The sequence below is a fragment of the Mytilus californianus genome, unplaced genomic scaffold (genome assembly GCF_021869535.1).
Source record: "Mytilus californianus isolate M0D057914Y unplaced genomic scaffold, xbMytCali1.0.p SCAF_3, whole genome shotgun sequence".
In the NCBI taxonomy this organism is placed as follows: Eukaryota; Metazoa; Mollusca; class Bivalvia; order Mytilida; family Mytilidae; genus Mytilus; species Mytilus californianus.
This window is the reverse complement of record NW_026262679.1, coordinates 73,734,927-73,878,878: the sequence shown is the minus strand read 5'-3', so window position 1 is coordinate 73,878,878 and position 143,952 is coordinate 73,734,927. Positions and strand designations below refer to the sequence as shown.

Genomic DNA, 143,952 nt, shown 5'->3' with positions numbered 1-143,952 from the left:
AAGATTGGCATACTATAAATTGATAAAGAAAGATATTTATGATGTCTAGTCCTAATTTCCCCTTAGTTTCAAAACAAAAACACTAGTTTTTTTGGCATAGAGGGGAGCTCGCATGATCAAAGTTAACTAGTTGATGAAACGTGCACTTCATTTTTTTAACATGTACAAAATTCTTACATAGCTAATTAGAATGGCAATAATTAAGCTACAGAAATCCATAAAAAAAAACCACCAACAACAAACTCGGCGATCTTCTTTTCGAAAACATTAAGACATTTGTCTCAATATTTATCCCCTCTTTGTGGTAAAGTATTGTTTTATAAAACGATCATTCTTTTCTATTCTACCTTAGTGCTCAGTTGTAGATATTTAAAACTTTAATAGCAGTGATGTCCATCTAGACTCAATATGTGCAACACAATATTTTATATGACAGTGATATAAAACATACGCCGTGAATTCGTGATATAGGTTATTACAGAAACACGCCGTGAATTCGTGATAGAGGTTATAAAAGAAAAACACGCCGTGCATTCGTGATAAATGTTATTACAGAAACACATGCCGTGCATTCGTGATAAAGTTTATAACAGAAACACATGCCGTGCATTCGTGATAGAGGTTATAACAGAAACACATGCCGTGCATTCGTGATAGAGGTTATTAAAGAAACACACGTCGTGAATTCGTGATAAAGGTTATTACAGAAACACACGCCGTGCATTCGTGATGGAGGTTATAACCGAAACACATGCCGTGCATTGGTGATAGAGGTTATTAAAGAAACACACGCCGTGAATTCGTGATAAAGGTAATTACAGAAAAAAAGGCGGTGCATTCGTGATAAAGGTTATTACAGAAACACTATCCGTGCATTCGTGATAAAGGTTATATAGAAACATACGCCGTGCGCACTGAAAGTAAATCATTCCTTTATATATTGTATCGAATGCAATGGGTGAAATTTGTCTTGGTCTTTTTGTGTCCACTATAAATTGTGAATTAGTGTTGTAATGAGTGAAAACGCAGGCACAATTCACAAAGGACGAACAAGGTAAAATAATAATGGTCTTATTGAATTATGTATGGGATAAGGGGTTTCAAATCACGCATTAATCTTATATCTATTTTGTTAATCATCAATATATTAATAAAGTGAATTAATGCCTTGTATGACTTTTCCTAAATATGTCGTTTTATGTGTCGCTTTATGTCTGTATTTCACAAAAGGTAGTAGATTTTACAAGTCATGAGCCTGTAGTTCAGTGGATGTCGTTGTTCGTAAATGTATTGTTATAAATTAGGCCGTTTATTTTCTCGTTTGAATTGTTTCATACTGGGGCCTTTTATAGCCGACTATAAGGTTTGGATTTTTCTCATTGTTGAATGCCGTACGGTTAAACATGTTTGTAAACGATTAAACACCCCCACCCCCTATTCTGGGACAATGGTTTAACAGCACAACATTAAACCCAACTATAAATATCAGTTGCAATTAGCGCAACTCAATAAATCGGTACGAAACACAAAAAACCTATTGAAAGCTGTTTGCCTAATTTCATATATAATAACATTTTCATAAATGATCATAATTGTTTCCTTTTGCAATGGAGAATGTTTAAGATGTCACAAATACGGAAATATAAACTTCTTTTAGACATGGAAGCATTTTAAAAATTAGAATTGTTGGCGTTTATATAAAAGCATGCATGTATCTGGGGTTTTAATGCAATCTATAGGAAAGATGAAATAGAAATAAGAATTTAAAATAAGAATTGAAAATATCTTGCAGATTTTACGATTAGTAATAAAGTTTATAATTTTTTTTTGGGGGGAGGGGGGGTCCATCCTATCTACGCCTATTGGTTTAGTATAATAAGTTAAATGGAAATATTGTTAGGAAAAAGTTCATGTATTTTCCTTTTGAAGTTCACAATTAAGGATCAATGTGTTATGCTATCATCAAAGTAGTGTGATTCCGTGCATTTCAAAAGCGACGAAGGTCAGTTTAATGATAAGGTTTTGATTGTTATGTAATTTTACTGTCTATGATCTACTGTGTAGTCACGCGCATAAGTGCAGCGATGAAGGTATCACCGAACACATCATTTTTTACATTGTATCTGTTGATTTGTATTTGTAAGTATGCTGTTTTTGATATTTTGATTTTCATGACTATATACTTTCATTATTTCAGAAATCAGTTATACTCTCCTTGCTTGAAAAAATCGCAACGAAAATGAAGAAATTTGTTCCTTTTTTGGTTTATCTCGTCAGAGGGCTTATGTGAGCTACTGCAATCACTTGGCGTCTGACGTCGTCGTCGACCGTCGCCTGTCGTCGTCTTGCATCGTTGTATTTTTTTTAAAGATCTTCAAAGATAAATTATTCTTAGGGTATTTAGTATAAAGTTTAAAATAACAAAATTACCGAACTCCAAGGGAAATTCAAAACGGAAAGTCCTTTATAAAATGGCAAAATCAAAAGCTCAAACACATCAACGAATGGAAAACAACTGTCATATTCCTGACTTGATACAGGCATTTCCTTATGTAGAAAATGGTGGATTAAACCTGGTTTTATAGCTAGCTAAACCTCTCACTTGTATGACAGTCGCATAGAATTCCATTATATTGACAACAATGTGTGAGCAAAACAAACAGACATAATAGGTAAAAACGTCAAAAATTGGGGTACAGCAGTCAACATTGTAATATAATCTTAATCACTATAAAAACAAATAACTGTTTCAACAAAGAAACACAAAATGGCATATAGACAAAATAAATAAGCAAAATGAAAGACAAGAACTCAAAATTGACCATAGCACAATGGCGGGATGTATAAGTATCGATCCACGTCATAAGTATATAATCAAAAATGGATAAACAGTAAAGGTTAAAAATATACAAGGACAAAAAAGGGGGAAATGCGTTTATTGTCGTTTACCTTGAAAAATTTAATAGATAGAGACAATCTGACCGGACAAAAATGCTGTCAAGATCTAACTTCTTTCATTCTCACCAAAATCATCAAGTGACTCCTTATAGGAGATATTGCCCTTAGAAGAAAGTTTTTGACTAAATTTTGTGCTTTTGAATATTATATCCAAACTTTAAGATTGGTAAAAAACTGTAAACAGCAGAAATAATAATCAATAAAGAATCTACAACAATGATTATATGACCAGAACCCTTGGATGACTCATAATATGAGTTATTGCTCTAAAATGACGATTTTTGGCTATTTGTTTAGTTTTTGCCTATTTTCTCGTAGACTTAAATGGATAGGTAGAAACTCTTCATAGCAAAATTGATGAAGAATACAAGATCAACAAAATTTCTAAATGACGGAAAAAACCATTGGATGAGTTCTTCACAAAACTCCTTATAAAGAACGATACATAGCTGGATCATCAAGATGTTCGACTAAACATCTTTCTTAAGTGCGGACTACTATTCTTTCTACGGTTAAAGATGGCCTTCAAAAATATTGTTATGAGATATATTCAACCAGTGGTGTCAATCAGGTGTGGATTCTTAAAAATTCTAAAGATCTACTGCTAAATCTTAGATCACAATCTCTGCAATTTTGCACCAACATTAAGACTTTTGATTTTTCTACGCTTTACACTACTATTCCCCATGCTCAATTGAAACATTGACTTCACCATCTCATTAAACAGAGCTTTTTCTATAAAAATGGGAATCGTAGATATAAATTTCTTGTTTTGGGTTATAATAATTCTTATTTTGTGAATAACCATACCGATTCTATCAGAAAATACACTGAAGATGATATTATCAAAATGCTGGATTTTTTGGTCGACACTATATTTGTTGAGTTTGGAGGATTGATATTTCAACAGACAGTCGGTATTCCAATGGGTACTAATTGTGCACCCCTAATGGCCGATTTGTTTCTGTACTCGTATGAAGCAGAGTTCATTCAGAACCTTCTAGACAGAAAGAAAAAAAGCACTTTGCGAAATTCTTTAATTTTACTTTCAGATATATTGATGATGTCCTATCACTGAATAACCCATATTTCAGTCAGTACTTACATCTCATATATCCCAGTGAACTTGAAATTAAGAATACTACTGATACTAGAAGGACTGCTTCATACCTTGATCTTTTCCTCAATATTGACACAGATGGACGACTTCACACTAAAACCTATGACAAACGGGGTGATTTCAACTTCCCAATTATCAATTTCCCATTTCTCAGCAGTAACATATCCTCTGCTCCATCGTATGGTGTTTACACATCTCAGTTGATACGTTATGCTCGTGCATGTTCACACTATACGGACTTCATATACAGGAGTGTGCTCCTTACGCAGAAATTGCTCCAACAGAGTTATGAGGAGGAAAGATTAAAAATGACACTCCGTAAATGTTATGGACAACATCACGAATTGGTTGATCTATACGATGTGTCTGTGTCTAAACTAACTAACGACATTTTTGCCACGTCTTAGATTGTAGTTTACCATCTACGTCGTCTGGTCTGCTAAGTACCGAACGTGACCTATTCCCGAATATGACTGTTTTGTCGAGAGTGAATTCGCATTGCTATACGACGTATTTCGGTATTTATACACCCAACATTCATGTATTTAGTTATGATGTTTCTTTTGTAAGTCTGGTTCCATATTGTGTTATGTCTTATCGTTTGTGGTTTGAATTCTGTATTTTCGGTACATTTCACATATGTCTAATATGTCAGTATAGACGAGTTACTCATGGTTCGTCTACAGTGTTTTGTTTTATGTTGTTTGTTTTCAAGTGTATTTACTGTTTGGTCTTACATGATCTTGCCTTATATTACAGTTATTTTATTTTTATTTTCTATATGTATGTAAAAGTTAAGATAATTAATCAGCTGTTTCATTAATATGATTTTTAGGTTAAAGCAACTATATGCACAGGAACTTTTTGTTTTTACAAAGTTTTGATTCAGAAGAAAAACCGACATGGTTAGAAAATACAAATAATAACACCATTACAAACACAATTCCATTTTAATATTCTTGTCTTGGTTAGAAAATACATAAAATAACGCCATTAAAAACTCACTCTTATATTCTTGTACGTGTCTACAATAAAACAAATCTATTCTTTTTTTTATAAATTTACCTGTGATAATCTAAACGTCACAAAAAATACGTCACTTTTTGTGGCGTTGATACATTCGTGTGACGCACAGTTTATAATTTGTTTGTGGTGTCCTGGTGTGCTGTCGTGGATTCATGGGATGTGTCCGTTGTTATTCTGTGGTTTACATGTTGTAATGAACTATTTTATTATTTATTTATGTGTTTCTCTGTCCTGAGTGTTCTTGCGTTTATTTGTACTATATTCCTGTCACGTAATGTTTTAGCGGTATTTTTAACATTGACATATAAGCGGGAGGTTTGGCTAGCTATAAAACCAGGTTCAACCCACCATTTTTTTCTTAAAATGTCCTGTACCAAGTCAGGAATATGGCAGTTGTTATCAAATAGTCCGTTTCTATGTATGTTGGCGTTGGTTTTTGTTGCAGTTCAGTGTTTTTGTTGTTCCGTTGTTTTCATCTTATAGTTGATTTGTTTCCCTCCGTACGGTTTGTGACCCGGATTTGTTTTCGCTTAATCGATTTATGACTATTGAACAGCGGTAAACTACTGTTGCCTTTATTTACCAACAAAAAAACTTTCATGTCGTCTTGAATTTGTACATTGCCAAAAAATCCCATATGTTCCTTTTTACTTGACATTAGTATTTTAACTTCATTAGTGGAGGACAAATCGAGATCTTAGTGTATAGACGAAATTGTAATATTTATTAAGTTATATATGTGTTTAAAAATATGTACTAAGCCTGTGATCATGGTGATGTTTTCTGTAGCTGTGACCACAGGACAACCAGCCACAACACCTACATCGTCTCCAGTATTTATTTCTGGAACACCTTCTAAAGAGTCATTTCCAACTCCAGCTGTAGCAACTGAAACAAGTCCATCAATTCAACCTACGGTGCCATACGAAGGACCCGCTCCTACACCTGGAGGTATATTTAAAGTCAGAAAATCTGAAATTCATTATCAACAAGGGAAATTCCTCACGTTATTTGTATAGTTTTGAGTTTTAATGTTCGCTATAATCACTTCGTAAAGGTATGTCCAGGTACAGCATTTTCGTTTTTTGTCACGTAATGTTGTCATTTTAGCGGTGTTTTTAACATTGCAATATAAGCGGGAGGTTTGACAAGCCATAAAACCAGGTTCAACCCACCATTTGTTCTTAAAATGTCTTGTACCAAAAAGTAAAATAACAAAAATACAGAACTCATAGGGAAATTCAAACGGAAAGTCCTTTATCAAATGGCAAAATCAAAAGCTCAAACACATCAAACGAACGGAAAACAACTGTCATATTCCTGACTTGGTACAGGCATTTCCTTATGTAGAAAATGGTGGATTAAACCTGGTTTTATAGCTAGCTAAACCTCTCACTTGTATGACAGTCGCATAGAATTCCATTATATTTATGTGAGCAAAACAAACAGACATAATAGGTAAAAATGTCAAAAATTGGGGTACAGCAGTCAACATTGTAATATAATTTTAATCACTATAAAACAAATAACTGTTTCAACAAAGAAACACAAAATGGCATATAGACAAGTTTCAACAAAGAAACACAAAATGGCATATAGAAAAAGTACATAAGCAAAAATGAAAAAAACAAGAACTGAAAATTGACAATAGCACATTAACACAATGGCAGGATGTATAAGTACCGATCCACGTCATAAGTATATAATCAAAGATGGATAAACAGTAAAGGTTAAAAATATACAAGGACAAAAAGGGAAACTTTAATACGTAATTAAGATGTTAAACAACGTCAGTACCTAGAATCTATACTTCAAGACCATCATGTATTATTTGTGAAGTTGATACGGAATATTTATCAACAAGGTCTTGGTATCTTCCAATGAACTTTTTTAGAAACAGGACGAGACGTTCTTTGACATAACCTTGGCTCATCAATTTTCTGCTCAGACACTGGTGACGTTTTTTAAAGTCTGAGTAGCAGCTGCAGCTCTTGAATACCGAATGAGTTGGAAAATGTATATCCCATATGCAGGTGAAGTTTGTATATTGCTGCTAAGGTGGGGAAAATTTATAATTTCAAAAGTAAAATCGTCTCGCTTGTCATAGATTCTGGTATTGAGATGACCACTTATGTCAAATTTGAGGTATAAGTCTAAAAATGAGGCGGAGGAAGCCGTGTTTGTTGTTTCTTTAATTTCTAGTTCTGGAGGATATATTAATGGAACCCTATCAGAAAATTTATTTGGATTATTAATGGAAAGAACATCATCAATATATCTGAATGTGAAATTATTTTTTTGTTTGTTATTGACAAGTGTCTGAAGGAACTCTGACTCATATGAAAATAAGAAGAGGTCGGCAAGGAGAGGCGCTCAGTTCGTTTCAATAGGAATGCCGACAGCTTCCTGAAAAAGTCGTCCTCCAATTTCAACAAATATGTTGTCAATGAGAAACTCCAGCATGCTGATCACTTGTTCCTCTGTGTATATAATAAGAAGATGTGGTATGTGTGCCAATGAGACAACTATCCATCAAAGTCACAATGTGTAAAAAGTAAACAATTATAGGTCAAAGTACGGCCTTCAACACGGAGCCTTGGCTCACACCGAACAGCAAGCTATAAAGGGCCCCACTCCTTATAGCCATAGGGATTGTTGCTTCTAAATAAATATTTTGGCTAATTTTCGAGTTTTTGTCTATAATCTCGAAAACTTTAAAAGAGAGGTAGAAACTGTAAAGATGAAAAATGATCAGTAATGCAGTTGAGGTACATTTTTGTCAGGGGAGTGATTTAGGCTTTTAGGAGTCTCTTTTATTATTATATCAGTCCTTGACAATAGTGTTTCAATTAAGTGGTAAAGCTGCAAAACATTTAATTCAAAAATGTTTGAAAAACTTCCCCTGTTTTGTCATTAAAATCAAAACGCGTATGAACAGAAGTTCACAAGAAAGTCGTTCCCAAAACACATTGGACGCAGCATACAGTTAATTAATCGTTATGATCATTCACACACATACATACAAAAAAGTAAAAATAAGACCATGAAAAAAACTCGGTGAAACTGAATGATATTCATATGTAAGTGTGCATTCATTGCTTGAGTATTCTGACAGCTTTGAATGTTTTATGATTGCAGTTAATATTTTTGGTGCTCCTGATTGTCCAGTTGGCTGGATTGTAGGGTTCAATGAATGCTACTTGTTTCACCAAAATCCTTTAACATGGCAAGATGCAATGGTACAGTACGAACAATGTTATTGTTTATTTATATATATGTATATCTTATCATCATTTACGTTACGTTGAAAATGAAAGTTCAACGAGCAGGTTACCATGACATAAAATATGTTGAATGCAACTCAATATTTTAGAACCAGTGATAAGAAAGCTATTCAGCAATGGAGAAGTCCACCATATGATAAATCTATCGTCTGTATATTTATTCAATCAGTCTGACCATCTATCTGTCAATAAGCTTTGAAAGCGCAGCTTCTCCTTTACTTGAACTGACAATTATAAATTTTATTCGTTAAAGCCCCAAATGTGGAAGTACCTGATAATATATTTGTTAGGATTGATTGATTGTTGGTTGCTTAACGTCCAGTGGCAAATATTTCATGCATGTTCAGGACGAGAACAAATTAACAATACATGCAACATGTAGGTCTTGTAATTGAGGCTTGTCCGGTATAAGGTCGAGGAGGAAATTTCGACTGCCACTGAAAAATGAGGGTATACTGGATAGGGACAGAAATTTGACCTTGGATCAGGTCACTTAAGGACCCCTCGAAGAGTTGTTGCAAGGGTTCTTAACGTGCAGAGAGCGTGGCATTCTCTCTACACGAGGCATCGGATTTAACGTCCCCATTCTGACCGGGAGTGGCTGCGTACTTGATACATTCCGCACAGCCAAATGGACGCCCCACTTCGTCGAGGGTTTTACTGCCGGTCGGAAGAAGACCAAAGTGACCATATTTCTATTCCCAAGTCACCCTTGGGGGTTGACAACAATCTCCGGCGCAGAGTTCATATCCGTTCTGTTCCATACATCGTAATGCTAAGCTAAATATGGAAATATTAAGTTTTGTGGAGTATGTGCGGAACGGTTATGAACTCTGCATAAGATTTGGGTTGACAAATTTAGACGAGTTATTCCATAAACGTGGAATAAAGATACATGCACTGAACTTCGTCAGCGTATCTTGATGAATTTCAAGAAAATTTATTTTACCGTTTTGAATATTTATATAAATACGAACATTCATTTGTTTGATGGTTTTATTGAAATGAAATCGGCCCCTTCCACAGCGAAAGGCTTTAGCTCATCGGAGCTACATTTTATAGACAAATCAAACAAAAAGAGAGAAACCACCTGTTGAAAAGAAGTACTAGTACCTCCTTTTGTTGATATAAAATAGAAGAGATTGAACTTTATAGGAGGAATTTTTAAAAATACGCTGGACATTAGGCAAACAACAATAATCAATCAGTTAATTGATATCAATAACAGATGGCAACTACTATGCCAAGGAAATTCTTAAGGAACAAAATAAATCTTTCGTGCGAACAATGTTTATCTTAAAGAAACACAAACAATTTATCAAGTGTTATTTTCATATTTTACATTTACAATAATTCAAAGTTAAATTAATATCACTTAACTAACAAATTACTAAATGACACAGAAATAATGTTAATAAATTAATTTAAATTAAATTATATTTACGTCTGTTTGTAGAGACATATAAATATTGTTCACAATATTTACTGTAGAATTTAATATAATACAATTAGGTATAATTTATAAATCAATTCTGCAATATTTTCAGGTTTATCGAACAAAACAAATGTTTACCTATATGCAATAATACAAAAAAAAAAAATGGCAGAAATTTGAACACCAAACAAGTATACCCTATCAAAATTCAAAGCCGTCCTTTGCAATGATTTAGACCAATGCAAGTGTATTCTTGTTATACGTAGAACACTCCGAGTCGATAAGAAATAAAAAAATAAGTGCTGGCGCCAATTTTAGTAGGCAAAATAAAAGGAGATCTCGAGTATACGTCAAGACATAATAATTAGGAAGTAACCTAGCTTTTAAAACCCTACAGACATAATGTCAGGTTCGTTTAGATATTTAGATTTTTTTGTTTCTGAAATTTGTTAAATCACTGCTTATTTTGTGTTTTCACGTTATCCTGTTGTCTGTTCTTTTATATTTTTTGATTGAAAGATTCGTCTGCTGATCTATTTACTCCTGAAGGACTTCAATATCATTCGGCATAAAAATCTACATTGTTAAATTTTAAATATCATCGTGGTCCTTTACAATGACAAAACAATGCACTCTTCCAAAATAATTAGATACACAAATGAATAATCAATTATAAACCAAAAAATACAGACTTTTCGAGATAATTAATGTATGAAAGCGACTGATATCTATAACAGTGAAATTATTTTTTCAGGTTTATTGTCGATCTCGTAGAGCACATCTTGCAAAAATAGAAACAGAACAAGAAAGAAGTCTGATCCAGACTATAATTGAACAAGATTTGCCTGGTTATACATTTTTCACTTTAGAATTTTGATATTAATCTGAACATGATCTGCTTAACCCTCCTCGTTGAGTGCTGTCTCAAAAAAAATACAGTCATTTAAATCATATGAACAAGAAATAAATTTCAACGACCATAGGTCGGCTCATTTGATCAGTGGACCTTAAGATGATACGCGCTTCTTTGTTTTGTTATGTTTAACTTAATGTCTTGTACAAAAACATACTGATAACGCATTATTTAATTACTAAATCTTGTCAGTTCTGAAGCACCGACTAGAGTGCGAATGCTACCCAAATAAAAAGGTATCAATTTGGCCTAATGGGAATAAAACATATTTGTTTTTTATAGAATGATCATTTCATCAACAATACTACATATTTCCATTTTGAATAGAGGTATGTACACTGTGTCTAAACTACCCCGGCAAAAAATGTTTGGACTCAATAATATCTAATTTCCGGTACAGTGACGGACCATCAACAGACAGAGAAAAGGTAGGATTTCTGTTTATTTATTTGTTATTTTTATGTTATTGAAGTATATACATACACATATAACTGTTTTTGATTGTGAGATATAATATTTTCTACAACCGTTCTAGATTAATGGAGAAATAAGTAAAAAGGCGCATCAAAATGGTGAATTGAGTGAACCTTGCCTCGAATTTATTTAATTTCTCTTTTAATTGTGCACATTGTAGGGGAAGAAAGGTACTAAAAGAAAGATATTAACACGGAGATCGTAAGACTAGTCAATTTGAGCAACCTCAATATTTGTATTTCTGTGCATGAAACGAAAGAAATTGGTGATGTCAAAATTGAAGGACCAGGTTTTGTCAATGTGTACGACCCGGTTTTGTGCTATAATTTCACAAAGCAGGACAAGGATTTTTCATAGAAGATAATGCATAATCGCAAGACATGAAGTAAAATCCGGCGTTCATCAGGAGTTTGATGGCTCGTTGGAAAACGATTTCTTTCAGACGAGAGGTGTACGGCCTTGAAAATTGAAGGACGCACATCTGATATGTGATTTTCTTGGACAACAGGATGGATATCTTAATAAATATTCCACTCTACCTAGGAGGCAGTATGATTGTTTGAAAATGAATATTCTGAAAACTAAATGTTGACTATAAAGCAAGAGAATAAGACAAACGTATATATATATATATGCATGCAGAATCGCCCTAGAAAATGAATTTCCACGTGGCGCAAAGGATCACAATAATAATGCGTTAAAAATCTTTTTACCCCTCATTGTAACTATTATACTAAATATAAATTAGTATAATAGTCTCAGGCCATCCAGAAAATGCAATAGTGATTATTTCATTAATAATTTTATAAATAAACGGTTCTTTTATCTCTCCATTGTGTAATGATTGTCGTACATTGACAAATTTTCTACATTTTAGCGACGTTAGTCAAGTTTATAATTGTAATATGCAGGGGAGGATCGATTTTTAAAAGGGGGCATAATTCCATAAACGGATGAAAAATAATATATAAATCGTGAAAAACTAGGATATGATAAATATGTTTAGCTGTCAAGGGGGGGGGGGGGGGGGGGGGGGGGGGGGGGGAGGGGAGGGGGGGGGGGGTACTCCTCTGATATATATAACTATATCGTATACCATCATAAAATTTTGAAATAAAAAAAGAGAAAACAAATTTGAGTGCCAATTGCGCATTTACTATACAGACTCTGTAATCGTATGAGGTAATCTTTTTTCAACTGATTTTTATCGTTTTTTCTTATGTTGTGCTGTTTTACCACTTTTCTTTTGGGGGGGGGGGGGAGTAATACAGTGGTGGTCTTTTACTGCTTTATATCATATTTGTTTTTCGTTTTTTGTTTTGTAAATAAATCAGGTCGTTAGTTTTCTCGTTTGATTTTTTTAAATTTTTCATTTCCGAGCCTGTTTCATTGTTTCTCATTGTTGGATGCCATACGGTGACCTATATTTGCTAACATTTACGTCATTTGGTCTCTGATGGAAAGTTGGCTTAGTGGGATTTTTCATGGGGTAAATGGCCACTTAGGTTGTTCTAAATAAGATGTAGATATAGTGACGTTAATATATTGCAAACCAACTTTTATTCACATTGAAAATACATAAATGTAATATACATTTATTTCAAACGTTATCTTGAAGTTTCCCACAGCTATGTTATGTACGTACTCAAGTGTTAAAACTCGCATTAGTATGAGTCACACAGTATATATAGTACCAGAAAATTTAGCATGCATGATTAATTCGTGCAGAATAGTATAGACTAAAGTCTTTTTTCTGACTGTCCGTCAATGAATGAGTAAATGTAAATATATTGTAAACATAGCGTATAGTATAGTAAAGCCCATTTAACTTTACTCTTTTGATAAATTGATTTAGTAACACAATCATACCACATCTTCTTATTTTTACATCCGGGTGCCAGATTTTCTCGCTGTTTTGAAGACCCATTGGTGGCCTTGGGCTGTGTTATGCTCTTTGGTCGGGGTTTTGTCTCTTTGACAAATTCCCCATTTCCATTCTCAATTTTAGTATAGAAAACAAACAAACATCATAATATTATAAAACAAGTAATGTAAGTGCACGTTATTTAGTATTAATATTCCATTTAAACTTAGTTCGAAGATAAGCGCAATTCACAATCGAAAATGTGTACTCCCTATTTCGAAAAGTTCCCGTTTAAATTTTAACAAGAAATGTTTGTTTTACAATAGCATCTATATGGCTCATATATTTGATTTCTTTCGACGGACAATGTTCAGATCAGTGTTAAAGTTGCTTTTCATAAATTTGTGGTTTTTAAACAAAACAAAACCGGGTCATATACAAAGACAAAACGGGTCCTTATGTAGTAAACAACATTGACAAAACCGGGTCCTTCCTTTTTGACATGACTCATTTCTTTTGTTCCATGCACAGGAATACAAATATTGAGGTGCTCAACGTGACTAGTCTTGCGATCTCCGTGTTAATATCTTTCTTTTCGTACCTTTCTTTCCGTACAATGTGCACAATTTAAAGAGAAATTAAACAAATTCGAGACGAGGTTCACTCAATTTATCATTTTAATGTGCCATTTTACTTATTTCTCCATTAATCTAGAACGGTTGTAGAAAATATTATATCTCACATTCAAAAACAGTTATATGTGTATGTATATTCTTCAATAACATAAAAATAACAAATAAATAAACAGAAATCTTACCTTTTCTCTGTCTGTTGATGGTCCGTCACCGTACCGGATATTAGATATTATTGAGTCCAAACATTTTTTGCCAAGGTAGTTTATACACAGTGATGTAGATATACAAAAAAAACCGCTTTAGACGAAACAACAATTTGTATAGGAAAAGGTAGGAAAACTCTTTAATTAAGCTGACCTTCAATTATTGATTGTCATTTTATTTTCACTGGCGACACAATAGCTTTCTTTTCAATAATGTAAGCATTAGTCAGTGTACTGAATTTTGACCAGTACTTGATCAAAACAGTTTTGTAATGTTTTTTTGTTTTTGTTTTTGTTTTTTGTTTTGCTTTGTTCTTTTGTTTGTTTGTTAGTAAATGCACAAATTAAATAACATCTCATTTATAGTAACTATCACATTTTTGTTATTATCAAACTCACCAGCAAACTTTCATTTACAATTTTATTCATTTATCTTTAGGTATATACTGGCTTGGTGGGAAAGATGATGCTACTGAGGGGGATTGGAGATGGCAGCCGTCTAATGAAATCGTAAACGAAACATTTTGGAACCACGGTGAACCTGATGAGTTCACAGGAAATGAAGATTGTTTGACAACATCAGAAATGGAACAGGGGTTATGGAACGATCGAGCGTGTGGGAATTATTATGGGTTTATTTGTGAACAACTTTAAACGATAATAATAAAACTACCTGAAAATTAAATTCATTTTTTTTTTAAATTTTTAAATATCTAATTGTTCATAAAATAGCGATTACTATCTTAGAAGTTTGGTGAAGGATCCTTCTCGATCATATGTGTTCACACTTGATTTAATGTTTGACTCTTATTCCTCAGAACTTTTATTTTGTGTGTAGCGGTTTGTATATAATAAGTCTCGTGTTATTGTTGTGATGATTTATCTAAAGAACCGCTCAAATTATGCATTAGTAATCGAGTTTACTAACTTTGTCACCTGATTTTTGTTATTTTCTATAAACTAAATGTGTCCACTGTTGAGGTGAAATTATGAAATTTGTCCATTTACTTTTCACGCAGCTTATTTTTAATAAAAAAAAATTGTCCGTCAAATTCATCACATATAGATAAATCAGTTAAAAATAGTTTAGTACGCCAGACACGTGTTTCGTCATCACCGGATTCATTAGTGGTCCTGGAGCCCACACAGTTGGAAGGCCAAACCATTGCGTAAGTGGAGAGCATTGCAAACAAAAAATTCAAGTTCCAAATGTGGACAAGGACACAATTGTTTGCATGCTGATATAAATGTTTGGTTTTGGAAATAAATCAAACCGTCAGGCGATTGGCATTCCAATTGGGATTTACCCTATACCTTTTATTGCAGATGTATTTCCTTAGTTGTATGAACCACAATTTATTGATTAAAACATAATGGATCAACGAAACACCGCTTGATAGATATTTTAATAATGTATGTAGATATTTAGACGACATATTCAATGTAAACGATTCACATGTTTCAAATATATGAATAAATGTACGTCATATATATGTGTCAATGAGCCACCAAACGACAAAAATAACTAAACATACATTCAGAGGGCATCATAATTGAACAAGAGACAGATCTCTATATTATGCCAATCTCTAAATCGTCCCGAGTAAATTTTATCTATACTAAGTCAAACGTTCATAGTAACCGATATTCTTTCGACCCCTTATAGCTTTAAGTTGTGTTTCATAACAATCAATAATTAACTCTGCAATACGAAGGGCAAATATGATTATAAATGCATCATTCAAATACTTATTCATAATCGGTCATAATTTTTCATATGGTCTTTTCGTAATTTTTACTGTACACCTGTTCTTTTGATGACCTTTCGTTACACGATAAATGTATCTGAAAGTTTCTTATGATTCTTCATAACTTATTTCGACTTGAATGTCTTTTTTTATCTGTATGTCCTCGGCTTTATTTATTTTCCTCCTAAGAAGAAAGATTAAGGCACTTAACATTCGTCTTTTGATTGGGTTGTTGTCTTTTTAACATAAGCTGTTTGATTCTTTACCCAGAAAAAGATGGAACTGCGATTCATATTTGCCATGCAAAAGCAGTGATGATGTATCAATTTGATGACAGAAAAAAAGAAGCAATCAAGATTTCAATCCAAATCTATAAGACATCTTCTTCTGAAAGTGTTACTGCATCTGACAAAGTTGAGATAATGAGACTATTACTGTTTTATATCATTTTACTGCTATGTAAATTAGAAATAGTCGTCGCGTATCTTCGTGGCTGAATCCACTCCCATATGAAAAGACTATAGCTAATAATTAAATTAAAGCACTATTTAACGAAAGGTTGTTTATTATTGTTTACCCAATATTTTTCTCTGTTTGGCTATTTACATAGAAGTGTTATGATTTATGAGCTAACAATTCCGGTTTTGGTTATTAAACCAGGAAAAAAAGGCAAGATAGTACAGCGATTCATATTGCCATACAAAAGCAGTAAAATATGAATTTGATGACAGAAAAGTAGACGCAATTAAGATTTCATTCCTAATCCTCAACTGTAAAACATTTTCTGAAAGTGTTACTGCATCTGGAAAACTTGAAGTGACACTATTCCAGTTTTATCAAAACTAATTGCTCTTTTTAGAACAAGAAAAAAAGATAATATACCGGTAATTATTCTATGTTGATAAGATGTAGACGTCTCATATCTAGTATATACAGTACATATATAACTTATCTTATGAGAGAAAAAAAATAAGATACAAAGATTGCACAATACATAACTGATTATATTCATTCAGTTAGAGAAAAGCTACAATGCAATAGATTTATCTGAATTTAAAATGGGAGGCCATGGGGGAATGAACGTTGCCGAGGTTTCGCTACATATCAGTTAACACGAGCAGAAAAATATACCGTAGTAGATGAAGCATAACTACAAGTATAAGAACCATATTTATTTTTATATTCCTAAAGTTATCAATGAAAATGGGGACGGAATATTTGATTAATTTGAAATATTGGAAGAACAGAGAAAATTTCATAAAAAATTGTACTCATCTAAAAATGCATTTTGCAAAGTGGAACATGAAAACATTTTTTTCAACAAAAATAAGTCTTTTATCAATTGTTTATCGGAAGAACAAATGTTAGAAGCTGAAGGAAAATTAACAACTCAAGAATGTCTGAACACTTTAAAAAACATGAAAAATAATAAATGTGTACACAGCAGAGTTTTATAAATTTTTCTTGAATGACCATAAGTTATATTTACTTAATTCCTTTAACTATAGCTTTGAAGAAGGCTCTTTATCCATTTCCCAAAGACAAAGCATTGTTACATGCATCCCAAAAGAAGGGAAATCTAAGTTTTATTTAAAAAACTGGCGACCTATCACTCTTCTAAATATTGATATGAAAAAATGTTCCGCATCTATTGCAAACAGAATAAAACCTTTGCTCAAACATATTATAAGTGAAACACAATTAGGATTTATTAAAGGTAGATACATTGGGGAATGTACAAGACTTATTTTTGACTTAACAGAAAGAAATGAAGAAGAAAATATACCTGGACTTTTATTCCTTTTAGATTTTGAAAAAGCATTTGATACTCTTGAATGGTCATTTATTAATAAAGCACTTGAATGCTTAGGCTTTGGTCCTGATTTCTGTAATTGGGTCAAATCATTATATTTCAATATCGAAAGTTGTATTATAAATAATGGTCATTGTTCTAGTTTCTTTAATATAGAAAAGGGGGTTCGTCAAGGGGATCCTTTATCCCCTTACCTTTTTATACTGGCTTTAGAACTGATGAGTAAAATTGAGAATGGATTGGGGAATGTGTCAAAGACCAAAGAGCAGAAAACAGGCGAAGGCCACCAATGGGTCTTCAACATAGCGAGAAAATCCCGCACCCGGAGGCGGGCTTCGGCTGGCCCCTAAACAAAAATGTGTACTAGTTCAATGAAAATGGACGTCACACTAAACTCCAAAACATATAAATGAACTAAAATTTAAAAAAAAACATACAAGACTAACAAAGGCCAGAGGCTCCTGACTTGGGACAGGCGCAAAAATGCGGAGGGGTTAAACATGTTTTGTGAGATCTCAATCTCCCCCTATACCTCTAGCCAATGTAGAATAAACAAACACACACCAATACGCACAGTAAAACTCAGTTTAAAAGAAGTCCGAGTCCGATGTCAGAATAGGTAACAAAAGCAACTAAGCAAAATGACAATGATACATAAATTAACAAAGGACTACTAGCAGTTACTGACATGCCAGCTCCAGACCTCAATTAAACTGATTTAAAGATTATGTCTTCATCATATGAAAATCAAGCACAATCCCTCCCATTAGGGGTTAAGTATCATACCATCATAAAATATATGAGAAGAACAAAACCCGTATCATGCCAATAACTGGTTTTAGAATAAAAGTGTTTATTTCAAATGCAAAGACCCTATGAGTGAATCCATATTAATACCAAAATATGCCATCTTTAATGACCTGAAAACAGTATCGTAACTATATCCCTTCTGAATAAGTCTGTTTAAAGGTTTGGTTAGCTTTTGAGATGAATGTCGACATTTTGTACAGCAATGAAAAACAACCCAGACAATAATGATATTAAGATAGACAACTCTCAGTATTTGCTTAGTCAGTATGAAGATGACGCAATCTTAACTTTAGATGATGATGAAAAGTCATTAGAACAGTCCCTATATATTTTAGAAAAGTTCTACGAGTGTTCAGGTCTACGAGCAAACTTAGAAAAAACAGAAGCCATATGGATTGGCTCAAAAGTACATTCAAAAGAAAATTTCACCAAGGAGAAAGATCAAACTGTAATCAGACAGGGAAATTTAAACTTTTATGTATAAACTATGATCCTTTTGCTGTCGACAAGACTGCATATAATTTTGAAGAGAAAATTGAAAAGATAAAGACATTATTAAATACTTGGATTTACCAAGATATAACATACCTAGGAAAAATAACAGTCATAAGGTCTTTAGCATTGTCAATTCTCATTCAGTCTTTAACAATTTTGCCAAATCCCTCTTTTGAAAATTTTAAGAAAATTGAAAATATTTTTTTTAAAGTTTCTATGGAATGATAAACCAGATAAAATCAAAAGAAATGTTCTAATTGGATTATATGATACTGGTGGACTAATAATGCCTCATATTGAATCCTTCTGTTATGCACTGAAAATGACATAAATCCATAAATTATTAGACCCTTTTAATCTTTCTCCTTGGAAAATTCTTTTCAATGATGAATATAGAAAATATGGTGTAGATATAATGTGAGTGAGGAATAAGGATAGTATTTAACAAATTTCAGTATATTTTAATAGTTTTTGGAAGGACGTCCTTCTAAATTGGGCTAAACTGAGAAATGCACCCCATGACCAAAATGACCTCATGAGCCAGCCTATTTGGTTTAATACACTTTCAAAATTTGAAAATAAAACTATTTTTTATGAAAAATGGTGTGAGGCAGGAATATTTTTTGTCAATGATTTACTCAATGAGAACAATGAGTTTCTCTCTTTTAATCAATTTCAAGAAACATTTGATATTGAAACAATTATTTTTCAATTCTATGGTATATATCATATGATCCCAAGTTGTTGGAAGGACCACATCAAAAACTTTGAAAAGAAAATCGACATTACTTGTGATAATTTAGACTATTTGAAAACAAATCAGAAATCATGCCCATTTTTTATAAATTATTTTTGTCTATTTTTCATGAAAACCCGATAAAATCACAAAATAAATGGAAAGAAATTATGCATATGGAAATAGATCACTGGGATCTTCTCTAGATCTATCCTTTCAAGTGTACTTTAAGTAATAAACTGATAATTTTTCAAAACAAAATTCTAAACAGGATTTTAAGCACAAATGATCTGCTATATATAAGTGTAAACTTATAGAAACACACCTATGTAGTTTTTGCAATGAAATAAAAGAGACAATAGAACATATTTTTTGGTAATGTTATATTGTCAAAAGTTTTTGGCCTCAATTAGATGATATATTACAATCAGATTGCAATCATGAGCTTTTGAAATCAAAACAAAACATCCTCTTGGGATCAGATATTATAGATAGCTCTGGAAATTGTTCCATTTTTCTCATGAAGTACTATATTTATTCTTGTAGATTGAGCTCACTGTTACCTTGTGTTAAGATTGCACTTAAGAAATTGAAAATTATTGAATTATTGAAAAATTATCTTCCACCTATCACAGTTGTCCTGCATTAGGTGAGAAAATAGATAAAAAATTGGAACCATTTAGACAATTAATTTCATGATACGAGAAAGATAACTCATACTAAACTGTAAAATAAATGTGTAACACAACTGTTTTCCTATCGAAGGTCGGTGGTTTCTCCGGGCACTCCGGCTTCCTCCACCAATAAAAACTGGCCGTCACGAAATAGCCCTAAAAGCGGTGCTTAAAAGTGACGTTAAAACACCAAAAATCAATCTATCATATGTAACACAACTGGATGCACATCACAATTGGACAGTGGTTAGTGTGCATCCTATAGATATATATGTATGTAAGACTTAAATATGTGTTACTATAGTATGATAATTGGAGTTTAGATAATTTTTTATAAGATTTCCAGTCTTTGATAGAAATATATACTTATGTAAAAAATAATGTATTTTTTCTACATTTGTAGAGAAAATAACAACAAAATATGTCACTATGTGTTTTTATGAGTACATGTAAAAATATGTTGTGTCAATGATAACCTATTCTATTAATATCAATTTCATCATATGTGAATATAAGTTAATGTTTTTTTGTTGTTGTATGGGGGGGGGGGGGGGGTGTTAATATAATATTAGCGCTGACACTGGCAGGTCATAATTATTAAACATGTTTTGTATCCTTCTTTAGTAGAAAAAATGCATATAATTATTGTATGAGATGAGGAAATACAAAATAAAGAATTATAAAAAATGTATAAGAACCAAATACCAAGCATGAGACGCTATGTCACTGTAATTTTTGATTTTGTTGTTATATGCTTGTTACTGTGTTTTAAAAAATTTTCATTTATAGATTCATTCATAATGATATTGTCTTGAAACATATCCAGTTAGGCTCTTAAAAGTAAACGGATAAACATATAAACGGATGTAATAAATAAATAGTGTGTGGGACACCACAGCCCTTTTATGCCATTGAAAGGTGATATCATACTTGATGAAACAATTGTATAAAAATGATCAGGTAAGAATTGTGGGAATTTTATCATATCAAAAGGAGTAATTACTAATAAACAAATGTATTATGATTTTTCCTTTGAAATGGACTCTTACTGTTCAAAGTTCGATAGAGAAGTTTAACTACATATAGATTTGTTTATGCTTGTCCTCCTGGTTCGTTGGTTTTGATTCACCGTGTTATTTGTCTCATCAACACTTGTTTTAAGGCTTTATGTATCATTAATTACATACTCCAATCATACTTACACCATTTTTCTATTTGTCATAATATAACCTTTTAAGATTCATCACCAATAACATTTTATTAATTCGGAATGATCAATATTTCAACAATAAAATCAAGCACTCTAACCCGAAGAATTCAGTCTCTCTCCGTGTTCGACTCTCCTACTCGCCAGATTAACGTAGCAATCGTAGAGCAGCGAAATATAAAGGTTTAACTATTTGGGTTACATTTACTCAAAATTACGCATAATCAGTGTTATTCCAAATCTCGAATCTTTTTAAAACGAGTTTACAACATCTTGGGTTTGAAGTCTCCGCAATTTGGGGAAAATGTGAAAATATGTTCACTGTTACAATTGAAACTTTTGTTTCTCCTAATGAACTATTTTTATAAATTTGAATGTTATAGTTTTTTGTTTTGTTTAATCTAGGACAGCGCCTTTTTTTTCTGTTTTACACCGTGCCAATTGGTTTTCAACTATGAACAGAAAGTTCATAGCAAACAGAAAGAACATCATTTTTATAAAAAAAAAATATAAAATTTACAAGTGTGGACACAGATCAGTGTGGATAGTATATGATTGGATGTTTGACAGTGTTTTATATGACAAAAGGAGTTCTATGTTTTATGTTTTCTATGTATTAACTGTGTTGCACAATGACAACCAACATGAGCATTAGGGGTGTTGTTCATGTAATATTTAGTTTTTTATGTTCAACACGGGCATGAAAGAGATACTAATTGCATTAATTACCAAATGATTATGACAGAATATATATGTTCCACATCTTTGATTTTGGATACATTTTGTAGCTAGGAGAGGAACACATAATAGGTTCATTTTTTTCTAAATGTGATTTTTACAGCGGATGACCGTGAGGTCATTCCGGTGTATTGCTATCGCCTAAATTTCCATTATGTAAATTAGTTTTGGGTTTTTAACCGATCTATAAACATGATAAATACGCCGACATCATCGAATGCAAAATAACATTCCTTATCGCTTGCTATATATTCATTTCTTCAATGAATACTCATCAAATATTTTTTTTAGAACATAATTTAATAATATTAAAATGTTTTATATGTATGTAAGTAAAAATTATTAATATCTATGCAGACGTACAGAAAAATTGTGTTAACGCATGCGGAAGAATATCTCAAGAACGATTGCAATCTCCTATAAAGGAGGTGAAGATTATATACAGATACATGCAGAGTTATTGGTCCTTGCTCTCTAGTTTTGCGGGAAAATATGAATGCCTACTCAAATCCAATCTATAAGAAAAATCGAATTATTATAGAAGAGTGTCCACCATGCACTTGCACTGCACTATTAATAATTAGTAGAATAGAATGATATACAAATGGATGAAAATTTTATATACATGTAACTGTAATATACAAATATTAATATTAATATAAACCATAGTATATTGATTTGTATCACTACAATACATATATATATATATATATATATATATATATAGATATATATATATATAATAGTTATTACGGTGATGTTGAATTCCCTTTCATTTATTTATCTTCCACACAAGAACTTGTCTCAGAAAAAAAATACATCTGTACATTAACCTCACTTTCAGGTATAAAGATGGGATTTTTTTTTCTGAGACAAGTGCTTGTGACATCCACAATAACTTGCGGTCATCCGATGTTCAGTACTTCAGTACTTTGATTTTATATGGGAGATGGTATCTGAGAAAATGTTTTTGCTTACTATTTGTATGGTTCTATTTATATCACTTTGTGGGGGATTGTCAGTATCATAAGTAAAAGATTTCGGTTAAATGTGGAAATTTTTTCTCAGTTTAGAAAACATTTAATGTTTTTTAGTAATGACAATGCCTGACATGATGATTGGGGCTAGATGAGCTAGAAAGTGAATTTCTGTGTTATTTTTTATCAATTCTTTGAAAATATCTCCTCCAAAGCTGGTCAAAACAAAAAAAAGTTTTGACCAGTATGAAAATGATATCAACAAAAGAACCTTTGTGAGCATGCTTCAAAGACTCATAACTAACTACAGAAGTCATATGATAAAATGTCAAGTGGATATTATGAACATCTACTTTATATGTCTAAATATCTAAAAAGTTTTAGTATTCAATATGAAAAAGCTATTGCAAAAGTATTCTCTTTTCAGTTTTTTTTTTGTTATGTGGATACAAATATAAGTGATACCAATACAGTAAGGCAGTTTTGTTATGGTATGAAAGTGTAGTAATTAACATTTACTGTTAATTCACACAAATTAAGAAATAAACAAATGAAAGATAAATGTTGAACATGTACAATGAAATATATTTTAGAAATCAATTAGGCCAGATAGGCCTTATAAATTTTGGTCTTTTTCTTAACATACTGAATGACCATTTACACTCAGGACTGAGTCGCCAGTAGGCAGTACAGATGTAAAAATATAAAGTGTAACAAAAGAACCTAGCATCATATTGCTAGTAGCGCCAGTAGCATTGTTTGGTGAATTTGTGCTTTTTTTTTTAGTTTGGCTAATGGACAAAAAATGTTTGGTTCAAATCTAAATAAAATGCTTTTATCTCCCTATTACTTACATTGTACATAGAATGGATACTACTTTGACAATTCCTTGTACATGAGAGTTGTCTGTCAAATCTTTATTTCACAAAGAATGAATTGCATAACAATGAACTGAGCTCAAAGCAAAGCACTTTAATAATACACTTAGACAATGAGCTCAATCCAGTGATATACTTTGTACTACAGGTCCTTCATGAACATCCTACTGGCCAAAACCAAATCTCACAAACATGCCATACTACATGGTTGGATCAGAAGTCCTGAAAAAGACATGAACTTTATTAACATATTTTAAGTATATACACCGGTTAAAACTTTCACAAGTTTGTGGTAAAATCATTCAGTATCTAGCAACTATCAATCGCTTCATGCACAAATTGATACAGGTTGAGTACCCCTCTGTCAGAAATAAGAACATACCTCCACCTAATTTTAGTTAACTGATGAAGAAACATTCAAAACTATAAAATGTTATCTAATAGACTAGCTGCAATGAAATCCCAGTTTGCTAAAATGGTAGGTGGAACCTAAAACTCAAAAGATTTTAAACTATGCATTTTAAATATTGCAAATATACATGCAATAATAATTCTTCTAAAAAATTCGCTATATTTTTCCTTATTTTGTCTTTTGTTCGAGACTGTATATTGAACTCTAGATGTCTTTCAATTACATCCAGTTTGGCGTGGGTTAATGTTTGATTGTTGTACATGTTATATATCGACGTGGGATTTGTTTATTTAAATTAGGCGATAAATAATTTTGGTTAACTGAAATCCTTTAACTTACTTCCAAATTAATGTTAATACTGAGGGAAAAAATTACATTGCTAAATAACCACTTTAAAACACATACAAACTTTTTGAGAGGAAGTCATAATACATGTAACATCTATTAGATCTTTTTTTAAAACCATTCTAAACTACTGATAAGTGATAAAGTTTGTTAACTGTTACTTACCTTCAAAAAGGGGGTTGCATTCACTTTACTACATATACATATAAATATAATCAACAATACTGAGTGCAACACCTAGGATAAATAGAGGATTGTTTTGTAAAAATAGTTGCTGAAATAAGCAGGCAATATTCAAAGTAGAATAAAAAATATTACAGGACTGTGTTTTAAAGTAATAAGCATTGTGCTCACGTTATCATGCTACTGGGGCGACAAAGTCGCTTTCCCGGTCGCCACTTCGCTTTGACCGACCTTCAAAAGCAAAATCTAGTCGCCCTGTTGTTAACGATACTCAATTTCAGTCGCTTTCGTCATCGGCAATATTCAACATTTACCAAGTCGATGAAACAGCAATTTTACATTTGAAAGTAAAGAAATTCAAAGACATAAACGATTTATTTTCTTTAGGAGGTTAAAGCATTGATTTTAAAGTTGGTTGCATGTTATTTTAATAAAGACAATTTTTTTATCACTTCTGGTACTTGTTACTCAAGCGTAGATCAAATCATTCTAACTTTCGGCAAAATAAGCTTGTTACTTCATTAGAACGTGATGAAATTAAAGATTTCTTGCTGTTGTGCAATACACTGTGCTGTTGCGCAATACTTAGTAAATCTGTCGTCAGACTATAAACAAATAAAGTTCAATTAATTCCCAGTCATATTAGAAATTTATGAAAATGTAAAGGGAGCTTGCATCAATAGATATAAACAATTCACTTAAGTTTCATGAGAATTGCTGACAGCATTTTTGAGCTATTGTCCGAAAACTGGAAAATCACCCCTTTTTTAATGAATAAAACCCCATCACTCAGAAATGTAAAATGTAAAATTTATAAAATTCTAAACGGAGCTTACATCAATATAGATATAAACAATTCACCAAAGTTTCATACAAACTGCTGAAAGCATTTTTGATTTTTGTCCGAAACTGGAAAATCCCCCCTTTTTTCATGAATAAAACCCTGTAACTCAGAAATGTAAAATCTAAAATATATAAAAATCGAAAGGGAACTCAAGTCAATAGATATAAACAATTCACCACAATTTCTTGCAAGTTGGTGAAAGCTTTTATTGTCCGAAAACTGGAAATCCCCCTTTTTTTAATGAATAAAACCCCATAACTCAGAAACGTAAAATCTAAAATTTATAAAAAACGAAAGGGAGCTCATGTCAATAGATATAAACAATTCACCAAAGTTTTATGCAAATTGGTTAAAGCAGTTTTGAGTTAATGTCCGACATGTTGACGACGGACAGACAGACAACGGTATACCATAGTACGTCCCGTAAACGGGCGTATAAAAATGACAGGGTGTCATACCACACCAAAACCTTCTGAAGGAAACACTAAGTTGGCAAACAAATTTTTTTTTTCATTGACAACCCCGTATAACCTTGCAGCAGTATCGAGTCTACATGCATTACCTTGTACATTTCATGTACATTGAACTTAAAAACATGTGGTCATTGTCAAAGTTAGTTATGTCAGTTATAATTTACACATTTACTGAAACATGCCAGAGAAGTGCATGTACAAACTTGAATTTGATCTGCAAACTGGGAAAGCCATCCTTTTTTATGAATTAAATTCCACAATTTATTAAATTGAAAGGGAGCTTGCATCAATAGATATATATAAACAATTAACCAAAGTTTCATGACAAATGACAACTGCTTAAAGCATTTTCGAGTTAATGTCCGAAAACATGGAAATCCCCCTTTTTGAATGAATAAACCCCTTACATTGTAACTGGATAATGTAAATTCTAAAATTCCAAAACAATCTAAAGGGAGCTCACATCAATACATGAATACAATCCCATATAACTCTGAAACGGGAAACCTAAAATTTATAAAATAATCAATTCAGAACAGTTTCATGCAAATTGGTGAAAGCGTTAAAGAGTTAGTGAACAAAGCATTTTTAGAGTTAATGGGCGTTAATATGAAAATCCCCCCTTTTTAATGAATAAAACCTCACATTTTGAAAATGCATATTATAAAATTCCTAAAAATCTAAAAGGGAGCTCACGTCAGTAGATATAATCAATTCACCAGAGTTTCATGCAAATTGGTGAAAATATTACTGAGTTAGTGAACAACATGCTAGAAACAGACAGATCAGGGCAGACAGACGGACAAAGGCATACCATAATATTTTTCATAAACAGGCGTATGAAAACTGCAGGGTACCATTCCAGGCCAACACCTCCTGAAGGAAACACTATAAGGGAGCTTCCTTTCCATTTTTATGGGGAAAAAAAGGGGGGGGCTAGGATGAAAAAAAATTTCCTGCATTTTTTTTTTAGTTGAGATGTAATCTGACCTGCCTTTTTTCTATTAGTTTATCCCTACTTGTTTTTACATAAATTGTCATCCTGCCTTTTTTTCATATTGTCTCATCCTGCATTTTTTTCAAATTTCATCCTAGACCCCCCCTAAAAATCAAATGGTAGCTCCCTAAGTTAGCAAACAAATTATTTTATTTTTACATTGACAAACCTGTATAACCTTGAAGCAGTATTAAGTTCATGTATTATCCCGCATATTATTACATGTACATTGAACTAAAACAAATTGTGGTCATTGTCAAAATTATAATTTACGATTTACTTTTCCAATGCTTTCAATTTAAGATTAGGGCATTTTTGTCATTGGAATTGAGTTTTGTAGTCGGAGATTACTCTAACCTCCAACGACTAGGGCAGTGGGACTTCAGCTGGTCCCATATCAGATAGATGATATTTGCCCGTCCAAAGTGGATGTGCTGCTTCGTTGCTTCTGGAGGCGACTGGATCCATATAAATCAAGCCTCAATTTATTCATTTTTCTCTTCATTTAAGTAAGTTTGATCAACCTGCCACCCGTTATCTTCTCATATTTGGACAGTTTTCACATTGACCCATCAATACTGGCATTTTAGAGGGTATGAATGCCCTTTACCGTCAGGCGTCAAACGGTCAATTCGGCAACCGTTTGCGTCAAATATGTTAACATTTTACCGTGATTCGTCAACATATCTTTATTGTGATTCGTCAGAGGTCTCGAATAATTATCGTTACTGTTATTTTTGGGAAAAAATTAACGTGATTCATCAAAATCTGCCGATTTTTTTTATCGTCTTGAAGAAAGTCTTCATTTTATCGTCATGCACCAAAAGTTACCGTTAACGTCATTTGGCAAGAATTTTTACCGTTATTCGTCATGAAGGTACCCCCATTACCACCCTCATTTTAACTTTCACTTTATAAGAATGTCACATGACCAACATTATGGGATCAAGGGAAGCAAATGATCTTTAAATTATGCACGTTTCAAAAATTAGGGAAAAATGCACAGAGAGTTGAGTCATTTTTTTCAGACTTAATTTAAATAATGACTAATGTAGACTTACCTTCTAATTCTATAAAAAAAATTCACAACTACTGAACAAGAACAATCATGGTACTTTTTTGTCTATGAAACTACACTATGACATCTGATCTGCAAAACCTACAAACAGACACAGATATATCATCAAATAGTGAAATATAAGATTGATTGCACCTTATATGGATAGTTCCGACACGTGTTACATGGGGAGCCCGTTTGTTTACAAATAATAATGTCACGTGATCACGCACTGACCGTCACAAATTTTTATCCTTTAGCCATTATTCTTATTAGTACACAACATTACTGTACTTGCATAATTCACAAATGCATAACCCATTTATCTTGCGGACATGCAATGGGATGTGCACAGTTATCAAAAACTACAAAAATATTGCATGTACAGTTAATGAAGAAGTTATTTCATCAAATAGATAAGATTTTCGCTCATGACACAAATCGACTGGGTGTCATCGCCATCGGGGATAATTGATGAATGGGATTAAATTGAGACCGCCAAGAAGGTGTAGAGAACCACCTCTGGAGAACCTTAACATTAATAAGTAATACTCACCAAAATTTCTCTATAATTAACGCTATTTTCTGTTGGAAAATTTAAGAAAGATGCTGATAAACTTATTTTGTGACACAGATTATTTTCTTGTTTTGGCGCGAAATATCTTCTTACTCTTAATGCTTGACGTAACAAAATTTGTATAGAATTATATTTAACTAAAGCTCAGCGTAAATATGCAGAAGCATGACAATACATTAATGATGAAATGTGTAAATATTTCTGTAAAAGAATATAATTTTACTTTACCAGTATACTTCACTTAGAATTACATTTGAGCGCAAGAAAATCGCTATGTGGATCGGCTGAAGGTTACCTCGGCTGAATCCCGTGGTCGACGTTCAACATATCAACGGAATTTTTTGCTTGTGCTTGCGTTGCTTTAGATCGAGGCCACAGCTTTTCAACCAATCGGGGAATGTTTACTTGGGGCATACATCTATTTTTACTGCAGGTTTCGACATGTTTAAATCGGGATTATATAAAAATGGAATGTTGTTGGTAGATACAAAACAGAAAATGATGAACACTTTTAGCAAAAGATAAATTGGATCGGGGGTATGTGAATTCACATTATTTGTACAACTCTCCTTACTCTTGGGAAGCGTGTGCTTTACATCGAGGCTTGCGTTGCTTTACATCGACGCCATAGTAGTTCAACCAATCGGGGAATGTTTATTTGGGGCATACATCTATTTTTACTGCAGGTTTTGGCATATTTTAATCGAAATTAGAGAAAATGGAATGATGTTAGGAGATATAAAACAGAAAATGATAAATATTTTTAGCAAAAGATGAATTGGATCGGGGTTCTGTGTATTCACATTATTTGTACAACTCTCCTTACTGATGGCAAAAAATGGAATTTCCGTGACCTAGATGGTTCGCGAAAATTAATATTTTTATATATATATAGTATTAATATTGTTATTTCATCTTATAAAATCAAAATTCATTCAGATATGTCATTACAATTATATTAGAAGGTGCAGAAATGTTTCTTATAATGTATTGTTTTACTTTTTTCAAATAATGGTAAATGGCAGTAATATTTGTCAGTCAAGTTCAGAACGTTCGACCTCTTGTTAAATTATGCATACAAAATCCACATGTATTTTGTTTGTATAATCTGCCAAGTACTATTTACAATTGTTACGTCAAAACATGCTTATTCCATATTGTTATTTTCTTTAGCTATTTGTTGTTACTTGTATTTTAATATAAAAAAGAAGATGTGGTATGATCGCCAATGAGACACCTCTCCACAAGAGACCACATGACACAGAAATTAACAGCTATAGGTCACCGTACGGCCTTCAACAATGAGCAAAGCCCATACCGCATAGACAGCTATTAAAGGCCCGAAATAACAAATGTAAAACAATTCAATTGACAAAACTAAAACAATTCAATTGACAAAACTAACGGCCTAATTAATGTACAAAAAATTAATGAAAAACAAATATGTAACACAGCAACAAACGACAACCACTGAATTATAGGCTTCTGGCTTGGGACAGGCACATACATACAGAATGTGGCTGGTTTAAACATGTAAGCGGGATCCCAACCCTCCCCCTAACCTTGGACAGTGGTGTAACAGTACACCATAAGAACGAACTATAAAAATCAGTTGAAAAGGCTTAACTCATCAGATGGATACAAATAGAAATACATATAACAATAAGTCGGTTTAGTCTAATAATGGTACTTGTCGGAATGTAAAAGTAAACGATTGAGGAGCGAAATATATGTTTAATCCCACCGCATTTTTCTCGCTCTGTTGAAGACCCATTGGTGGCCTTCGGCTGTTTTCTGCTCTTTGGTCGTGTTGTTGTCTCTTTGACACACTCCCCATTACCATTCTCAATTTTACTTTATAATTTCAAATAGTCACCATGGAAACACCATTTGACCCAGCTATATTTATGCTAAAGGAAACAGTTTTCATGTTTTATTCATACCTCAACAGCAAACAGAAAAAAATAGGATGGGATTGTTGACTCCAGGCATCTTTTAGTTTCTGGTAGGTTTGAAAATCTTCTATTTGTCTTTTCAAACTAATTTGAAATCGAAACTTGTTTTACATTTGTTTCTTGAAAACTAAAATCATTTTTCTAAACCATCTCTATTGGTTTGAACAGTTTAACAAACCATTGACATCGACGATAAACTAAGCCTGTACAAATATCACTAATGACAGATAATTTGTTCATTGGATGTCTCCAGGCAGTCTAGAAATTCAATTCGCCAATTGCATACTCTACTACAACACTGTATTGCAAACGGACATGATGAAAAAATTTAACATCCACGGTGGGATTCGAACCCACGACCTCTGGATTAGAAGTCCAGCGCGCTATCCCCTGCGCTACGCGGACATGAGAGAAAGAGCAACTATTTGAATACAAGAAGAAGAAGAAGAAGATGCTTTATTTCCATCAAATGGGCTCACAAGGAGCATAATGTAATATCATGATAATATTAGTTTTACAAATATAATGAACAATACAGTATACATAGTTACAAACACAAATAAGAAACAACAGTTTTCACTTATTCGTACATATATAGGAGTATATATAAAAAACCTTCGTCTCAGGCACACCTCTAGAAAGTAACAAAAAAAAAAGAATTCTGTGAGTAGGCTAAATATATCTAGCTTAACTGCAGGAGGCACCAAGGGACGGTGCTATATGGCATGGTGGGTGCATATTAAAATGTGTATCGGGACATTAACATGATTAATGATATGGTAAGATATTGTAAGAAGTTGCACATAACTGGTATGTCATCCTCGTGCCTGGTGCAGAGGAGTCAGTACTATTTAAAGTGACACAACTGCAAGAGGCACCAAGGGAAAATGCTAATTGACATGCCAAAGTGCACATATTACGAAAAGATAAAATATTATCAGTTTAATCAAGAAATATCACAAACAGAAAGGTAATAGAGCTTATACGATGTGTCCTGTACCCCACCATGCCAACCTCGTGCCTAGTGCAGAAAGCCTGATTTAAATATTATCTTTCAAGTTATATTTTGTTTTCATCAACTAACTCACAGACAGATATCAATATATCCAGATTCTCTACATTAAGAAGCCATATCAGTTTTTGGCTAGTATATGAAGAGTCTCATTCGGCCTTAAGAAATTAATTTTAAAGTGTCAATGCAATCGGGTTATAAAATATCACAACACAAAAAGCAATTTACGGCTATTATTAACATATTGGTCATACATTTAAACAATGAATAGATGTTTAAAATCAGAAAAAAATCAAAATAACAAAAACCACATGATAAAAAATATATAACATCCACGGTTGGATTCGAACCCACGGCCTCTGGATTAGATTATGTTGACTGCTGTACCCAAATTTTTAACATTTTAAACTATTATGTTTGTTTGTTTTGCTCACATATTGTTGTCAATATAATGGAACTCTATGCGACTGTCATACAACTAGACATTTTCGAAAACTATTCAATACCGACGCTTACACGTATGCCTATGCCTATAGGTTACCCTTTTTGAGAAGTGAGAAGTGAGAATGTGTACAACGACTAGAGGCATTTCTATTATTTTTGTTCTAATTTTCATTTTAAACACCTTTTAAAACATTTATTTCGAACGATTTGTTACTTTATTGGCTCTGTTAAGTATCTGAGAATTGACCAATCTGTATATTGTGTACTTTATGAAAAAGGTAGGTGAGGGGGGCTTTGTGGTAATTAGTAGAACTTTAATCAGAAACAGAAACGTGTAATGCATTACATAGAGTGAAACATAATGTATAAATATATAGATGATATTATTAGTTATCTTGGTGTCATCAGGGGTGTACGGAAGTTTACAACGGTGATAAAAAGGATCCAAGCTTATTTACCTGAATGTGTGATCTTGGGTTGATTATATATGTAATCGTATCTGTATCATTTAAATATGTGCAGTGCATATTCTTATTTATCAAAGAATCAAAATAAACTTGTCTAATAGTACTGTTAATATCCCAATATAAAAAGAAATTTATTTCATCTTTCTTTTTTTTTGTAGCTTTTGCATAATCTTTCTCCTCTTGGCATTTTAAGATATCTTTCCAATTTCTATTAATAAATTGTGATCACTTATTCTTATTTTGTTATCCGTTTTCTTAATTAAATTTTTTAGCAAGTTTAATATTTTTCTTCTGTATTATTTAGCTTTACATGTTTATAAACAGTGAGTTTGCTGTTATCCTTTATATCTGATATTTAATCATTTACTAGCTATTCATAAATATGCTTCAATTTTAATTTTATTTGTTCTCTTTTAGTTTTAGTTATCTTATGTGAGGTATATTTCTTCAATGTGTCCAAATTTACACAAATTTGCTTCATAAGAAAAAAAGATTCTTTATTTAGGAGAACGGCTGACATCGACGATAAACTAAGCCTGTACAAATATCACTAATGACAGATAATTTGTTCATTGGATGTCTCCACGCAGATATGAATGCTTTCTAGAAATTCAATTCGCCAATTGCATACTCTACTACAACACTGTATTGCAAACGGACATGATGAAAAAATATAACATCCACGGTGGGATTCGAACCCACGACCTCTGGATTAGAAGTCCAGCGCGCTATCCCCTGCGCTACGCGGACATAAGAGAAAGAGCAACTATTTGAATACATATATGTAAATATTGTCCTCTGTTGTAGTTAACAAAGTATATGAAGAATCTCATTCGGCCTTAAGAAATTAATTTTAAAGTGTCAATGCAATCGGGTTATAAAATATCACAAAACAAAAAGCAATTTACGGCTATTATTAACATATTGGTCATACATTTAAACAATGAATTGATGTTTAAAAACAGAAAAAAATCAAAATAACAAAAACCACATGATAAAAAATATATAACATCCACGGTTGGATTCGAACCCACGGCCTCTGGAATTGATTATGTTGACTGCTGTACCGAAATTTTTAACATTTTAAACTATTATGTTTGTTTGTTTTGCTCACATATTGTTGTCAATATAATGCAACTCTATGCGACTGTCATACAACTAGACATTTTCGAAAACTATTCAATACCGACGCTTACACGCATGCCTATGCCTATAGGTTACCCTTTTTGAGAAGTGAGAAGTGAGAATGTGTACAACGACTAGAGGCATTTCTATTATTTTTGTTCTAATTTTCATTTTAAACACCTTTTAAAACACTTATTTCGAACGATTTGTTACTTTATTGGCTCTGTTAAGTATCTGAGAAATGACCAATCTGTATATTGTGTACTTTATGAAAAAGGTAGGTGAGGGGGGGGGGGGGGGGGGGGGGGGGCTTTGTGGTAATTAGTAGAACTTTAATCAGAAACAGAAACGTGTAATGCATTACATAGAGTGAAACATAATGTATAAATATATAGATGATATTATTAGTTATCTTGGTGTCATCAGGGGTGTACGGAAGTTTACAACGGTGATAAAAAGGATCCAAGCTTATTTACCTGAATGTGTGATCTTGGGTTGATTATATATGTAATCGTATCTGTATCATTTAAATATGTGCAGTGCATATTCTTATTTATCAAAGAATCAAAATAAACTTGTCTAATAGTACTGTTAATATCCCAATATAAAAAGAAATTTATTTCATCTATCTTTTTTTTTGTAGCTTTTGCATAATCTTTCTCCTCTTGGCATTTTAAGATATCTTTCTAATTTCTATTAATAAATTGTGATCACTTATTCTTATTTTGTTATCCGTTTTCTTAATTAAATTTTTTAGCAAGTTTAATATTTTTCTTCTGTATTATTTAGCTTTACATGTTTATAAACAGTGAGTTTGCTGTTATCCTTTATATCTGATATTTAATCATTTACTAGCTATTCATAAATATGCTTCAATTTTAATTTTATTTGTTCTCTTTTAGTTTTAGTTATCTTATGTGAGGTATATTTCTTCAATGTGTCCAAATTTACACAAATTTGCTTCATAAGAAAAAAAGATTCTTTATTTAGGAGAACGGCTGACATCGACAAAACTAAGCCTGTACAAATATCACTAATGACAGATAATTTGTTCATTGGATGTCTCCACGCAGATATGAATGCTTTCTAGAAATTCAATTCGCCAATTGCATACTCTACTACAACACTGTATTGCAAACGGACATGATGAAAAAATATAACATCCACGGTGGGATTCGAACCCACGACCTCTGGATTAGAAGTCCAGCGCGCTATCCCCTGCGCTACGCGGACATGAGAGAAAGAGCAACTATTTGAATACATATATGTAAATATTGTCCTCTGTTGTAGTTAACAAAGTATATGAAGAATCTCATTCGGCCTTAAGAAATTAATTTTAAAGTGTCAATGCAATCGGGTTATAAAATATCACAAAACAAAAAGCAATTTACGGCTATTATTAACATATTGGTCATACATTTAAACAATGAATTGATGTTTAAAAACAGAAAAAAATCAAAATAACAAAAACCACATGATAAAAAATATATAACATCCACGGTTGGATTCGAACCCACGGCCTCTGGATTAGATTATGTTGACTGCTGTACCCAAATTTTTAACATTTTAAACTATTATGTTTGTTTGTTTTGCTCACATATTGTTGTCAATATAATGCAACTCTATGCGACTGTCATACAACTAGACATTTTCGAAAACTATTCAATACCGACGCTTACACGCATGCCTATGCCTATAGGTTACCCTTTTTGAGAAGTGAGAAGTGAGAATGTGTACAACGACCAGAGGCATTTCTATTATTTTTGTTCTAATTTTCATTTTAAACACCTTTTAAAACACTTATTTCGAACGATTTGTTACTTTATTGGCTCTGTTAAGTATCTGAGAAATGACCAATCTGTATATTGTGTACTTTATGAAAAAGGTAGGTGAGGGGGGGGGCTTTGTGGTAATTAGTAGAACTTTAATCAGAAACAGAAACGTGTAATGCATTACATAGAGTGAAACATAATGTATAAATATATAGATGATATTATTAGTTATCTTGGTGTCATCAGGGGTGTACGGAAGTTTACAACGGTGATAAAAAGGATCCAAGCTTATTTACCTGAATGTGTGATCTTGGGTTGATTATATATGTAATCGTATCTGTATCATTTAAATATGTGCAGTGCATATTCTTATTTATCAAAGAATCAAAATAAACTTGTCTAATAGTACTGTTAATATCCCAATATAAAAAGAAATTTATTTCATCTATCTTTTTTTTTGTAGCTTTTGCATAATCTTTCTCCTCTTGGCATTTTAAGATATCTTTCCAATTTCTATTAATAAATTGTGATCACTTATTCTTATTTTGTTATCCGTTTTCTTAATTAAATTTTTTAGCAAGTTTAATATTTTTCTTCTGTATTATTTAGCTTTACATGTTTATAAACAGTGAGTTTGCTGTTATCCTTTATATCTGATATTTAATCATTTACTAGCTATTCATAAATATGCTTCAATTTTAATTTTATTTGTTCTCTTTTAGTTTTAGTTATCTTATGTGAGGTATATTTCTTCAATGTGTCCAAATTTACACAAATTTGCTTCATAAGAAAAAAAGATTCTTTATTTAGGAGAACGGCTGACATCGACAAAACTAAGCCTGTACAAATATCACTAATGACAGATAATTTGTTCATTGGATGTCTCCACGCAGATATGAATGCTTTCTAGAAATTCAATTCGCCAATTGCATACTCTACTACAACACTGTATTGCAAACGGACATGATGAAAAAATATAACATCCACGGTGGGATTCGAACCCACGACCTCTGGATTAGAAGTCCAGCGCGCTATCCCATGCGCTACGCAGTCATGAGAGAAAGAGCAACTATTTGAATACATATATGTAAATATTGTCCTCTGTTGTAGTTAGCAAAGTATATGAAGAGTCTCATTCGGCCTTAAGAAATTAATTTTAAAGTGTCAATGCAATCGGGTTATAAAATATCACAACACAAAAGGCAATTTACGGCTATTATTAACATAATGGTCATACATTTAAACAATGAATTGATGTTTAAAAACAGAAAAAAATCAAAATAACAAAAACCACATGATAAAAAATATATAACATCCACGGTTGGATTCGAACCAACGGCCTCTGGATTAGATTATGCTGACTGTTGTACCCAAATTTTTAACATTTTAAACTATTATGTTTGTTTGTTTTGCTCACATATTGTTGTCAATATAATGGAATTCTATGCGACTGTCATACAACTAGACATTTTCGAAAACTATTCAATACCGACGCTTACACGTATGCCTACCCAGACAACATTGGTACGTTGGCACAACATTGGCCCAATGTATCTACATGCATTGGCCCGACGTTGTTTTTAAACGTTGGCCCAATGTATAAGTGCAAAGTGGCCCTATGTTGGCCCAACGTGATGGCTAAACGTTGGCACAACGTTGTAAGGTTTTATACAATACATTGGCCCAACGTTGGTCCAATGATGGAATAATACTTGCCGATGTTGAACAAACGTTGGGCCAACGTAGTAAAACAAACTGTTAACAAACGTTGGCACTCCGTTGGTTCAATCTGTAAACTTTTCTATCCATATGAAGGATACTAAAATCCCTTCCAGACAACAACTGCAATAATTCCTGGTTCTTACATCAGTTCAAAATTGCGAAAGTAATACTTTTTTTAAATGTTGCAATTATTGCGTTTTACAGATCCACTATACCATGTTGTGTCTTACATACTACCCGAAAATTTTGTATTTTGCAACTTTCTCTCAATCTTCCTGAACATGCATGAAATATTTGTCAATGGACGTTTCAGTAACCAACAACCAATCAATCTCTCTCCAGGAATTGTACTTCTGAATATTATACCCATATTTGTATGAACTCAATCAACGTATCCATGTTACCTATTTTTCTTAAATAATATAAATACAAAGGTATGATTAAATATAATTTATTATTAGCTAGACAACCAGCAAATTTAAAAAAAGTCTTTTTTGTATCTATACGTTGCTAAATCAGATCTATAGAATGAAAATTTTAAAGTCTATTCATGATAATTCATTTATCCCATTTGTATAATATCATTACAGTTTATGTTGCAATATCCAAGCTCTGTATGACGACCTTGATAATTCATTTTATACAGCTATTTTTCTAGTTCTGTATTCCAACATGGTTTTTATTCACAAGAGTGTTCTTTTTGTTTTCTGCTACACTTTGTTTTGTCACTATTTCTGGCTCCGTCCAATGTTACATCCTTTTAATATCCAGTTTAGCATATCTTCATAAAAGTTATTTCACTACACGTACCTCTGTAATAGAGTAATGAATAAATGAGTACTCAATGTATGTATATTTAGAATATATTAAATCCTCCTAAAAAATAAACAAAGAGACAAAAAATGCATTGTTTCCGGTGTCCTGGCACATTACAATAGTTAGAAAAAATACTCTTTTTTTATATTTTCCCTAGCCTATACAATCCAAGGCAAAAGGCATATTGAATGCTTTACCATAATGGCTAGACTTAACCTCACTAGCTAGGTTAAGCAGGACAATTGAGTGTAGAAATAGATACAGGAAACTTTGTCAAAAAACGTTCTAAGTAAATAAATAAAACTAGTTGAAAAAAAACACAAAGTCAAATCTAAATACACTAGCATTAACGGTAGTATTAAACATGTTATGCATATATATCTGTGAAATTCGAATCCGATGTAGCATAAATGATGGCTATTATGTTAACTTACTTTCTTAAACTTAATCATTCTGGGCTATCAAATGGTAGAATGCATTTTTTCCCATCTCCATTCACATGCATTTTCTAGCCAGGATGTTGTCAATAATTTCTATTATTCCTAGCTCTGTATTATTCCTTTTGCCCTCTGAATTATTTTGTCTTCTGTAGTACTCAAATACCTTACCTATAAATTTATATTTAAATGTAAAATTGTATATTAAAAAGAAAAGCTACTTCAAGTAATTCGATCAGACAATAATCTTTATAGTCTTTTTCTTTTATAAATATCCTTATGTGTGGTATAGTCCTTTTTTACATCCCCCCTATTTTTTTTATTTATTTCAAGCGTCAGCTTTTTGTGACTGATATTTACTCCTACAAACTACATGTATTCAAATATCGGTTTTCTTTTGCAAAAATTTTGCCGAGGACAAAAAACTAAATTCAGTCGAGTCCGTATAATTATATATAAATTACAACATTCTTGCAATGAATTTAATAAATAAATACTCTATTTGATATCTAAAACACTGTTACACATGCAAGTGTGTATATGATCAGGTTTCACAAATATATCGTATATGTTTGCATGCGATTTAGAAATAATAAAACTAACAAATTCATTTATATTTCTATGAAGTAGAAATCAATATACCACATTTCTGAAACATTACGGAACAAGGTACATCTTAAGACAGATTGTTTCCATTAACTTCAGTAATGGTGATAAATGCAATCGTTATAGATTTCACAAATAAAACATTAAAATATTAGCAATTTACAATTTGTTTGATGATACTTATGTTCAGTGGCAAATATTTCATGATTATTTAGGATTGAAATGGTTTAAACAAAATCTAGAAAATATTTCGCCAGAAACGTATAAACTTCAAGATCAACATTATAAAATGATAGCAATTATATGTTTTAATTTTGAACAACATCCCTCAGATTAAAAAAAAACATATATGTTTGTCATTCACAATCGTATATATAACAGAATTTTTAAAGTTTTAACTTACATGTCACTTTCTTTTTCTTTGAACCTCAGATAATAAGATTTTCTCTTTTTGTTTTCTTCGTTTCACTGCTTTCTTACAAATACACAACAGGAAATAACCACAAAAGTGACCATCCCATTACATTCAGATTTCCTATAAACTTAATTACCATAGCAACTATTTCTATGAAATTTGTCTAACATATGGTCAACCTTATCAGAATGTGCTTGATTAACAGACTGGCTGTATCAAATATCACTCTGTATATAATTGGTCAATTATTATGTTTCACAAAGTTTAATGAATGAAGTTATAATAAATAATGATTGCAATAAATTAAAACTTTTAACCAGGCAATCTATGTTAACGATATATTTATTTTTATTACAGTAATGATATTCCAGTATAAATTTTACCTGACTTATATATAGAGTATAATATAGGGTCAACGTTGGCCCAGCATTGGCCCAACATAGAGTTGTAAATGTAATTTCAGTTGATGAACCCTTTCGGTATAACATTAACTTTTCATCAAGCATGCAGCAATCGAAATCATCCGCCTTCCCAAGAGAAATAAAGCGTAAACTATTTCATAATCAATTTTTATTAACAAAATTTCATATCGGCCCTGTGTTGCTACTAACGTAATGCCAACATTGGCCCGATTATTTATAACCAACATCAGATAATAATATGGATTTACAACAGCAGGCCAACGTTGGGCCAATGTTGTGCAGCCAACACCAACGTGCGACCAACGGACCGACAATTTGCCAACGTTGGGCCAATGTTGTGCAGCCAACACCAACGGTCGACCAACGGACCGACAATTTGCCAACGTTGGCCCACTGTTAGTCTGTTGACTGGGTATGCCTATAGGTTACCCTTTTTGAGAAGTGAGAAGTGAGAATGTGTACAACGACTAGAGGCATTTCTATTATTTTTGTTCTAATTTTCATTTTAAACACCTTTTAAAACATTTATTTCGAACGATTTGTTACTTTATTGGCTCTGTTAAGTATCTGAGAATTGACCAATCTGTATATTGTGTACTTTATGAAAAAGGTAGGTGAGGGGGGCTTTGTGGTAATTAGTAGAACTTTAATCAGAAACAGAAACGTGTAATGCATTACATAGAGTGAAACATAATGTATAAATATATAGATGATATTATTAGTTATCTTGGTGTCATCAGGGGTGTACGGAAGTTTACAACGGTGATAAAAAGGATCCAAGCTTATTTACCTGAATGTGTGATCTTGGGTTGATTATATATGTAATCGTATCTGTATCATTTAAATATGTGCAGTGCATATTCTTATTTATCAAAAAATCAAAAGAAACTTGTCTAATAGTACTGTTAATATCCCAATATAAAAAGAAATGAATTTCATCTTCCTTTTTTTTGTAGCTTTTGCATAATCTTTCTTCTCTTGGCATTTTAAGATATCTTTCCAATTTCTATTAATAAATTGTGATCACTTATTCTTATTTTGTTATCCGTTTTCTAAATTAAAATTTTTAGCAAGTTTAATATTTTTCTTCTGTATTATTTAGCTTTACATGTTTATAAATAGTGAGTTTGCTGTTATCCTTTATATCTGATATTTAATCATTTACTAGCTTTTCATAAATATGCTTCAATTTTAATTTTATTTGTTCTCTTTTAGTTTTAGTTATCTTATGTGAGGTATATTTCTTCAATGTGTCCAAATTTACACAAATTTGCTTCATAAGAAAAAAAGATTCTTTATTTAGGAGAACGGCTGACATCGACGATAAACTAAGCCTGTACAAATATCACTAATGACAGATAATCTGTTCATTGGATGCCTCCACGCAGATTTGAATGCTTTCTAGAAATTCAATTCGCCAATTGCATACTCTACTACAACACTGTATTGCAAACGGACATGATGAAAAAATTTAACATCCACGGTGGGATTCGAACCCACGACCTCTGGATTAGAAGTCCAGCGCGCTATCCCCTGCGCTACGCGGACATGAGAGAAAGAGCAACTATTTGAATACAAGATAAGATAAGATAAGATATTTTATCTTCAATTATGGGCCCCAAAGGGCATAAACATTACAACATCAATAATTTTTTATAATACAATACAAACAATGAGATAAAAAAAAAAAAAGTTAAACGAGAACTATTAAAGTTCTTAAAGAATACGTAGATAAAGAATCTATAGTATGTGTTGTTTTTTTTTTAATACTAATGCATTTTATTGCAAGTGTGGTTGATATAGATAACAAACAAGCAGCCCAAAAAGAAAAAAAGAAAAATAGATATCCACATATGTATAGTACACAAAAAGTTGGATCAATTAAATATATAATAATTAGCCAAAAAGAAAGTAGAAATTAAGCATGTCCATGACTCATCCTGTGTCAGCAGCAAATAGGAAAGCATGATGGTTTCCTAAAGGCAGCTGACACCAGGGGGCGATACCTTATGGGCCATAGGCATGTAAAATGTGTGTAAATGTCTCTTTCCTACCTGTATCAAAAGCAAACAAGGAAGCATCATAGGTAACTTGAATGCAGTTGATACCAGGGGACGATGCCTCAAGGATATAAGAGAACATTTGAATAAATAATATATCTTAACAATTATTTTTTTTTTTTAATCGGCTAGTATGTTTGTGATATTCAGATGAATATAATTTTCTATGTCCAATCAAATGTATATACACACATAGATTTCCTTTAACTAATCTTCACTAAGGAAGATGTTTGTATATAAAATTACATATTATTTTAAGTAACTCAACATTTTCTACACTAAATAACCAGATAATTTTGCTTTGACTGCTCATATGATTAATATAAGAATTATATTTTGCAATACTAGCTAACATACAATTTCTATCATCCTCAAATTTGTTACAATCAAATAGAAAATGAGCCTCATCTTCGACAGTATTGGAAGAACATTTATTACATATTCTGTTAATTCGGGGAATACCCTGATATCTACCTAATTCTATTTGTAATCTATGAGAAGATACACATATATGTAAATATTGTCCTCTGTTGTAGTTAACAAAGTATATGAAGAGTCTCATTCGGCCTTAAGAAATTAATTTTAAAGTGTCAATGCAATCGGGTTATAAAATATCACAACACAAAAGGCAATTTACGGCTATTATTAACATAATGGTCATACATTTAAACAATGAATTGATGTTTAAAAACAGAAAAAAATCAAAATAACAAAAACCACATGATAAAAAATATATAACATCCACGGTTGGATTCGAACCCACGGCCTCTGGATTAGATTATGTTGACTGCTGTACCCAAATTTTTAACATTTTAAACTATTATGTTTGTTTGTTTTGCTCACATATTGTTGTCAATATAATGGAATTCTATGCGACTGTCATACAACTAGACATTTTCGAAAACTATTCAATACCGACGCTTACACGTATGCCTATGCCTATAGGTTACCCTTTTTGAGAAGTGAGAAGTGAGAATGTGTACAACGACTAGAGGCATTTCTATTATTTTTGTTCTAATTTTCATTTTAAACACCTTTTAAAACATTTATTTCGAACGATTTGTTACTTTATTGGCTCTGTTAAGTATCTGAGAATTGACCAATCTGTATATTGTGTACTTTATGAAAAAGGTAGGTGAGGGGGGCTTTGTGGTAATTAGTAGAACTTTAATCAGAAACAGAAACGTGTAATGCATTACATAGAGTGAAACATAATGTATAAATATATAGATGATATTATTAGTTATCTTGGTGTCATCAGGGGTGTACGGAAGTTTACAACGGTGATAAAAAGGATCCAAGCTTATTTACCTGAATGTGTGATCTTGGGTTGATTATATATGTAATCGTATCTGTATCATTTAAATATGTGCAGTGCATATTCTTATTTATCAAAAAATCAAAAGAAACTTGTCTAATAGTACTGTTAATATCCCAATATAAAAAGAAATGAATTTCATCTTCCTTTTTTTGTAGCTTTTGCATAATCTTTCTTCTCTTGGCATTTTAAGATATCTTTCCAATTTCTATTAATAAATTGTGATCACTTATTCTTATTTTGTTATCCGTTTTCTAAATTAAAATTTTTAGCAAGTTTAATATTTTTCTTCTGTATTATTTAGCTTTACATGTTTATAAATAGTGAGTTTGCTGTTATCCTTTATATCTGATATTTAATCATTTACTAGCTTTTCATAAATATGCTTCAATTTTAATTTTATTTGTTCTCTTTTAGTTTTAGTTATCTTATGTGAGGTATATTTCTTCAATGTGTCCAAATTTACACAAATTTGCTTCATAAGAAAAAAAGATTCTTTATTTAGGAGAACGGCTGACATCGACGATAAACTAAGCCTGTACAAATATCACTAATGACAGATAATCTGTTCATTGGATGCCTCCACGCAGATTTGAATGCTTTCTAGAAATTCAATTCGCCAATTGCATACTCTACTACAACACTGTATTGCAAACGGACATGATGAAAAAATTTAACATCCACGGTGGGATTCGAACCCACGACCTCTGGATTAGAAGTCCAGCGCGCTATCCCCTGCGCTACGCGGACATGAGAGAAAGAGCAACTATTTGAATACAAGATAAGATAAGATAAGATATTTTATCTTCAATTATGGGCCCCAAAGGGCATAAACATTACAACATCAATAATTTTTTATAATACAATACAAACAATGAGATAAAAAAAAAAAAAGTTAAACGAGAACTATTAAAGTTCTTAAAGAATACGTAGATAAAGAATCTATAGTATGTGTTGTTTTTTTTTTAATACTAATGCATTTTATTGCAAGTGTGGTTGATATAGATAACAAACAAGCAGCCCAAAAAGAAAAAAAGAAAAATAGATATCCACATATGTATAGTACACAAAAAGTTGGATCAATTAAATATATAATAATTAGCCAAAAAGAAAGTAGAAATTAAGCATGTCCATGACTCATCCTGTGTCAGCAGCAAATAGGAAAGCATGATGGTTTCCTAAAGGCAGCTGACACCAGGGGGCGATACCTTATGGGCCATAGGCATGTAAAATGTGTGTAAATGTCTCTTTCCTACCTGTATCAAAAGCAAACAAGGAAGCATCATAGGTAACTTGAATGCAGTTGATACCAGGGGACGATGCCTCAAGGATATAAGAGAACATTTGAATAAATAATATATCTTAACAATTATTTTTTTTTTTTAATCGGCTAGTATGTTTGTGATATTCAGATGAATATAATTTTCTATGTCCAATCAAATGTATATACACACATAGATTTCCTTTAACTAATCTTCACTAAGGAAGATGTTTGTATATAAAATTACATATTATTTTAAGTAACTCAACATTTTCTACACTAAATAACCAGATAATTTTGCTTTGACTGCTCATATGATTAATATAAGAATTATATTTTGCAATACTAGCTAACATACAATTTCTATCATCCTCAAATTTGTTACAATCAAATAGAAAATGAGCCTCATCTTCGACAGTATTGGAAGAACATTTATTACATATTCTGTTAATTCGGGGAATACCCTGATATCTACCTAATTCTATTTGTAATCTATGAGAAGATACACATATATGTAAATATTGTCCTCTGTTGTAGTTAACAAAGTATATGAAGAGTCTCATTCGGCCTTAAGAAATTAATTTTAAAGTGTCAATGCAATCGGGTTATAAAATATCACAACACAAAAGGCAATTTACGGCTATTATTAACATAATGGTCATACATTTAAACAATGAATTGATGTTTAAAAACAGAAAAAAATCAAAATAACAAAAACCACATGATAAAAAATATATAACATCCACGGTTGGATTCGAACCCACGGCCTCTGGATTAGATTATGTTGACTGCTGTACCCAAATTTTTAACATTTTAAACTATTATGTTTGTTTGTTTTGCTCACATATTGTTGTCAATATAATGGAATTCTATGCGACTGTCATACAACTAGACATTTTCGAAAACTATTCAATACCGACGCTTACACGTATGCCTATTCCTATAGGTTACCCTTTTTGAGAAGTGAGAAGTGAGAATGTGTACAACGACTAGAGGCATTTCTATTATTTTTGTTCTAATTTTCATTTTAAACACCTTTTAAAGCATTTATTTCGAACGATTTGTTACTTTATTGGCTCTGTTAAGTATCTGAGAATTGACCAATCTGTATATTGTGTACTTTATGAAAAAGGTAGGTGAGGGGGGCTTTGTGGTAATTAGTAGAAATTTAAGCAGAAACAGAAACGTGTGATGCATTACATAGAGTGAAACATAATGTATAAATATATAGATGATATTATTAGTTATCTTGGTGTCCTCAGGGGTGTACGGAAGTTTACAACGGTGATAAAAAGGATCATCGGGAAAAGCTTATTTACCTGAATGTGTGATCTTGGGTTGATTATATTTGTAATCGTATCTGTATCATTTAAATATGTGCAGTGCATATTCTTATTTATCAAAAAATCAAAATAAACTTGTCTAATAGTACTGTTAATATCCCAATATAAAAAGAAATTAATTTCATCTTCCTTTTTTTTGTAGCTTTTGCATAATCTTTCTTCTCTTGGCATTTTAAGATATCTTTCCAATTTCTATTAATAAATTGTGATCACTTATTCTTATTTTGTTATCCGTTTTCTTAATTAAAATTTTTAGCAAGTTTAATATTTTTCTTCTGTATTATTTAGCTTTACATGTTTATAAATAGTGAGTTTGCTGCTATCCTTTATATCTGATATTTAATCATTTACTAGCTTTTCATAAATATGCTTCAATTTTAATTTTATTTGTTCTCTTTTAGTTTTAGTTATCTTATGTGAGGTATATTTCTTCAATGTGTCCAAATTTACACAAATTTGCTTCATAAGAAAAAAAGATTCTTTATTTAGGAGAACGGCTGACATCGACGATAAACTAAGCCTGTACAAATATCACTAATGACAGATAATCTGTTCATTGGATGCCTCCACGCAGATTTGAATGCTTTCTAGAAATTCAATTCGCCAATTGCATACTCTACTACAACACTGTATTGCAAACGGACATGATGAAAAAATTTAACATCCACGGTGGGATTCGAACCCACGACCTCTGGATTAGAAGTCCAGCGCGCTATCCCCTGCGCTACGCGGACATGAGAGATAGAGCAACTATTTGAATACATATATGTAAATATTGTCCTCTGTTGTAGTTAACAAAGTATATGAAGAGTCTCATTCGGCCTTAAGAAATTAATTTTAAAGTGTCAATGCAATCGGGTTATAAAATATCACAACACAAAAGGCAATTTACGGCTATTATTAACATAATGGTCATACATTTAAACAATGAATTGATGTTTAAAAACAGAAAAAAATCAAAATAACAAAAACCACATGATAAAAAATATATAACATCCACGGTTGGATTCGAACCCACGGCCTCTGGATTAGATTATGTTGACTGCTGTACCCAAATTTTTAACATTTTAAACTATTATGTTTGTTTGTTTTGCTCACATATTGTTGTCAATATAATGGAATTCTATGCGACTGTCATACAACTAGACATTTTCGAAAACTATTCAATACCGACGCTTACACGTATGCCTATGCCTATAGGTTACCCTTTTTGAGAAGTGAGAAGTGAGAATGTGTACAACGACTAGAGGCATTTCTATTATTTTTGTTCTAATTTTCATTTTAAACACCTTTTAAAGCATTTATTTCGAACGATTTGTTACTTTATTGGCTCTGTTAAGTATCTGAGAATTGACCAATCTGTATATTGTGTACTTTATGAAAAAGGTAGGTGAGGGGGGCTTTGTGGTAATTAGTAGAATTTTAAGCAGAAACAGAAACGTGTGATGCATTACATAGAGTGAAACATAATGTATAAATATATAGATGATATTATTAGTTATCTTGGTGTCCTCAGGGGTGTACGGAAGTTTACAACGGTGATAAAAAGGATCATCGGGAAAAGCTTATTTACCTGAATGTGTGATCTTGGGTTGATTATATTTGTAATCGTATCTGTATCATTTAAATATGTGCAGTGCATATTCTTATTTATCAAAAAATCAAAATAAACTTGTCTAATAGTACTGTTAATATCCCAATATAAAAACAAATTAATTTCATCTTCCTTTTTTTTGTAGCTTTTGCATAATCTTTCTTCTCTTGGCATTTTAAGATATCTTTCCAATTTCTATTAATAAATTGTATTCACTTATTCTCATTTTGTTATCCGTTTTCTTAATTAAAATTTTAAGCAAGTTTAATATTTTTCTTCTGTATTATTTAGCTTTACATGTTTATAAATAGTGAGTTTGCTGCTATCCTTTATATCTGATATTTAATCATTTACTAGCTTTTCATAAATATGCTTCAATTTTAATTTTATTTGTTCTCTTTTAGTTTTAGTTATCTTATGTGAGGTATATTTCTTCAATGTGTCCAAATTTACACAAATTTGCTTCATAAGAAAAAAAGATTCTTTATTTAGGAGAACGGCTGACATCGACGATAAACTAAGCCTGTACAAATATCACTAATGACAGATAATCTGTTCATTGGATGCCTCCACGCAGATTTGAATGCTTTCTAGAAATTCAATTCGCCAATTGCATACTCTACTACAACACTGTATTGCAAACGGACATGATGAAAAAATTTAACATCCACGGTGGGATTCGAACCCACGACCTCTGGATTAGAAGTCCAGCGCGTGAGAGAAAGAGCAACTATTTGAATACATATATGTAAATATTGTCCTCTGTTGTAGTTAACAAAGTATATGAAGAGTCTCATTCGGCCTTAAGAAATTAATTTTAAAGTGTCAATGCAATCGGGTTATAAAATATCACAACACAAAAGGCAATTTACGGCTATTATTAACATAATGGTCATACATTTAAACAATGAATTGATGTTTAAAAACAGAAAAAAATCAAAATAACAAAAACCACATGATAAAAAATATATAACATCCACGGTTGGATTCGAACCCACGGCCTCTGGATTAGATTATGTTGACTGCTGTACCCAAATTTTTAACATTTTAAACTATTATGTTTGTTTGTTTTGCTCACATATTGTTGTCAATATAATGGAATTCTATGCGACTGTCATACAACTAGACATTTTCGAAAACTATTCAATACCGACGCTTACACGTATGCCTATTCCTATAGGTTACCCTTTTTGAGAAGTGAGAAGTGAGAATGTGTACAACGACTAGAGGCATTTCTATTATTTTTGTTCTAATTTTCATTTTAAACACCTTTTAAAGCATTTATTTCGAACGATTTGTTACTTTATTGGCTCTGTTAAGTATCTGAGAATTGACCAATCTGTATATTGTGTACTTTATGAAAAAGGTAGGTGAGGGGGGCTTTGTGGTAATTAGTAGAACTTTAAGCAGAAACAGAAACGTGTGATGCATTACATAGAGTGAAACATAATGTATAAATATATAGATGATATTATTAGTTATCTTGGTGTCCTCAGGGGTGTACGGAAGTTTACAACGGTGATAAAAAGGATCATCGGGCAAAGCTTATTTACCTGAATGTGTGATCTTGGGTTGATTATATTTGTAATCGTATCTGTATCATTTAAATATGTGCAGTGCATATTCTTATTTATCAAAAAATCAAAATAAACTTGTCTAATAGTACTGTTAATATCCCAATATAAAAAGAAATTAATTTCATCTTCCTTTTTTTTGTAGCTTTTGCATAATCTTTCTTCTCTTGGCATTTTAAGATATCTTTCCAATTTCTATTAATAAATTGTGATCACTTATTCTTATTTTGTTATCCGTTTTCTTAATTAAAATTTTTAGCAAGTTTAATATTTTTCTTCTGTATTATTTAGCTTTACATGTTTATAAATAGTGAGTTTGCTGCTATCCTTTATATCTGATATTTAATCATTTACTAGCTTTTCATAAATATGCTTCAATTTTAATTTTATTTGTTCTCTTTTAGTTTTAGTTATCTTATGTGAGGTATATTTCTTCAATGTGTCCAAATTTACACAAATTTGCTTCATAAGAAAAAAAGATTCTTTATTTAGGAGAACGGCTGACATCGACGATAAACTAAGCCTGTACAAATATCACTAATGACAGATAATCTGTTCATTGGATGCCTCCACGCAGATTTGAATGCTTTCTAGAAATTCAATTCGCCAATTGCATACTCTACTACAACACTGTATTGCAAACGGACATGATGAAAAAATTTAACATCCACGGTGGGATTCGAACCCACGACCTCTGGATTAGAAGTCCAGCGCGCTATCCCCTGCGCTACGCGGACATGAGAGAAAGAGCAACTATTTGAATACATATATGTAAATATTGTCCTCTGTTGTAGTTAACAAAGTATATGAAGAGTCTCATTCGGCCTTAAGAAATTAATTTTAAAGTGTCAATGCAATCGGGTTATAAAATATCACAACACAAAAGGCAATTTACGGCTATTATTAACATAATGGTCATACATTTAAACAATGAATTGATGTTTAAAAACAGAAAAAAATCAAAATAACAAAAACCACATGATAAAAAATATATAACATCCACGGTTGGATTCGAACCCACGGCCTCTGGATTAGATTATGTTGACTGCTGTACCCAAATTTTTAACATTTTAAACTATTATGTTTGTTTGTTTTGCTCACATATTGTTGTCAATATAATGGAATTCTATGCGACTGTCATACAACTAGACATTTTCGAAAACTATTCAATACCGACGCTTACACGTATGCCTATGCCTATAGGTTACCCTTTTTGAGAAGTGAGAAGTGAGAATGTGTACAACGACTAGAGGCATTTCTATTATTTTTGTTCTAATTTTCATTTTAAACACCTTTTAAAGCATTTATTTCGAACGATTTGTTACTTTATTGGCTCTGTTAAGTATCTGAGAATTGACCAATCTGTATATTGTGTACTTTATGAAAAAGGTAGTTGAGGGGGGCTTTGTGGTAATTAGTAGAACTTTAAGCAGAAACAGAAACGTGTGATGCATTACATAGAGTGAAACATAATGTATAAATATATAGATGATATTATTAGTTATCTTGGTGTCCTCAGGGATGTACGGAAGTTTACAACGGTGATAAAAAGGATCATCGGGCAAAGCTTATTTACCTGAATGTGTGATCTTGGGTTGATTATATTTGTAATCGTATCTGTATCATTTAAATATGTGCAGTGCATATTCTTATTTATCAAAAAATCAAAATAAACTTGTCTAATAGTACTGTTAATATCCCAATATAAAAAGAAATTAATTTCATCTTCCTTTTTTTTGTAGCTTTTGCATAATCTTTCTTCTCTTGGCATTTTAAGATATCTTTCCAATTTCTATTAATAAATTGTGATCACTTATTCTTATTTTGTTATCCGTTTTCTTAATTAAAATTTTTAGCAAGTTTAATATTTTTCTTCTGTATTATTTAGCTTTACATGTTTATAAATAGTGAGTTTGCTGCTATCCTTTATATCTGATATTTAATCATTTACTAGCTTTTCATAAATATGCTTCAATTTTAATTTTATTTGTTCTCTTTTAGTTTTAGTTATCTTATGTGAGGTATATTTCTTCAATGTGTCCAAATTTACACAAATTTGCTTCATAAGAAAAAAAGATTCTTTATTTAGGAGAACGGCTGACATCGACGATAAACTAAGCCTGTACAAATATCACTAATGACAGATAATCTGTTCATTGGATGCCTCCACGCAGATTTGAATGCTTTCTAGAAATTCAATTCGCCAATTGCATACTCTACTACAACACTGTATTGCAAACGGACATGATGAAAAAATTTAACATCCACGGTGGGATTCGAACCCACGACCTCTGGATTAGAAGTCCAGCGCGCTATCCCCTGCGCTACGCGGACATGAGAGAAAGAGCAACTATTTGAATACATATATGTAAATATTGTCCTCTGTTGTAGTTAACAAAGTATATGAAGAGTCTCATTCGGCCTTAAGAAATTAATTTTAAAGTGTCAATGCAATCGGGTTATAAAATATCACAACACAAAAGGCAATTTACGGCTATTATTAACATAATGGTCATACATTTAAACAATGAATTGATGTTTAAAAACAGAAAAAAATCAAAATAACAAAAACCACATGATAAAAAATATATAACATCCACGGTTGGATTCGAACCCACGGCCTCTGGATTAGATTATGTTGACTGCTGTACCCAAATTTTTAACATTTTAAACTATTATGTTTGTTTGTTTTGCTCACATATTGTTGTCAATATAATGGAATTCTATGCGACTGTCATACAACTAGACATTTTCGAAAACTATTCAATACCGACGCTTACACGTATGCCTATTCCTATAGGTTACCCTTTTTGAGAAGTGAGAAGTGAGAATGTGTACAACGACTAGAGGCATTTCTATTATTTTTGTTCTAATTTTCATTTTAAACACCTTTTAAAGCATTTATTTCGAACGATTTGTTACTTTATTGGCTCTGTTAAGTATCTGAGAATTGACCAATCTGTATATTGTGTACTTTATGAAAAAGGTAGGTGAGGGGGGCTTTGTGGTAATTAGTAGAACTTTAAGCAGAAACAGAAACGTGTGATGCCTTACATAGAGTGAAACATAATGTATAAATATATAGATGATATTATTAGTTATCTTGGTGTCCTCAGGGGTGTACGGAAGTTTACAACGGTGATAAAAAGGATCATCGGGCAAAGCTTATTTACCTGAATGTGTGATCTTGGGTTGATTATATTTGTAATCGTATCTGTATCATTTAAATATGTGCAGTGCATATTCTTATTTATCAAAAAATCAAAATAAACTTGTCTAATAGTACTGTTAATATCCCAATATAAAAAGAAATTAATTTCATCTTCCTTTTTTTTGTAGCTTTTGCATAATCTTTCTTCTCTTGGCATTTTAAGATATCTTTCCAATTTCTATTAATAAATTGTGATCACTTATTCTTATTTTGTTATCCGTTTTCTTAATTAAAATTTTTAGCAAGTTTAATATTTTTCTTCTGTATTATTTAGCTTCACATGTTTATAAATAGTGAGTTTGCTGCTATCCTTTATATCTGATATTTAATCATTTACTAGCTTTTCATAAATATGCTTCAATTTTAATTTTATTTGTTCTCTTTTAGTTTTAGTTATCTTATGTGAGGTATATTTCTTCAATGTGTCCAAATTTACACAAATTTGCTTCATACGAAAAAAAGATTCTTTATTTAGGAGAACGGCTGACATCGACGATAAACTAAGCCTGTACAAATATCACTAATGACAGATAATCTGTTCATTGGATGCCTCCACGCAGATTTGAATGCTTTCTAGAAATTCAATTCGCCAATTGCATACTCTACTACAACACTGTATTGCAAACGGACATGATGAAAATATTTAACATCCACGGTGGGATTCGAACCCACGACCTCTGGATTAGAAGTCCAGCGCGCTATCCCCTGCGCTACGCGGACATGAGAGAAAGAGCAACTATTTGAATACATATATGTAAATATTGTCCTCTGTTGTAGTTAACAAAGTATATGAAGAGTCTCATTCGGCCTTAAGAAATTAATTTTAAAGTGTCAATGCAATCGGGTTATAAAATATCACAACACAAAAGGCAATTTACGGCTATTATTAACATATTGGTCATACATTTAAACAATGAATTGATGTTTAAAAACAGAAAAAAATCAAAATAACAAAAACCACATGATAAAAAATATATAACATCCACGGTTGGATTCGAACCCACGGCCTCTGGATTAGATTATGTTGACTGCTGTACCCAAATTTTTAACATTTTAAACTATTATGTTTGTTTGTTTTGCTCACATATTGTTGTCAATATAATGGAATTCTATGCGACTGTCATACAACTAGACATTTTCGAAAACTATTCAATACCGACGCTTACACGTATGCCTATTCCTATAGGTTACCCTTTTTGAGAAGTGAGAAGTGAGAATGTGTACAACGACTAGAGGCATTTCTATTATTTTTGTTCTAATTTTCATTTTAAACACCTTTTAAAGCATTTATTTCGAACGATTTGTTACTTTATTGGCTCTGTTAAGTATCTGAGAATTGACCAATCTGTATATTGTGTACTTTATGAAAAAGGTAGGTGAGGGGGGCTTTGTGGTAATTAGTAGAACTTTAAGCAGAAACAGAAACGTGTGATGCATTACATAGAGTGAAACATAATGTATAAATATATAGATGATATTATTAGTTATCTTGGTGTCCTCAGGGGTGTACGGAAGTTTACAACGGTGATAAAAAGGATCATCGGGCAAAGCTTATTTACCTGAATGTGTGATCTTGGGTTGATTATATTTGTAATCGTATCTGTATCATTTAAATATGTGCAGTGCATATTCTTATTTATCAAAAAATCAAAATAAACTTGTCTAATAGTACTGTTAATATCCCAATATAAAAAGAAATTAATTTCATCTTCCTTTTTTTTGTAGCTTTTGCATAATCTTTCTTCTCTTGGCATTTTAAGATATCTTTCCAATTTCTATTAATAAATTGTGATCACTTATTCTTATTTTGTTATCCGTTTTCTTAATTAAAATTTTTAGCAAGTTTAATATTTTTCTTCTGTATTATTTAGCTTTACATGTTTATAAATAGTGAGTTTGCTGCTATCCTTTATATCTGATATTTAATCATTTACTTGCTTTTCATAAATATGCTTCAATTTTAATTTTATTTGTTCTCTTTTAGTTTTAGTTATCTTATGTGAGGTATATTTCTTCAATGTGTCCAAATTTACACAAATTTGCTTCATAAGAAAAAAAGATTCTTTATTTAGGAGAACGGCTGACATCGACGATAAACTAAGCCTGTACAAATATCACTAATGACAGATAATCTGTTCATTGGATGCCTCCACGCAGATTTGAATGCTTTCTAGAAATTCAATTCGCCAATTGCATACTCTACTACAACACTGTATTGCAAACGGACATGATGAAAAAATTTAACATCCACGGTGGGATTCGAACCCACGACCTCTGGATTAGAAGTCCAGCGCGCTATCCCCTGCGCTACGCGGACATGAGAGAAAGAGCAACTATTTGAATACATATATGTAAATATTGTCCTCTGTTGTAGTTAACAAAGTATATGAAGAGTCTCATTCGGCCTTAAGAAATTAATTTTAAAGTGTCAATGCAATCGGGTTATAAAATATCACAACACAAAAGGCAATTTACGGCTATTATTAACATAATGGTCATACATTTAAACAATGAATTGATGTTTAAAAACAGAAAAAAATCAAAATAACAAAAACCACATGATAAAAAATATATAACATCCACGGTTGGATTCGAACCCACGGCCTCTGGATTAGATTATGTTGACTGCTGTACCCAAATTTTTAACATTTTAAACTATTATGTTTGTTTGTTTTGCTCACATATTGTTGTCAATATAATGGAATTCTATGCGACTGTCATACAACTAGACATTTTCGAAAACTATTCAATACCGACGCTTACACGTATGCCTATTCCTATAGGTTACCCTTTTTGAGAAGTGAGAAGTGAGAATGTGTACAACGACTAGAGGCATTTCTATTATTTTTGTTCTAATTTTCATTTTAAACACCTTTTAAAGCATTTATTTCGAACGATTTGTTACTTTATTGGCTCTGTTAAGTATCTGAGAATTGACCAATCTGTATATTGTGTACTTTATGAAAAAGGTAGGTGAGGGGGGCTTTGTGGTAATTAGTAGAACTTTAAGCAGAAACAGAAACGTGTGATGCCTTACATAGAGTGAAACATAATGTATAAATATATAGATGATATTATTAGTTATCTTGGTGTCCTCAGGGGTGTACGGAAGTTTACAACGGTGATAAAAAGGATCATCGGGCAAAGCTTATTTACCTGAATGTGTGATCTTGGGTTGATTATATTTGTAATCGTATCTGTATCATTTAAATATGTGCAGTGCATATTCTTATTTATCAAAAAATCAAAATAAACTTGTCTAATAGTACTGTTAATATCCCAATATAAAAAGAAATTAATTTCATCTTCCTTTTTTTTGTAGCTTTTGCATAATCTTTCTTCTCTTGGCATTTTAAGATATCTTTCCAATTTCTATTAATAAATTGTGATCACTTATTCTTATTTTGTTATCCGTTTTCTTAATTAAAATTTTTAGCAAGTTTAATATTTTTCTTCTGTATTATTTAGCTTCACATGTTTATAAATAGTGAGTTTGCTGCTATCCTTTATATCTGATATTTAATCATTTACTAGCTTTTCATAAATATGCTTCAATTTTAATTTTATTTGTTCTCTTTTAGTTTTAGTTATCTTATGTGAGGTATATTTCTTCAATGTGTCCAAATTTACACAAATTTGCTTCATACGAAAAAAAGATTCTTTATTTAGGAGAACGGCTGACATCGACGATAAACTAAGCCTGTACAAATATCACTAATGACAGATAATCTGTTCATTGGATGCCTCCACGCAGATTTGAATGCTTTCTAGAAATTCAATTCGCCAATTGCATACTCTACTACAACACTGTATTGCAAACGGACATGATGAAAAAATTTAACATCCACGGTGGGATTCGAACCCACGACCTCTGGATTAGAAGTCCAGCGCGCTATCCCCTGCGCTACGCGGACATGAGAGAAAGAGCAACTATTTGAATACATATATGTAAATATTGTCCTCTGTTGTAGTTAACAAAGTATATGAAGAGTCTCATTCGGCCTTAAGAAATTAATTTTAAAGTGTCAATGCAATCGGGTTATAAAATATCACAACACAAAAGGCAATTTACGGCTATTATTAACATAATGGTCATACATTTAAACAATGAATTGATGTTTAAAAACAGAAAAAAATCAAAATAACAAAAACCACATGATAAAAAATATATAACATCCACGGTTGGATTCGAACCCACGGCCTCTGGATTAGATTATGTTGACTGCTGTACCCAAATTTTTAACATTTTAAACTATTATGTTTGTTTGTTTTGCTCACATATTGTTGTCAATATAATGGAATTCTATGCGACTGTCATACAACTAGACATTTTCGAAAACTATTCAATACCGACGCTTACACGTATGCCTATTCCTATAGGTTACCCTTTTTGAGAAGTGAGAAGTGAGAATGTGTACAACGACTAGAGGCATTTCTATTATTTTTGTTCTAATTTTCATTTTAAACACCTTTTAAAGCATTTATTTCGAACGATTTGTTACTTTATTGGCTCTGTTAAGTATCTGAGAATTGACCAATCTGTATATTGTGTACTTTATGAAAAAGGTAGGTGAGGGGGGCTTTGTGGTAATTAGTAGAACTTTAAGCAGAAACAGAAACGTGTGATGCCTTACATAGAGTGAAACATAATGTATAAATATATAGATGATATTATTAGTTATCTTGGTGTCCTCAGGGGTGTACGGAAGTTTACAACGGTGATAAAAAGGATCATCGGGCAAAGCTTATTTACCTGAATGTGTGATCTTGGGTTGATTATATTTGTAATCGTATCTGTATCATTTAAATATGTGCAGTGCATATTCTTATTTATCAAAAAATCAAAATAAACTTGTCTAATAGTACTGTTAATATCCCAATATAAAAAGAAATTAATTTCATCTTCCTTTTTTTTGTAGCTTTTGCATAATCTTTCTTCTCTTGGCATTTTAAGATATCTTTCCAATTTCTATTAATAAATTGTGATCACTTATTCTTATTTTGTTATCCGTTTTCTTAATTAAAATTTTTAGCAAGTTTAATATTTTTCTTCTGTATTATTTAGCTTCACATGTTTATAAATAGTGAGTTTGCTGCTATCCTTTATATCTGATATTTAATCATTTACTAGCTTTTCATAAATATGCTTCAATTTTAATTTTATTTGTTCTCTTTTAGTTTTAGTTATCTTATGTGAGGTATATTTCTTCAATGTGTCCAAATTTACACAAATTTGCTTCATACGAAAAAAAGATTCTTTATTTAGGAGAACGGCTGACATCGACGATAAACTAAGCCTGTACAAATATCACTAATGACAGATAATCTGTTCATTGGATGCCTCCACGCAGATTTGAATGCTTTCTAGAAATTCAATTCGCCAATTGCATACTCTACTACAACACTGTATTGCAAACGGACATGATGAAAAAATTTAACATCCACGGTGGGATTCGAACCCACGACCTCTGGATTAGAAGTCCAGCGCGCTATCCCCTGCGCTACGCGGACATGAGAGAAAGAGCAACTATTTGAATACATATATGTAAATATTGTCCTCTGTTGTAGTTAACAAAGTATATGAAGAGTCTCATTCGGCCTTAAGAAATTAATTTTAAAGTGTCAATGCAATCGGGTTATAAAATATCACAACACAAAAGGCAATTTACGGCTATTATTAACATAATGGTCATACATTTAAACAATGAATTGATGTTTAAAAACAGAAAAAAATCAAAATAACAAAAACCACATGATAAAAAATATATAACATCCACGGTTGGATTCGAACCCACGGCCTCTGGATTAGATTATGTTGACTGCTGTACCCAAATTTTTAACATTTTAAACTATTATGTTTGTTTGTTTTGCTCACATATTGTTGTCAATATAATGGAATTCTATGCGACTGTCATACAACTAGACATTTTCGAAAACTATTCAATACCGACGCTTACACGTATGCCTATTCCTATAGGTTACCCTTTTTGAGAAGTGAGAAGTGAGAATGTGTACAACGACTAGAGGCATTTCTATTATTTTTGTTCTAATTTTCATTTTAAACACCTTTTAAAGCATTTATTTCGAACGATTTGTTACTTTATTGGCTCTGTTAAGTATCTGAGAATTGACCAATCTGTATATTGTGTACTTTATGAAAAAGGTAGGTGAGGGGGGCTTTGTGGTAATTAGTAGAACTTTAAGCAGAAACAGAAACGTGTGATGCATTACATAGAGTGAAACATAATGTATAAATATATAGATGATATTATTAGTTATCTTGGTGTCCTCAGGGGTATACGGAAGTTTACAACGGTGATAAAAAGGATCATCGGGCAAAGCTTATTTACCTGAATGTGTGATCTTGGGTTGATTATATTTGTAATCGTATCTGTATCATTTAAATATGTGCAGTGCATATTCTTATTTATCAAAAAATCAAAATAAACTTGTCTAATAGTACTGTTAATATCCCAATATAAAAAGAAATTAATTTCATCTTCCTTTTTTTTGTAGCTTTTGCATAATCTTTCTTCTCTTGGCATTTTAAGATATCTTTCCAATTTCTATTAATAAATTGTGATCACTTATTCTTATTTTGTTATCCGTTTTCTTAATTAAAATTTTTAGCAAGTTTAATATTTTTCTTCTGTATTATTTAGCTTTACATGTTTATAAATAGTGAGTTTGCTGCTATCCTTTATATCTGATATTTAATCATTTACTTGCTTTTCATAAATATGCTTCAATTTTAATTTTATTTGTTCTCTTTTAGTTTTAGTTATCTTATGTGAGGTATATTTCTTCAATGTGTCCAAATTTACACAAATTTGCTTCATAAGAAAAAAAGATTCTTTATTTAGGAGAACGGCTGACATCGACGATAAACTAAGCCTGTACAAATATCACTAATGACAGATAATCTGTTCATTGGATGCCTCCACGCAGATTTGAATGCTTTCTAGAAATTCAATTCGCCAATTGCATACTCTACTACAACACTGTATTGCAAACGGACATGATGAAAAAATTTAACATCCACGGTGGGATTCGAACCCACGACCTCTGGATTAGAAGTCCAGCGCGCTATCCCCTGCGCTACGCGGACATGAGAGAAAGAGCAACTATTTGAATACATATATGTAAATATTGTCCTCTGTTGTAGTTAACAAAGTATATGAAGAGTCTCATTCGGCCTTAAGAAATTAATTTTAAAGTGTCAATGCAATCGGGTTATAAAATATCACAACACAAAAGGCAATTTACGGCTATTATTAACATAATGGTCATACATTTAAACAATGAATTGATGTTTAAAAACAGAAAAAAATCAAAATAACAAAAACCACATGATAAAAAATATATAACATCCACGGTTGGATTCGAACCCACGGCCTCTGGATTAGATTATGTTGACTGCTGTACCCAAATTTTTAACATTTTAAACTATTATGTTTGTTTGTTTTGCTCACATATTGTTGTCAATATAATGGAATTCTATGCGACTGTCATACAACTAGACATTTTCGAAAACTATTCAATACCGACGCTTATACGTATGCCTATTCCTATAGGTTACCCTTTTTGAGAAGTGAGAAGTGAGAATGTGTACAACGACTAGAGGCATTTCTATTATTTTTGTTCTAATTTTCATTTTAAACACCTTTTAAAGCATTTATTTCGAACGATTTGTTACTTTATTGGCTCTGTTAAGTATCTGAGAATTGACCAATCTGTATATTGTGTACTTTATGAAAAAGGTAGGTGAGGGGGGCTTTGTGGTAATTAGTAGAACTTTAAGCAGAAACAGAAACGTGTGATGCCTTACATAGAGTGAAACATAATGTATAAATATATAGATGATATTATTAGTTATCTTGGTGTCCTCAGGGGTGTACGGAAGTTTACAACGGTGATAAAAAGGATCATCGGGCAAAGCTTATTTACCTGAATGTGTGATCTTGGGTTGATTATATTTGTAATCGTATCTGTATCATTTAAATATGTGCAGTGCATATTCTTATTTATCAAAAAATCAAAATAAACTTGTCTAATAGTACTGTTAATATCCCAATATAAAAAGAAATTAATTTCATCTTCCTTTTTTTTGTAGCTTTTGCATAATCTTTCTTCTCTTGGCATTTTAAGATATCTTTCCAATTTCTATTAATAAATTGTGATCACTTATTCTTATTTTGTTATCCGTTTTCTTAATTAAAATTTTTAGCAAGTTTAATATTTTTCTTCTGTATTATTTAGCTTCACATGTTTATAAATAGTGAGTTTGCTGCTATCCTTTATATCTGATATTTAATCATTTACTAGCTTTTCATAAATATGCTTCAATTTTAATTTTATTTGTTCTCTTTTAGTTTTAGTTATCTTATGTGAGGTATATTTCTTCAATGTGTCCAAATTTACACAAATTTGCTTCATACGAAAAAAAGATTCTTTATTTAGGAGAACGGCTGACATCGACGATAAACTAAGCCTGTACAAATATCACTAATGACAGATAATCTGTTCATTGGATGCCTCCACGCAGATTTGAATGCTTTCTAGAAATTCAATTCGCCAATTGCATACTCTACTACAACACTGTATTGCAAACGGACATGATGAAAAAATTTAAAATCCACGGTGGGATTCGAACCCACGACCTCTGGATTAGAAGTCCAGCGCGCTATCCCCTGCGCTACGCGGACATGAGAGAAAGAGCAACTATTTGAATACATATATGTAAATATTGTCCTCTGTTGTAGTTAACAAAGTATATGAAGAGTCTCATTCGGCCTTAAGAAATTAATTTTAAAGTGTCAATGCAATCGGGTTATAAAATATCACAACACAAAAGGCAATTTACGGCTATTATTAACATAATGGTCATACATTTAAACAATGAATTGATGTTTAAAAACAGAAAAAAATCAAAATAACAAAATCCACATGATAAAAAATATATAACATCCACGGTTGGATTCGAACCCACGGCCTCTGGATTAGATTATGTTGACTGCTGTACCCAAATTTTTAACATTTTAAACTATTATGTTTGTTTGTTTTGCTCACATATTGTTGTCAATATAATGGAATTCTATGCGACTGTCATACAACTAGACATTTTCGAAAACTATTCAATACCGACGCTTACACGTATGCCTATTCCTATAGGTTACCCTTTTTGAGAAGTGAGAAGTGAGAATGTGTACAACGACTAGAGGCATTTCTATTATTTTTGTTCTAATTTTCATTTTAAACACCTTTTAAAGCATTTATTTCGAACGATTTGTTACTTTATTGGCTCTGTTAAGTATCTGAGAATTGACCAATCTGTATATTGTGTACTTTATGAAAAAGGTAGGTGAGGGGGGCTTTGTGGTAATTAGTAGAACTTTAAGCAGAAACAGAAACGTGTGATGCATTACATAGAGTGAAACATAATGTATAAATATATAGATGATATTATTAGTTATCTTGGTGTCCTCAGGGGTGTACGGAAGTTTACAACGGTGATAAAAAGGATCATCGGGCAAAGCTTATTTACCTGAATGTGTGATCTTGGGTTGATTATATTTGTAATCGTATCTGTATCATTTAAATATGTGCAGTGCATATTCTTATTTATCAAAAAATCAAAATAAACTTGTCTAATAGTACTGTTAATATCCCAATATAAAAAGAAATTAATTTCATCTTCCTTTTTTTTGTAGCTTTTGCATAATCTTTCTTCTCTTGGCATTTTAAGATATCTTTCCAATTTCTATTAATAAATTGTGATCACTTATTCTTATTTTGTTATCCGTTTTCTTAATTAAAATTTTTAGCAAGTTTAATATTTTTCTTCTGTATTATTTAGCTTTACATGTTTATAAATAGTGAGTTTGCTGCTATCCTTTATATCTGATATTTAATCATTTACTAGCTTTTCATAAATATGCTTCAATTTTAATTTTATTTGTTCTCTTTTAGTTTTAGTTATCTTATGTGAGGTATATTTCTTCAATGTGTCCAAATTTACACAAATTTGCTTCATAAGAAAAAAAGATTCTTTATTTAGGAGAACGGCTGACATCGACGATAAACTAAGCCTGTACAAATATCACTAATGACAGATAATCTGTTCATTGGATGCCTCCACGCAGATTTGAATGCTTTCTAGAAATTCAATTCGCCAATTGCATACTCTACTACAACACTGTATTGCAAACGGACATGATGAAAAAATTTAAAATCCACGGTGGGATTCGAACCCACGACCTCTGGATTAGAAGTCCAGCGCGCTATCCCCTGCGCTACGCGGACATGAGAGAAAGAGCAACTATTTGAATACATATATGTAAATATTGTCCTCTGTTGTAGTTAACAAAGTATATGAAGAGTCTCATTCGGCCTTAAGAAATTAATTTTAAAGTGTCAATGCAATCGGGTTATAAAATATCACAACACAAAAGGCAATTTACGGCTATTATTAACATAATGGTCATACATTTAAACAATGAATTGATGTTTAAAAACAGAAAAAAATCAAAATAACAAAATCCACATGATAAAAAATATATAACATCCACGGTTGGATTCGAACCCACGGCCTCTGGATTAGATTATGTTGACTGCTGTACCCAAATTTTTAACATTTTAAACTATTATGTTTGTTTGTTTTGCTCACATATTGTTGTCAATATAATGGAATTCTATGCGACTGTCATACAACTAGACATTTTCGAAAACTATTCAATACCGACGCTTACACGTATGCCTATTCCTATAGGTTACCCTTTTTGAGAAGTGAGAAGTGAGAATGTGTACAACGACTAGAGGCATTTCTATTATTTTTGTTCTAATTTTCATTTTAAACACCTTTTAAAGCATTTATTTCGAACGATTTGTTACTTTATTGGCTCTGTTAAGTATCTGAGAATTGACCAATCTGTATATTGTGTACTTTATGAAAAAGGTAGGTGAGGGGGGCTTTGTGGTAATTAGTAGAACTTTAAGCAGAAACAGAAACGTGTGATGCATTACATAGAGTGAAACATAATGTATAAATATATAGATGATATTATTAGTTATCTTGGTGTCCTCAGGGGTGTACGGAAGTTTACAACGGTGATAAAAAGGATCATCGGGCAAAGCTTATTTACCTGAATGTGTGATCTTGGGTTGATTATATTTGTAATCGTATCTGTATCATTTAAATATGTGCAGTGCATATTCTTATTTATCAAAAAATCAAAATAAACTTGTCTAATAGTACTGTTAATATCCCAATATAAAAAGAAATTAATTTCATCTTCCTTTTTTTTGTAGCTTTTGCATAATCTTTCTTCTCTTGGCATTTTAAGATATCTTTCCAATTTCTATTAATAAATTGTGATCACTTATTCTTATTTTGTTATCCGTTTTCTTAATTAAAATTTTTAGCAAGTTTAATATTTTTCTTCTGTATTATTTAGCTTTACATGTTTATAAATAGTGAGTTTGCTGCTATCCTTTATATCTGATATTTAATCATTTACTAGCTTTTCATAAATATGCTTCAATTTTAATTTTATTTGTTCTCTTTTAGTTTTAGTTATCTTATGTGAGGTATATTTCTTCAATGTGTCCAAATTTACACAAATTTGCTTCATAAGAAAAAAAGATTCTTTATTTAGGAGAACGGCTGACATCGACGATAAACTAAGCCTGTACAAATATCACTAATGACAGATAATCTGTTCATTGGATGCCTCCACGCAGATTTGAATGCTTTCTAGAAATTCAATTCGCCAATTGCATACTCTACTACAACACTGTATTGCAAACGGACATGATGAAAAAATTTAACATCCACGGTGGGATTCGAACCCACGACCTCTGGAATAGAAGTCCAGCGCGCTATCCCCTGCGCTACGCGGACATAAGAGAAGCAACTATTTGAATACATATATGTAAATATTGTCCTCTGTTGTAGTTAACAAAGTATATGAAGAGTCTCATTCGGCCTTAAGAAATTAATTTTAAAGTGTCAATGCAATCGGGTTATAAAATATCACAACACAAAAGGCAATTTACGGCTATTATTAACATAATGGTCATACATTTAAACAATGAATTGATGTTTAAAAACAGAAAAAAATCAAAATAACAAAAACCACATGATAAAAAATATATAACATCCACGGTTGGATTCGAACCCACGGCCTCTGGATTAGATTATGTTGACTGCTGTACCCAAATTTTTAACATTTTAAACTATTATGTTTGTTTGTTTTGCTCACATATTGTTGTCAATATAATGGAATTCTATGCGACTGTCATACAACTAGACATTTTCGAAAACTATTCAATACCGACGCTTACACGTATGCCTATTCCTATAGGTTACCCTTTTTGAGAAGTGAGAAGTGAGAATGTGTACAACGACTAGAGGCATTTCTATTATTTTTGTTCTAATTTTCATTTTAAACACCTTTCAAAGCATTTATTTCGAACGATTTGTTACTTTATTGGCTCTGTTAAGTATCTGAGAATTGACCAATCTGTATATTGTGTACTTTATGAAAAAGGTAGGTGAGGGGGGCTTTGTGGTAATTAGTAGAACTTTAAGCAGAAACAGAAACGTGTGATGCATTACATAGAGTGAAACATAATGTATAAATATATAGATGATATTATTAGTTATCTTGGTGTCCTCAGGGGTGTACGGAAGTTTACAACGGTGATAAAAAGGATCATCGGGCCAAGCTTATTTACCTGAATGTGTGATCTTGGGTTGATTATATTTGTAATCGTATCTGTATCATTTAAATATGTGCAGTGCATATTCTTATTTATCAAAAAATCAAAATAAACTTGTCTAATAGTACTGTTAATATCCCAATATAAAAAGAAATTAATTTCATCTTCCTTTTTTTTGTAGCTTTTGCATAATCTTTCTTCTCTTGGCATTTTAAGATATCTTTCCAATTTCTATTAATAAATTGTGATCACTTATTCTTATTTTGTTATCCGTTTTCTTAATTAAAATTTTTAGCAAGTTTAATATTTTTCTTCTGTATTATTTAGCTTTACATGTTTATAAATAGTGAGTTTGCTGCTATCCTTTATATCTGATATTTAATCATTTACTAGCTTTTCATAAATATGCTTCAATTTTAATTTTATTTGTTCTCTTTTAGTTTTAGTTATCTTATGTGAGGTATATTTCTTCAATGTGTCCAAATTTACACAAATTTGCTTCATAAGAAAAAAAGATTCTTTATTTAGGAGAACGGCTGACATCGACGATAAACTAAGCCTGTACAAATATCACTAATGACAGATAATCTGTTCATTGGATGCCTCCACGCAGATTTGAATGCTTTCTAGAAATTCAATTCGCCAATTGCATACTCTACTACAACACTGTATTGCAAACGGACATGATGAAAAAATTTAACATCCACGGTGGGATTCGAACCCACGACCTCTGGATTAGAAGTCCAGCGCGCTATCCCCTGCGCTACGCGGACATGAGAGAAAGAGCAACTATTTGAATACATATATGTAAATATTGTCCTCTGTTGTAGTTAACAAAGTGTATGAAGAGTCTCATTCGGCCTTAAGAAATTAATTTTAAAGTGTCAATGCAATCGGGTTATAAAATATCACAACACAAAAGGCAATTTACGGCTATTATTAACATAATGGTCATACATTTAAACAATGAATTGATGTTTAAAAACAGAAAAAAATCAAAATAACAAAAACCACATGATAAAAAATATATAACATCCACGGTTGGATTCGAACCCACGGCCTCTGGATTAGATTATGTTGACTGCTGTACCCAAATTTTTAACATTTTAAACTATTATGTTTGTTTGTTTTGCTCACATATTGTTGTCAATATAATGGAATTCTATGCGACTGTCATACAACTAGACATTTTCGAAAACTATTCAATACCGACGCTTACACGTATGCCTATTCCTATAGGTTACCCTTTTTGAGAAGTGAGAAGTGAGAATGTGTACAACGACTAGAGGCATTTCTATTATTTTTGTTCTAATTTTCATTTTAAACACCTTTTAAAGCATTTATTTCGAACGATTTGTTACTTTATTGGCTCTGTTAAGTATCTGAGAATTGACCAATCTGTATATTGTGTACTTTATGAAAAAGGTAGGTGAGGGGGGCTTTGTGGTAATTAGTAGAACTTTAAGCAGAAACAGAAACGTGTGATGCATTACATAGAGTGAAACATAATGTATAAATATATAGATGATATTATTAGTTATCTTGGTGTCCTCAGGGGTGTACGGAAGTTTACAACGGTGATAAAAAGGATCATCGGGCCAAGCTTATTTACCTGAATGTGTGATCTTGGGTTGATTATATTTGTAATCGTATCTGTATCATTTAAATATGTGCAGTGCATATTCTTATTTATCAAAAAATCAAAATAAACTTGTCTAATAGTACTGTTAATATCCCAATATAAAAAGAAATTAATTTCATCTTCCTTTTTTTTGTAGCTTTTGCATAATCTTTCTTCTCTTGGCATTTAAAGATATCTTTCCAATTTCTATTAATAAATTGTGATCACTTATTCTTATTTTGTTATCCGTTTTCTTAATTAAAATTTTTAGCAAGTTTAATATTTTTCTTCTGTATTATTTAGCTTTACATGTTTATAAATAGTGAGTTTGCTGCTATCCTTTATATCTGATATTTAATCATTTACTAGCTTTTCATAAATATGCTTCAATTTTAATTTTATTTGTTCTCTTTTAGTTTTAGTTATCTTATGTGAGGTATATTTCTTCAATGTGTCCAAATTTACACAAATTTGCTTCATAAGAAAAAAAGATTCTTTATTTAGGAGAACGGCTGACATCGACGATAAACTAAGCCTGTACAAATATCACTAATGACAGATAATCTGTTCATTGGATGTCTCCACGCAGATTTGAATGCTTTCTAGAAATTCAATTCGCCAATTGCATACTCTACTACAACACTGTATTGCAAACGGACATGATGAAAAAATTTAACATCCACGGTGGGATTCGAACCCACGACCTCTGGATTAGAAGTCCAGCGCGCTATCCCCTGCGCTACGCGGAAATGAGAGAAAGTGCAACTATTTGAATACATATATGTAAATATTGTCCTCTGTTGTAGTTAACAAAGTATATGAAGAGTCTCATTCGGCCTTAAGAAATTAATTTTAAAGTGTCAATGCAATCGGGTTATAAAATATCACAACACAAAAGGCAATTTACGGCTATTATTAACATAATGGTCATACATTTAAACAATGAATTGATGTTTAAAAACAGAAAAAAATCAAAATAACAAAAACCACATGATAAAAAATATATAACATCCACGGTTGGATTCGAACCCACGGCCTCTGGATTAGATTATGTTGACTGCTGTACCCAAATTTTTAACATTTTAAACTATTATGTTTGTTTGTTTTGCTCATATATTGTTGTCAATATAATGGAATTCTATGCGACTGTCATACAACTAGACATTTTCGAAAACTATTCAATACCGACGCTTACACGTATGCCTATTCCTATAGGTTACCCTTTTTGAGAAGTGAGAAGTGAGAATGTGTACAACGACTAGAGGCATTTCTATTATTTTTGTTCTAATTTTCATTTTAAACACCTTTTAAAACATTTATTTCGAACGATTTGTTACTTTATTGGCTCTGTTAAGTATCTGAGAATTGACCAATCTGTATATTGTGTACTTTATGAAAAAGGTAGGTGAGGGGGGCTTTGTGGTAATTAGTAGAACTTTAAGCAGAAACAGAAACGTGTGATGCATTACATAGAGTGAAACATAATGTATAAATATATAGATGATATTATTAGTTATCTTGGTGTCCTCAGGGGTGTACGGAAGTTTACAACGGTGATAAAAAGGATCATCGGGCCAAGCTTATTTACCTGAATGTGTGATCTTGGGTTGATTATATTTGTAATCGTATCTGTATCATTTAAATATGTGCAGTGCATATTCTTATTTATCAAAAAATCAAAATAAACTTGTCTAATAGTACTGTTAATATCCCAATATAAAAAGAAATTAATTTCATCTTCCTTTTTCTTGTAGCTTTTGCATAATCTTTCTTCTCTTGGCATTTTAAGATATCTTTCCAATTTCTATTAATAAATTGTGATCACTTATTCTTATTTTGTTATCCGTTTTCTTAATTAAAATTTTTAGCAAGTTTAATATTTTTCTTCTGTATTATTTAGCTTTACATGTTTATAAATAGTGAGTTTGCTGCTATCCTTTATATCTGATATTTAATCATTTACTAGCTTTTCATAAATATGCTTCAATTTTAATTTTATTTGTTCTCTTTTAGTTTTAGTTATCTTATGTGAGGTATATTTCTTCAATGTGTCCAAATTTACACAAATTTGCTTCATAAGAAAAAAAGATTCTTTATTTAGGAGAACGGCTGACATCGACGATAAACTAAGCCTGTACAAATATCACTAATGACAGATAATCTGTTCATTGGATGCCTCCACGCAGATTTGAATGCTTTCTAGAAATTCAATTCGCCAATTGCATACTCTACTACAACACTGTATTGCAAACGGACATGATGAAAAAATTTAACATCCACGGTGGGATTCGAACCCATGACCTCTGGATTAGAAGTCCAGCGCGCTATCCCCTGCGCTACGCGGACATGAGAGAAAGAGCAACTATTTGAATCATATCCAACTATAGAAGTCATCACGTGACTTTAATGACGTCACACATCACCTGTATCATGTCCAAGTAAAATGTATAGAAATGTACAGGGGCGTTCAGGAATCGACAAAATTAATACCTTTTAGTTCATGATAACATAAGTGTGGGAATATATAATAATTCTTCATATGTTTAAAAATATATAAATGCCATTTGGAAAAGTTTAAATTTTGGTTTTCTCCCTTCCAAATGCTTTTTAAAATTTGTCTTGTTGTCTCGATAAGTTCACTGTTAACTCAACCAACTCCGATAAATATTTGATTTTTTGTCAAGTTTAAACTAAAATTGCGATTTAAACAAAACCGATGGATAAATTGTGGGAATAGGTGCTTATTAATTTATTAATTAACAATTGAAATATCGCAAATGCAATAGTTTAATTTTTGATTATTTCCCTTCCAAATCGATTTGAAAATTAGCTATTTTCGAGAAATTTCGTATTATTTTTCAAGATGGCGACAATGACCGGAAATGGCACTAGGCGCGAAAATTCAAATATTTCAAGGATTTTCAATTTCTTATTTGCACCAAAGCAAACGATGACTCTAGTGTTTGTATTAATATAAAATAAATATGATTCTGTAAATAATTAACTGACATGAATCATCAATAAGTGTACATTTTCCATAGTTAGTTAGTATAGAAAGTCCTTGTGTGAATGTACTGATTTTGTGTCATGGAATGATATCCCTAATATGTTTTGTCATAGATTGATACGGTTTTTACCCCAAATCCTTTGTTTAGGATGTTATTGTATATTGTTTGTGTGATGATGTGGTTATAATAAATAGAGCGTATATATGGTAGTGGTTGATCCTAATAAAAAGGCGACATTTTACCAGAGACGCACTGTTTTATGTTCTTTTCTTATTAGGTATATCATTCGATTGCAAACATGAACACGTAGTTACTTTTTCATGTGCATTCCAACATACTTCATGTTCTGATAAATATTTTCACTCAATCATATATTGTGAATTTTTTTTTTGTTCACCTAATTTATCATATGAGATGTGTCTCATAGAAATCGACCTTATGCAAGTACACGTATTCATGTACTTGTGTAAGACAGTGCTTGATTTTCAAACATTCATATTTGAAATTAGAAATGAACCTTGGTTTTTTTTGTAGGGTTCTTATATCAACTCAATTTTTAAGCAATTATAGACTTTGCATGGAGGGTTTTTTGCCCTGAAGTAGGTTAACAGATGTATTGATATTCGTTTGCATAAGGTTGATTTGTGTCCCATATGGCTCATATGTTGCGTTAAAAACCTTCTCTAGTCAAGAATTGCTTGTAGTATTCAAGCTAATTGTGTTAAAGTGAAGATTGATATTTAAAAAGTTCCTATGCAAATTACTACGCAAGTCATTTTTGTTCATTTGAAAAGCACTTCAATTGCATTTGCATTTGGTTCAGATTAATGCACCCTTTTTATAGTGTTTTGCGTTTTTTCAAATAAGTATATGGCTATGAATTATGTGCGTTGACGTATGATTTGAGAGACATGTTTTAGTATGTCCATATATGATGTCTGTGTAGCTCAGATCTTTCCTGTTCTTATTGGTGGCAATGATTTTTTATTGGACTATGTAGTTGTCTGTATTTTACTGGTTGGTCTTTGGTGCATCATTTTATATGTTTTTTTATATACATGTTCATAAATCAGGCTGTTGTTTTGTTGTTCAAACTGTTTTGATTTTTGCACTCTGTTGAAGGCCATATGTAAGCTTACAGTTTCAAACACCAAATGACCAATGACATATTATCTCGGACAACCTAAAAAGTTATCCTTTTAATGAGTTATTTTTGAAGGATGTCTAGACTGATAGAAAAGCACAAATATATTAATTAACATATTTTATTTTTCTATAAAATATTGCATCATATATATATAAACATATAACAATATCATACATCATTATTAAATAAATTAAATAAATTGCACTGAATGAGAGACAGTTTCATAAATAAACATATCAAAATATAATTTAACTTATATCACTACATTTTAAACAAACAGTATTAAAAACAAGAGATCCTTTAAAACAATCACACTCAGATATAAGTATAATATTGTTAAATAACTAGAAATAAAGGTTGATTGGTCTAAAACTAGATACCTGGATATTTCCTATCGTGAAAATTTCAAAAATCATATAACTTTAGATGAACTATGAAGTTTTTACACGTCTTTGCCATGTTGTTCAGATAAATTGACAAAATTCATTTTGTTCATGTAATTTCACCATATATATTTGAAGAAAACTTATAACAATGGCATATTTATAAAAACATATCCAGATAAAAAAAAAATCTGAATCAATCAACCACTATTGTACAAGGTTACAACCAAGAAAAAATTATACATGTGTAGTAAGCACTAAAATTCTATAATTCACTGAAGTTCTTTTATCAAAGCTAACAGTTTTTGCCGGGACTTGACACGTGTTTTTCGACCTTGCAATGATGAAAGCATATCACGCAACTCACAATCGGATAAACTACCCAAGTCAATAGCACTAGATTGTCGAACATTGTCTGCATCCTTTATTTCGCACAGAATTTTCTTGCGTTTTTCGTTACGTGTTTCATAAATTTCTTTATCCCACCAGTCTGATTGTTTGTTATATTGTCTCTTAGAACGACCAATATTCTCTTGATGGGCATACTCTAAACGTTTTCGCACTTTTAAAGCTTCCATCGGACCATCCCACTTTGAAGACTTCCTTTGATGTATCATTTTAATTACGTCATTGTTTTTTTCTACACCTTGCCCAGAAAACTTTTTAAGACAACCATACATTGTAATAAAGCTTGGAATATGATATGCCAAACAATGCATATAGGGGGTTACATTTATTTTCAAATACCCTTTTCTTTTCTGACCCAGACTTAAAAAGTCTAACAACCATAATTTAATCTTTTCAAATATTTCTACACCAGAAAAATTTACACTGTCGTCACTATTCACAAACTTATATACACTATAAAAATCTGTCCATAACTTAACAACATCTTTCTTAGTGTCAGTATTTACTGTATCACTTTCTAAAAGTTTTTCTGGTAAAGATTTCAACACTTTTATCTTGTCAAGACCTGTCAAACTTGACCATTCTATTTCGGTGCTCCCTTTAGGAGTCCATACATGAAATGACACACCACAACTTTGTACAAGTGTAACAAAAACATCTAAATTAGTGCTTGGTAAACCCTGCTTTTTAGCTTTATCATCTTTATCTAAGACATCAAAAATTACATTTCGCAATAAAACATCTGTAATTCTTAACATGAGATGCAACTCATCTGGCAAAAAATGGTCAACTTCTATGTTTAGTAAGGGTTTGTGTTTAACACCATACTTGTTTTTATTTTGACAAGACAAAAAACATATTTCATCTGTTGACCTGAAATACTCTGAAGAGTGATAAAACTTCCACTCTTTTGACATATCATACCGGTCATTCTTGTGGACCTTACACCAAGGACAAGCAAAATCTCCTGTGGAGCCTCCTAAACCTAACAAAATTTGCAAAAATTTCATGTCACCACCTACAAACAGATCAATTTCAAAAGTTTTATCCCCTATTTTAAATTGTTTACTTTTAGAAAGATCAGCTAATTGATCAAAGAGTGGTTTACATGTTTCTTTTAAGTTTATATAGTCTTCATCACATTGAACAATTGCAACTGTATTTAACTGGTTATATGATAAATTTATAGACTCATTAGTTAAAACTGAAAGAGAAAAAATTACAAAATTTGAAATCCTGCTTACCCTTGCACCTTCACCAGAAAATTTAATTTGAAATTTATTAGCAGTTGGATCTTTGCTTATTTGATATTTTAACATTCTTTCTATTTCTGAATTTAAATTTATCATAGCTCCTGGCTTGTTACCTGGTAACCTTTCAATATGGTATATTTTATTGATGTCATCTCTACACTGAACAATCATGTATTTTCTTGGCATATCATCCACAAGCATGGACAGTTCATGAAAAGCTGCATCAGATATGCAAAATTTATCAAGAAGAAAAAGTATCTGTTTTAAGGCTTCTTTATCTTCAGATTCAATCTTTTCATAACTATATTTAGGTTCATTATTTTCTCCAAGTTTAAATGAAACATTTAATCCAGATTCAGATTTACACTCTACTTTAATAGGTTTTAATCCAAAAGTTTCAGTAAAAGATAGAGCTTTTTGAGCATAAGTTTCTAAAAGTTTAATCTTTCTCAGCTTTTGTCTTTGTTTAAGGTCATCAAATTTTTTACCACAATTTTCCTTTATGAATAAATTATCTACATAGTTTAATAAACTTTCATTTCTTGCTTTTAAATATTCATTTTCTTGTTTTAAACTTTTATTCTCATCAATTATTTCTAAATTTTGACCTTTTTCATTTATCAAAAGTTGAAAGATATCTTTACACTTCTTTTCCAACTCTAATTTTTCTTTTTCAAAGTGTTTTAACTTAAAACTCATAGTTTTTACATCTGTTAATTCGTTTTTAAAGACTGCTAAATTATGAAATTTATCATTAAATTCTTGTCTTTTTCTTCCACCTTTATACTTGTGCATGTACACATGAGTTATTTCTGAACACATAGTTCTTAATCGAGACTCAAGTCTATCACATTGTTTCAATTGCATAAAAGAAAATTGAGTGTTACATATATTTATAAAGGTCAAACCAGTATCAATTGTACATTGTTCAATGGAACGTAAAAATTTACCTGAAATATGCAGAGTAAGTGCAACTTCTGTCTTATCTACAGACTTTCTGTTTATAAAACGAGGACTATGCTATGTAGACAGTTTAATGCTGTCCTGATATTTAAGACTGTCAGTAGGTGACAGAATGTCAGACATGATGGCCTTAAAATATATACAATATAATATCAATATACATGGATAAGCTTTCATCTATAAGTCTAATTGAAATAAAAAGTATAACATATGTACAAAACAATATATACAGGTATAAACATAATGTCATAAACCATAATATTCATTGAGAAAGAAACTAATTTTATTGCTGCCGTAGAAGTTCTTCTAATTCTTATAAAATTCACATATTAATGTTCTCCATGCAACAAACAGTTGTTGATGACACAATAATCAATTTTTCGGTAGGAATAGATTTCTGTACAGACTTATTGTTGATTGGCAAATAAACTTTTTTCTGACTAACCACTGATTTCACTTGTACTGGAAATTCCAGTTTGGTACCTTGACCATGAACATTTAATTTCACAAACCAATGCGGAGACAAAGGTAGGCCTTTGAAGTCATCTTTGTTAACAAGCTGACTGTTGTCAGCACCAAATAGAAATTTGAACAATTTTGTTGGAAACGGAATGGATATTCTGTTGTTGGTTGATGAGAGGCGTGATTGAATGGCTTCTTCTAGGATATCAGAATATGCTAATAAGCACTCTTCTGATACCTCTGGTTGATGAAAATCATCTATCACATGTGCTGGTATATGTCTGGCTGGTTCCCATGTGGAATCATATTTGGGAAAGTTTTCCCATTTGACCAGGAACAGCTCACCCTACAAGAAAAAAAAAACATAAATTAGGAAATTTGAAATGTTTAAGTCCTCTTTATAGGAGATCATTAAATATCTTAAAGTTAACCAATATCCCCTCACAAAATTAACACTTCTGTAATAGTTAACTGTATTCTTGACTTGTATTACAAAATAAAGGTTTTTGTATTTCGCAGCAATTTCAATTGAATACAAGAAATTTGGGCTAAATCATAAAGCATGGTATGATTTTTGCTAGGAATTTGAGAGTCTACTGAGTGTTTAACAACCGTGACTGGCTGTTCAGTCCTTGCAAGGTCGGATTGAGAGTCAATATTAGCTTGGGCAAATTATTTCATTCTACAAGTAGTGGTATTTTTACAGTGGATGACCATGAGGGCATTCCGGTGTATTGCTATCACCTAGATTTCCATCATGTCATTTTCTTTATGGGTTTTTAACTGAACTATAAACATGATGAATAAGTAGACATCATCAAGTGCAAACTAACATTCCTTATTGCTTGTTAAAAATTCATTTCTTCAATGAATACTCATCAAATACTTTTTAAAGAAGATAAATTAATAATATTAAAATGTTTTGTAATATGTATAGACAAATATAAGTGAAAAATCATTGATATATATGCACACACATGCTGAAGCATATCTCAAGAACGTTTGCAATCTCAATGAACGATAACTCAGTAGGGATGATGAAACTATTTTTGCAGGAAAATATGAACACCTACTCAAATCCATTCTATACAAAAAATTATTACAGAAGAGCGACGTGTTCATCATGCACTGCACTATTATTAATATAGTAGAATAGAATGATAAACAAATGCATGTAAATTATATACACATATGTAACTGTATAAATATACAAGTATTAATATAATATATAACAATAAACCAGAGTATACTGATTTGTATCACTACAATATAATAGTCATTACGGTGAGGATGAATTCCCTGTCATTAATTTATCTTCCAAGCACGAACTTGCCCCAGAAAAATTTATATCTGTACAATAATCTCACTTTCAGGTATACATGGTATAGCGTTATGATTTTTTTCTAAAACAAGTGCTTGTCGGACCATCAACAAGAACTTAAGATATTTAATTCATTATGTAATATAAATTTCATAAAATTATTTTAAATTTCACAATAATCATGTCAAAATTATATTGGGAATTGGGACGACTTCAAATGACCATCTTACACAATATGAATATCATTCATGAATTTCAATTAGGTATTCCAACCATGTTAAATGTGAAACAGATGGTTACTAAGCTTCTTTGGTAAGCAGAATAACAGTCACAAATTTCATAGGACACTTCAGTTACAGAACAAAACATCACACTTCATTTGTTTATAATTGTTTAAATATATAAGGGAAAGTTTTTGAAATAGTGTATTTTCATTTATTCTACATATATTAGTTTAATTGTTTTTGAAATAAATCATAAACCTTGAAAAATGACAATTTCTTAATTTTGATCATGTGTTTATTGGACATATTTCTTGCCATATTTGAAGCCATTTAAAGGGTGACATAAAATAATCAACGAAGGATAAAAGACTTACTTCAAATAGTTTGGGGTGTGGGTCAAAATTGCTGCAAATTCTGTTTAACTGACATCTATTTTATATATATCCTTATTGGTCAATCAATTTTCTTATATTAGTTAAGAGGGGGTAGGGGTGTCAGTGAAAAAACTATGAATCAAGGTTTTTTATCCTACATTGAACTTTTGATGCTGTCCCTAAGTACCAAGCCACTTAAACAAATGGTTTTCTTAAAAACTATGCATCATTGTATATACTTTTAAAATCAATTTTGTTTATAAGGTTGCTTTATATGAAGTAGATTAAAAAAATCCAAAAGTCAGTTTAACATAAAATATTTTCTTATTCAATCTCAATACTAAATGGTGACTTTAAAACCTGTGACTTTCTTTCCTATTCTTATCAAAATGTTTTGTTAGAAAAGAAGGAAATATAAATAATTCTGCAGGAAAAAAATGTTAAATGTAAAGATCTATAAAATCTCCACTGTGTCATTTTATTAAGATGCCCAGTATATTCATTCTTGGTTACTTAAATAACATCCTGTACAGCAGTTATCAGGTAAATAATTGTAATAAACATGTCACACCTGCAATTTCGTCAGGACTAATTACCATCCTGTTTAAGGGTAGTGATAACAAGGATGTGTGTTTACACTTAAAAACATAATGAAATTAAAATTTTAATTATTTTAACAAGGATTTTTTCTGTGAATCAAAGGTGTATAAAAATAACTCCCCACCCCCAGAAAAATCTGGGTCATAAACATATATTTTTGGAGTTTCATAGAACAATTCTTATTTTGTTAACTGTTTTTGGAAAGTTCAGGTGAAATGATTATTCTACTTATAAAGCTTATATAAGCTTATTAACAGGAAAAATAAGAGTGAAAATTTCATTCCTTTACTCAGTCTGTACAGTAGCCACTAGTCTCATGCCCCATATAAAACTTTATTTCGACTAGTCAGCATTGGCAAAAATACACATGAGAAAAGGTTGAGACTAGAAGTTGAAAAAGATTTAGGTGATTGTTATTATCTTATTATCTTATATGCAATGAAATGATAGAAATTTTCATGGTAGTACAGGACAGAATAAAATTCTATTTCTTTATTTTAAACAATTTCTGCAAAATTTAACAAAATCGGGGGAAAAAGGGTGGTATTACTCCTTTTATAACACATAAACTGTAGGACAAAAAGCAATGAAAGTCTCATGAACTATATATTTACCAAACTGTTGATGAGAATATGAAATGATAGCTTGAGAATGGTGAACGGACAGAAAGTCACAGGACAAAAAGTCACAGGACATAAAGTCACAATTTTGATAGGACAAAAAGTCACAAATAATATGTTGACAATTGTTTCAATATATGAGAGAAAGATCTTGATATTTTTTCTTTTTATTACATATAATTATTTTTAAATGTAGGAAATTGTTCATATGCCAAGATAAACGAAAAATTATTAAATTTTAATCATGCAAAGGACAAATTTCTTGGCATAATGAAGCCATTTAAGTACCTAGCTCCTTTGACATTTTGTTTTTATAACAATTATTTATCATTATGGATATTTATTGAATAAATTTTAATTACAAAGTTGCTTCATATATAGTAGTTCAAGAAAAACACAAAAAAAAATCTTTAAAAGTAGTTTTTTTTCTTTTTCATAGAAATATATTCTCAAAACTGACTTTTTGGCCTGTGACTTTTTGTCCGTGACTTTCTTCCTGTGACTTTCTGTCCTACATTCCTTGAGAATATAACAGACCCTCAAAATGACATGTGTGACATTGCATTGCATTCAGACACTATTGGGTAAATGTATAGAGGGGAAAAAAATCAGGGTCACAATTTAAAATGCATTGTTTTTAAGGGATAAATGGACAGATAGTCACAATAATGGTTGGTTGAAATGTCACAATTTAAATTGTTAGTGAATAGGACACAAAAATCACCAAATTCATTCCTAAACTTTATCTCATGAATGTATGTCAAATTGATGACAAAAAAGGTAGAAAGATATTTTTCCAAGGAAAACTTGACCGAAAACAGCAAATCTATGTACAAAGTAATCTTATACTTTGTATGTCAGTTCTGTAGCTTACTTATAATTGGTATTGGTTATGCTAATTGTTAATAGCAGTTTAGTAAACTAAAGTTGTTATATTTCGAGAAACCTGACTGGTGTGTGTAGGTTAGTAAATACTTATTACAATGTCATATATAGATTGACATATAAAAGCAAAATATTTTAAATATATAATCAAAAATTAATATCCAGCCATATTACATTTGTTATTTCCTGGACTTTTAAATAGCTTATTTAGGTACTATGCAGTCAAGTTTTTGCTCATTGTTGAAGGCTTTACAGTGACTTACATTTGTTAACTTCTATGTCATTTGTCTCTGGTGGAGACATGTCTCAATTGCAATTAGACCACATTTCTAATTTCATATCTTGAATATTGTCATAAAGCATGCATTCCATAAGAAAACAATTTCAGTCTCAACCCCAAATGTCAGTTTTATATTTGTAGCTTGCTATATGTTTTTGTTTTGCTCCTTTTTAATAGCTATTTGTTGAACTGAAGACTTTCAAAAACAAATACAAACCAGATTGATAACTATTATTATTCTCAGTGACTTTTTTTATTGCTAACATTAGTAGAGACCTATCTATATTAAAACAAGTACATTTGTATTTGTGGGTTAAGGGGATCTGTTTCGTAGTCAAGTCACCTAAAATTTGTATCTTCATAGTATTACTAGTGAAGACTGCTTGCCCTGAACATGTATGAAATATTTGCCACTGGATGTTAAGCAACTAACAATCAATCCATATTATGGAGACCTACATTTAATTTTTAGCTGATAGCACCCGGATTATTACAGCTCTACTAGGATATACATTTATGTAAAGAAGGAGATAAAACAAGATGTACCTGCATTGATTAGCTATCAGACAACTCTGCTTATACCATCATTAAAAATTAATGGTCTTAAAAGTTTCAAAATCTAAATTGCAATTTGCCATAAAAAACGTTGAAATTCTGATTCTGATCAAAAATTTAAAAAAAATATCTAACCGTGACATGTATTCAAAGCCAAAGTCTGCATGGTCAGAGCAGGATAAAGGAACAAATATCTTAATGATAATTGGTATGTGAAGACTTTAATATTATACAATTATAAGGCTGGTTTTTATCTTATTATTGTGAATTATTGGAAAGCCATGAGGGTCAAGCATTAATACAAACAGCTATTAATATTTTTTTATATAATAGGACTGAAAGCTAGTATGTCTTGTTGATCTATGTTAAATCAGTATTTATACACAAACAAGAACACAGGGTCTGACACTGTCTGTTCTGCTTTAATAAAAACTTAAGAATGGCATGATCAGGCTGGGGCTAAAATTGTGTTTTAATTTTTAAAGGCATTAAGATCTAGAAATGATGGGATACTGTCTATTAGATATATAAAAGAGCTGACAGGTATTTCAAAAATGTGATGTATTCATCTACAAGCACTTTCTTTTAAAAATTTACCTCTGTAACTGAATATAGCCAGGGAATTCTTATTCAAATATTCCTGAACTAGCTGCATGCAATAAGCTTTTAAAACCATTGGCGGATCCAGGGAAGGGGGTGGAACCTACCCCCATTTTTTTTGGATGATCAATGCATTTGAATGGGAGCATATAGTTGGAACCCCCCCCCTTTTTACTCTGGGTTGAGAACCCCCCTTTTTAAAATGACTGGATCCGCCCCTGAAAACACAATAATGACACCCCCTTTTATCTGCAACTTTTCTTTTTAAAATAATATTTTGCACATTTATCAAATAACTTTTAATGTATGCTTAGTCTACTGCGGAGTCCCAGGTCAGCATACACAATACATTATTCATGTTCTTAAAACAATCTTGGCATATTTGGGCCATTTTTTAAGTTTGACCAATCATTAGAAGTTCATTTTTCATAATAATCATTCATTCTTATTCAAAATATATTTTATTGTTCAAATATCAAATCATGACAAATGTACATTTAAACAAAGGGATTGGACAAAAGGCAGTGCCTAAACGATTCCTTTCCCATACAAGATGGATTGAATAACATGATAGTATATAATTTTCTGATAAATTCATAGATCATACGTTGTTGCATTGAGTCAGGGGAGGCAATCCCCCCACTTCTTAAAATATTTTATTGGGTATACATATAACTATGTGAACAAGGTCATTGCAAGATCTACTGAAAGTGGTGTTGAATTTTATACTACATTAATAAGTGTTAGTAAGGAATCAAATAGATCGTTTAAGTGATATTTTTCATCAAATTCACAAACTCACTGCAACAAAGTTGTTCTATTTATATGAATAACAAGAATTATTGGCCCTTATTTTGCAATACATAAGTAATTTAGTATACCATCTTATTACAAGACTATTAATTTCTTATAATTTCTCATAATATTCATTTAAACCTTTAAAGTACAAGTCTTAACGATTCTTTCAATGAGTATACAAAATGAGAGAAAACACAAGAACACAAGGGGATTTAACCAGTTGTAGGACTACTCATTTGTCCAATTCATTAATCAATATGATCTTATTCAACATTATGTTTAATTGTTTTAAAAATTGGTTTTGATCCATCTTCAATCAAAAGTATGTGATATTATATATATTCAGACTTTATGAAATATCTTCTTAAATTTTCACAATTCAACACTAAGATCACTTCTAAATATTGTTCTGCTATGTTCAGATTTTTAATATATAATAATAAGGAGATGTGGTATGATAGCCAATGAGACAACTTTCCACCCAAGGCAATTTTTTACATCATTGTTATGTTTATCATGTTTATAAGACAAAATTCAACAAAACTTTTTTACATTATATTAAAAATATTAAATCAGACTTACCAATTTCTATTCTGTGTTAAATTTATTGACTAAATTTAAATCAAAACTTGATGTAACATGAAACACTAAAATGAATTCTTCTTTCTAACAGTCTAATGCAGATTTCAATTGATAACTGATTGTTAAATTAAAGTTGTATATATATAAGGCTTTGATTAAAAGGATGATTTTATAGTAATACCAAGGGGACCTCTATAAGAAGCCATAAATGACAGACATGGTTTAGACAATAAACTTTCTCTATTGTTTTAAAGTAAAGCAGGGTAAATGAAGCCATTGACACTTATAATATGTCAATATCATGGAACATGTGTATTTGCCTTTAATTTGTTTTACACTGTCATAATTATTTCCTGTTGAACTGTCACATATTCTTTTAAAATAAAAATAAAATATATAACAATAGATTTGTATTATAATTGTTGAAATATAGTCTAAATTTTAAAATCTGTGATAAAACTTTTTCAAGTTTTTGTGATAAATGGCACATTAAAAAAAACACTTCTTACTATTACCATCTTATCCTTTAAAAATCTTATACAGTTCTTTATTCCAGATTAAAAATTACAATTGTTTTCGTTGCTAATGAAATTTTTGAAGAAATTGATCAACAATTACATTTTACTTGATTAGTACTTTGTAAAATTTTAATTTACATGTATAATACAAGGAAATGTGAAATGTTTTTAATTCTTGTTATTAAGATAATTATAGTCAACAAAAAGATTGTTCATTAGATTTCAAAAGAATAATTGTCAAAATGATCCTCATTTAGATCAGAATCATGAAACAAAGCCCTTCTCAATCACATATTAAATATATGTAGTTTTCTTACTCTGAGACTACATAAATGGGGGGTTTAGGGCCCTTTTTTGAAAGATCAATGCATTTGAATGGGGACATAATGTTAGAACCCCCCCCATTTGAAAATGGTCCACCACTGATCAGTGTTTAACTTTTGATTTTTTTTTTAGATTCTGGCTAGATTTTAAGAGACCCTCAAGGTATGTTACATGCCTGGGCTGCTTGGCCATGTGTAGTCCAAATAATTATGACGTCTTGAAAGGCTATTATATTTTTTTCTTTGACACCTTACATAAAAAAAAAATATATAATAGCCTTTCAAGACGCCATAATTATTTGGACTAGGCCATGTGGTGAAATCTGTTATAATTTTTACTTGTACTGAACATTGATGCATTTATTTATTTTTTTGCATAACCATAACAACTAACAATTTATAACTGTATAATAAATTTCAACTAGTCCAGTCAGAAACAATGTCCATGTTTGATAAGTTGCATCTCTCAATCTATTTTTTTTATAAGGCATACTTCATCACCATTCATATTGATGTATATATTTATAAATATACCCTTTATGAACTAATTTAAATATACCAAATTAATACTGTTCGAACAATATCATATAAATGTAAATTGTAATGTAATTTTAAAACCTTTTTAATGGCTTGATTAAACATTCATATTAATAAATATGTATGAAATATATGTAAACAAATAAAACATACCTCAACTGGACAAGGTTTGGTGGAAATAATGCGTTCGATGTTATATTCATCAGGCAGCACATCTCTACTAAAAACTGTCTTCTTTGGCATCTGTGGTAGTGGTTCACCAGAATTCAAGAGTTGCCAATTTCTTTCTCTGGACGGACGAAGATTGAATGATGCCATGATAATGTTGAGAGTTGTAAGATTGTGGGCGAAATAAGCGTGTTGAAGTACAGGTTAAAATATATTACGGAAGTGTATAATTAGTAGCGCCACCTGTTACTTTGATTACGTCCCTTTAATTATCCACTGTTCCCGATACTGTATAATGGAACCAGTCAAATAGTAACATACGAGTTATCGAACCTAATTATGACCGCTATAGTTGCATATGACATATATGTAAATATTGTCCTCTGTTGTAGTTAACAAAGTATATGAAGAGTCTCATTCGGCCTTAAGAAATTAATTTTAAAGTGTCAATGCAATCGGGTTATAAAATATCACAACACAAAAGGCAATTTACGGCTATTATTAACATAATGGTCATACATTTAAACAATGAATTGATGTTTAAAAACAGAAAAAAATCAAAATAACAAAAACCACATGATAAAAAATATATAACATCCACGGTTGGATTCGAACCCACGGCCTCTGGATTAGATTATGTTGACTGCTGTACCCAAATTTTTAACATTTTAAACTATTATGTTTGTTTGTTTTGCTCACATATTGTTGTCAATATAATGGAACTCTATGCGACTGTCATACAACTAGACATTTTCGAAAACTATTCAATACCGACGCTTACACGTATGCCTATTCCTATAGGTTACCCTTTTTGAGAAGTGAGAAGTGAGAATGTGTACAACGACTAGAGGCATTTCTATTATTTTTGTTCTAATTTTCATTTTAAACACCTTTTAAAACATTTATTTCGAACGATTTGTTACTTTATTGGCTCTGTTAAGTATCTGAGAATTGACCAATCTGTATATTGTGTACTTTATGAAAAAGGTAGGTGAGGGGGGCTTTGTGGTAATTAGTAGAACTTTAAGCAGAAACAGAAACGTGTGATACATTACATAGAGTGAAACATAATGTATAAATATATAGATGATATTATTAGTTATCTTGGTGTCCTCAGGGGTGTACGGAAGTTTACAACGGTGATAAAAAGGATCATCGGGCAAAGCTTATTTACCTGAATGTGTGATCTTGGGTTGATTATATTTGTAATCGTATCTGTATCATTTAAATATGTGCAGTGCATATTCTTATTTATCAAAAAATCAAAATAAACTTGTCTAATAGTACTGTTAATATCCCAATATAAAAAGAAATTAATTTCATCTTCCTTTTTTTTGTAGCTTTTGCATAATCTTTCTTCTCTTGGCATTTTAAGATATCTTTCCAATTTCTATTAATAAATTGTGATCACTTATTCTTATTTTGTTATCCGTTTTCTTAATTAAAATTTTTAGCAAGTTTAATATTTTTCTTCTGTATTATTTAGCTTTACATGTTTATAAATAGTGAGTTTGCTGCTATCCTTTATATCTGATATTTAATCATTTACTAGCTTTTCATAAATATGCTTCAATTTTAATTTTATTTGTTCTCTTTTAGTTTTAGTTATCTTATGTGAGGTATATTTCTTCAATGTGTCCAAATTTACACAAATTTGCTTCATAAGAAAAAAAGATTCTTTATTTAGGAGAACGGCTGACATCGACTATAAACTAAGCCTGTACAAATATCACTAATGACAGATAATCTGTTCATTGGATGCCTCCACGCAGATTTGAATGCTTTCTAGAAATTCAATTCGCCAATTACATACTCTACTACAACACTGTATTGCAAACGGACATGATGAAAAAATTTAACATCCACGGTGGGATTCGAACCCACGACCTCTGGATTAGAAGTCCAGCGCGCTATCCCCTGCGCTACGCGGACATGAGAGAAAGAGCAACTATTTGAATACATATATGTAAATATTGTCCTCTGTTGTAGTTAACAAAGTATATGAAGAGTCTCATTCGGCCTTAAGAAATTAATTTTAAAGTGTCAATGCAATCGGGTTATAAAATATCACAACACAAAAGGCAATTTACGGCTATTATTAACATAATGGTCATACATTTAAACAATGAATTGATGTTTAAAAACAGAAAAAAATCAAAATAACAAAAACCACATGATAAAAAATATATAACATCCACGGTTGGATTCGAACCCACGGCCTCTGGATTAGATTATGTTGACTGCTGTACCCAAATTTTTAACATTTTAAACTATTATGTTTGTTTGTTTTGCTCACATATTGTTGTCAATATAATGGAATTCTATGCGACTGTCATACAACTAGACATTTTCGAAAACTATTCAATACCGACGCTTACACGTATGCCTATTCCTATAGGTTACCCTTTTTGAGAAGTGACAAGTGAGAATGTGTACAACGACTAGAGGCATTTCTATTATTTTTGTTCTAATTTTCATTTTAAACACCTTTTAAAACATTTATTTCGAACGATTTGTTACTTTATTGGCTCTGTTAAGTGTCTGAGAATTGACCAATCTGTATATTGTGTACTTTATGAAAAAGGTAGGTGAGGGGGGCTTTGTAGTAATTAGTAGAACTTTAAGCAGAAACAGAAACGTGTGATGCATTACATAGAGTGAAACATAATGTATAAATATATAGATGATATTATTAGTTATCTTGGTGTCCTCAGGGGTGTACGGAAGTTTACAACGGTGATAAAAAGGATCATCGGGCCAAGCTTATTTACCTGAATGTGTGATCTTGGGTTGATTATATTTGTAATCGTATCTGTATCATTTAAATATGTGCAGTGCATATTCTTATTTATCAAAAAATCAAAATAAACTTGTCTAATAGTACTGTTAATATCCCAATATAAAAAGAAATTAATTTCATCTTCCTTTTTTTTGTAGCTTTTGCATAATCTTTCTTCTCTTGGCATTTTAAGATATCTTTCCAATTTCTATTAATAAATTGTGATCACTTATTCTTATTTTGTTATCCGTTTTCTTAATTAAAATTTTTAGCAAGTTTAATATTTTTCTTCTGTATTATTTAGCTTTACATGTTTATAAATAGTGAGTTTGCTGCTATCCTTTATATCTGATATTTAATCATTTACTAGCTTTTCATAAATATGCTTCAATTTTAATTTTATTTGTTCTCTTTTAGTTTTAGTTATCTTATGTGAGGTATATTTCTTCAATGTGTCCAAATTTACACAAATTTGCTTCATAAGAAAAAAAGATTCTTTATTTAGGAGAACGGCTGACATCGACTATAAACTAAGCCTGTACAAATATCACTAATGACAGATAATCTGTTCATTGGATGCCTCCACGCAGATTTGAATGCTTTCTAGAAATTCAATTCGCCAATTGCATACTCTACTACAACACTGTATTGCAAACGGACATGATGAAAAAATTTAACATCCACGGTGGGATTCGAACCCACGACCTCTGGATTAGAAGTCCAGCGCGCTATCCCCTGCGCTACGCGGACATGAGAGAAAGAGCAACTATTTGAATACATATATGTAAATATTGTCCTCTGTTGTAGTTAACAAAGTATATGAAGAGTCTCATTCGGCCTTAAGAAATTAATTTTAAAGTGTCAATGCAATCGGGTTATAAAATATCACAACACAAAAGGCAATTTACGGCTATTATTAACATAATGGTCATACATTTAAACAATGAATTGATGTTTAAAAACAGAAAAAAATCAAAATAACAAAAACCACATGATAAAAAATATATAACATCCACGGTTGGATTCGAACCCACGGCCTCTGGATTAGATTATGTTGACTGCTGTACCCAAATTTTTAACATTTTAAACTATTATGTTTGTTTGTTTTGCTCACATATTGTTGTCAATATAATGGAATTCTATGCGACTGTCATACAACTAGACATTTTCGAAAACTATTCAATACCGACGCTTACACGTATGCCTATTCCTATAGGTTACCCTTTTTGAGAAGTGAGAAGTGAGAATGTGTACAACGACTAGAGGCATTTCTATTATTTTTGTTCTAATTTTCATTTTAAACACCTTTTAAAACATTTATTTCGAACGATTTGTTACTTTATTGGCTCTGTTAAGTATCTGAGAATTGACCAATCTGTATATTGTGTACTTTATGAAAAAGGTAGGTGAGGGGGGCTTTGTGGTAATTAGTAGAACTTTAAGCAGAAACAGAAACGTGTGATGCATTACATAGAGTGAAACATAATGTATAAATATATAGATGATATTATTAGTTATCTTGGTGTCCTCAGGGGTGTACGGAAGTTTACAACGGTGATAAAAAGGATCATCGGGCCAAGCTTATTTACCTGAATGTGTGATCTTGGGTTGATTATATTTGTAATCGTATCTGTATCATTTAAATATGTGCAGTGCATATTCTTATTTATCAAAAAATCAAAATAAACTTGTCTAATAGTACTGTTAATATCCCAATATAAAAAGAAATTAATTTCATCTTCCTTTTTTTTGTAGCTTTTGCATAATCTTTCTTCTCTTGGCATTTTAAGATATCTTTCCAATTTCTATTAATAAATTGTGATCACTTATTCTTATTTTGTTATCCGTTTTCTTAATTAAAATTTTTAGCAAGTTTAATATTTTTCTTCTGTATTATTTAGCTTTACATGTTTATAAATAGTGAGTTTGCTGCTATCCTTTATATCTGATATTTAATCATTTACTAGCTTTTCATAAATATGCTTCAATTTTAATTTTATTTGTTCTCTTTTAGTTTTAGTTATCTTATGTGAGGTATATTTCTTCAATGTGTCCAAATTTACACAAATTTGCTTCATAAGAAAAAAAGATTCTTTATTTAGGAGAACGGCTGACATCGACGATAAACTAAGCCTGTACAAATATCACTAATGACAGATAATCTGCTCATTGGATGCCTCCACGCAGATTTGAATGCTTTCTAGAAATTCAATTCGCCAATTGCATACTCTACTACAACACTGTATTGCAAACGGACATGATGAAAAAATTTAACATCCACGGTGGGATTCGAACCCACGACCTCTGGATTAGAAGTCCAGCGCGCTATCCCCTGCGCTACGCGGACATGAGAGAAAGAGCAACTATTTGAATACATATATGTAAATATTGTCCTCTGTTGTAGTTAACAAAGTATATGAAGAGTCTCATTCGGCCTTAAGAAATTAATTTTAAAGTGTCAATGCAATCGGGTTATAAAATATCACAACACAAAAGGCAATTTACGGCTATTATTAACATAATGGTCATACATTTAAACAATGAATTGATGTTTAAAAACAGAAAAAAATCAAAATAACAAAAACCACATGATAAAAAATATATAACATCCACGGTTGGATTCGAACCCACGGCCTCTGGATTAGATTATGTTGACTGCTGTACCCAAATTTTTAACATTTTAAACTATTATGTTTGTTTGTTTTGCTCACATATTGTTGTCAATATAATGGAATTCTATGCGACTGTCATACAACTAGACATTTTCGAAAACTATTCAATACCGACGCTTACACGTATGCCTATTCCTATAGGTTACCCTTTTTGAGAAGTGAGAAGTGAGAATGTGTACAACGACTAGAGGCATTTCTATTATTTTTGTTCTAATTTTCATTTTAAACACCTTTTAAAACATTTATTTCGAACGATTTGTTACTTTATTGGCTCTGTTAAGTATCTGAGAATTGACCAATCTGTATATTGTGTACTTTATGAAAAAGGTAGGTGAGGGGGGCTTTGTGGTAATTAGTAGAACTTTAAGCAGAAACAGAAACGTGTGATGCATTACATAGAGTGAAACATAATGTATAAATATATAGATGATATTATTAGTTATCTTGGTGTCCTCAGGGGTGTACGGAAGTTTACAACGGTGATAAAAAGGATCATCGGGCCAAGCTTATTTACCTGAATGTGTGATCTTGGGTTGATTATATTTGTAATCGTATCTGTATCATTTAAATATGTGCAGTGCATATTCTTATTTATCAAAAAATCAAAATAAACTTGTCTAATAGTACTGTTAATATCCCAATATAAAAAGAAATTAATTTCATCTTCCTTTTTTTTGTAGCTTTTGCATAATCTTTCTTCTCTTGGCATTTTAAGATATCTTTCCAATTTCTATTAATAAATTGTGATCACTTATTCTTATTTTGTTATCCGTTTTCTTAATTAAAATTTTTAGCAAGTTTAATATTTTTCTTCTGTATTATTTAGCTTTACATGTTTATAAATAGTGAGTTTGCTGCTATCCTTTATATCTGATATTTAATCATTTACTAGCTTTTCATAAATATGCTTCAATTTTAATTTTATTTGTTCTCTTTTAGTTTTAGTTATCTTATGTGAGGTATATTTCTTCAATGTGTCCAAATTTACACAAATTTGCTTCATAAGAAAAAAAGATTCTTTATTTAGGAGAACGGCTGACATCGACTATAAACTAAGCCTGTACAAATATCACTAATGACAGATAATCTGTTCATTGGATGCCTCCACGCAGATTTGAATGCTTTCTAGAAATTCAATTCGCCAATTGCATACTCTACTACAACACTGTATTGCAAACGGACATGATGAAAAAATTTAACATCCACGGTGGGATTCGAACCCACGACCTCTGGATTAGAAGTCCAGCGCGCTATCCCCTGCGCTACGCGGACATGAGAGAAAGAGCAACTATTTGAATACATATATGTAAATATTGTCCTCTGTTGTAGTTAACAAAGTATATGAAGAGTCTCATTCGGCCTTAAGAAATTAATTTTAAAGTGTCAATGCAATCGGGTTATAAAATATCACAACACAAAAGGCAATTTACGGCTATTATTAACATAATGGTCATACATTTAAACAATGAATTGATGTTTAAAAACAGAAAAAAATCAAAATAACAAAAACCACATGATAAAAAATATATAACATCCACGGTTGGATTCGAACCCACGGCCTCTGGATTAGATTATGTTGACTGCTGTACCCAAATTTTTAACATTTTAAACTATTATGTTTGTTTGTTTTGCTCACATATTGTTGTCAATATAATGGAATTCTATGCGACTGTCATACAACTAGACATTTTCGAAAACTATTCAATACCGACGCTTACACGTATGCCTATTCCTATAGGTTACCCTTTTTGAGAAGTGAGAAGTGAGAATGTGTACAACGACTAGAGGCATTTCTATTATTTTTGTTCTAATTTTCATTTTAAACACCTTTTAAAACATTTATTTCGAACGATTTGTTACTTTATTGGCTCTGTTAAGTATCTGAGAATTGACCAATCTGTATATTGTGTACTTTATGAAAAAGGTAGGTGAGGGGGGCTTTGTGGTAATTAGTAGAACTTTAAGCAGAAACAGAAACGTGTGATGCATTACATAGAGTGAAACATAATGTATAAATATATAGATGATATTATTAGTTATCTTGGTGTCCTCAGGGGTGTACGGAAGTTTACAACGGTGATAAAAAGGATCATCGGGCCAAGCTTATTTACCTGAATGTGTGATCTTGGGTTGATTATATTTGTAATCGTATCTGTATCATTTAAATATGTGCAGTGCATATTCTTATTTATCAAAAAATCAAAATAAACTTGTCTAATAGTACTGTTAATATCCCAATATAAAAAGAAATTAATTTCATCTTCCTTTTTTTTGTAGCTTTTGCATAATCTTTCTTCTCTTGGCATTTTAAGATATCTTTCCAATTTCTATTAATAAATTGTGATCACTTATTCTTATTTTGTTATCCGTTTTCTTAATTAAAATTTTTAGCAAGTTTAATATTTTTCTTCTGTATTATTTAGCTTTACATGTTTATAAATAGTGAGTTTGCTGCTATCCTTTATATCTGATATTTAATCATTTACTAGCTTTTCATAAATATGCTTCAATTTTAATTTTATTTGTTCTCTTTTAGTTTTAGTTATCTTATGTGAGGTATATTTCTTCAATGTGTCCAAATTTACACAAATTTGCTTCATAAGAAAAAAAGATTCTTTATTTAGGAGAACGGCTGACATCGACGATAAACTAAGCCTGTACAAATATCACTAATGACAGATAATCTGCTCATTGGATGCCTCCACGCAGATTTGAATGCTTTCTAGAAATTCAATTCGCCAATTGCATACTCTACTACAACACTGTATTGCAAACGGACATGATGAAAAAATTTAACATCCACGGTGGGATTCGAACCCACGACCTCTGGATTAGAAGTCCAGCGCGCTATCCCCTGCGCTACGCGGACATGAGAGAAAGAGCAACTATTTGAATACATATATGTAAATATTGTCCTCTGTTGTAGTTAACAAAGTATATGAAGAGTCTCATTCGGCCTTAAGAAATTAATTTTAAAGTGTCAATGCAATCGGGTTATAAAATATCACAACACAAAAGGCAATTTACGGCTATTATTAACATAATGGTCATACATTTAAACAATGAATTGATGTTTAAAAACAGAAAAAAATCAAAATAACAAAAACCACATGATAAAAAATATATAACATCCACGGTTGGATTCGAACCCACGGCCTCTGGATTAGATTATGTTGACTGCTGTACCCAAATTTTTAACATTTTAAACTATTATGTTTGTTTGTTTTGCTCACATATTGTTGTCAATATAATGGAATTCTATGCGACTGTCATACAACTAGACATTTTCGAAAACTATTCAATACCGACGCTTACACGTATGCCTATTCCTATAGGTTACCCTTTTTGAGAAGTGAGAAGTGAGAATGTGTACAACGACTAGAGGCATTTCTATTATTTTTGTTCTAATTTTCATTTTAAACACCTTTTAAAACATTTATTTCGAACGATTTGTTACTTTATTGGCTCTGTTAAGTATCTGAGAATTGACCAATCTGTATATTGTGTACTTTATGAAAAAGGTAGGTGAGGGGGGCTTTGTGGTAATTAGTAGAACTTTAAGCAGAAACAGAAACGTGTGATGCATTACATAGAGTGAAACATAATGTATAAATATATAGATGATATTATTAGTTATCTTGGTGTCCTCAGGGGTGTACGGAAGTTTACAACGGTGATAAAAAGGATCATCGGGCCAAGCTTATTTACCTGAATGTGTGATCTTGGGTTGATTATATTTGTAATCGTATCTGTATCATTTAAATATGTGCAGTGCATATTCTTATTTATCAAAAAATCAAAATAAACTTGTCTAATAGTACTGTTAATATCCCAATATAAAAAGAAATTAATTTCATCTTCCTTTTTTTTGTAGCTTTTGCATAATCTTTCTTCTCTTGGCATTTTAAGATATCTTTCCAATTTCTATTAATAAATTGTGATCACTTATTCTTATTTTGTTATCCGTTTTCTTAATTAAAATTTTTAGCAAGTTTAATATTTTTCTTCTGTATTATTTAGCTTTACATGTTTATAAATAGTGAGTTTGCTGCTATCCTTTATATCTGATATTTAATCATTTACTAGCTTTTCATAAATATGCTTCAATTTTAATTTTATTTGTTCTCTTTTAGTTTTAGTTATCTTATGTGAGGTATATTTCTTCAATGTGTCCAAATTTACACAAATTTGCTTCATAAGAAAAAAAGATTCTTTATTTAGGAGAACGGCTGACATCGACGATAAACTAAGCCTGTACAAATATCACTAATGACAGATAATCTGTTCATTGGATGCCTCCACGCAGATTTGAATGCTTTCTAGAAATTCAATTCGCCAATTGCATACTCTACTACAACACTGTATTGCAAACGGACATGATGAAAAAATTTAACATCCACGGTGGGATTCGAACCCACGACCTCTGGATTAGAAGTCCAGCGCGCTATCCCCTGCGCTACGCGGACATGACAGAAAGAGCAACTATTTGAATACATATATGTAAATATTGTCCTCTGTTGTAGTTAACAAAGTATATGAAGAGTCTCATTCGGCCTTAAGAAATTAATTTTAAAGTGTCAATGCAATCGGGTTATAAAATATCACAACACAAAAGGCAATTTACGGCTATTATTAACATAATGGTCATACATTTAAACAATGAATTGATGTTTAAAAACAGAAAAAAATCAAAATAACAAAAACCACATGATAAAAAATATATAACATCCACGGTTGGATTCGAACCCACGGCCTCTGGATTAGATTATGTTGACTGCTGTACCCAAATTTTTAACATTTTAAACTATTATGTTTGTTTGTTTTGCTCACATATTGTTGTCAATATAATGGAATTCTATGCGACTGTCATACAACTAGACATTTTCGAAAACTATTCAATACCGACGCTTACACGTATGCCTATTCCTATAGGTTACCCTTTTTGAGAAGTGAGAAGTGAGAATGTGTACAACGACTAGAGGCATTTCTATTATTTTTGTTCTAATTTTCATTTTAAACACCTTTTAAAACATTTATTTCGAACGATTTGTTACTTTATTGGCTCTGTTAAGTATCTGAGAATTGACCAATCTGTATATTGTGTACTTTATGAAAAAGGTAGGTGAGGGGGGCTTTGTGGTAATTAGTAGAACTTTAAGCAGAAACAGAAACGTGTGATGCATTACATAGAGTGAAACATAATGTATAAATATATAGATGATATTATTAGTTATCTTGGTGTCCTCAGGGGTGTACGGAAGTTTACAACGGTGATAAAAAGGATCATCGGGCCAAGCTTATTTACCTGAATGTGTGATCTTGGGTTGATTATATTTGTAATCGTATCTGTATCATTTAAATATGTGCAGTGCATATTCTTATTTATCAAAAAATCAAAATAAACTTGTCTAATAGTACTGTTAATATCCCAATATAAAAAGAAATTAATTTCATCTTCCTTTTTTTTGTAGCTTTTGCATAATCTTTCTTCTCTTGGCATTTTAAGATATCTTTCCAATTTCTATTAATAAATTGTGATCACTTATTCTTATTTTGTTATCCGTTTTCTTAATTAAAATTTTTAGCAAGTTTAATATTTTTCTTCTGTATTATTTAGCTTTACATGTTTATAAATAGTGAGTTTGCTGCTATCCTTTATATCTGATATTTAATCATTTACTAGCTTTTCATAAATATGCTTCAATTTTAATTTTATTTGTTCTCTTTTAGTTTTAGTTATCTTATGTGAGGTATATTTCTTCAATGTGTCCAAATTTACACAAATTTGCTTCATAAGAAAAAAAGATTCTTTATTTAGGAGAACGGCTGACATAGACGATAAACTAAGCCTGTACAAATATCACTAATGACAGATAATCTGTTCATTGGATGCCTCCACGCAGATTTGAATGCTTTCTAGAAATTCAATTCGCCAATTGCATACTCTACTACAACACTGTACTGCAAACGGACATGATGAAAAAATTTAACATCCACGGTGGGATTCGAACCCACGACCTCTGGATTAGAAGTCCAGCGCGCTATCCCCTGCGCTACGCGGACATGAGAGAAAGAGCAACTATTTGAATACATATATGTAAATATTGTTTGTATTGCATTATGAAAAAATTATTGATGTTGTAATGTTTATGTCCTTTGGGGCCCATAATTGGAAATAAAATATCTTATCTTATCTTATCTTATTGTCCTCTGTTGTAGTTAACAAAGTATATGAAGAGTCTCATTCGGCCTTAAGAAATTAATTTTAAAGTGTCAATGCAATCGGGTTATAAAATATCACAACACAAAAGGCAATTTACGGCTATTATTAACATAATGGTCATACATTTAAACAATGAATTGATGTTTAAAAACAGAAAAAAATCAAAATAACAAAAACCACATGATAAAAAATATATAACATCCACGGTTGGATTCGAACCCACGGCCTCTGGATTAGATTATGTTGACTGCTGTACCCAAATTTTTAACATTTTAAACTATTATGTTTGTTTGTTTTGCTCACATATTGTTGTCAATATAATGGAATTCTATGCGACTGTCATACAACTAGACATTTTCGAAAACTATTCTATACCGACGCTTACACGTATGCCTATTCCTATAGGTTACCCTTTTTGAGAAGTGAGAAGTGAGAATGTGTACAACGACTAGAGGCATTTCTATTATTTTTGTTCTAATTTTCATTTTAAACACCTTTTAAAGCATTTATTTCGAACGATTTGTTACTTTATTGGCTCTGTTAAGTATCTGAGAATTGACCAATCTGTATATTGTGTACTTTATGAAAAAGGTAGGTGAGGGGGGCTTTGTGGTAATTAGTAGAACTTTAAGCAGAAACAGAAACGTGTGATGCATTACATAGAGTGAAACATAATGTATAAATATATAGATGATATTATTAGTTATCTTGGTGTCCTCAGGGGTGTACGGAAGTTTACAACGGTGATAAAAAGGATCATCGGGCCAAGCTTATTTACCTGAATGTGTGATCTTGGGTTGATTATATTTGTAATCGTATCTGTATCATTTAAATATGTGCAGTGCATATTCTTATTTATCAAAAAATCAAAATAAACTTGTCTAATAGTACTGTTAATATCCCAATATAAAAAGAAATTAATTTCATCTTCCTTTTTTTTGTAGCTTTTGCATAATCTTTCTTCTCTTGGCATTTTAAGATATCTTTCCAATTTCTATTAATAAATTGTGATCACTTATTCTTATTTTGTTATCCGTTTTCTTAATTAAAATTTTTAGCAAGTTTAATATTTTTCTTCTGTATTATTTAGCTTTACATGTTTATAAATAGTGAGTTTGCTGCTATCCTTTATATCTGATATTTAATCATTTACTAGCTTTTCATAAATATGCTTCAATTTTAATTTTATTTATTCTCTTTTAGTTTTAGTTATCTTATGTGAGGTATATTTCTTCAATGTGTCCAAATTTACACAAATTTGCTTCATAAGAAAAAAAGATTCTTTATTTAGGAGAACGGCTGACATAGACGATAAACTAAGCCTGTACAAATATCACTAATGACAGATAATCTGTTCATTGGATGCCTCCACGCAGATTTGAATGCTTTCTAGAAATTCAATTCGCCAATTGCATACTCTACTACAACACTGTACTGCAAACGGACATGATGAAAAAATTTAACATCCACGGTGGGATTCGAACCCACGACCTCTGGATTAGAAGTCCAGCGCGCTATCCCCTGCGCTACGCGGACATGAGAGAAAGAGCAACTATTTGAATACATATATGTAAATATTGTCCTCTGTTGTAGTTAACAAAGTATATGAAGAGTCTCATTCGGCCTTAAGAAATTAATTTTAAAGTGTCAATGCAATCGGGTTATAAAATATCACAACACAAAAGGCAATTTACGGCTATTATTAACATAATGGTCATACATTTAAACAATGAATTGATGTTTAAAAACAGAAAAAAATCAAAATAACAAAAACCACATGATAAAAAATATATAACATCCACGGTTGGATTCGAACCCACGGCCTCTGGATTAGATTATGTTGACTGCTGTACCCAAATTTTTAACATTTTAAACTATTATGTTTGTTTGTTTTGCTCACATATTGTTGTCAATATAATGGAATTCTATGCGACTGTCATACAACTAGACATTTTCGAAAACTATTCAATACCGACGCTTACACGTATGCCTATTCCTATAGGTTACCCTTTTTGAGAAGTGAGAAGTGAGAATGTGTACAACGACTAGAGGCATTTCTATTATTTTTGTTCTAATTTTCATTTTAAACACCTTTTAAAACATTTATTTCGAACGATTTGTTACTTTATTGGCTCTGTTAAGTATCTGAGAATTGACCAATCTGTATATTGTGTACTTTATGAAAAAGGTAGGTGAGGGGGGCTTTGTGGTAATTAGTAGAACTTTAAGCAGAAACAGAAACGTGTGATGCATTACATAGAGTGAAACATAATGTATAAATATATAGATGATATTATTAGTTATCTTGGTGTCCTGAGGGGTGTACGGAAGTTTACAACGGTGATAAAAAGGATCATCGGGCCAAGCTTATTTACCTGAATGTGTGATCTTGGGTTGATTATATTTGTAATCGTATCTGTATCATTTAAATATGTGCAGTGCATATTCTTATTTATCAAAAAATCAAAATAAACTTGTCTAATAGTACTGTTAATATCCCAATATAAAAAGAAATTAATTTCATCTTCCTTTTTTTTGTAGCTTTTGCATAATCTTTCTTCTCTTGGCATTTTAAGATATCTTTCCAATTTCTATTAATAAATTGTGATCACTTATTCTTATTTTGTTATCCGTTTTCTTAATTAAAATTTTTAGCAAGTTTAATATTTTTCTTCTGTATTATTTAGCTTTACATGTTTATAAATAGTGAGTTTGCTGCTATCCTTTATATCTGATATTTAATCATTTACTAGCTTTTCATAAATATGCTTCAATTTTAATTTTATTTGTTCTCTTTTAGTTTTAGTTATCTTATGTGAGGTATATTTCTTCAATGTGTCCAAATTTACACAAATTTGCTTCATAAGAAAAAAAGATTCTTTATTTAGGAGAACGGCTGACATAGACGATAAACTAAGCCTGTACAAATATCACTAATGACAGATAATCTGTTCATTGGATGCCTCCACGCAGATTTGAATGCTTTCTAGAAATTCAATTCGCCAATTGCATACTCTACTACAACACTGTACTGCAAACGGACATGATGAAAAAATTTAACATCCACGGTGGGATTCGAACCCACGACCTCTGGATTAGAAGTCCAGCGCGCTATCCCCTGCGCTACGCGGACATGAGAGAAAGAGCAACTATTTGAATACATATATGTAAATATTGTTTGTATTGCATTATGAAAAAATTATTGATGTTGTAATGTTTATGTCCTTTGGGGCCCATAATTGGAAATAAAATATCTTATCTTATCTTATCTTATTGTCCTCTGTTGTAGTTAACAAAGTATATGAAGAGTCTCATTCGGCCTTAAGAAATTAATTTTAAAGTGTCAATGCAATCGGGTTATAAAATATCACAACACAAAAGGCAATTTACGGCTATTATTAACATAATGGTCATACATTTAAACAATGAATTGATGTTTAAAAACAGAAAAAAATCAAAATAACAAAAACCACATGATAAAAAATATATAACATCCACGGTTGGATTCGAACCCACGGCCTCTGGATTAGATTATGTTGACTGCTGTACCCAAATTTTTAACATTTTAAACTATTATGTTTGTTTGTTTTGCTCACATATTGTTGTCAATATAATGGAATTCTATGCGACTGTCATACAACTAGACATTTTCGAAAACTATTCTATACCGACGCTTACACGTATGCCTATTCCTATAGGTTACCCTTTTTGAGAAGTGAGAAGTGAGAATGTGTACAACGACTAGAGGCATTTCTATTATTTTTGTTCTAATTTTCATTTTAAACACCTTTTAAAGCATTTATTTCGAACGATTTGTTACTTTATTGGCTCTGTTAAGTATCTGAGAATTGACCAATCTGTATATTGTGTACTTTATGAAAAAGGTAGGTGAGGGGGGCTTTGTGGTAATTAGTAGAACTTTAAGCAGAAACAGAAACGTGTGATGCATTACATAGAGTGAAACATAATGTATAAATATATAGATGATATTATTAGTTATCTTGGTGTCCTCAGGGGTGTACGGAAGTTTACAACGGTGATAAAAAGGATCATCGGGCCAAGCTTATTTACCTGAATGTGTGATCTTGGGTTGATTATATTTGTAATCGTATCTGTATCATTTAAATATGTGCAGTGCATATTCTTATTTATCAAAAAATCAAAATAAACTTGTCTAATAGTACTGTTAATATCCCAATATAAAAAGAAATTAATTTCATCTTCCTTTTTTTTGTAGCTTTTGCATAATCTTTCTTCTCTTGGCATTTTAAGATATCTTTCCAATTTCTATTAATAAATTGTGATCACTTATTCTTATTTTGTTATCCGTTTTCTTAATTAAAATTTTTAGCAAGTTTAATATTTTTCTTCTGTATTATTTAGCTTTACATGTTTATAAATAGTGAGTTTGCTGCTATCCTTTATATCTGATATTTAATCATTTACTAGCTTTTCATAAATATGCTTCAATTTTAATTTTATTTATTCTCTTTTAGTTTTAGTTATCTTATGTGAGGTATATTTCTTCAATGTGTCCAAATTTACACAAATTTGCTTCATAAGAAAAAAAGATTCTTTATTTAGGAGAACGGCTGACATAGACGATAAACTAAGCCTGTACAAATATCACTAATGACAGATAATCTGTTCATTGGATGCCTCCACGCAGATTTGAATGCTTTCTAGAAATTCAATTCGCCAATTGCATACTCTACTACAACACTGTACTGCAAACGGACATGATGAAAAAATTTAACATCCACGGTGGGATTCGAACCCACGACCTCTGGATTAGAAGTCCAGCGCGCTATCCCCTGCGCTACGCGGACATGAGAGAAAGAGCAACTATTTGAATACATATATGTAAATATTGTCCTCTGTTGTAGTTAACAAAGTATATGAAGAGTCTCATTCGGCCTTAAGAAATTAATTTTAAAGTGTCAATGCAATCGGGTTATAAAATATCACAACACAAAAGGCAATTTACGGCTATTATTAACATAATGGTCATACATTTAAACAATGAATTGATGTTTAAAAACAGAAAAAAATCAAAATAACAAAAACCACATGATAAAAAATATATAACATCCACGGTTGGATTCGAACCCACGGCCTCTGGATTAGATTATGTTGACTGCTGTACCCAAATTTTTAACATTTTAAACTATTATGTTTGTTTGTTTTGCTCACATATTGTTGTCAATATAATGGAATTCTATGCGACTGTCATACAACTAGACATTTTCGAAAACTATTCAATACCGACGCTTACACGTATGCCTATTCCTATAGGTTACCCTTTTTGAGAAGTGAGAAGTGAGAATGTGTACAACGACTAGAGGCATTTCTATTATTTTTGTTCTAATTTTCATTTTAAACACCTTTTAAAACATTTATTTCGAACGATTTGTTACTTTATTGGCTCTGTTAAGTATCTGAGAATTGACCAATCTGTATATTGTGTACTTTATGAAAAAGGTAGGTGAGGGGGGCTTTGTGGTAATTAGTAGAACTTTAAGCAGAAACAGAAACGTGTGATGCATTACATAGAGTGAAACATAATGTATAAATATATAGATGATATTATTAGTTATCTTGGTGTCCTGAGGGGTGTACGGAAGTTTACAACGGTGATAAAAAGGATCATCGGGCCAAGCTTATTTACCTGAATGTGTGATCTTGGGTTGATTATATTTGTAATCGTATCTGTATCATTTAAATATGTGCAGTGCATATTCTTATTTATCAAAAAATCAAAATAAACTTGTCTAATAGTACTGTTAATATCCCAATATAAAAAGAAATTAATTTCATCTTCCTTTTTTTTGTAGCTTTTGCATAATCTTTCTTCTCTTGGCATTTTAAGATATCTTTCCAATTTCTATTAATAAATTGTGATCACTTATTCTTATTTTGTTATCCGTTTTCTTAATTAAAATTTTTAGCAAGTTTAATATTTTTCTTCTGTATTATTTAGCTTTACATGTTTATAAATAGTGAGTTTGCTGCTATCCTTTATATCTGATATTTAATCATTTACTAGCTTTTCATAAATATGCTTCAATTTTAATTTTATTTGTTCTCTTTTAGTTTTAGTTATCTTATGTGAGGTATATTTCTTCAATGTGTCCAAATTTACACAAATTTGCTTCATAAGAAAAAAAGATTCTTTATTTAGGAGAACGGCTGACATAGACGATAAACTAAGCCTGTACAAATATCACTAATGACAGATAATCTGTTCATTGGATGCCTCCACGCAGATTTGAATGCTTTCTAGAAATTCAATTCGCCAATTGCATACTCTACTACAACACTGTACTGCAAACGGACATGATGAAAAAATTTAACATCCACGGTGGGATTCGAACCCACGACCTCTGGATTAGAAGTCCAGCGCGCTATCCCCTGCGCTACGCGGACATGACAGAAAGAGCAACTATTTGAATACATATATGTAAATATTGTCCTCTGTTGTAGTTAACAAAGTATATGAAGAGTCTCATTCGGCCTTAAGAAATTAATTTTAAAGTGTCAATGCAATCGGGTTATAAAATATCACAACACAAAAGGCAATTTACGGCTATTATTAACATAATGGTCATACATTTAAACAATGAATTGATGTTTAAAAACAGAAAAAAATCAAAATAACAAAAACCACATGATAAAAAATATATAACATCCACGGTTGGATTCGAACCCACGGCCTCTGGATTAGATTATGTTGACTGCTGTACCCAAATTTTTAACATTTTAAACTATTATGTTTGTTTGTTTTGCTCACATATTGTTGTCAATATAATGGAATTCTATGCGACTGTCATACAACTAGACATTTTCGAAAACTATTCAATACCGACGCTTACACGTATGCCTATTCCTATAGGTTACCCTTTTTGAGAAGTGAGAAGTGAGAATGTGTACAACGACTAGAGGCATTTCTATTATTTTTGTTCTAATTTTCATTTTAAACACCTTTTAAAACATTTATTTCGAACGATTTGTTACTTTATTGGCTCTGTTAAGTATCTGAGAATTGACCAATCTGTATATTGTGTACTTTATGAAAAAGGTAGGTGAGGGGGGCTTTGTGGTAATTAGTAGAACTTTAAGCAGAAACAGAAACGTGTGATGCATTACATAGAGTGAAACATAATGTATAAATATATAGATGATATTATTAGTTATCTTGGTGTCCTCAGGGGTGTACGGAAGTTTACAACGGTGATAAAAAGGATCATCGGGCCAAGCTTATTTACCTGAATGTGTGATCTTGGGTTGATTATATTTGTAATCGTATCTGTATCATTTAAATATGTGCAGTGCATATTCTTATTTATCAAAAAATCAAAATAAACTTGTCTAATAGTACTGTTAATATCCCAATATAAAAAGAAATTAATTTCATCTTCCTTTTTTTTGTAGCTTTTGCATAATCTTTCTTCTCTTGGCATTTTAAGATATCTTTCCAATTTCTATTAATAAATTGTGATCACTTATTCTTATTTTGTTATCCGTTTTCTTAATTAAAATTTTTAGCAAGTTTAATATTTTTCTTCTGTATTATTTAGCTTTACATGTTTATAAATAGTGAGTTTGCTGCTATCCTTTATATCTGATATTTAATCATTTACTAGCTTTTCATAAATATGCTTCAATTTTAATTTTATTTATTCTCTTTTAGTTTTAGTTATCTTATGTGAGGTATATTTCTTCAATGTGTCCAAATTTACACAAATTTGCTTCATAAGAAAAAAAGATTCTTTATTTAGGAGAACGGCTGACATAGACGATAAACTAAGCCTGTACAAATATCACTAATGACAGATAATCTGTTCATTGGATGCCTCCACGCAGATTTGAATGCTTTCTAGAAATTCAATTCGCCAATTGCATACTCTACTACAACACTGTACTGCAAACGGACATGATGAAAAAATTTAACATCCACGGTGGGATTCGAACCCACGACCTCTGGATTAGAAGTCCAGCGCGCTATCCCCTGCGCTACGCGGACATGAGAGAAAGAGCAACTATTTGAATACATATATGTAAATATTGTCCTCTGTTGTAGTTAACAAAGTATATGAAGAGTCTCATTCGGCCTTAAGAAATTAATTTTAAAGTGTCAATGCAATCGGGTTATAAAATATCACAACACAAAAGGCAATTTACGGCTATTATTAACATAATGGTCATACATTTAAACAATGAATTGATGTTTAAAAACAGAAAAAAATCAAAATAACAAAAACCACATGATAAAAAATATATAACATCCACGGTTGGATTCGAACCCACGGCCTCTGGATTAGATTATGTTGACTGCTGTACCCAAATTTTTAACATTTTAAACTATTATGTTTGTTTGTTTTGCTCACATATTGTTGTCAATATAATGGAATTCTATGCGACTGTCATACAACTAGACATTTTCGAAAACTATTCAATACCGACGCTTACACGTATGCCTATTCCTATAGGTTACCCTTTTTGAGAAGTGAGAAGTGAGAATGTGTACAACGACTAGAGGCATTTCTATTATTTTTGTTCTAATTTTCATTTTAAACACCTTTTAAAACATTTATTTCGAACGATTTGTTACTTTATTGGCTCTGTTAAGTATCTGAGAATTGACCAATCTGTATATTGTGTACTTTATGAAAAAGGTAGGTGAGGGGGGCTTTGTGGTAATTAGTAGAACTTTAAGCAGAAACAGAAACGTGTGATGCATTACATAGAGTGAAACATAATGTATAAATATATAGATGATATTATTAGTTATCTTGGTGTCCTGAGGGGTGTACGGAAGTTTACAACGGTGATAAAAAGGATCATCGGGCCAAGCTTATTTACCTGAATGTGTGATCTTGGGTTGATTATATTTGTAATCGTATCTGTATCATTTAAATATGTGCAGTGCATATTCTTATTTATCAAAAAATCAAAATAAACTTGTCTAATAGTACTGTTAATATCCCAATATAAAAAGAAATTAATTTCATCTTCCTTTTTTTTGTAGCTTTTGCATAATCTTTCTTCTCTTGGCATTTTAAGATATCTTTCCAATTTCTATTAATAAATTGTGATCACTTATTCTTATTTTGTTATCCGTTTTCTTAATTAAAATTTTTAGCAAGTTTAATATTTTTCTTCTGTATTATTTAGCTTTACATGTTTATAAATAGTGAGTTTGCTGCTATCCTTTATATCTGATATTTAATCATTTACTAGCTTTTCATAAATATGCTTCAATTTTAATTTTATTTGTTCTCTTTTAGTTTTAGTTATCTTATGTGAGGTATATTTCTTCAATGTGTCCAAATTTACACAAATTTGCTTCATAAGAAAAAAAGATTCTTTATTTAGGAGAACGGCTGACATAGACGATAAACTAAGCCTGTACAAATATCACTAATGACAGATAATCTGTTCATTGGATGCCTCCACGCAGATTTGAATGCTTTCTAGAAATTCAATTCGCCAATTGCATACTCTACTACAACACTGTATTGCAAACGGACATGATGAAAAAATTTAACATCCACGGTGGGATTCGAACCCACGACCTCTGGATTAGAAGTCCAGCGCGCTATCCCCTGCGCTACGCGGACATGACAGACAGAGCAACTATTTGAATACATATATGTAAATATTGTCCTCTGTTGTAGTTAACAAAGTATATGAAGAGTCTCATTCGGCCTTAAGAAATTAATTTTAAAGTGTCAATGCAATCGGGTTATAAAATATCACAACACAAAAGGCAATTTACGGCTATTATTAACATAATGGTCATACATTTAAACAATGAATTGATGTTTAAAAACAGAAAAAAATCAAAATAACAAAAACCACATGATAAAAAATATATAACATCCACGGTTGGATTCGAACCCACGGCCTCTGGATTAGATTATGTTGACTGCTGTACCCAAATTTTTAACATTTTAAACTATTATGTTTGTTTGTTTTGCTCACATATTGTTGTCAATATAATGGAATTCTATGCGACTGTCATACAACTAGACATTTTCGAAAACTATTCAATACCGACGCTTACACGTATGCCTATTCCTATAGGTTACCCTTTTTGAGAAGTGAGAAGTGAGAATGTGTACAACGACTAGAGGCATTTCTATTATTTTTGTTCTAATTTTCATTTTAAACACCTTTTAAAACATTTATTTCGAACGATTTGTTACTTTATTGGCTCTGTTAAGTATCTGAGAATTGACCAATCTGTATATTGTGTACTTTATGAAAAAGGTAGGTGAGGGGGGCTTTGTGGTAATTAGTAGAACTTTAAGCAGAAACAGAAACGTGTGATGCATTACATAGAGTGAAACATAATGTATAAATATATAGATGATATTATTAGTTATCTTGGTGTCCTGAGGGGTGTACGGAAGTTTACAACGGTGATAAAAAGGATCATCGGGCCAAGCTTATTTACCTGAATGTGTGATCTTGGGTTGATTATATTTGTAATCGTATCTGTATCATTTAAATATGTGCAGTGCATATTCTTATTTATCAAAAAATCAAAATAAACTTGTCTAATAGTACTGTTAATATCCCAATATAAAAAGAAATTAATTTCATCTTCCTTTTTTTTGTAGCTTTTGCATAATCTTTCTTCTCTTGGCATTTTAAGATATCTTTCCAATTTCTATTAATAAATTGTGATCACTTATTCTTATTTTGTTATCCGTTTTCTTAATTAAAATTTTTAGCAAGTTTAATATTTTTCTTCTGTATTATTTAGCTTTACATGTTTATAAATAGTGAGTTTGCTGCTATCCTTTATATCTGATATTTAATCATTTACTAGCTTTTCATAAATATGCTTCAATTTTAATTTTATTTGTTCTCTTTTAGTTTTAGTTATCTTATGTGAGGTATATTTCTTCAATGTGTCCAAATTTACACAAATTTGCTTCATAAGAAAAAAAGATTCTTTATTTAGGAGAACGGCTGACATAGACGATAAACTAAGCCTGTACAAATATCACTAATGACAGATAATCTGTTCATTGGATGCCTCCACGCAGATTTGAATGCTTTCTAGAAATTCAATTCGCCAATTGCATACTCTACTACAACACTGTACTGCAAACGGACATGATGAAAAAATTTAACATCCACGGTGGGATTCGAACCCACGACCTCTGGATTAGAAGTCCAGCGCGCTATCCCCTGCGCTACGCGGACATGACAGAAAGAGCAACTATTTGAATACATATATGTAAATATTGTCCTCTGTTGTAGTTAACAAAGTATATGAAGAGTCTCATTCGGCCTTAAGAAATTAATTTTAAAGTGTCAATGCAATCGGGTTATAAAATATCACAACACAAAAGGCAATTTACGGCTATTATTAACATAATGGTCATACATTTAAACAATGAATTGATGTTTAAAAACAGAAAAAAATCAAAATAACAAAAACCACATGATAAAAAATATATAACATCCACGGTTGGATTCGAACCCACGGCCTCTGGATTAGATTATGTTGACTGCTGTACCCAAATTTTTAACATTTTAAACTATTATGTTTGTTTGTTTTGCTCACATATTGTTGTCAATATAATGGAATTCTATGCGACTGTCATACAACTAGACATTTTCGAAAACTATTCAATACCGACGCTTACACGTATGCCTATTCCTATAGGTTACCCTTTTTGAGAAGTGAGAAGTGAGAATGTGTACAACGACTAGAGGCATTTCTATTATTTTTGTTCTAATTTTCATTTTAAACACCTTTTAAAACATTTATTTCGAACGATTTGTTACTTTATTGGCTCTGTTAAGTATCTGAGAATTGACCAATCTGTATATTGTGTACTTTATGAAAAAGGTAGGTGAGGGGGGCTTTGTGGTAATTAGTAGAACTTTAAGCAGAAACAGAAACGTGTGATGCATTACATAGAGTGAAACATAATGTATAAATATATAGATGATATTATTAGTTATCTTGGTGTCCTCAGGGGTGTACGGAAGTTTACAACGGTGATAAAAAGGATCATCGGGCCAAGCTTATTTACCTGAATGTGTGATCTTGGGTTGATTATATTTGTAATCGTATCTGTATCATTTAAATATGTGCAGTGCATATTCTTATTTATCAAAAAATCAAAATAAACTTGTCTAATAGTACTGTTAATATCCCAATATAAAAAGAAATTAATTTCATCTTCCTTTTTTTTGTAGCTTTTGCATAATCTTTCTTCTCTTGGCATTTTAAGATATCTTTCCAATTTCTATTAATAAATTGTGATCACTTATTCTTATTTTGTTATCCGTTTTCTTAATTAAAATTTTTAGCAAGTTTAATATTTTTCTTCTGTATTATTTAGCTTTACATGTTTATAAATAGTGAGTTTGCTGCTATCCTTTATATCTGATATTTAATCATTTACTAGCTTTTCATAAATATGCTTCAATTTTAATTTTATTTGTTCTCTTTTAGTTTTAGTTATCTTATGTGAGGTATATTTCTTCAATGTGTCCAAATTTACACAAATTTGCTTCATAAGAAAAAAAGATTCTTTATTTAGGAGAACGGCTGACATCGACTATAAACTAAGCCTGTACAAATATCACTAATGACAGATAATCTGTTCATTGGATGCCTCCACGCAGATTTGAATGCTTTCTAGAAATTCAATTCGCCAATTACATACTCTACTACAACACTGTATTGCAAACGGACATGATGAAAAAATTTAACATCCACGGTGGGATTCGAACCCACGACCTCTGGATTAGAAGTCCAGCGCGCTATCCCCTGCGCTACGCGGACATGAGAGAAAGAGCAACTATTTGAATACATATATGTAAATATTGTCCTCTGTTGTAGTTAACAAAGTATATGAAGAGTCTCATTCGGCCTTAAGAAATTAATTTTAAAGTGTCAATGCAATCGGGTTATAAAATATCACAACACAAAAGGCAATTTACGGCTATTATTAACATAATGGTCATACATTTAAACAATGAATTGATGTTTAAAAACAGAAAAAAATCAAAATAACAAAAACCACATGATAAAAAATATATAACATCCACGGTTGGATTCGAACCCACGGCCTCTGGATTAGATTATGTTGACTGCTGTACCCAAATTTTTAACATTTTAAACTATTATGTTTGTTTGTTTTGCTCACATATTGTTGTCAATATAATGGAATTCTATGCGACTGTCATACAACTAGACATTTTCGAAAACTATTCAATACCGACGCTTACACGTATGCCTATTCCTATAGGTTACCCTTTTTGAGAAGTGAGAAGTGAGAATGTGTACAACGACTAGAGGCATTTCTATTATTTTTGTTCTAATTTTCATTTTAAACACCTTTTAAAACATTTATTTCGAACGATTTGTTACTTTATTGGCTCTGTTAAGTATCTGAGAATTGACCAATCTGTATATTGTGTACTTTATGAAAAAGGTAGGTGAGGGGGGCTTTGTGGTAATTAGTAGAACTTTAAGCAGAAACAGAAACGTGTGATGCATTACATAGAGTGAAACATAATGTATAAATATATAGATGATATTATTAGTTATCTTGGTGTCCTGAGGGGTGTACGGAAGTTTACAACGGTGATAAAAAGGATCATCGGGCCAAGCTTATTTACCTGAATGTGTGATCTTGGGTTGATTATATTTGTAATCGTATCTGTATCATTTAAATATGTGCAGTGCATATTCTTATTTATCAAAAAATCAAAATAAACTTGTCTAATAGTACTGTTAATATCCCAATATAAAAAGAAATTAATTTCATCTTCCTTTTTTTTGTAGCTTTTGCATAATCTTTCTTCTCTTGGCATTTTAAGATATCTTTCCAATTTCTATTAATAAATTGTGATCACTTATTCTTATTTTGTTATCCGTTTTCTTAATTAAAATTTTTAGCAAGTTTAATATTTTTCTTCTGTATTATTTAGCTTTACATGTTTATAAATAGTGAGTTTGCTGCTATCCTTTATATCTGATATTTAATCATTTACTAGCTTTTCATAAATATGCTTCAATTTTAATTTTATTTGTTCTCTTTTAGTTTTAGTTATCTTATGTGAGGTATATTTCTTCAATGTGTCCAAATTTACACAAATTTGCTTCATAAGAAAAAAAGATTCTTTATTTAGGAGAACGGCTGACATCGACGATAAACTAAGCCTGTACAAATATCACTAATGACAGATAATCTGTTCATTGGATGCCTCCACGCAGATTTGAATGCTTTCTAGAAATTCAATTCGCCAATTGCATACTCTACTACAACACTGTATTGCAAACGGACATGATGAAAAAATTTAACATCCACGGTGGGATTCGAACCCACGACCTCTGGATTAGAAGTCCAGCGCGCTATCCCCTGCGCTACGCGGACATGAGAGAAAGAGCAACTATTTGAATACATATATGTAAATATTGTCCTCTGTTGTAGTTAACAAAGTATATGAAGAGTCTCATTCGGCCTTAAGAAATTAATTTTAAAGTGTCAATGCAATCGGGTTATAAAATATCACAACACAAAAGGCAATTTACGGCTATTATTAACATAATGGTCATACATTTAAACAATGAATTGATGTTTAAAAACAGAAAAAAATCAAAATAACAAAAACCACATGATAAAAAATATATAACATCCACGGTTGGATTCGAACCCACGGCCTCTGGATTAGATTATGTTGACTGCTGTACCCAAATTTTTAACATTTTAAACTATTATGTTTGTTTGTTTTGCTCACATATTGTTGTCAATATAATGGAATTCTATGCGACTGTCATACAACTAGACATTTTCGAAAACTATTCAATACCGACGCTTACACGTATGCCTATTCCTATAGGTTACCCTTTTTGAGAAGTGAGAAGTGAGAATGTGTACAACGACTAGAGGCATTTCTATTATTTTTGTTCTAATTTTCATTTTAAACACCTTTTAAAACATTTATTTCGAACGATTTGTTACTTTATTGGCTCTGTTAAGTATCTGAGAATTGACCAATCTGTATATTGTGTACTTTATGAAAAAGGTAGGTGAGGGGGGCTTTGTGGTAATTAGTAGAACTTTAAGCAGAAACAGAAACGTGTGATGCATTACATAGAGTGAAACATAATGTATAAATATATAGATGATATTATTAGTTATCTTGGTGTCCTCAGGGGTGTACGGAAGTTTACAACGGTGATAAAAAGGATCATCGGGCCAAGCTTATTTACCTGAATGTGTGATCTTGGGTTGATTATATTTGTAATCGTATCTGTATCATTTAAATATGTGCAGTGCATATTCTTATTTATCAAAAAATCAAAATAAACTTGTCTAATAGTACTGTTAATATCCCAATATAAAAAGAAATTAATTTCATCTTCCTTTTTTTTGTAGCTTTTGCATAATCTTTCTTCTCTTGGCATTTTAAGATATCTTTCCAATTTCTATTAATAAATTGTGATCACTTATTCTTATTTTGTTATCCGTTTTCTTAATTAAAATTTTTAGCAAGTTTAATATTTTTCTTCTGTATTATTTAGCTTTACATGTTTATAAATAGTGAGTTTGCTGCTATCCTTTATATCTGATATTTAATCTTTTACTAGCTTTTCATAAATATGCTTCAATTTTAATTTTATTTGTTCTCTTTTAGTTTTAGTTATCTTATGTGAGGTATATTTCTTCAATGTGTCCAAATTTACACAAATTTGCTTCATAAGAAAAAAAGATTCTTTATTTAGGAGAACGGCTGACATCGACGATAAACTAAGCCTGTACAAATATCACTAATGACAGATAATCTGTTCATTGGATGCCTCCACGCAGATTTGAATGCTTTCTAGAAATTCAATTCGCCAATTGCATACTCTACTACAACACTGTATTGCAAACGGACATGATGAAAAAATTTAACATCCACGGTGGGATTCGAACCCACGACCTCTGGATTAGAAGTCCAGCGCGCTATCCCCTGCGCTACGCGGACATGAGAGAAAGAGCAACTATTTGAATACATATATGTAAATATTGTCCTCTGTTGTAGTTAACAAAGTATATGAAGAGTCTCATTCGGCCTTAAGAAATTAATTTTAAAGTGTCAATGCAATCGGGTTATAAAATATCACAACACAAAAGGCAATTTACGGCTATTATTAACATAATGGTCATACATTTAAACAATGAATTGATGTTTAAAAACAGAAAAAAATCAAAATAACAAAAACCACATGATAAAAAATATATAACATCCACGGTTGGATTCGAACCCACGGCCTCTGGATTAGATTATGTTGACTGCTGTACCCAAATTTTTAACATTTTAAACTATTATGTTTGTTTGTTTTGCTCACATATTGTTGTCAATATAATGGAATTCTATGCGACTGTCATACAACTAGACATTTTCGAAAACTATTCAATACCGACGCTTACACGTATGCCTATTCCTATAGGTTACCCTTTTTGAGAAGTGAGAAGTGAGAATGTGTACAACGACTAGAGGCATTTCTATTATTTTTGTTCTAATTTTCATTTTAAACACCTTTTAAAACATTTATTTCGAACGATTTGTTACTTTATTGGCTCTGTTAAGTATCTGAGAATTGACCAATCTGTATATTGTGTACTTTATGAAAAAGGTAGGTGAGGGGGGCTTTGTGGTAATTAGTAGAACTTTAAGCAGAAACAGAAACGTGTGATGCATTACATAGAGTGAAACATAATGTATAAATATATAGATGATATTATTAGTTATCTTGGTGTCCTCAGGGGTGTACGGAAGTTTACAACGGTGATAAAAAGGATCATCGGGCCAAGCTTATTTACCTGAATGTGTGATCTTGGGTTGATTATATTTGTAATCGTATCTGTATCATTTAAATATGTGCAGTGCATATTCTTATTTATCAAAAAATCAAAATAAACTTGTCTAATAGTACTGTTAATATCCCAATATAAAAAGAAATTAATTTCATCTTCCTTTTTTTTGTAGCTTTTGCATAATCTTTCTTCTCTTGGCATTTTAAGATATCTTTCCAATTTCTATTAATAAATTGTGATCACTTATTCTTATTTTGTTATCCGTTTTCTTAATTAAAATTTTTAGCAAGTTTAATATTTTTCTTCTGTATTATTTAGCTTTACATGTTTATAAATAGTGAGTTTGCTGCTATCCTTTATATCTGATATTTAATCATTTACTAGCTTTTCATAAATATGCTTCAATTTTAATTTTATTTGTTCTCTTTTAGTTTTAGTTATCTTATGTGAGGTATATTTCTTCAATGTGTCCAAATTTACACAAATTTGCTTCATAAGAAAAAAAGATTCTTTATTTAGGAGAACGGCTGACATCGACGATAAACTAAGCCTGTACAAATATCACTAATGACAGATAATCTGTTCATTGGATGCCTCCACGCAGATTTGAATGCTTTCTAGAAATTCAATTCGCCAATTGCATACTCTACTACAACACTGTATTGCAAACGGACATGATGAAAAAATTTAACATCCACGGTGGGATTCGAACCCACGACCTCTGGATTAGAAGTCCAGCGCGCTATCCCCTGCGCTACGCGGACATGAGAGAAAGAGCAACTATTTGAATACATATATGTAAATATTGTCCTCTGTTGTAGTTAACAAAGTATATGAAGAGTCTCATTCGGCCTTAAGAAATTAATTTTAAAGTGTCAATGCAATCGGGTTATAAAATATCACAACACAAAAGGCAATTTACGGCTATTATTAACATAATGGTCATACATTTAAACAATGAATTGATGTTTAAAAACAGAAAAAAATCAAAATAACAAAAACCACATGATAAAAAATATATAACATCCACGGTTGGATTCGAACCCACGGCCTCTGGATTAGATTATGTTGACTGCTGTACCCAAATTTTTAACATTTTAAACTATTATGTTTGTTTGTTTTGCTCACATATTGTTGTCAATATAATGGAATTCTATGCGACTGTCATACAACTAGACATTTTCGAAAACTATTCAATACCGACGCTTACACGTATGCCTATTCCTATAGGTTACCCTTTTTGAGAAGTGAGAAGTGAGAATGTGTACAACGACTAGAGGCATTTCTATTATTTTTGTTCTAATTTTCATTTTAAACACCTTTTAAAACATTTATTTCGAACGATTTGTTACTTTATTGGCTCTGTTAAGTATCTGAGAATTGACCAATCTGTATATTGTGTACTTTATGAAAAAGGTAGGTGAGGGGGGCTTTGTGGTAATTAGTAGAACTTTAAGCAGAAACAGAAACGTGTGATGCATTACATAGAGTGAAACATAATGTATAAATATATAGATGATATTATTAGTTATCTTGGTGTCCTCAGGGGTGTACGGAAGTTTACAACGGTGATAAAAAGGATCATCGGGCCAAGCTTATTTACCTGAATGTGTGATCTTGGGTTGATTATATTTGTAATCGTATCTGTATCATTTAAATATGTGCAGTGCATATTCTTATTTATCAAAAAATCAAAATAAACTTGTCTAATAGTACTGTTAATATCCCAATGTAAAAAGAAATTAATTTCATCTTCCTTTTTTTTGTAGCTTTTGCATAATCTTTCTTCTCTTGGCATTTTAAGATATCTTTCCAATTTCTATTAATAAATTGTGATCACTTATTCTTATTTTGTTATCCGTTTTCTTAATTAAAATTTTTAGCAAGTTTAATATTTTTCTTCTGTATTATTTAGCTTTACATGTTTATAAATAGTGAGTTTGCTGCTATCCTTTATATCTGATATTTAATCATTTACTAGCTTTTCATAAATATGCTTCAATTTTAATTTTATTTGTTCTCTTTTAGTTTTAGTTATCTTATGTGAGGTATATTTCTTCAATGTGTCCAAATTTACACAAATTTGCTTCATAAGAAAAAAAGATTCTTTATTTAGGAGAACGGCTGACATCGACGATAAACTAAGCCTGTACAAATATCACTAATGACAGATAATCTGTTCATTGGATGCCTCCACGCAGATTTGAATGCTTTCTAGAAATTCAATTCGCCAATTGCATACTCTACTACAACACTGTATTGCAAACGGACATGATGAAAAAATTTAACATCCACGGTGGGATTCGAACCCACGACCTCTGGATTAGAAGTCCAGCGCGCTATCCCCTGCGCTACGCGGACATGAGAGAAAGAGCAACTATTTGAATACATATATGTAAATATTGTCCTCTGTTGTAGTTAACAAAGTATATGAAGAGTCTCATTCGGCCTTAAGAAATTAATTTTAAAGTGTCAATGCAATCGGGTTATAAAATATCACAACACAAAAGGCAATTTACGGCTATTATTAACATAATGGTCATACATTTAAACAATGAATTGATGTTTAAAAACAGAAAAAAATCAAAATAACAAAAACCACATGATAAAAAATATATAACATCCACGGTTGGATTCGAACCCACGGCCTCTGGATTAGATTATGTTGACTGCTGTACCCAAATTTTTAACATTTTAAACTATTATGTTTGTTTGTTTTGCTCACATATTGTTGTCAATATAATGGAATTCTATGCGACTGTCATACAACTAGACATTTTCGAAAACTATTCAATACCGACGCTTACACGTATGCCTATTCCTATAGGTTACCCTTTTTGAGAAGTGAGAAGTGAGAATGTGTACAACGACTAGAGGCATTTCTATTATTTTTGTTCTAATTTTCATTTTAAACACCTTTTAAAACATTTATTTCGAACGATTTGTTACTTTATTGGCTCTGTTAAGTATCTGAGAATCATTGACCAATCTGTATATTGTGTACTTTATGAAAAAGGTAGGTGAGGGGGGCTTTGTGGTAATTAGTAGAACTTTAAGCAGAAACAGAAACGTGTGATGCATTACATAGAGTGAAACATAATGTATAAATATATAGATGATATTATTAGTTATCTTGGTGTCCTCAGGGGTGTACGGAAGTTTACAACGGTGATAAAAAGGATCATCGGGCCAAGCTTATTTACCTGAATGTGTGATCTTGGGTTGATTATATTTGTAATCGTATCTGTATCATTTAAATATGTGCAGTGCATATTCTTATTTATCAAAAAATCAAAATAAACTTGTCTAATAGTACTGTTAATATCCCAATATAAAAAGAAATTAATTTCATCTTCCTTTTTTTTGTAGCTTTTGCATAATCTTTCTTCTCTTGGCATTTTAAGATATCTTTCCAATTTCTATTAATAAATTGTGATCACTTATTCTTATTTTGTTATCCGTTTTCTTAATTAAAATTTTTAGCAAGTTTAATATTTTTCTTCTGTATTATTTAGCTTTACATGTTTATAAATAGTGAGTTTGCTGCTATCCTTTATATCTGATATTTAATCATTTACTAGCTTTTCATAAATATGCTTCAATTTTAATTTTATTTGTTCTCTTTTAGTTTTAGTTATCTTATGTGAGGTATATTTCTTCAATGTGTCCAAATTTACACAAATTTGCTTCATAAGAAAAAAAGATTCTTTATTTAGGAGAACGGCTGACATAGACGATAAACTAAGCCTGTACAAATATCACTAATGACAGATAATCTGTTCATTGGATGCCTCCACGCAGATTTGAATGCTTTCTAGAAATTCAATTCGCCAATTGCATACTCTACTACAACACTGTATTGCAAACGGACATGATGAAAAAATTTAACATCCACGGTGGGATTCGAACCCACGACCTCTGGATTAGAAGTCCAGCGCGCTATCCCCTGCGCTACGCGGACATGACAGAAAGAGCAACTATTTGAATACATATATGTAAATATTGTCCTCTGTTGTAGTTAACAAAGTATATGAAGAGTCTCATTCGGCCTTAAGAAATTAATTTTAAAGTGTCAATGCAATCGGGTTATAAAATATCACAACACAAAAGGCAATTTACGGCTATTATTAACATAATGGTCATACATTTAAACAATGAATTGATGTTTAAAAACAGAAAAAAATCAAAATAACAAAAACCACATGATAAAAAATATATAACATCCACGGTTGGATTCGAACCCACGGCCTCTGGATTAGATTATGTTGACTGCTGTACCCAAATTTTTAACATTTTAAACTATTATGTTTGTTTGTTTTGCTCACATATTGTTGTCAATATAATGGAATTCTATGCGACTGTCATACAACTAGACATTTTCGAAAACTATTCAATACCGACGCTTACACGTATGCCTATTCCTATAGGTTACCCTTTTTGAGAAGTGAGAAGTGAGAATGTGTACAACGACTAGAGGCATTTCTATTATTTTTGTTCTAATTTTCATTTTAAACACCTTTTAAAACATTTATTTCGAACGATTTGTTACTTTATTGGCTCTGTTAAGTATCTGAGAATTGACCAATCTGTATATTGTGTACTTTATGAAAAAGGTAGGTGAGGGGGGCTTTGTGGTAATTAGTAGAACTTTAAGCAGAAACAGAAACGTGTGATGCATTACATAGAGTGAAACATAATGTATAAATATATAGATGATATTATTAGTTATCTTGGTGTCCTCAGGGGTGTACGGAAGTTTACAACGGTGATAAAAAGGATCATCGGGCCAAGCTTATTTACCTGAATGTGTGATCTTGGGTTGATTATATTTGTAATCGTATCTGTATCATTTAAATATGTGCAGTGCATATTCTTATTTATCAAAAAATCAAAATAAACTTGTCTAGTAGTACTGTTAATATCCCAATATAAAAAGAAATTAATTTCATCTTCCTTTTTTTTGTAGCTTTTGCATAATCTTTCTTCTCTTGGCATTTTAAGATATCTTTCCAATTTCTATTAATAAATTGTGATCACTTATTCTTATTTTGTTATCCGTTTTCTTAATTAAAATTTTTAGCAAGTTTAATATTTTTCTTCTGTATTATTTAGCTTTACATGTTTATAAATAGTGAGTTTGCTGCTATCCTTTATATCTGATATTTAATCATTTACTAGCTTTTCATAAATATGCTTCAATTTTAATTTTATTTGTTCTCTTTTAGTTTTAGTTATCTTATGTGAGGTATATTTCTTCAATGTGTCCAAATTTACACAAATTTGCTTCATAAGAAAAAAAGATTCTTTATTTAGGAGAACGGCTGACATCGACGATAAACTAAGCCTGTACAAATATCACTAATGACAGATAATCTGTTCATTGGATGCCTCCACGCAGATTTGAATGCTTTCTAGAAATTCAATTCGCCAATTGCATACTCTACTACAACACTGTATTGCAAACGGACATGATGAAAAAATTTAACATCCACGGTGGGATTCGAACCCACGACCTCTGGATTAGAAGTCCAGCGCGCTATCCCCTGCGCTACGCGGACATGACAGAAAGAGCAACTATTTGAATACATATATGTAAATATTGTCCTCTGTTGTAGTTAACAAAGTATATGAAGAGTCTCATTCGGCCTTAAGAAATTAATTTTAAAGTGTCAATGCAATCGGGTTATAAAATATCACAACACAAAAGGCAATTTACGGCTATTATTAACATAATGGTCATACATTTAAACAATGAATTGATGTTTAAAAACAGAAAAAAATCAAAATAACAAAAACCACATGATAAAAAATATATAACATCCACGGTTGGATTCGAACCCACGGCCTCTGGAATAGATTATGTTGACTGCTGTACCCAAATTTTTAACATTTTAAACTATTATGTTTGTTTGTTTTGCTCACATATTGTTGTCAATATAATGGAATTCTATGCGACTGTCATACAACTAGACATTTTCGAAAACTATTCAATACCGACGCTTACACGTATGCCTATTCCTATAGGTTACCCTTTTTGAGAAGTGAGAAGTGAGAATGTGTACAACGACTAGAGGCATTTCTATTATTTTTGTTCTAATTTTCATTTTAAACACCTTTTAAAACATTTATTTCGAACGATTTGTTACTTTATTGGCTCTGTTAAGTATCTGAGAATTGACCAATCTGTATATTGTGTACTTTATGAAAAAGGTAGGTGAGGGGGGCTTTGTGGTAATTAGTAGAACTTTAAGCAGAAACAGAAACGTGTGATGCATTACATAGAGTGAAACATAATGTATAAATATATAGATGATATTATTAGTTATCTTGGTGTCCTCAGGGGTGTACGGAAGTTTACAACGGTGATAAAAAGGATCATCGGGCCAAGCTTATTTACCTGAATGTGTGATCTTGGGTTGATTATATTTGTAATCGTATCTGTATCATTTAAATATGTGCAGTGCATATTCTTATTTATCAAAAAATCAAAATAAACTTGTCTAATAGTACTGTTAATATCCCAATATAAAAAGAAATTAATTTCATCTTCCTTTTTTTTGTAGCTTTTGCATAATCTTTCTTCTCTTGGCATTTTAAGATATCTTTCCAATTTCTATTAATAAATTGTGATCACTTATTCTTATTTTGTTATCCGTTTTCTTAATTAAAATTTTTAGCAAGTTTAATATTTTTCTGCTGTATTATTTAGCTTTACATGTTTATAAATAGTGAGTTTGCTGCTATCCTTTATATCTGATATTTAATCATTTACTAGCTTTTCATAAATATGCTTCAATTTTAATTTTATTTGTTCTCTTTTAGTTTTAGTTATCTTATGTGAGGTATATTTCTTCAATGTGTCCAAATTTACACAAATTTGCTTCATAAGAAAAAAAGATTCTTTATTTAGGAGAACGGCTGACATAGACGATAAACTAAGCCTGTACAAATATCACTAATGACAGATAATCTGTTCATTGGATGCCTCCACGCAGATTTGAATGCTTTCTAGAAATTCAATTCGCCAATTGCATACTCTACTACAACACTGTATTGCAAACGGACATGATGAAAAAAATTAACATCCACGGTGGGATTCGAACCCACGACCTCTGGATTAGAAGTCCAGCGCGCTATCCCCTGCGCTACGCGGACATGAGAGAAAGAGCAACTATTTGAATACATATATGTAAATATTGTCCTCTGTTGTAGTTAACAAAGTATATGAAGAGTCTCATTCGGCCTTAAGAAATTAATTTTAAAGTGTCAATGCAATCGGGTTATAAAATATCACAACACAAAAGGCAATTTACGGCTATTATTAACATAATGGTCATACATTTAAACAATGAATTGATGTTTAAAAACAGAAAAAAATCAAAATAACAAAAACCACATGATAAAAAATATATAACATCCACGGTTGGATTCGAACCCACGGCCTCTGGATTAGATTATGTTGACTGCTGTACCCAAATTTTTAACATTTTAAACTATTATGTTTGTTTGTTTTGCTCACATATTGTTGTCAATATAATGGAATTCTATGCGACTGTCATACAACTAGACATTTTCGAAAACTATTCAATACCGACGCTTACACGTATGCCTATTCCTATAGGTTACCCTTTTTGAGAAGTGAGAAGTGAGAATGTGTACAACGACTAGAGGCATTTCTATTATTTTTGTTCTAATTTTCATTTTAAACACCTTTTAAAACATTTATTTCGAACGATTTGTTACTTTATTGGCTCTGTTAAGTATCTGAGAATTGACCAATCTGTATATTGTGTACTTTATGAAAAAGGTAGGTGAGGGGGGCTTTGTGGTAATTAGTAGAACTTTAAGCAGAAACAGAAACGTGTGATGCATTACATAGAGTGAAACATAATGTATAAATATATAGATGATATTATTAGTTATCTTGGTGTCCTCAGGGGTGTACGGAAGTTTACAACGGTGATAAAAAGGATCATCGGGCCAAGCTTATTTACCTGAATGTGTGATCTTGGGTTGATTATATTTGTAATCGTATCTGTATCATTTAAATATGTGCAGTGCATATTCTTATTTATCAAAAAATCAAAATAAACTTGTCTAATAGTACTGTTAATATCCCAATACAAAAAAGAAATTAATTTCATCTTCCTTTTTTTTGTAGCTTTTGCATAATCTTCTTCTCTTGGCATTTTAAGATATCTTTCCAATTTCTATTAATAAATTGTGATCACTTATTCTTATTTTGTTATCCGTTTTCTTAATTAAAATTTTTAGCAAGTTTAATATTTTTCTTCTGTATTATTTAGCTTTACATGTTTATAAATAGTGAGTTTGCTGCTATCCTTTATATCTGATATTTAATCATTTACTAGCTTTTCATAAATATGCTTCAATTTTAATTTTATTTGTTCTCTTTTAGTTTTAGTTATCTTATGTGAGGTATATTTCTTCAATGTGTCCAAATTTACACAAATTTGCTTCATAAGAAAAAAAGATTCTTTATTTAGGAGACGACATCGACGATAAACTAAGCCTGTACAAATATCACTAATGACAGATAATCTGTTCATTGGATGCCTCCACGCAGATTTGAATGCTTTCTAGAAATTCAATTCGCCAATTGCATACTCTACTACAACACTGTATTGCAAACGGACATGATGAAAAAATTTAACATCCACGGTGGGATTCGAACCCACGACCTCTGGATTAGAAGTCCAGCGCGCTATCCCCTGCGCTACGCGGACATGACAGAAAGAGCAACTATTTGAATACATATATGTAAATATTGTCCTCTGTTGTAGTTAACAAAGTATATGAAGAGTCTCATTCGGCCTTAAGAAATTAATTTTAAAGTGTCAATGCAATCGGGTTATAAAATATCACAACACAAAAGGCAATTTACGGCTATTATTAACATAATGGTCATACATTTAAACAATGAATTGATGTTTAAAAACAGAAAAAAATCAAAATAACAAAAACCACATGATAAAAAATATATAACATCCACGGTTGGATTCGAACCCACGGCCTCTGGATTAGATTATGTTGACTGCTGTACCCAAATTTTTAACATTTTAAACTATTATGTTTGTTTGTTTTGCTCACATATTGTTGTCAATATAATGGAATTCTATGCGACTGTCATACAACTAGACATTTTCGAAAACTATTCAATACCGACGCTTACACGTATGCCTATTCCTATAGGTTACCCTTTTTGAGAAGTGAGAAGTGAGAATGTGTACAACGACTAGAGGCATTTCTATTATTTTTGTTCTAATTTTCATTTTAAACACCTTTTAAAACATTTATTTCGAACGGTTTGTTACTTTATTGGCTCTGTTAAGTATCTGAGAATTGACCAATCTGTATATTGTGTACTTTATGAAAAAGGTAGGTGAGGGGGGCTTTGTGGTAATTAGTAGAACTTTAAGCAGAAACAGAAACGTGTGATGCATTACATAGAGTGAAACATAATGTATAAATATATAGATGATATTATTAGTTATCTTGGTGTCCTCAGGGGTGTACGGAAGTTTACAACGGTGATAAAAAGGATCATCGGGCCAAGCTTATTTACCTGAATGTGTGATCTTGGGTTGATTATATTTGTAATCGTATCTGTATCATTTAAATATGTGCAGTGCATATTCTTATTTATCAAAAAATCAAAATAAACTTGTCTAATAGTACTGTTAATATCCCAATATAAAAAGAAATTAATTTCATCTTCCTTTTTTTTGTAGCTTTTGCATAATCTTTCTTCTCTTGGCATTTTAAGATATCTTTCCAATTTCTATTAATAAATTGTGATCACTTATTCTTATTTTGTTATCCGTTTTCTTAATTAAAATTTTTAGCAAGTTTAATATTTTTCTTCTGTATTATTTAGCTTTACATGTTTATAAATAGTGAGTTTGCTGCTATACTTTATATCTGATATTTAATCATTTACTAGCTTTTCATAAATATGCTTCAATTTTAATTTTATTTGTTCTCTTTTAGTTTTAGTTATCTTATGTGAGGTATATTTCTTCAATGTGTCCAAATTTACACAAATTTGCTTCATAAGAAAAAAAGATTCTTTATTTAGGAGAACGGCTGACATCGACGATAAACTAAGCCTGTACAAATATCACTAATGACAGATAATCTGTTCATTGGATGCCTCCACGCAGATTTGAATGCTTTCTAGAAATTCAATTCTGCAATTGCATACTCTACTACAACACTGTATTCCGCTTGAATGGTTGCAAACGGACATGATGAAAAAGATTTAACATCCACGGTGGGATTCGAACGCACGACCTCTGGATTAGAAGTCCAGCGCGCTATCCCCTGCGCTACGCGGACATGACATAAAGAGCAAATATTTAAATGCATGTTTGTAAATGTTGTCCTATGTTGTAGTTATCAAAGTTTATGAAGAGTCTCACTCGGCCTTAAGAAATTAATTTTAAAGTGTCAATGCAATCGGGTTATAAAATATCACAACACAAAAAGCAAATTAAGGCTATTATTAACATATTGGTCATACATTTAAACAATGAATTGATGTTTAAAAACGGAAAAAAATAAAAATTACAAAAACCACATGATAAAAAATATATAACATCCACGGTTGGATTCGAACCCACGACCTCTGAATTAGATTATGTTGACTGCTGTACCTAAATTTTTGACATTTTAAACTATTATGTTTGTTTGTTTTGCTCACATATTGTTGTCAATATAATGGAATTCTATGCGACTGTCATACAACTAGACATTTTCGAAAACTATTCAATACCGACGCTTGCACGTATGCCTATGCCTATAGGTTACCCTTTTTGAGAAGTGAGAATGTGTACAACGACCAGAGGCATTTATATTATTTTTGTTCTAATTTTCATTTTAAACACCTTTTAACACATTTATTTCGAACGATTTGTTACTTTATTGGCCCTGTTAAGTATCTGAGAATTGACCAATCTTTATATAACGGAATTTTACACTACAACCATTTTTATTTTTAAATGTACATTTTTTACTTGAGTCATCGAAACGTCCTATACAAATCCTAATTAGACCTGTTGATTTACATTCAATTCAAATCTTTATTGCCATTACACCATACATTTATAGCATGTGACACCACATAACAAAATAAAAACAAACAATATCAACAAGATCATTTATATACATAATGAAAGTTAATATTTCAAGAGCCCCCTGTCCTCAGTTCTATAGACTGTTTTAAAAAGGATCCAAGCTTATTTACCTGAATGTGTGATTTTGGGTTGATTATATATGTTATCGTATCTGTATCATTTAAATATATGCAGTGCATATTCTTATTTATTAAAAAATCAAAATAAACTTGTCTAATAGTACTGTTGATATCCCAATATAAAAAGAAATGAATTTCATCTTCTTTTTTTTGGTAGCTTTTGCATAATCTTTCTTCTCTTGGCATTTTAAGATATCTTTCCAATTTCTATTGATAAATTGTGATCACTTATTCTAATTTTGTTATCAGTTTTCTAAATTAAAATTTTTAACAAGTTTAATATTTTTCTTCTGTATTATTTAGCTTTACATGTTTATAAATAGTGAGTTTGCTGTTTCCTTTATATCTGATATTTAATCATTTACTAGCTTTTCATAAAAATGCTTCAATTTTAATTTTATTTGTTCTCTTTTAGTTTTAGTTATCTTAAGTGAGGTATATTTCTTCAATGTGTCCAAATTTACACAAATTTGCTTCATAAGAAAAAAAGATTCTTTACTTAGGAGAACGGCTGACATCGACGATAAACTAAGCCTGTACAAATATCACTGATGACAGATAATTTGTTCATTGGATGTTTCCACGCAGTTTTGTATGCTTTCTAGAAATTCAATTCGCCAATTGCATACTCTACTACAACACTGTATTCCGCTTGAATGGTTGCAACTGGAGACAAAATAAAATCAGATGGAATATTACATATTCATGACTTAAAATAATCCCAAAGTAATGAGAGCATTCGGTGTTTCTCTCTCCGATTCCGAATAAAAAATTATATATTAATTACAGAATGTATTTTTTGTCTCAGCAACCAAGTTCTAAAAGGTCATTAATTCAGTATGATTCGACATTTTGATATGGTCTCTCTATTGTTGTAGTCCGTGTAGGAATCGGTGTCGGTGTAAGTGTATGTGCAGACGACTTTTCGAAAATATCTAGTGAGAGGTTTAGCTAGCTATAAAACCAGGTTTAATCCTCCATTTTCTACATAAGGAAATGCCTGTACCAAGTCAGGAATATGACAGTTTGTTTTCCATTCGTTTGATGTGTTTGAGCTTTTTGTTTCGAAATTGGTATACCGACACCAGATTGAACCAAACAATAAACCATTAAAAAAACGAAATCATATACTGAAACTAGTATACCTGAAACAAATTTGCCTAGTACAATTTACAAGCCGGATTGACATAAAAGATTTGTCGATAGCAGGGCCGATATCGTATCAAATCAATTATCAAACCCTTATAATCTAAATTTAAAAGTGTCCATATAATCGGGTTATAAATGTATCATATGAACACAAAAACCAATTTTCAACTCATACGTTGAATATTATTAACAATATTATCATACAAATAAACAATGATGGTTAAAAAAGAAAATAACAAAAATCACATGATAAAAAAATTTAACATACACGGTGGGATTCGAACCCACGACCTCTGGATTAGAAGTCCAGCGTGCTTTTTTTTTATCTTTATTATATTCACACTTGGTATATACATATCACAGTCTAGATTTACACATAAATGAAAACATTGTTATCAATTATTGTCCTTTCTCTGAAAAGAATCATACATTTACTATATATTTATAATGCGTGAAGTATTTTTCACGAACATAATTGTCTGGTTATGTACTTTTGTATACTCATATATATATATATCATATTCTATAGAAAAACATCAAGTCCTTATACTAATATTCTATCGCATTCTTATTTACCATTCAGCACATACATTCAAATTGATAAAAAGCTTACACAGAATCCAAAGAAAACTCAAAGTGAAAAATGTTTGTAACGTCTTATTTTCCGACAGAGGACGAAAATTGATACAATCGGAAATGTAGTTCGCACAGGGCTGGATTCCATTCCACCACGCAAATAAAATTCGAAGTATTAAATATCAAGTCATGCATCAGCTATTTTAAGACAGGCAAACAAATCACAAAAAAGAATTATCAATATTCGGAAAAACTTTTTTCACAACGTTCTCACAAAACCATACAAACTTTCTCTCTTACGAAATACAATACAATTAAATAATAAAACAATTACATTTTTATATTTGTCACAAATTCTATCATCTGCAGTATTCTTGTCCAGCGCGCTATCCCCTGCGCTACGCGGACATGACAGAAAAAGCAACTATTTAAATACATATATGTAAATATTGACCTCTGTTGTAGTTATCAAAGTTTATGAAGAGTAAGAAATAAATTTTAAAGTGTTAATGACAATGCAATCGGGTTATAAACATATCACAACACAAAAAGCAATTTACGGCTATTATTAACATATTGGTCATACATTTAAACAATGAATTGATGGTTAAAAAAAGAAAAAAATCAAAATAACAAAAACCACATGATAAAAAAAAATATAATGGTTAAAAAAGAAAATAGCATAAATGACATGATGAAAAGATTTAACATCCACGGTGGGATCCGAACCCACGACCTCTGGATTACAAGTCCAGCGCGCTATCCCCTGCTACGCGGATATGAGAGAAAAAAGCATATATTTAAATACATATATTAAAATATTGACCTCTGGTGTATTTGTGTATATTATGTTATCAAAGTTTATGAAGAGTTTATGAAAAGTCGCATTCGGGCTCAAGACATAAATTTAGCAGTTTACGGCTCGTACATAGACTAATAAACAATATTAATCATACCTTTAAAACAATGCTGGTTAAAAACAGAAAACATTCAAAATAACAAAAAAACCAGATGATAAAAAAAAATAACAGCCATGGTGGGATTCGAACACAGGACCTCTAGATTAGAATGTTGACTCCTGTACCCCTGTTTTTGACATTTTTACCCTTTTATGATTGTTTGTTTTGCTCACACATTGTTGTCAATACAAATAGCTATAAAACCAGATTTGATCCACCATTTTCTACATATGGAAATTTCTGTACCTAGTCAGTAATATTAACATGACAGTTGTTTTCCATTCGTTTGATGTGTTTGAGCTTTTGATTTTGCCATTTTATAAAGGACTTTCCGTTTTGAATTTCCCCTGGAGTTCGGTATTACTAGTATCTTAGACAATAAATTCAAATCATAGTAAAAAAATCGCACCTGCTCTATCTCAAACAGATTTTTACAGTGAAGTGTACTACTTTTGGGACAAATAATATCAAAATTATAGAAAAGTCTGCCAGCTCTAACTCAAAATATGGACAATTCTATGTTAAGGGGGGCTATAATTTAGTTTGACAGCTTCAGACATACTAATTTTTGACCTTTTTCAACTGGACCAAATCACTACGTTACATAAAAATTCATCACCCAAATTTTTTTAACATGTAATTTCATCCCCTACTTAATATTTCATGCATAAAATACAAGAAATAAATTTGGATAGTGTATGAAAAAAATTTGCAAGTTATAAACTGTCCACACTAGGGACTATATTTGTCCAAATGGAACATGTGTTATGGAACGATCGAGCGTGTGGGAATTATTATGTTTTATTTGTGAACAACTTAAAACGATAACAAAGAAACTATTTGAATATTGACTAAATTGTTTTCAAATTTTGAAACATTTGTATGTTATTTACAATCATGTATTTTTTTTACATGTATCACCAGTTCCTCATTCTGTCGGCAATCTTTCAGATTTGTCAGTCTCTACCCTATGGTATATGGGCATATGCTTTTCTCTGAGAAAGTATAGTTTAAATAAAAATATTATTACGCTTAAAAAAAATAAAATTAAAGTACACTGAGTAATAAAATTAACGGTACCAATATTACTGCACCAGATGCGCATTTCGACAATAAATATCTCTTCAGTGACGCTCATGGCCAAAATATTGATAAATCCAAAATCTTATATACAAACTTTGAAGAGCTAGCTAGTAAATCCAAAAATTAAGGACCAACGAAAAGCTAAACCAAGACCAGGAATTAGATCTGTGCAAGAGGGAGATACATTCATTAATTAAAAATTTTATAACAGCAAATTTTAAAAAAAGCACTTTCCCAATTAACAATAACAATAATAAAGTCTCTTGTTTTCTAATTTTTTCAAAATACTTGCATGTCATTGTACTAATGACATGTTCTCGTATTTCAGACATATTACATTCTCGTATTTCAGACATATTACAAACTCCATAGTTTTCTTTTTACTCTATACATTGTACCTTTGTCTTGTTTACTTCATGTCACTAATCACCTGATAGGAACCAGTCACTCTCATAAAGGTGTTTTGCTTAGAGGTAATAAAACAGATAATTTTCGATTCAGATGCATGAGTAATTGGTTAAAACTAGCAAGTTAGACAAATCTTATTTATAAGTAGCATAGAAAACTTTATTCTAGATGTTTTCTTCGGTAAGTTCATAAATAATTTCCTCCAGGACCATTTCTTCGAGCACTGTTCCCATTTGTATTGCTTAACAATTCAAGAACAAATGTGTCCATTTACTTTTCACGCAGCTTATCTTTAATAAAAATCGTGTCCTCCAAATTCGTCACATATATATTAATCAGATATAAATCTAACAGTTTAAAACGCCAGACTCGTGTTCCGTCATCACAGGATTCATCAGTGGTTCTGGTGCCGAAACGGTTGAAAGGCCAAACCATTGTGTAGTTGAAGAGCATCAATTTCCAAAAATTCAAGAAAATTTTGCTAAATGTGAATAAGAACATCTATGAATGGGGTAAACAAATCTTAGTGTTTTTAATGATTCCCGCGTTTTATTTAATTCAAAAGTTTATTAACATAACATAAATCAAATAAATATGCACTGATTGGACATGTAAACAAATGGTTAAAGGCATTAGTTTTTTTATTGATGATATAAATGTTCGTGCTTAGAATAAAATAAACCGTCAGTTGATTGACATCGCAATGGGGACTTAACCTTTACCTTTTATTGAAGATGTTTTCCCTAAATGGTATGGATTAGAATCAACGGCTAAAATCATAAAGGCCCAACGTAACACGATTTGATAGATATTTTTTTAATATCTAAAGCTATCTAGACGATATATTCTCTGTAAACAATCCAGATGTTAAAAATTAAATATGAATAAATGTATGTCATAAAAGTCAATTAGCCACAAAACGACAAAATTACCCCAACGAATTCAGAGGGTAGCATACGTATGTTTATCGGTTTACTGATAATACAGGTTTGATTTAAGTTTAAATTCCGTATTCATTATCGAGTTCCCCCTTTTTCTCTCCGTATTCTAACCCTTGACCCTGTCTATGACGTTTTCGCTATGTGACGTCACTTGCCTAATTTTCAAATGTTCGACCAGGAACCTTTATCAACCCCACCCACCTACCCCGACATTCGCCTTTTTGGATTATTTTTCTGCTGTTGTTGTTTTTAAAGGTTTTTTCAGGTATATGTGCAGTGGCGATCCAAAAGACGTGGTAAACAGCAACAGAATGTTTTTTTTTCTAACGAAATGAAGTATCATTTATTGTAGAGGATGAACTTCCGAATCGTCAAAAATTATATAAATATTGCAGTATGTGGTTGTGTCCAGTTAAAAGTTTAACTGATATTGCGATTATACGATTTCCCGCATGCTTTTGAGGATAGAACGTCTATAAGGATCGTTTTAGTTGAATACTTAATGCTGAGTAGATACAGACAGTTCTCATTTTATCGGATCCCCTAGTCAGTGGATGTTTACTAATTTAACTTTAATTTTCAGAATTTCATTGTTCATACGCGTTACAAAAGAAGGGCACTTTAAATGCATTTTGATATTTATAATTGTTTTTCGTATTATCTTTAATGAAACAGTAGCCCCAGTGAACATGCAGATGCGGGATCTGGCAAGATGACAGAGGGTCATGACCCTATAATTCTACGTTAGACCATATGCTACAATATTTTCCTGTGGTACCACAGGGAAGTTGAGTTTTTTTATGAATGGTTTTCTCTTGTTTTCCAGAGCGGCCGGTTCATTACTGGTACCAGTTTTGAATTATTTTATCCTCCGAATACCGGGGAGGCTTATTCAGGGTATTGCCTAGCGTCAGTGGGCGTACTGCTCCTCGTTCACTCTAATTTTCTTAGAGGAACTTTTATTTCTTTTGTTACCAGAAGAACACCTGCTTGACAATATTACAAATGCCGGCGGTTTGTATCGTCTTGCCAGACCTCGTTTACTGTTTTATCCTTGCGGCCGATTTTATTCCATACAGTATTTCTTGAATTATTTAAATCTTTAACTAAATGAACAATAGACAGATGTCTATATTATATGTCAATATTATATGTCGTTCTCTAAATCGTCTCAAGCAAATTGTATTTCAACCTCAAGTCATTCTTACTAAATCAAACGTTCAAAGTAACCAATGTCCTTTCAACCTCCTGATAATGCTTTTATTTGTATTTCATAGCAAAAGAGAGATGAAAGATACCAAAGGGACATTAAAATTCATAAGTCGAAAATAAACTGACAACGCCATGGCAAAAAAAGAAAAAGATAAGATCACAAACAACAGTATACAAAACACAACATAGAACACTAAAGGCTGAGCAACACAAACCCCACCATAAACTCCCAGTGATATCAGGTGCTCCAACCAATGAAGGACACAGTTGGTTATAAATGCATCATTCAAATACTGATTCATAATTAGTAATGATATTTCAGATGTTCTTTTCGTCATTTTTACTGTACAACTGTTCTTTTGGAAAAACTTTTTTACACATTATAAATGTGTCTAAAAGTTTTTTTATGATTCGAGAAAACACATAATCTTAAACACATTTTATTTGTGATGAATAGATAGCTTGGGGTACACCACAGTCCCTTAGAAAGTTACTTCATACGTTATGAACTAATCGTAGATAGTTGTTCAGTTGAATATTAGGGAAATAATTTCATATTAAACGGCATTTATCACTAATAACTTGTTATGATTTCTTTCTTGAAAATGGATATTTACTGTGCAAAGTTTGATAAAGAAGTTTAACTACATATACATTGTTTTTCTCTGTTTTTTTCTCCTGGCTGGTTGCTTAGGATTCATCGTGTTATTTGTTTGATCAATACTCTTTTTCAAGGCTAAAGGTATCGGTAAAAATCACCATTACATCTATTATCTAAGTTTCATAATATAACTCTTAAAAATACATTTAATATATCGGTATGATCAATATTTGAAGCAATACATTTACACTCTAATGTCGCGTGCTTAGAGGAGAAGCAGCAAATACCAATTTTAAAGTCTTTGGTTTGACCCAACCGGGGTTCAAACCCACAACTTCTCGCACTCGAGGCGAGCAAGCTGCAAGTTCAGACCGTTCGACCTCTTGTTTTACAAATCGTACAAGTTCGTTATGTATTTTGTTTGTATTATCTATACATCTGCTTACTACCGTTTACAGTTGTTATGAAGCAACGTGTGTATCTGCTATTGTTATTTGCTTTAGATAACAGCTGTTATTTTTATTCTGAGTCGGTTTAGCCTTATAATAGTACTTTTTGAATTGTAAAAATAAATGTTTTGGAAGCATATTATTCTTTTATAATTTCAAGTCACCATAGAAACACCATTTGACCCAGCCATATTTGGTGCTTAGTTTTCATGTTATATTCACATCCATTATATTTCTACGACCAACAGCATACCCCAATAGCAAACAGAAAACAGAAAAAAAACTGGATGAATGTGTTGTCTCTTAGTCTTAACTGGCTTTAAGTTTCTAGGAGGTTTGCATGGTAAACCTTCTATTTGATTTTTTTTACACTAGTTCCAAACTAGTTTGGAATAGAAACTTGTTTTACATTAGTTTCTTCTTGAAAACTGAAGCCATTTTCATAAATTTATCAAACCATTTCGTGTGGTTTGAAGAGTTCAACAAACCATTATTAGAACTCTTGATTTATTTCAAAATTAATATACAGAAACCAGTTTAAACCATTCAAAAAACTGAAACTAGTATGACTGCAACACATTTGCCGTGTTCAGTTTCCAAGCCTGATTGAAATAAAAGTTTTGTCGAAAGCGGGGAAAATCAATTATATTTATCAAGAGTCGCATTCGGCCTTAAACAATAAATTCAAAAGTGTCCATAGAATCGAGATATAAATGAATCACAACACAACAAGCAATTTACGGCTCATACATTTAATATCATTAACAATATTGGTCCTACAAGTTAACAATGTTGGTTGAAATAAGAAAACAATCAATATAACAAAAACCACATGATAAAAAATTTAACATCCACGGTGGAATTCGAACCCACGACCTTTGGAATAGAAGTTTAGCGCGCTATCCCCTGCGCTACGCGGACATGTTCCGATAAAGGTCAGTTGGTCATGATACTTGGAGATTGTGTATCAGCTGTGATACTGTGAGGATGTGATTTTTTCTTGACGTCTTGAATCAGTAAAGATTCTTGAGGACTTGTATTTAAAATCTATGTTTAAACTGTACATGTGTAAGCTATCCTTGTCATAAAATAAGTCCGAAGTAATGTACAGTTGTGAACAAACTCGTATCGTGGGGGTACCCAAATTGCACCTATTCAAGTTGACAGTTTTTTCACCTACGTTTATTTATGATCCAGAAAAAAGTTTCCATTCTGTGTTTATTTTGTAGATGTATCCTTATTTACAATGTAGTTCCACCAATTTTATTTTGAATCCATATTGAATCATAGAAAAATGGGTTTGAACCAATCTCCAAACGATCCATATTTCTGTAATGAAGAGTACCCAATTGAAATTGCATCCATGCTTAAATTCATACCCTTAAAAATCGAAACACAGATGTTTTGTTTTATTTCTTCAAATATTTAGAACATTTTGACATTAGTCTATGCTTACTATTTATTTTAGAAGAAATGGATGCTCGTAACATATTTTATTTGATCATTTTTTAATTATGACTTTTAGTGGATGTCGCATGGCGACGTTCCCGTAGATTTTACTTTTTCCATCACAGTGAATACTTCATCTGTTGATATATACTGTGAATGTTTTGTGTATATTTAAATATATTTACCTTTGTTGAAAGACGTGCATAATTTCAATAAAATACAAATTGTTTAGTCGCTAAGAAAACTTGTAAGATTTCCTACTGCTTTTTTTTTTTGCTAAATATGTGCAATTTGGGTACTCGGTGCAATCTGGGTACTGTGACGTTACACAGATACCGTATTATTCATTTAATGGAATTTAACAGGATACATTGTCGTGCAATAGTATGATGGTATGCAACCGTACGGCATTCGGCAATGAGTAAATCCCATACCGTATAGTCGGCTATAAAAGACCCCGATAAGAAAAATGTGAAACAATTCAAACGATAGAACTAACGGCCTAATTTTGAAAAAATCAATTTACGAAAAACAAATATGACAGACATGAACCAACGACAACTATTGAACAACAGGATCCTGGCTACGGACAGGCAAATAAAGAATGTGGCGGGGTTAAAAATGTTTGTGAGAGCTTAACCCTCCCCCTTATCTGAGACAATATCTATAATATGTCAATTTCTAAATCATCCTAAAGTAAATTTATCAATCTCAATTCATGCTTACTAAATTAAAGTCCTAGTAACATATATTATAATAGTAACCGACTACCTTTTTAGACTTTTATATTGCAACTTAAGTTGTGTTTCATCAAAATCAAGGAATAAATCTGCAATAAGAGAGCCATTGGGTTGGCTACAAATGCATCATTCAAATACTAGTACTGTTTTTTTTATAGGTTATAATTTGTCATATATTCTTTATTAGGTACAACTGTTCTTTTGTTGACCTTCTGTTACACATTATAAATGTTTCTAATTATTTTTACAACCGTGAATCATAAAAGTCTTTTTTAAAATGGATTGTTTGTCACTAAAAAAACACGCCCCTACACACAAAAGATAAATAATCTCTGTCTAAATTGATTTGTTTGCATATAGCTTCCCCCTGAAAATATTTTTGTTACAATTTTTATTTCTAAAAACATCAGATTAAAGTGATGGGTAAGACAGCAGCCGAGCAGGGACAAAGGAAGGGCATTTTAGTCGAAAAATACTTGTGCCTATCTTAGGCAGAAAAGTACACCGATAAAAATTGTATTATCTTTCAAGACTAAAGTAATTAATGATGGATGGTTTGTCTAAACGCCAGTTTAAGCTCCCTGGACGGACAGTTTGTATTTGTGAAGGTAGCCGGAGAACGAGGTGTGTACTTAACGGACGCATGTGGCCTACCGGATGAGACTAATCAGCCAGTATGCACTTACATGAGCAACACAACGGGTGCCAAATCAGGAGCATTATCTGCTTACACTTCCAGATAGCACCTGAGATCACCTCCCGGTTTTGGGTAGGGTTCGTGTTCCTCAGTTTTTAGTTTTCTATGTTGTTTTTAGTGGACTGTTGTTTGTCTTTTGATCGTTTTAACTTTTTGCCATGGCATCGTCAGTTAGTTTTCGACTTATGAGTTTGCCTGTTCCTTTGATATCTACCGCCTCTCTTTTATTTCAACGTTCAATAGTTACAGAAAATTCATAAACTTAGGGAGCAACCATTTAACTTCAAAAGGGGGGGGGGGTATGGTTTTTTGTCTGAGTCAGAATTTTTTTTTCTAGTTTTTCGACGCTATCAATCAAATCATCATTTTCAAAATTTAGCACTATAAGGTATGTGGAAAATCTGGATTCAGAATATTTTTTTTGTCTATTGCTTGGCCACAATATTTTTTTTCATCAAATTGGGGATCAGAATATTTTTTTTAGGAAAAAACCATAACCCCCTTATCTGTTTTTTTTTAACCTCTAAGCAAAAACACGGAACATGAGAGCGACTGACTCCTGTCAGGTAATAATAAAACGAAAATGTAAAGTTTGTAATATGACTGAAATACGAGATTATTGAAATTGAACAATGAAAATTGAAATTTTTTTATAAAAAATATTTTATATGTCCCACAAAATTTAAATGTACGAAATATTGAACAAAGAGTTGTTGTTTATTTTTTATCATGTTCATGACTTATCTACTGAGAAAATAAAGATAAAAGATTGCACAGAACACACCATTAGTCACTGATTATATTCCTGCATGTTTAAAAGTGAAGGTCACTGTCACAAGAATATTATTGCAGTTTCGCTACAGTTCAGTAAACTAGAGCAAACCAAGACACCGTAAGACACGTGGATATAGTCAATGACCAAGCAGAATAATCATGGCTTTAAAATTGCAATTTCTGTTTTTGTTTTTATCTGCTTGTAAGTATTGTTTAAAACAGTTAAGATTTAATCATGTATAGATTGATTTATATCATCTTGAAACAGATCAAATCAGGCTTTGGGGAAAAAAATCTTATAAACTGATGTTATAAATAGATTACATTTGAGTGAATGAGGTTTCGGGGTACACAACATCCCCTTTCGGTCGTTGAAAAATTATTTCATACTTGTTTAAATAAGTGTTTATTTCTTTTTTCAAATAAATATTGAAAAAATTGAAAAAACTTTTCACACTGAAAACGATTCATTACTTTCATCAAACTAGTGATTTATTTTTATTTTTTTCCTTTCAAATGGTCACTAACTGTGAATAGTTCGAAGACAAGTTTAATTATATTCATATATTTGCTAATAGGCTGTGTATTTTCGTCTTGTCCTCCTGGCTGGTTGGTTGGTTACAATACATGGTGTTATATGTTCCATCAGCAATCGTTATCATGGCTGCAGTTATCGGTAAGTACAGACAGTAATCATCATAACATCCTTTTTGCTAACCTTACCCAAAAGTTAAGCTTTTTTCATCACTTAGCGTCCTTCATCGTCGTCGTCTATTAATTTATACAAAAATCTTCTCCTCTGAAACTTCTGAGCCAAATTTATCCAAAATTAGCCTCAACCATCATTAGGATATCTAGTTTAAAACACATGTCCGATTACCCCGCCTGCCAACCAACATGGGCGACATGGCTAAAAATAGAACATGGGTTAAAATATTTTGTCTATTATCTTGAATAGAGAAATTCTGGCAGTCACAGAAGTGTTTAAAATATTGAAATGTACCTTCTGTCTATTTACATCAACAGTCAGACGACTTCTTATAGGAGTTGTTGTCCTTTAATGGCGAATTTCACCAATTTATTTCATTTGTGTCTTTTATCTTGAAAACTATGATATATAGAGAGAAACTTATATAAGCAAAACTAATCAGCTAGACAAGATTTTCAAATAAGTCAACATAGCCAAAATCGACTTATTTTTGAGTTATTGTCCTTTAATGACGATTGCGTTTTTAACTAATATCTTAAAAAATATAATAGATAGATAGAAAACTTTGAATTAGCAGAAAACATCAGCAAGACAAGATCTACAATAAAGTTTAATGGTCAGACTTGACAATCGACTCTTTATTGTTATTGCTCTCTAATGACGATTTTTACCTTTGACACTTTAAGTAGTAAACATAATAAGCAAGACAAGATCTATAAGTCAAATTTTGCCGAAATCGGTAGTAAACTCTTTATAGTAATAAACGGTTTCTGGTAGGGTTCGTGTTCCTCAGTCTTTAGTTTTCTATGTTGTGTTTTGTCTACTGTTGTTTGTATTTTCTTCGTTTTTCGTTTTTTGACATGGCATTATCAGTTTGTTTTCGACTTATGAGTTTGAATAACCCTTTGGTATCTTTCACCTCTCTTCTGTAGAAGTGATTGCCCTTAAATTACATTTTTTTTACCCTTTTTTGTGTTTTGGTGGAAAAACTAAAGATGATAGAGAGGAACTGTAAACCAAAAAAAAAAAGAAATATTCAGCAATACAAGATCAACAAAAACTCGATTGTTCTTATACATTCTATTCTAGTCCAAAATGTTGAAGATTGCCCATTGTTGAAGATTTTTAGAGCCTCTAGATCTTTTATTCATCGTCGTATAACCTTTAAAAAATACATTCCCAATAACACTTTAGTAACTCGGTATGATCAATATTTCAATAAATACATCATATACTCAGGCATAATCATATTAAGTGTTATTCCAAAATCTCAAACCTTTTTGAATCGAGTTATTATCTGCGACTTGCACTCTCTGTTATTTTGGGGAATATTAGAAATATGCGTCATTGTTCTAATTATCAGTTTGTTTTCTCTTCTGATTTTGTTTACAAATAGTTGTATGATATAGTTGATGTTGGTTTTTTTTTTATAATTTTACGAGATTGTATAAAATTTGCATGAAAAGCGTAGCTTTGAGTGAATTAAATTTTTAAATGCGTATTGCGTGGCCATATATGGTTTGTGATATTAATGTGCGATGACACATTTCAAAGGTTGAAAGCTGACCAATTAAACTTAACTATACTTTTTTCTAAATTAAAGTGTCAATCAAATAGTAGCGTGCTTACATAAGAAAACGTCTCTTAATTTAAAGAAAATGAACACATGGTTCAAATTTTTTGGTAGTATTCGATTTTATGAAAGATGTACATCAACATGATTTGTTGCCATGAGATTTGCATTAAGGTTTTCAGAAGTAATTTATGTATTATTCAATAGTGTTCCCCCTGAAAATGCTTCAGAGAATAGATACAAAGTATTATTCGATGTACACCATGCTGTCTGCTTTCAAAACTAATAGAACATGAAAGACATGTAAATTTAGAAGAGTAAAACGGTGTGATAAGAAGGAATAAAGTTGAGAATGGAAACGGGGAATGTGTCAAAGAGATAACAACCCGACCAAAGAGCAAAAAACAGCCCTAGGCCAAATGGGTCTTCAACACAGCGAGTAAATCCCGCACCCGGAGGCGGGCTTCAGCTGGCCCCTAAACAAAAATGTATACTAGTTCAGCGAAAATGGACGTCACACTAAACTCCGAAACATATAAATGAACCATGATTTTAAAAAAATATACAAGAATAACAAAGGCCAGAGGCTCCTGACTTCAGACAGGCGCATAAATGCGGCAGGGTTAAACATGTTTTTGAGATCTCAACATGTTTTAAACCAATTGTGAAGGTAGTCTTCCTTTCCCAAAATCAGGCAGAAGATCGATTAAGTGATGGGTTATCGATTGCATAAGGTTCAGAGACAAATATGTTATGCACGCTCAATTCACAAAGAATGACTTATGAAAAGTTGAGGAAAGGAAACGACTGAATATTCAGTGACACATATGTTGACAACAAATATCCTCCAGAAACGGCTCGACTGAAACCAAATGCATCTTTGACACTTGGCTTCGTTGCTAGGAAAGGGAGGGAAACACGAGGACATGATATCCCTTAAACAATTGTATTTCGGTACGTGCAACCTATTTATCTGTAATTAGGTTTTGGTATTTCTAGAAATTTCAAAGTAGTTCATAAGAAATTTATCAATATCGCCTCTTCGTTTATAGACCATGTTATTCATTTTTGTAGCTTCCCTCGGGCATTCATTTGCTTCAAGTTAAGGAAACCATATTTTGATTTAGGGTTATAGGTTTAGAAGTTTGACCAGTTTTTGGATCAGGTATGGGTTAGTGTGTTAGAGCTTGTTAACCCCTCCTTTTACCGAATTCATGTTTTAATAATTTAGAATGTATGCACTTTTTTTGAAATTTAAATTTAAAGGTTATTGATTTTAGTTTTTGTTTAATTCTGTCTGGGTGAACAAAAATATTGAATAGTGCAATTGTGATAATCATCATTATATTGCAAATAAACATGTTTTCTCAGTGGCTATGTAAAAAATGCGTTTAACAAAAATAATATGATGCTTTGTATTTCTCTTTACAGCACTACTGTCTCTCATTAGGTGGACATTTAGCTCGAATTGAAACTGAAGCAGAAAAAAATTTAATTCGCGAAGAATTAACTCATTTACAAGGTAAGTCATTTATGCAGATACTATTTGGGGGACAGAAAGCAATGATAAACGTGACAAGACTTATTCAAATACTCTGCATATTATTTAATTCATATTCTATAGTAGCTATCGCAAAACACGTAACCAAAGTAGCGTTTAGGAGATAACTTCAAATAAACCTGTAAACCAACTGATATTTGCGATCAATCTATTTACGCGATTTTCGGGAATGCAAAAATAACGCGAAAATGATTCTCGCAAATGTGTCAAGTGTCTCTTAAAAATACATTAAAAAATTAGAAAAGAACTAAAATAAAGCACCGCGTTTCGAAATGTCTGAAAGAAAAAGTATCCATTAAATATGTGTGTTTATAGCCATGGTCAACATTGATGTAATGTTTCCATTGAAAAGGACAATATTGGCTAGATGGGATAGATGATGTTGTTGAATCCGACTGGCGCTGGGCGTCAACTTATGGTAAAATAGAAAAAGAATTTTGGTATCCTGGAGAACCAAACCATTTCACAGCAGAGGAAGACTGTTTGGAAACTTCGCACGGAGCCCGAGGCCTTTGGAATGACGAGGAGTGTTCTGACAATCAGTATAGCATTTGTGAAAATGAATTTTCACATTAACTTTAATAAAAATAGTATGTTGTTGAAGTTAACGATTGAGCATTATATAACAGGAAAAAATCAAACATACATAGGTTTATAATTTTTCAAGCTAGATTAGTTACGTCTACAAAAAAAAAACGCCCAATACTATGGTGATAACTTGCAGTCATACAGTAAGTATGATAATTATACATAATATGTTTATTGTTTTGGGTATTTGTTCCATAAATACATAAAATGTGTGTATTTTTTTGTTTAAATTTTAGAAAAGTTGTAAATAAATTAGCATTATTCATTTAAGTTTTTATCACAAATTTTAAGAAACATATTTGATAATTCTGCACTTTCCGTTTCTATGTATCAACATTCCAGAATTTGAGTTTCCAATCATGATTAAGGGGGTTGCTACTAACAAGGAAGCTATTGCACCAAGGGTGAAGTTGAAGTTATCCATTCGAAAGTTATACGGACGCCATCACCATTATGGAATGTCTGTGTGACAAATGACCACGGATACGCTCTAATTGTCGTAACCAATTTCCTCGATTGTGACATTATCTACAATGACCAACATTCAAGTGAGTGCTTCCATCTGGTATTTTTTTAACTTGACATTACATGCGACTAGAAAGTCTGTTTCATCTTTGGATCTTTTTACTGATATTGACACAGATTGAATAATTCAAACTAGGATCTATAATAGGAGTGTGAAACTGTTCAAACATGGATATGAGTAAGAAGGTAGAACGAATGACATTATGCACTAGGAAGTTTTACGGTCACCATCACGAATTTGTTGACAGATACGATGTGTCTATCTCGCAAGACACAGGTTTTCAGTGCTAGATCTTTAACTACCACAAAATACTCTGACCTGTTTATATACCGATATATTGTGTACTTTTCTCTATTATGATATTTTGACTGAGTGTGTATTCGCACGATAGGGATGTATACATAGCGGGAAACGCTTTCCTTGTTGCGGCACTGTTTTAGGGTTAGATGTCAGGCGACACACATATTAATCTAAATAAACAATTAGTTCAATGCACACACAATTTACTTTACAAAAGTTACCGACAGTGATCTGTAAATTATTGCATACTCTGTCCGAATACGCGTCTAATTATAATATTGTTATTCAGAATGATAGTTAGGTCTTCTTCAAAAGATGAGAGTCTATTACTAGATTAGGAAGGAACGGATTGACATTATAGTGTCAATTAACAAAAGTCAAAAGTCATGCGACCACGTGACGTGATCGTCGCGTATACTTTTTGGCTGAACATGTTGTTGTGCCCTCACATTATGTTAATTCGTAAGATAACGGTAGATTAATTTGACAATCTTTGAAAATGGTCATCAAATTCGATTTCGATGGAGGCATCTTCCTGTAGTTACATTACGCTGATGTTCCTGTTGTTAGAGTAAATGTTAAACATATAATAAAAAGTTCAATGTTGAAAAAATTAGTCCACCAAAATCAACGACATTTTATCAACTCAAGATCTCATCATTCCAATAATACATAACGAAAGCTATATCTAATATTGGTTTATGGATACAGTGCAGATGGAATTGTCACGTTGTCACAGAAGTATGGGATCAATTCCCGCATCGAGAAGATCAACACTTTGCTACCGCAAATATGTAGATCTTATATTGTTTGGCTAATTAAAAGAAATGGACACATTTATCATATGTATAAATGAGTACATTGTGTATGTAGCGGTATTATTTAAACAAAGCAACATGTAATCTTCATAAAATAAAACACTCTGTTCTCGATTAAAAAAAAATCCAAAAATATCTTCTTTACCTCTAGTTTGACTCTCTCACTTGTCGTATGGGTAACTCTGCAACCAATTGTTGTTTCAAGTTCTCTAAAAAGACTTTCAAAACGTATCATATATTTACCAAATAGCATCATTTAGATGTTCTCAAACTCATCAAAGATACCAGGCTTATAACTTTGTACGCTGCAAGAGATCAGTATTGATGTTTTGAATTTTTTTCTACGTATTTGCACCAGGGCTTCAAACTATTTGCATCAGGGCTTCAAACTTCTTGCTTTTAATGCAAAACTAAAAAATACTGCACAAAATAGACTTATTTTGAGAACTTTTTATTAATATTTAGATACGAGCCAAGGATTTACCAAAAATGATATTTTGCTACAAGATTTATTTTATAAAGGTGTTACTGCTTGTAAACCTTTTTGGGTACTGGGCTTATATCTATTTTGTTCAAAGCTGAGTGCAAAATATATTTTTGGCAAGCCCTTGGCTCATATAAGCTTAAACTATTTTGTACAACAAAACCAAGAGAGTTAAAATTACAATAAACATGCAGGACAGCTACCACAACGACTGGGAAAACATAGAAGTTGAATCCATTTGATGTTGACAATTTAAAATCATAACCAGAAGAAATAAATTCGCATTCTTTTGTGTTGGCGTTGAAGTTGAAACTAATACAGTCCGTAAGGGTGCCACATTTGTCAGTGCATCGAAGCCGAGATCTAACGATGGAAGCCGAAAATATTGTTTCAGCTGCCCTGATATCTTGTTTATTGCACGTACTGAAGTGTCCAGTAAAGGTGCCTGCAAATGTAATAAGATACAACGTTACAAACAAATTAAGAATAACAAAAATACCGAACTCCAAGGAAAATTCAAAACGGAAAGTCCCTTATCAACTGGCAAAATCAAAAGCTCAAATACATCAAACGAATGGAAAACAACTGTCATATTCCTGACTTGGTACAGGCATTTCCTTATGTAGAAAATGGTAGATTGAACCTGGTTTTATAGCTAGCTAAACCTCTCACTGGTATGACAATTTAAAGTTACAAATGTGTAAATATTAAAAAAATAAAGTACTTGCTTATGATATTTCTTTTAAGAACTTACTCTTTAGTGTATATTTAAAAAAAAAGACGAATGAGTCTGAATATAAAACATTCAAATCTAAAAATTGAGAGAAACATTACTTCAGCTACAGTGTTTTTTTTCGCGGGCAGGCCGCTGTAATTCTCTGGTGATAAGCCATGTCCGTCACCCCGGGTCTAGTAGTCTGCCGTCGTCCTTTTTTTTCTTCTTTAGGCTTAGGATTGCTATGGTCTCGACATACTCTCTTCTTCAAACATATAGATCCTCAATTTCGTGATTAATTTGACCTTTAAACTGTTTAGATTCGGACGCCAATGACGTCTTTTTTGACGAAACGCGAATCTGGTGTATTAAATTATAAGCCTAGCAGGTACCATTGATGAGTTTTTACAACCTTTTGGTTTCCCAATGTAGGAACCTCGTCATTGATTGTGGTTAGATGCATCTTTAAAATGTTTAATATCCTTTAGGGATTTGGTATTTATGTCACAACTTTGATTGTCACTGTTAAATACTTTTCAACAAAGAAGGATAAGTACTTTATATAGTGAATTGACACTAGACTTTTGTCAAAGTACGCTGATTTATCTGTTTTCCATAAACTAACGATCTTCAACATATTGAAGATGATGTCTCTGGCGTATTACTAACAGCAAGACATAAGTTGATTCCTATATACAATTGAAAAAAGAAGGAAGAGAAATAAAACTAATGTACAATGGGTTTGATGCGTATAGCTGAATTTGTTATTGATGTTTTGAGATTGGAGGTTTGACAGAGTCTAAAAATGTGCTATTTATGATGTTGCCGGATAGTTTGTTCTAATCGGTTATTGGTCTTTGAAAAAGATACTTTTCTGTTCTTTGTTTTGCAGGATAGAATTAGGAAAATGATCGAATTTGACTTTTGTGTTTGTCTTTTTTGTGGACATCGTTTGTTGTTCTTAGTAATTGCAAATTTATCATGTTCTATTTGTAGATTATACTTTGGACAAATCTTTAAATTTATTCTGTGCTTTTGTGTCGTTTCTTTGTTGTGTCATTGGCGTTCACCTCAAATCTCTTTCAATTTACAATATTTAGACATACCATCAAATATTTTCCAGTCTCCTACAGATTCATGTTTAGTCATCAAGCCAATGGCATTTATTGTGAATGGATGTTGATCGATATAGTCTGCTAATATATATTTGTCTAGATATATGCCTCCACCTTGTTTTAAATGTCCGTTTTTCCAACTAATCCAGAACTGTCTGTATTTTGAACAGTCCATGAGCTGTGAGTTCGTTTTCTTAAAAATTACTTCACCCCTGGTTCTTCGTGGGGAAACGCCATCATTAACTAAACCAATAACAACTTTGTAGTAGTTGGTTGGCACAGAAAAGTTTTGTGATTGACTTAGTGTTACATAAGCATTACTACAAGCTTTTATCATAAATTTCATAAATGATTGACTTTTAGCGTTTAACACATTGTCTGACAACTGTTTGTATAAATACAAGAAAACATCTCTAATATCACCCTTGTTCTCCGTGTGGATGTTGCATGGATCCAAAGCTAAAATTAGTAAACGAATATGTAACAAATCTAAGGTTGTAGTATTCAATCAATCTGGAAAAGTAATTAAGAAGGCCAGTTTAAAGTACAAGGAACATGTACTATAAATAACTCACGAATAAAGATATCTTGGAACATTGTTTAAACACCAAAGCAAATGAATATTTGTGTATACCGCTAGAAAAGTATTGTTTAGTATTTACAAAACAATATATTCGAACAAACTGAATATCTAATTACCAACTTAATTATTTGATTCATGTGTTTAACCTATACATCTTTATTGTAGCGAAATTTTGTGTTTAGATACTGTTGAAAAAAACAATGTCAGCATGGAGTAGAGATATTTTTTATTCCAGTTAAAATTTAAAAAGTCCTTTGAAATTGTTGGATTCAAGCTTGTCTTGGAAAATGAAAATGAATTTGTAACACATCGTTATCTTTAAATTTGATATCTTTAAAAAAATTCAGAACTGATTTCATTAAATTTTGAAGGGAATCCAGTAAAAAATATCAATGAAAAAAAAAGGAAAACAAATTAAGAGAAAAAGAAATTAGAATTGGAAAACTTTTTTTGAAATTAGATGTTGACATATTTGATACTTCTAACTTTGTAACTTTGAAAAAAAATAAAATTTGAAAAAGGGCAGACTATAGAAAAACAGATAATCCCGTCTATATAAATCTAAAGTCGATGATTAGTAACACTTCAGTATAAAATTTACTAAACTGCAAGAGTTTTGAAATATTTATTTTCTTCAGAAATTTCATCCCTTATTTCGTACTAATAATTATCATGTCAATAAGTGTTGCATAAAGACATTATAATTAGCGAGATCACAAAAATTAGATGTTCATCAACCTAGTTTATTTTATTATGCATCTATATATATTTATAATAGTTATATACATTTGGTATCATCACAACTTTTATATACTTTATGTTTATTATTATTTTGACATTGAGATGGGTAACTGCTTATAAGTGTGTACCTCTTCAGTCTAAATGGAATTATATATGATAATAATTAACATTTGTTTTGTTCGGTTTTTGATGAGTCAAGCCTTTTTTAACTGATTTTTACAGTTTGTTCATATGTTTTAATGCTACATCACTGTCACAGGTTAGAGGAAGGGTTGAGCGCGAGCTAACATGTCTAGCCCTGCCACATTATGCATGTGCCTGTCTCAAGTCAGGAGCCTGTCATTCAGTGGGTGTCTTTGGGAGCTGTCTGTCATATTTGCTTTTTCGTTTATTGTTTTGTACATAAATCAGCTGTGTATTTTCTTGTTTTACATGGTTTACATTTTTTCATGTCGGGACCTTTTAAAGCTTATTCTACTGCATGCGTTTTTCTCATGTTAAAGGACGTACAATGACCTATAGTTAGTTACATTACGTCATTTGATCTCTGACGGATAGTTGTCTAAATGGCAATATATCACGTCTTATTATTTTTATATTTTAAGATGAAAATACATTGAGGTCGTATAGT

General features: G+C 31.4%; 1 long non-coding RNA gene and 44 other non-coding genes across 45 annotated transcripts; all 45 read right to left on the bottom strand.

The window, feature by feature from the left end:
* Positions 1-31,163: 31,163 nt before the first annotated feature.
* On the bottom strand, positions 31,164-31,236 carry Trnar-ucu (transfer RNA arginine (anticodon UCU)). The gene has a single exon. It is a non-coding gene; the product is annotated as a tRNA-Arg (tRNA).
* A 2,195-nt stretch (positions 31,237-33,431) lies between these two features.
* Trnar-ucu (transfer RNA arginine (anticodon UCU)) lies at positions 33,432-33,504 on the bottom strand. The gene has a single exon. It is a non-coding gene; the product is annotated as a tRNA-Arg (tRNA).
* Positions 33,505-35,039: 1,535 nt separating this feature from the next.
* On the bottom strand, positions 35,040-35,112 carry Trnar-ucu (transfer RNA arginine (anticodon UCU)). Its single transcript has one exon. It is a non-coding gene; the product is annotated as a tRNA-Arg (tRNA).
* A 1,519-nt stretch (positions 35,113-36,631) lies between these two features.
* On the bottom strand, positions 36,632-36,704 carry Trnar-ucu (transfer RNA arginine (anticodon UCU)). The gene has a single exon. It is a non-coding gene; the product is annotated as a tRNA-Arg (tRNA).
* Positions 36,705-37,808: 1,104 nt separating this feature from the next.
* LOC127735068 (uncharacterized) lies at positions 37,809-39,873 on the bottom strand. Its single transcript, XR_007998008.1, has 3 exons — positions 39,636-39,873; positions 38,624-38,797; positions 37,809-38,185 (listed from the first exon to the last, which is right to left on the bottom strand). It is a non-coding gene; the product is annotated as an uncharacterized LOC127735068 (long non-coding RNA).
* Positions 39,874-41,544: 1,671 nt separating this feature from the next.
* Positions 41,545-41,617, bottom strand: Trnar-ucu (transfer RNA arginine (anticodon UCU)). Its single transcript has one exon. It is a non-coding gene; the product is annotated as a tRNA-Arg (tRNA).
* A 2,507-nt stretch (positions 41,618-44,124) lies between these two features.
* Trnar-ucu (transfer RNA arginine (anticodon UCU)) lies at positions 44,125-44,197 on the bottom strand. Its single transcript has one exon. It is a non-coding gene; the product is annotated as a tRNA-Arg (tRNA).
* A 2,515-nt stretch (positions 44,198-46,712) lies between these two features.
* Trnar-ucu (transfer RNA arginine (anticodon UCU)) lies at positions 46,713-46,785 on the bottom strand. Its single transcript has one exon. It is a non-coding gene; the product is annotated as a tRNA-Arg (tRNA).
* A 3,098-nt stretch (positions 46,786-49,883) lies between these two features.
* Trnar-ucu (transfer RNA arginine (anticodon UCU)) lies at positions 49,884-49,956 on the bottom strand. Its single transcript has one exon. It is a non-coding gene; the product is annotated as a tRNA-Arg (tRNA).
* Positions 49,957-51,480: 1,524 nt separating this feature from the next.
* Positions 51,481-51,553, bottom strand: Trnar-ucu (transfer RNA arginine (anticodon UCU)). Its single transcript has one exon. It is a non-coding gene; the product is annotated as a tRNA-Arg (tRNA).
* Positions 51,554-53,077: 1,524 nt separating this feature from the next.
* Trnar-ucu (transfer RNA arginine (anticodon UCU)) lies at positions 53,078-53,150 on the bottom strand. The gene has a single exon. It is a non-coding gene; the product is annotated as a tRNA-Arg (tRNA).
* A 1,524-nt stretch (positions 53,151-54,674) lies between these two features.
* Trnar-ucu (transfer RNA arginine (anticodon UCU)) lies at positions 54,675-54,747 on the bottom strand. Its single transcript has one exon. It is a non-coding gene; the product is annotated as a tRNA-Arg (tRNA).
* Positions 54,748-56,271: 1,524 nt separating this feature from the next.
* On the bottom strand, positions 56,272-56,344 carry Trnar-ucu (transfer RNA arginine (anticodon UCU)). The gene has a single exon. It is a non-coding gene; the product is annotated as a tRNA-Arg (tRNA).
* A 1,524-nt stretch (positions 56,345-57,868) lies between these two features.
* On the bottom strand, positions 57,869-57,941 carry Trnar-ucu (transfer RNA arginine (anticodon UCU)). Its single transcript has one exon. It is a non-coding gene; the product is annotated as a tRNA-Arg (tRNA).
* A 1,524-nt stretch (positions 57,942-59,465) lies between these two features.
* On the bottom strand, positions 59,466-59,538 carry Trnar-ucu (transfer RNA arginine (anticodon UCU)). Its single transcript has one exon. It is a non-coding gene; the product is annotated as a tRNA-Arg (tRNA).
* Positions 59,539-61,062: 1,524 nt separating this feature from the next.
* On the bottom strand, positions 61,063-61,135 carry Trnar-ucu (transfer RNA arginine (anticodon UCU)). Its single transcript has one exon. It is a non-coding gene; the product is annotated as a tRNA-Arg (tRNA).
* Positions 61,136-62,659: 1,524 nt separating this feature from the next.
* Trnar-ucu (transfer RNA arginine (anticodon UCU)) lies at positions 62,660-62,732 on the bottom strand. Its single transcript has one exon. It is a non-coding gene; the product is annotated as a tRNA-Arg (tRNA).
* Positions 62,733-64,256: 1,524 nt separating this feature from the next.
* On the bottom strand, positions 64,257-64,329 carry Trnar-ucu (transfer RNA arginine (anticodon UCU)). Its single transcript has one exon. It is a non-coding gene; the product is annotated as a tRNA-Arg (tRNA).
* A 1,521-nt stretch (positions 64,330-65,850) lies between these two features.
* Trnar-ucu (transfer RNA arginine (anticodon UCU)) lies at positions 65,851-65,923 on the bottom strand. Its single transcript has one exon. It is a non-coding gene; the product is annotated as a tRNA-Arg (tRNA).
* A 1,524-nt stretch (positions 65,924-67,447) lies between these two features.
* On the bottom strand, positions 67,448-67,520 carry Trnar-ucu (transfer RNA arginine (anticodon UCU)). The gene has a single exon. It is a non-coding gene; the product is annotated as a tRNA-Arg (tRNA).
* Positions 67,521-69,044: 1,524 nt separating this feature from the next.
* Trnar-ucu (transfer RNA arginine (anticodon UCU)) lies at positions 69,045-69,117 on the bottom strand. The gene has a single exon. It is a non-coding gene; the product is annotated as a tRNA-Arg (tRNA).
* A 15,522-nt stretch (positions 69,118-84,639) lies between these two features.
* On the bottom strand, positions 84,640-84,712 carry Trnar-ucu (transfer RNA arginine (anticodon UCU)). The gene has a single exon. It is a non-coding gene; the product is annotated as a tRNA-Arg (tRNA).
* A 1,524-nt stretch (positions 84,713-86,236) lies between these two features.
* On the bottom strand, positions 86,237-86,309 carry Trnar-ucu (transfer RNA arginine (anticodon UCU)). The gene has a single exon. It is a non-coding gene; the product is annotated as a tRNA-Arg (tRNA).
* Positions 86,310-87,833: 1,524 nt separating this feature from the next.
* On the bottom strand, positions 87,834-87,906 carry Trnar-ucu (transfer RNA arginine (anticodon UCU)). Its single transcript has one exon. It is a non-coding gene; the product is annotated as a tRNA-Arg (tRNA).
* Positions 87,907-89,430: 1,524 nt separating this feature from the next.
* Positions 89,431-89,503, bottom strand: Trnar-ucu (transfer RNA arginine (anticodon UCU)). The gene has a single exon. It is a non-coding gene; the product is annotated as a tRNA-Arg (tRNA).
* A 1,524-nt stretch (positions 89,504-91,027) lies between these two features.
* Trnar-ucu (transfer RNA arginine (anticodon UCU)) lies at positions 91,028-91,100 on the bottom strand. The gene has a single exon. It is a non-coding gene; the product is annotated as a tRNA-Arg (tRNA).
* Positions 91,101-92,624: 1,524 nt separating this feature from the next.
* Positions 92,625-92,697, bottom strand: Trnar-ucu (transfer RNA arginine (anticodon UCU)). The gene has a single exon. It is a non-coding gene; the product is annotated as a tRNA-Arg (tRNA).
* Positions 92,698-94,221: 1,524 nt separating this feature from the next.
* On the bottom strand, positions 94,222-94,294 carry Trnar-ucu (transfer RNA arginine (anticodon UCU)). Its single transcript has one exon. It is a non-coding gene; the product is annotated as a tRNA-Arg (tRNA).
* A 1,623-nt stretch (positions 94,295-95,917) lies between these two features.
* On the bottom strand, positions 95,918-95,990 carry Trnar-ucu (transfer RNA arginine (anticodon UCU)). Its single transcript has one exon. It is a non-coding gene; the product is annotated as a tRNA-Arg (tRNA).
* Positions 95,991-97,514: 1,524 nt separating this feature from the next.
* On the bottom strand, positions 97,515-97,587 carry Trnar-ucu (transfer RNA arginine (anticodon UCU)). Its single transcript has one exon. It is a non-coding gene; the product is annotated as a tRNA-Arg (tRNA).
* Positions 97,588-99,210: 1,623 nt separating this feature from the next.
* On the bottom strand, positions 99,211-99,283 carry Trnar-ucu (transfer RNA arginine (anticodon UCU)). Its single transcript has one exon. It is a non-coding gene; the product is annotated as a tRNA-Arg (tRNA).
* A 1,524-nt stretch (positions 99,284-100,807) lies between these two features.
* Positions 100,808-100,880, bottom strand: Trnar-ucu (transfer RNA arginine (anticodon UCU)). Its single transcript has one exon. It is a non-coding gene; the product is annotated as a tRNA-Arg (tRNA).
* Positions 100,881-102,404: 1,524 nt separating this feature from the next.
* On the bottom strand, positions 102,405-102,477 carry Trnar-ucu (transfer RNA arginine (anticodon UCU)). The gene has a single exon. It is a non-coding gene; the product is annotated as a tRNA-Arg (tRNA).
* A 1,524-nt stretch (positions 102,478-104,001) lies between these two features.
* Trnar-ucu (transfer RNA arginine (anticodon UCU)) lies at positions 104,002-104,074 on the bottom strand. The gene has a single exon. It is a non-coding gene; the product is annotated as a tRNA-Arg (tRNA).
* Positions 104,075-105,598: 1,524 nt separating this feature from the next.
* On the bottom strand, positions 105,599-105,671 carry Trnar-ucu (transfer RNA arginine (anticodon UCU)). The gene has a single exon. It is a non-coding gene; the product is annotated as a tRNA-Arg (tRNA).
* A 1,524-nt stretch (positions 105,672-107,195) lies between these two features.
* Trnar-ucu (transfer RNA arginine (anticodon UCU)) lies at positions 107,196-107,268 on the bottom strand. Its single transcript has one exon. It is a non-coding gene; the product is annotated as a tRNA-Arg (tRNA).
* A 1,524-nt stretch (positions 107,269-108,792) lies between these two features.
* Positions 108,793-108,865, bottom strand: Trnar-ucu (transfer RNA arginine (anticodon UCU)). Its single transcript has one exon. It is a non-coding gene; the product is annotated as a tRNA-Arg (tRNA).
* A 1,524-nt stretch (positions 108,866-110,389) lies between these two features.
* Trnar-ucu (transfer RNA arginine (anticodon UCU)) lies at positions 110,390-110,462 on the bottom strand. The gene has a single exon. It is a non-coding gene; the product is annotated as a tRNA-Arg (tRNA).
* Positions 110,463-111,986: 1,524 nt separating this feature from the next.
* Trnar-ucu (transfer RNA arginine (anticodon UCU)) lies at positions 111,987-112,059 on the bottom strand. The gene has a single exon. It is a non-coding gene; the product is annotated as a tRNA-Arg (tRNA).
* A 1,524-nt stretch (positions 112,060-113,583) lies between these two features.
* Positions 113,584-113,656, bottom strand: Trnar-ucu (transfer RNA arginine (anticodon UCU)). The gene has a single exon. It is a non-coding gene; the product is annotated as a tRNA-Arg (tRNA).
* Positions 113,657-115,183: 1,527 nt separating this feature from the next.
* On the bottom strand, positions 115,184-115,256 carry Trnar-ucu (transfer RNA arginine (anticodon UCU)). Its single transcript has one exon. It is a non-coding gene; the product is annotated as a tRNA-Arg (tRNA).
* Positions 115,257-116,780: 1,524 nt separating this feature from the next.
* On the bottom strand, positions 116,781-116,853 carry Trnar-ucu (transfer RNA arginine (anticodon UCU)). The gene has a single exon. It is a non-coding gene; the product is annotated as a tRNA-Arg (tRNA).
* A 1,524-nt stretch (positions 116,854-118,377) lies between these two features.
* Trnar-ucu (transfer RNA arginine (anticodon UCU)) lies at positions 118,378-118,450 on the bottom strand. Its single transcript has one exon. It is a non-coding gene; the product is annotated as a tRNA-Arg (tRNA).
* Positions 118,451-119,969: 1,519 nt separating this feature from the next.
* Positions 119,970-120,042, bottom strand: Trnar-ucu (transfer RNA arginine (anticodon UCU)). Its single transcript has one exon. It is a non-coding gene; the product is annotated as a tRNA-Arg (tRNA).
* A 1,539-nt stretch (positions 120,043-121,581) lies between these two features.
* On the bottom strand, positions 121,582-121,654 carry Trnar-ucu (transfer RNA arginine (anticodon UCU)). The gene has a single exon. It is a non-coding gene; the product is annotated as a tRNA-Arg (tRNA).
* Positions 121,655-143,952: the final 22,298 nt, after the last annotated feature.